At 42.8% G+C, this 121,896-nt stretch overlaps 4 protein-coding genes across 12 annotated transcripts; 2 read left to right on the top strand and 2 right to left on the bottom strand.

The window, feature by feature from the left end:
• Positions 1-220: 220 nt before the first annotated feature.
• On the top strand, positions 221-9,901 carry IAH1 (isoamyl acetate hydrolyzing esterase 1 (putative)). The gene is made up of 6 exons (XM_081068718.1): positions 221-339; positions 1,783-1,835; positions 3,013-3,161; positions 4,643-4,804; positions 6,788-6,909; positions 8,286-9,901. The coding sequence occupies exons 1-6, from the start codon at positions 259-261 to the stop codon at positions 8,466-8,468; spliced, it is 750 nt and encodes a 249-aa protein (XP_080924844.1). The 5' UTR covers positions 221-258; the 3' UTR covers positions 8,469-9,901.
• Positions 8,606-52,524, bottom strand: ADAM17 (ADAM metallopeptidase domain 17). 3 transcript variants are annotated; one of them, XR_013994634.1, is made up of 20 exons: positions 52,210-52,524; positions 42,712-42,844; positions 40,320-40,450; positions 38,972-39,060; positions 34,729-34,897; positions 33,014-33,147; positions 30,370-30,459; positions 28,268-28,381; positions 25,920-26,064; positions 25,721-25,809; positions 24,362-24,514; positions 22,150-22,349; positions 21,135-21,238; positions 16,666-16,800; positions 15,217-15,347; positions 14,754-14,832; positions 13,956-14,044; positions 11,132-11,182; positions 10,148-10,670; positions 8,606-8,729 (listed from the first exon to the last, which is right to left on the bottom strand). XR_013994634.1 is itself a non-coding variant. In XM_081068716.1 (19 exons), exons 1-19 carry the CDS (start codon positions 52,304-52,306, stop codon positions 10,338-10,340), a joined length of 2,466 nt encoding a protein of 821 aa, XP_080924842.1. In that variant the 5' UTR covers positions 52,307-52,524; the 3' UTR covers positions 8,766-10,337. The 3 variants fall into 3 exon arrangements, 2 of the variants coding, with proteins under 2 accessions (XP_080924842.1, XP_080924843.1); XM_081068716.1 differs by lacking the exon at positions 8,606-8,729 and having other exon boundaries at positions 8,766-10,670; XM_081068717.1 differs by lacking the exons at positions 8,606-8,729; positions 33,014-33,147; positions 34,729-34,897; ... (2 more) ...; positions 42,712-42,844; positions 52,210-52,524 and adding an exon at positions 29,457-29,506 and having other exon boundaries at positions 8,766-10,670; positions 30,370-30,450.
• Positions 12,380-13,005, top strand: LOC308505905 (histone H3.3A). The gene has a single exon (XM_081068719.1). The coding sequence runs from the start codon at positions 12,488-12,490 to the stop codon at positions 12,896-12,898; it is 411 nt and encodes a 136-aa protein (XP_080924845.1). The 5' UTR covers positions 12,380-12,487; the 3' UTR covers positions 12,899-13,005.
• Positions 52,525-56,544: 4,020 nt separating the features above from the next.
• On the bottom strand, positions 56,545-99,235 carry YWHAQ (tyrosine 3-monooxygenase/tryptophan 5-monooxygenase activation protein theta). Of its 7 annotated transcripts, none has more exons than XR_013994675.1 (8): positions 98,917-99,052; positions 98,114-98,469; positions 74,652-74,775; positions 72,756-72,919; positions 71,568-71,663; positions 58,729-58,793; positions 58,388-58,486; positions 56,545-58,271 (listed from the first exon to the last, which is right to left on the bottom strand). XR_013994675.1 is itself a non-coding variant. In XM_081069550.1 (7 exons), exons 2-7 carry the CDS (start codon positions 98,405-98,407, stop codon positions 58,468-58,470), a joined length of 762 nt encoding a protein of 253 aa, XP_080925676.1. In that variant the 5' UTR covers positions 98,408-98,469; positions 98,917-99,052; the 3' UTR covers positions 58,345-58,467. The 7 variants fall into 7 exon arrangements, 5 of the variants coding, with proteins under 5 accessions (XP_080925676.1, XP_080925677.1, XP_080925678.1 ...); XR_013994676.1 differs by having other exon boundaries at positions 72,756-72,910; XM_081069550.1 differs by lacking the exon at positions 56,545-58,271 and having other exon boundaries at positions 58,345-58,486.
• Positions 99,236-121,896: the final 22,661 nt, after the last annotated feature.

The following is a 121,896-nucleotide window of genomic DNA, read 5'->3' as shown; positions in this document are numbered from 1 at the left end:
CCGCCGTTCGCCCCGCCCCCGGCCGTTCGCCCCGCCCCCCGCCGTTCGCCCCGCCCCGGCCGCTCGCCCCGCCCCCGGCCGCTCGCCCCGCCCCCGGCCGCTCGCCCCGCGCCCGGCGGCTGGCCCCGCCCCGGCCGTTCGCCCCGCCCCCGCCGTTCGCCCCGCCCCCGGCCGATCGCCCCGCCCCGGCCGTTCGCCCCGCCCCCCGCCGTTCGCCCCGCCCGAGGTCTGGCCGGCTCCGCCTCGGCCCTCGGGGTGATGGCGCTGTGCGAGACCGTGGGCTGCGGGAGCTCTCTGGTGTGGCCGCGCGTGTTGCTGTTCGGGGACTCCATCACCCAGGTACCGCCGCTCAGCCCCGTACTGTCCGCAGAGCCCGGCTCGGCCCTCACAAGGCCCGGTCTCGGGCGTCCTCGGCGACGCCCCCCCCCAGGGCCGCGGGCCTGGCCTCACCGCTGACTCCGCCTTCTCGCCCCACGCGGGACCCCGGCTTCCCCCTCCCGTCACGACGTTGTCGAGGCCGTTTCCCCCCGGCCCCCGAGGCGGGGTCGTTTCGGTGACGCCGGCAGCGACCTGGAAAGAGCGTCGTGCGTGGAGCGGACGCCCCCCGCGCCCCTTCACCCACCCGGCGGGCTCCCGTGTCCGTGGTTCGCGGCTTGGAGGCGACGGGGCGTGGCCTGCGGCGCGCGCACGGGCTGTGGTCTGGGCGGTTTACGGGCCGCGCCCGGGGACAGAGCCGGAGTCCGCCGCTCGTCGCTTTCCCTGGGGTTTGGAGGCCCCGTCGGGGTGGAGGCCACGTGTTTTACTTTCAGCGGCGTCCTTGTCCCGGGCACTTGTCCCGCCCCGCGTGCCGTGGTCGCTCGCGGCCCCAGTGCGCTTTGTGTCCCCGCAGGGCCACGGGCATCACGCCCCGCGGCCCCTCGTGCGGAGAACGCCGCACCCCGCTCCCGAGAACAAGGCCCAGCCGCACGTGGCGCCCATGCGTCTTTTGGAGCAGAAAGTAATACGAGACCCGGTGTTCTGCGCTCGCGTTACGTGTTTTGTGTCGCGTCGTGGTGTTACACGCGCTCGCAGACGCGGTCGCTCGCGGGGTCTCACTCCCAGGCACCCACGTGCGGTGGGACAGCGGGGTCTGCGGTAAGATGCCTCTGATGATGACACAGATCGTCTCTTCACCAAAGATCGTGTCAACCCACATCAAGGAAACATGTTTGCAAATTCGTTTTCTTGTGGGAAGGAGCACGTGTTAAAAATTACTTTCCCATGGTCTTTTCTTATTTTTATAGCACGCGGACGTACTGTCCTAAACCAGTTTTCTGTGTTCGTGCCAATAGTTGGTAACACTGTTTTCAGGCATTTGGGTGGTGAGGACTTTCCAAATTCCACGGGACGCACGTCAAACACTATCCCCGAGTTCTGTAATGTTGTCACTCTGTCAACTGCGGAAAGGGATACAGCGTGCACTTCATTTCCTAACTGAATACACAGTTGATCTGATCCCTCAGACATAGATTTCTTTTTTAAAGTAGCTTCTCTGGATAACAGTGACTTTAATACTAGGTTTCAATAAAATGGAGACAACTGACTCAAATCCGATTGATAGAGAAAATGACTTCTGCTTTCCAGAGTTGCTGAGGTGTGGTGACAGTAATCCCTAAAGTGACCACCTCTGAGCAAAGCAAGGGCAGCAGGCCAGGAAGTCAGGAAGAGAACAAAAGGGGAATTGCTGACCAAAATGTCCTTATTAAAATGTCCTAATTACACTATGGGCTTTTCTTTCTTCAGTTTTCGTTCCAGCAGGGTGGATGGGGAGCATCACTGGCTGACAAGCTGGTCAGGTGAGAACAGTTTCTAGATTGATACATGACTGTTGATTGATGGAAAATGTAATTGCATGTCAGGAGAAAAGAATGAATGGTCCAGTTTCAAACAGTAAGATACAGGGAGGGGGGAGGAGGAAAGGTAAGACTCAGGGTTCAGTAAAAAGAATTTTGCCACCATGTGAAATCAACCCCTAAAAGTTATGAAAAACATATTAGGGGGTTGAATCCAAAAAAAATTAAAAAGACAGCTTTTCACAATCCAAAGAAAAGTTCTTATTCAGTTATTACGGTGGGTATGGCTTAAATCATTAGTGAGGAGTTGAAAGAATATATTCTTAACCCAAAGTTGGATTCATTTTTGGATAGAGGTTTCCTCCCCCAATTCTATTTTTATAAAGTATATCAGAAATAGTGATGATTTGACGCTGGCCGGGTGACTGGCGTCACAGGCATCATCTGCTTTCACTGCCAAGGGACCAAACGATTTTAAGTCCACCCTCCTTTTGAAAAAAAATCGTATGTGTTTAAGAAGGAAAAAATGCCTGCTGATGAACTGGTTTAGACAAACACAATATAGTTACTAAAATTATTTAATCAAAGCAGTTGGTTGTTAATGATAATGAACGGTCAAAATAGGTTTGTCACTTGTAACTAATGTCCCACTCTGGTGGGGGACGTGAATAGTGGGGAGGCTCTGCATGCGTGGGGCAGGGTAGTCTCTGCCTTCTGATGGGAAGTCTCCACCTTCCTCTCAGTTTTGCCATAAACTTACGACTCTAAAAAAATTAGTAAGTCTATAAAAAAGTCTGAAAAATACTGTATGCACTTATCCCTCACTAAACTAACCATTGTTACATTTGAGTTCCAGCTTACAGGTGACTTTCTACCCAAGATACCTGTATTTGCTCAGATTAATATCTGTCTGCTGTAAACCCCATTTTAAAAGCACCCCACTATACCATGCATGAAATCACCATCTGCAGACTAAATCATAGCCCTTTTGTTCGTAATTATAACTTCTCATCGAGGATGGGTTTATTACCTCTATCTTGAAACAACTTAAGCAGCTTTACCCCTGGGCAGGATCAGAGAGGGCAGTATAAGCCCAGAGAGCACAGGCTCACCAAAGGATGGCTAGAGGACCGAAAAGTTTTTTCCAAAATTCACCTTCCTTTAAAATTTTTCATTTCAGAAAATGTGATGTTCTGAATCGTGGATTTTCAGGCTATAATACCCGATGGGCCAAAATTATCCTTCCAAGATTAATCACAAAAGGGAACATTTTGGACAACCCAGTAGCAGTTACAATTTTCTTTGGTGCCAATGACAGTGCATTGAAAGGTAAAGGCATTTTTGTATTTTCCTAGTTCACTTTAAATAATTTTTATGTTACAGCAAACTTAAATGTATATACTGTTTACTTATCTCCTAGTAGATAAAATTTTGCTGAATTTATGAGTTCACTGAGTACTTTTATATATTTCTTCTAGTTCAACTTATTTTCCGCATACCTGGGTTGTTAGAACTAAACTTGCAAACACTCCCGTATTTTCTTGAGCCCGGCTGTGCTGTGCTCAATGTCTGATTCTTTGCTCTTAAGTTGAGGTAGTTGGCGGCAGAGGGCTTAGACTGTACACTTTGCAGCATGAATCACACTGATGAAAAAGGAGCTCAGGCCCACAGCTCCTGGACCCAGACGAAGACTGGAATCCTGGGTGATGGTAAATGGGTTTGGAACAGGAAGCACGCCCCTCATGTGTTTTCGGAAGAACTGCTGCTGTGTTCTGAAGGGGACACATGTCAAACAAACTATAAAAATGACAGGAAAATATTTACAAAAACATGGCAGACGGTTAATGTCTTTAATGTAGAAATCAATAAGAAAAATATTCACTCCAATAGAAAAATGGGCAAAGACAGGAATAGATAATCAAAAAAGGAGAAATTTAACAACCAGTACGTAACAAGGAATTTTGGTTTTTTTGAGTCCAATACCGTAGGACAGCAGTTTTAAGCAGTAATTCATATAGCTGACAGGTGTGTAATAAGATGGACTCTTACATTTTTGGTGGGCAAGCTTATAGTTTGTCGGAAAGCTTTTTGGTGTTGTGCATCAAGAAACTTCCCTCATCTAGAAATCCTTAAGGAAATAACCAGGTGTATGTTCTTTATAATAGCAATAAAAAAAAAAAAAAAGAATGCTACATAGTAAGGAATTAGAAGCTTCAACTGTGGTCACTCTGACTAAATCTGTCGTTTTTTGAGGCCTATTTATGGAAACAGAAATGCTTGTCATATGTGAAAAAAGCACAATATGGTCATTTATCTTCAGTGTGATCCCAACTTTGTTCAAGTATACATATCTCCATGGAAAAGACTGGAAAGAAGTCCACCTAAGTGGCAGCAATGGTTTTCTGGGTGGTAGGATGAGGGACTTGGTTCTTCTGTGACTGCACGTAGTGTGGTCTGCACGTGGCCTGCAGGGGGCGCGGTAGAGCTGGTGGGAGCCCTTCGGGAAACTGCCGCGCAGCCCCACGAGCAGAGTCCCCAGGGCTTCCTTGGGGGCAGGCAGCCTGCTGCAAGGTGGACCCTGTTATCATCCTTGTTTGCCAGGTCAAGGGCGAAGCCAGGACAGAACCTGCAGGGCTCTTTCCTTACAAATTCCACCGAACAGCCCAGGGCCACAACTTTCAAGGGCAGTGTGTTTGACCAAGGCCCCTCTCTGTCCTTGGTGTAAGCAGTTCCCCGGCAGCATCATGAGCCACAGGCTATGTCACTTACACCTGCATTTGGGCTGAAGTACCCGTGTTCCTCCTGAACAGAGGAGAACCCCAAGCAGCACGTGCCCCTGGACGAGTACGTGGTGAATCTGAAGAGCATGGTGCGGTACCTGCAGGCCGTGGGCGTGCCCGCGGACAGGGTCATTCTCATCACGCCGCCCCCACTCTGCGAGGCTGCCTGGGAAAAGCAGTGCCTCATGCAAGGTAACCCCGAGCCCCACATCGGGCCTGGTCAGCCGGGAGGGCGGGGTGGGCGCTGCTGTCCAGCCTGTGGCCTCAAGCGCCCCGTATCCGGACAGGTCTGTTTTCAATCAACAGAAGTTAAACAGAAAACAGTACAGCGTCCATTGTGTCATAACTGAGAACTTGTCACTTGGGGTGGGGTGGGCCCTTTGGCCTGGCATTTGCTGCCTTGTTTTCCAAACTCCAAGGTGCCCACGGAGCCCCTGAATTTCCGGGCTGATGACTGAGCGAGCGTCTCAGAACAGCCATGAACTTGGTTGTCTGCATGGCGCTGAGGCTTGGGGAGCCTGTGCCTCTGGCCCTGGCGTCCACACGGGGTGTCTTCCTGACTGCAGCGGCGGGAGGTGCCTACTCCTGCTTGTTTGCCATCTGCGTGTGGCCCTTCCTCCACAGCGCCTCACCTCTCCTGATGCCCTTCTCCCCCCAGAACAAAGGCTCCTCTGCAGGCTCCCTGGCAGAGGTGCCCAAGTGCAAGGGTACTTGCGCCTCAATTGTGACTGAGCGACGGCATGCCGCGCTCGGGCACCCCAACACCAGGTTCCTGTCTTGTGACCACCGGAGGCGCTTCTGTCCCCACAAACTGATCCTCTTGCCACCTTTACGGGTGCTCAGGATACAGAAATAACTAGAAGCCAGTTCCTGCCTGTTGGGCTAGTGAGGGGGACAGTCGTGTAAATAAGTATTTGAAGCAACGCGGTAAGAGGCATAAGAGGTACTTATTCCTGAAGGTGTGTGGAAAGTAGGGAAGCAGAAAGCAGCTCTGCCCAGAAAGCTCCCCCAGGAGGTAAACAGGGAACGTTCCCCTGCAGGAGTGTATGAGGGGAGGAGGGAGAGTGACAGGCCCTGCTGTCGCCTAAGCGACGCTCCTAGAGGTGTCCTGCTAGTGTCCTGCCAGCGTCAGGGATGGCTCGTCCGGCAGTAAGTGCTGACGCAGGACACGTTCATGCTGGAGTGACCGAGGTGTGCAAGTTAGAGCTGTTCGTGCTGCTCAAATCGCAGGTCACAACCCCTTCGTGGCTCATGAAACCAAGTGAGTGACAACAATCTTTTTAATGGAATATGATAGAAAAATCAGTATCTAGAGCGCAGCGGGCATCGTTTTGTGCGACTTGCTTCATTTCTGTAGAGGTGAGTGAGTGTCCTGAGTGCTGGTAAAACACACCCCTGCTTTCCGCGGGCCATCAGGCCGGGTTGGGTGGTGCTTAACAGGTTAGCAGGTCAGCACCACCTGGACACTTGGCAGAAACGCAAAGTCTTGGACCACCCAGACCTACTGAGTCAGAAGTCGGGGTGGAGCCAGGACGTCTTCCAGCTGATTCCTATGTCCGCTTGTTGGAGAAGCACCACATTACATTGGGGGTTAGCAGACTGACACACGGCTACCACTGAAGTTGTGTGGGACAGCCGGGCCCCGTGCTTTCGGTTCTGTCTGGCTACTTTTGAGCACACTGGCAGGGTGGCATAGGTGCTCAGAGACCACATGCCCACCAAGCCTGACGTCTACTGTGCAGCCCTCTGCAGGGGAAATGTGCTGACCCACGTTAGCCCAAATGACCTGTGGTCCCTTCCAGCTTTTACCTTCTCTGGTGGCAAGTCTACACATGCCCACTCTTATTACATGTGAAAATTCAGGGGTCTCGGCACAGCATTCCTCTAGTGTGCACCCCTTACTCGCCACCAGCCCGGTGCCTTTCCTGCCTCTGGACCCCTCTCTGTTCAGTGTCCTCAGGAGGCAGTGCTGCCCGCTAAGGCCTCTCCTCCCCACTGCCCATGCTGGCCTGTCCTTCTGACTCCCCACACACCCCCACCCCCGGCCCAGGTCAAGTCCAGAAGTCCACGCCTGTCTCCTGGAACCGAGAAGCGGTCCATCCGGGTTACTAGAGCCTGTACCAGGACCAGACTTGGGTTTATCAGTTGCCTCCTGATTTTCTCTCTTCTCAAAAGGTTGCAAGTTAAATCGCCTGAAGTCAGTTGTTGGTGAGTACGCCCGAGCGTGCCTGCAAGTGGCCCAGGAATGTGGGACTGACGTGCTTGACCTGTGGACCTTGATGCAAAGGGACGGTCAGGTAGGGTGGCTTGCTCGGTCCTACTGGGGTGCGCAGATCCCACAGAAGTGCCCCAGCTGTGTGCGGCTCTGAGTAGGCAAGATAATTGTCCTTTCCACCAATTCAAGTTGAGGCAGAAAGAAGGAGAGGCCCTGGGACAGCTTGCACCCTCTTCGGCCTGGCTCCTTAGCTGCACGCAGCAGGGACCCTTGAACAGTTAGGAGTTAGCAGCACAGTGAGATGAGCAACAAATGGCTCATGTTTGAGAACATCTAGGCCAGGTTCTTTTGTAAGACTGGGGGGAGCGGTGGGGGGACATTTGTTGCCAGGCAAAACGATGAATGGAAGTAGAGTAATGTCAGCTAAACGTCGTAGTTTGCGATATAGTTCCAGTTATTTTGGGTTTAAAGCCAAAAGGCCCACTTACAGTAAAATAGGAAAGGTGCAAGGCCAATCCCCGTGCAGAATGGGACAGCCCTGCAGGAGCAGTCTGACCACTTCCGATACAGTGAAACATACGCTTACGCAGGACCCAGCGGTCTCACTCCTGGGTGTTTACACAAGTGACAACTGTGCGTCTTCCTCGGAAACCTTGACTAGCCTTGACCCTTTCGTGGGTTCCCAGGTCAGGAGCAGCCGAGCTCGGCTGAAGGGGACAGCAGCCAGAGTTCTGTTTCTGTCTGCGTTAAGCTTCCACCTGAGATGGGTGGGAAAAGTTGTGCAGCTGGAGAAAAGGAAATTGCAAACCATGGAGCCAGCTGCTCTTCCAGCCCTTTCCGCTTTAACACATTAAGATTCTAGAATGAGAGGGTCTTCCTTAGCGGTCCTCTCATCTAAAAGAGCAGCGATGAGAAAACAAAGGCCCAGGAAAAGTGCCACTAGAATTGGAATCCTAGTCTGTGAAAGGCTAACGAGGCTGGGGCAACTGAGCGGAGAGAAGACTCTTCCCAACAGAGAAAGGGCTCTAGTGGTCAGTGTTCCTGAGCTCGGTGTGCAGGGCCTGGACCCGTGTTCTAGCCTGGAGAAGAACACCAGATGGAAGAGTTCTGTCCACCTAATAACTGGCCCATCAAATTATCTCTGGGCCCTGAGCTCTAACACTCGATTTTGTGGTATAATGTGCCATACTCGCTCGTTAAGCCTCCTTAACCAGGTGACCTGGAAAGACACCTCAGCTCAGGTGCTTAGTGGTGTGAGGCTTTCTGAAGCTCCGTCTGTGATATGCATGTAACCTACGAAGAGCGTGTGAACACCTGCTACACAAAGCACGAGCTGCTGTCACCCTCCCAGGAGACTGCTGGTCGGGCTGGTGATATGCCGGTCGGGGCTACTCCTGGGGCACCAGGATTAGAAAAGTCACTAGCACACCTTTACCTGAGTCCTCTCTCCCCTTACAGGACTTTTCATCCTATTTGTCAGATGGATTACATTTATCACCAAAGGGAAATGAGGTTTTGTCCTCACATCTCTGGCCTTTGATAGAGAAGAAAGTCTCTTCCCTACCGTTGCTGCTCCCTTACTGGAGAGATGTAGCAGAAGCAAAGCCAGAACTCAGTCTTCTGGGAGACGGGGACCATTAGCCACAGATAAAATCCAGGCTGGCTGTTTACTTACAGCACAAGATGTCACCAGTGCCCAGAAATTCCCAGATAAGTGATCAAAGAAGATTATTTTCTCATGACCCTGCAACAAAAAAACACTGACGTCTGCTACCAAGCTTAATAAAAGCATTGTAATTTTTCAGAGAAGCTTTGTATCCAGCTGTGTTGTTTTGATACTTGACTGATGCAGGTGTCATCAGTGCCATAGCTACAGAATGCACCCTGAGCAGCTTGTTCCTTCTGTAAATGGAAAACAGGTAAACAGTTTTGTTTTTTAAAAAGTTATAGTTTTATAAAAAAGGTTTTCTTCCATTCTGCTGGGAACTGCTTCACTCATACACCCACACACCCCACTTATCAGATTCCAAAAGTGTAATTAAAATATAAGAATATGACTACTTAAAAGACAGCCAATACCACAAGGTACAAGTTCAAGTATTAGTGTAACAGGTATCTGCATAACAAACGTCCTTAGAAAGAAAGATACCATTTGTCACAGGTTTGGTTAATTGCCCTCAAAGTTTACCAGTTCTCATTTAAAACGTGTTGACTGGTTAGCACATTTCAGTTCTTACAGGGAAAAAGCTTTAACTATAATTTTAAGGAAATCAATTTTGCCAGAGGACTGACCCTTCACACAGTAACTGCACGCCGCCCAGAATCCTGAAGCACTAAAGCAGGAAGTAACGCAAATCCCCACTTTCAAGTCAATACAGAGGCTTCTTCAGAATCACTTGTATAGAAACAAAGCCCCAGGGAGGCACATTCCCAAATCGCCAGCATGTCCCACCCTCGCCCATTCAAAACTTGGCTAGAAACATCTACCTCAGGCTACTAGTGTTGAAGAAGAGTATGGTAACCTTATTTTGAAGTAGTTTCGGTTTGGTGAATAGTAAAGGTACTTACAAAACAAAACTGCCCAACAAATTAGGGCCCTGAAGAGTTGGCAGGATTCTGTAAATTCGACTGGCTACTACTTGTAACTCATGTAAACTGGATTGTTTTAATTCTAGAGCAGGGGTGTCCAAACTGCGGCCCACAATCCATTTTTTATTGGCCCGCAGCAAATTCCAAAAATATATTTAGTTTACTTAAATAAACCAGGTGAGGCAATGCGTACTTCACCTCGAGTGAGTGGCCCGGCTGTTTGTGTATTTTACCGCATATGGCCCTTGGTGAAAAACGTTGAAAAAAGTCTGGACACCTCTGTTCTAGAGAGTACTAACCTTAGAATTCTAAGAAACATTAACCTATGTTCTTCCTAAATTTAGATGTGTGATTCTCCCTGCTGCTGAAAGCTCTGGGTAACACCTAGGACCAGAACCCCCATTTTGGAGCTAATGTACAGCTTGGTTTTTATCTCCTCTGTCTTTACTTGAAGGCAAAAATAAATTGTGTGTGTTCCAGTTGTCCTCACGAGTAACTGCCAAATGCCTCCTCATATTCAGTGGATCATTACAGTGTATGAAAAAGAAAGAAAATTGATCATTTCCCTAATCAGTGCTATTATCAATATAAAAGGTTAATTTACAAAAATGTAAATATTTATAACCTAATCCAGCTATATTTTCTGCTTTTGCACCACAGGTTGAAGGAAATTTTTAAAGATCGAAAACACTAAAACCTGAAAGCCTCAAAATAAGCTAGACTCCCCTTACCTGTTCCCAAGGAAAGGGCCTGAGCACACAAGTGTGACGCATTGGGAGGGGTCCAAACACGGCCAGCATGTGCTGGAAAGTCACCTTGTTTCTCCCAAATCTTCACAAAATACATGCAGTGATTTTAGGTCAAATCTGTGACAATATTTTGCACACTTAAGTCAAAGAGCTCAGAACGTAAGTCCCTAAACTAGCACTCTGTTTCTTTGCTGTCCACACGATTCTGCCGCTGCAGCTTAAACGAGGAGGCCTTTTCGCTCCTCGTGACTGGGTGGTCGGTGAGGTCCTCAAAGGACTTGGCGGCGGCGCTGCTGCTCGGGAAAGGGTCCTTCTCGAAGCCGTCCTCGTCCATGTGCGAGTCCATGCTGGGGTCTTCCTGGATGGTGTCCATGCGCTGGTGGTCCAGTTTCGGAGCCACAGGCATGATGGGGGCAGGCTGCAGGCGGCCTGGGGTCTGGGGCCCGGGAAAGGGCTTGATGATGCGAACTGACGCTGAGTCCATGCTGCTGAGCATCTCGACGTTCTGGAAAGACGGGAGTGAGAGGTGGATGACACGTCCTACAGCTCCAACGTGACCCACCAAACGGCCTCGCACTGTTGGTGCCGTGATACCTCACACTAAGCACTAGGTGAGGCTCTCAACTCAGAAATGACTCCGGAAGTTAGCTTTCAAATGTCCCGACAACGTGCCATTTGAAGACCCAAAAGAGAACTCGTAAAAAATAACTATCAAGATCCCAAACAGGAAAAGATCTCACAATATTAACTACGTCGGTGAACAGCTCAGTCCCTCACGGTTACACCTCCACCCACTGTCACTGTGGCGACTTCAACATCCAACCTAGATCGTTCCTGCTGCGACATGGCCTCCACCCACCAAAGGAGGCGCAGCTGGGGACCCAACTGAAGGCTGCGCTCAGCAGGGGCCCACAGTGTAACCCAGAATGCCCGCCTCCCCCCCCCCCCCCCCCGGGGCGTACTTACACTGGGGTGAAACAGAGACAGGGACTCATACTGCTTGTCCAATTTCTTATCCTAGAGAGAAAAGAAGCAGGGAAAAGGTCATTCCCACAAACAAAATTCAGTTAAATGCCTTTGCTTATTGGCTCATGTTAATACTGAGTGAAGAACTTAGGACTTGAGTGGGAGAAAGTGCTCGAGGGTTCAAGAGATGAAAATGAATTTTACATAAACAGTTCTGCCACCAGCTCAGAAGTTTCCTTTGTGCTTGAAGGACACACATTTCTCAGTGTTAAGTAAGGCAGGCTTCAGTGCTACTTTCCAATCTCCCAGGGGCAGGAGGGTAAAGGGCATCTCCCAGTGTCCAGTGGTCAGACCTGGATCCCTGTCCAGTCCCTGCCTGTGCCAGGCTCTGCTGGCCTCGGGGCCACTGGTGGAAGGCTACGGGGGTGGTGCTGTCACTTGGCTCTGGCCTCAGACTTGGGCTGAGAATCCACCACATCTGAATCCTCTTGGCTGTTGCCAGAGTTTCTGTGGCCAAAACTTGAAGGAACTGGGCCTCAGAACCGACATCCTACTTCCGCAGAAGGCTGCACACAGATATCCTACTTCTGCAGATGGGTGCACACACGTTCCTGCCCCTGCCCCCAGCCCATGCCTGTGGCTGACACTAACATGACAATGGGCACCAGGCAAGGGGCTCAGGCCGTGAGTCTAGGCCTGGCTTTGAGTCTGGCTGCCCTCCACGTATTCTGTAGTCAGAAAACAAGCCATCACCCTCACTCCTGTGAGCAGCTTTGTTGGGAAACCAGTGGTCAGGCCTCGCGGTTCCTGGTAACATAATAGGTTCCACTTCCAAGTATCCCCACAATGGATGACACTGTCACCCATCTGTCAAAGCTTCCACCACCTCAGCTTTGCTTTAGCAGAACTGCTCGCTCCCTTGAGATTTCCCCCCATGCCCATCATGCTCACCACCCTGGGGAAGAGCTGTCCAGTGAGACAGCGCAGGCAAGAGAGGTGGGGCAATAAACACTCGTCCTGGAATTTTCCAAGCGCTCAGATGAGGGCCATTGCCAGACTGCCAGAGTAAAGTCTGGAAGCCTGGGTCTGATTTCCTTGTCTCTACATCAGACAAGCAAGGCATTTCCACAGAGAAGTAAGGCAAATGGATTTGTAAGAAGAATTCTGAAAAAGCCCCAAGTTCCTCAAAGCCTAATTCAGTTTGTTACTGGTTACTCATTTCGAATGAAAATAAGAAAGACAAATTGTGTTCGCAGCCGCCGCCGCGCCGCCGTCGCTCTCTAACGCCAGCGCCGCCTCTAGCTCGCCGAGCTCCAGCCGAAGGAGAAGGGGGGTAAGTAAGGAGGTCTCTGTACCATGGCTCGTACAAAGCAGACTGCCCGCAAATCTACCGGTGGTAAAGCCCCCAGGAAGCAGCTGGCTACAAAAGCCGCTCGCAAGAGTGCGCCCTCTACTGGAGGGGTGAAGAAACCTCATCGTTACAGGCCTGGTACCGTGGCACTCCGTGAAATTAGACGTTATCAGAAGTCCACTGAACTTCTGATTCGCAAACTTCCCTTCCAGCGTCTGGTGCGAGAAATTGCTCAGGACTTCAAAACAGATCTGCGCTTTCAGAGTGCAGCTATTGGTGCTTTGCAGGAGGCAAGTGAGGCCTATCTGGTTGGCCTTTTTGAAGATACCAACCTGTGTGCTATCCATGCCAAACGTGTAACAATTATGCCAAAAGACATCCAGCTAGCACGCCGCATACGTGGAGAACGTGCTTAAGAATCCACTATGATGGGAAACATTTCATTCTTTAAAAAAAAAAAAAAATTTCTCTTCTTCCTGTTATTGGTAGTTCTGAATGTTAGTTTTTTTTTTTTCCATGGGGTCAAAAGGTACCTAAGTATATAATTGCAAGTGGAAAAATAGGGGACAGAAATCAGGTATTGGCAGTTTTTCCATTTTCATTTGTGTGTGAATTTTTAATATAAATGCGGGGACAAAGCATTAATGCAAGTCAAAAGTTTCAGTGAACAAGTTTCAGCAGTTCAACTTTATAACAATTATAAATAAACCTGTTAAATTTTTCTGGACAATGCCAGCATTTGGATTTTTTTAAAACAAGTAAATTTCTTATTGATGGCAACTAAATGGTGTTTGTAGCATTTTTATCATACAGTAGATTCCATCCATTCGCTATACTTTTCTAACTGAGTTGTCCTACATGCAAGTACATGTTTTTAATGTTGTCTGTCTTCTGTGCTGTTCCTGTAAGTTTGCTATTAAAATACATTAAACTTAAAAAAAAAAAAAAAAAAGAAAATAAGAAAGACAGCTCACTCTTATTAGCTGGAAGGGTCTGATAAGACCACGAATTTGTGTGGCACAGGTGCCATCTGAGGAACACTAACGTTTGCTGTCATTAGGTTGGTGCAAAAGCAATTGCGGTTTAACAGGTTAAAAATTGCAAAAACTGCAATTACTTTTGTACCAACCTAATATAACCAAGTCAGCCTGCAAATGCTCCTGCCAGGAACTTCACTCACCAGAGGTCCCAGACAAATCCAAATCCAGCCCGCCTCTCCTGTGCTTAGCACAAAATTCCCAGAAACTACACCTGAGAAGCCAACATCCACACACAAAAAGTGTCATTCTTTTAAGAGACTATCAGCTAAGCTCCTAATACGACATGCTTTCCTAGGGACGACACCAAAAAAATGTCATTAGAAACACCAGGTCAGATTTTGTTAAGAACAAATTTATCTTTTCCATAAATTATATAGTTGGAGTTGCTCAAAATTTTAAGCATATGTTTCGTTACTTAAAAATGGTGACTTACCACGCAATGGACAAGAATGCTGAAAGGAATCCAAAATATCAAGGAGAAAACCAGGACGGAACCGACGATGTTGTCAGCTAAAAACTTCCCTGTGAACAATTTCAAAGAGTGAATGTCTTGAACAAAACTCTTTACAAATCTCTTAGAATATTATCAATGTGACAAATGCCGCACGCAGACTGGCTAGAAACTCCTACTGACCCGGTACAGAAAGGAGTATCTCTGTGCCACCTCTGTGACCTGACCACCTCCCCACACCACGGGTCTTTCCAGAAATAACCCTAACACGCAGGTTACAGAGTATTCAACACAGTGCCTAGAGAAACTGAATGGAGTAATCGCAGAGTATAATAGTAGCTGGCAATGATGCTTTATGAAGACACTGGTGCCATCTGGGGATTTTTGTGACTAAACTCTACATTATGGCCCTCGAGGACGTAACAGATTTTACAGAAACAAGGACGTGAGGCCCATTTTTACATAGCTAATTCTTCCATCAAACAGGATTCAGATTTACAATCTATGGGACCAAACCACACTTACGCTATTACGTGCCCATTTTTTAGTAAGAAAGAAGCCAATACTTTGACTACCGTAAGTACAGACTTCCCTGGTCTGAAAATCTACATCCACTCTACATGGGCAGATCTATAGGTCCGTCTGTTTTGAAACAAAAGCAGTGGATATTTCCATTTCCTACTGCAGGATTAGAGCATATGCGTCTGAAGCAACACTTTTCAAATGTCATTCCGGAAATCAGCTCGATTCTAAGCAGAAGCCACCTAGGGAATCACCTACCAAAAGTATTGATGCTCAGCTGGTCGATGAAATCCCAAAATCGCTCGATGACATCCTGGACCCGTTTCTCACATTTGCCCTATGAACAGAAAACACACAGCATTACCCCAAAGGAAATACACTCAGAAGCAACATAGCTTTATAAAAATAACACATGGGTCCGGCCCGGTGGCTCAGGCAGTTGAAGTTCCGTGCTCCTAACTCCAAAGGCTGCTGGTTCTATTCCCACATGGGCCAGTGGGCTCTCAACCACAAGGTTGCCAGTTCCTCGACTCCCGCAAGGGATGGTGGGCAGCGCCCCATGCAACTAAGATTGAACACAGCACCTTGAGCTGAGCTGCCACTGAGTTCCAGGATGGCTCAGTTGGTTGGAGCGCATCCTCTCAACCACAAGGTTGCCGGTTCGACTCCCGGTCATGCTCCACGTGATTGTTACAGAAAAAAGCTGTATATAAATACTTACATTCATGTCACAAAATCCTACTGTACAGGGCTTCCCTTTCCTCAAAAACAAGTTCTTCTGTTCGGCGTCGACGTAGGGCACACACCGGCCCGAGGGATCCCTGCAGCACACCTTGCACGAGTTGTCAGTCTCTGAAATGGAGCGTGACCGACAGCTGGAGTTTGCTCAGACATCGCTCTCCCCCTCCCCTTTTATCCCCCTCCCTGCTCCCCAGGGGGAAGGAGTCACACTGATTTTGTTATTTCACAAGCTAATACTGTCCATATTTCACCCCTCGATCCTGAGTGAGCGAGGCCATAGGCAAAAACTATTTACACAGAAGCATTTCCTTCAGCAGGGTCAAAGCCCAGTTATTCTCCTTTAAACCTTTCGTGACGCTGACTGTTTCCCTTTGTCTCCGTGTTACCACCCTGCTGCCGTCACCCATGGCCTGTCAGTGTCAAGGACACCTGGAAAGCTAGGGCTCCAGCTGGAGCCAATACCGCAGGGACAGAGGACAGAACTGTAGCCCACAGGTGTGGGTCTGCGTGACCCGTGTGCCAGGAGCACCATGGCCCGAGCAGGATGACTTGCTCCATGGAGGGGGAGGCCAGCCTCTGACGTGTGGCGAACAGGAACAACTGGGCATCAGCTACGCCACTGGCGCCCACATGACAGTAGTCAGCTGGCCTGTGCCTCAGGGCGGTCTTCACCTCAGCCAGGGCGAGAGTCCATGTTTATTTACACTGAGAGGGCAAATCAGAACCAACCAGAACACCCAAAGAGGAAAACCACTTTACAGGGAAAACCAGCCTCACTGCACATTCATTTACCAAGCATTTCTTGGGCATTTACTATGGCTGTCCAGAGCGCCCTGAGCCCCTGGCACTCACCCAGGAAATTATTTCTGTGGCATCTAATGTGTTACCGTCTTTATTTTCATGTTATTCCACCCGGAAGAGCTACTGATTCCGTGGTAGGGGACGCTGAGTTCCCAAGCCAGTGGTTCTGACTTCTGGGTTTTTCATTCTGAAGCAACAAACTTCTCTGAGGCGAGGCCGTAAACCCAGAGCCCAGTCGGTCCCTGAGGTCCGTCCAGGTCAGACAGCCCCAGAATCAGCTCTCCACAGTGAAGTCTAAAAGAAGCTTCACAGTTCCATGACAGTGGGACCCAGGCAGCCCAGCTGCTTTCCTGGCGAGAATGACACGGGGGAGGCCGGGCCTCCACCCACCTACTCACTCTAACAAACTGCCCTCCGGCCCACCTCACGCACACCCGCCCGCCTGCACATGGTCTGCAAACGTGGTGGAAGGAAGACTGACGGGGCGGCCTGCATGGAGGCCGGGGCGGTCTCCACACACTGTCCCGACCAGCTGTGAGCAGCTGGCCTTGCCGGGCGCCCGAGGCCAGGCCCAGGGCCAGGGCTCAGCAGACGCAGGCTGCAGGACCCGGGCAGGGCAAGCGCTCACCGTTGCACGCACAGGACTCCAGCTGCTGCTCCCTCTCACAGAAGGGCACGCACTTCCCATCTTTACACTTGCCCAGGTCCAAGCACACCGTGTCGTCCTCAGCGTTTCCAGGAGGGGGGCACTCGCTGCTGTTACCTGGAAGCACACAACACGCACACATGCGCCTGAGTCACGGCCCCTGTTCTGCAGGGCAGGGCAGGTCCCAGTGGGCAACTGGCCGGCAGGGAGTCCCAGGTGACGCACAGAGGGGAACAACCAGACAACACGCGCCGAGTGCGGGGCTGCGTGCCAAGCTCCCAAGTGCCTACTCAGTCTCCATGGCCTCACCTCAGTCACTCAAAAGCATCTTCCATGTATTCTGCTTCTACCTTTTACTGTGGCGTAACACACACGTAAAACTATACACGTACCATTATCACTGATGAGACCAACACCGAGTGCCTCCGCTCCTTCGACAGCACGAACTCGCCTGGCGGCTGACCACAGCTGCTGGCCTGGCCTGGCCCTCCGACCTCGCGCGCCCGACGCTCCGGAACCCACATGCTACAATGGCTGCCTTCAATTTCTTCACCCCTCCAAGGTCCTTCTTACCTCCTCACCTCAGCATATGCCATCCTTCTCCAGGAATGCTCGTTTCCATTTTCTGGCGGCTTGGCTAGCTTTTCTCACCTTTAGTCTCACAGACCTCCTGAGACCTCCCTGAGGACCCTACCTCGGGTGGCGACCCCTCACCCATCACACGCCATCACTATACACTACTTCTCTCCTTCCGGCACGGTTGCCAGTCACAGCTGTTTGATTACCTACAGTTCTTTCCTGTCTCCCCTCCGCCAGACCGGTACACTCCCTGGGGTCACAGATGACCTATTAATGACCCAACTTGCGTCCAACCCCATCACAGTGTACATACACCAAAGATGTCTCTTGAATGAATCAGTGAGTCTAAGGACAAAGAAACATCATCAAAGGATGTTAAACTTGGGAGAGAGGATGGAATGAGTGACTCATTCTGGAAAATGAGTGGCACCAGCAGTTAAAAAAGTCAACACAACAAGGGAAGAGAAAAACTGCATGAAAACAATCGACTGTGCCCAGAGCTCTGGAGGCCTGCCGTTCAACTGAGGAATGGAACCAATAGAAACTTCGGTGGCTGGCCTGGTGGCTCAGGTGGTTGGAGCGTGTTCCTAATGCCGAGGTCGCTGGCTCGATTCCCACGTGGGCCAGTGAGCTGCGCCCTCTGCAGCTAAGATTATGAACAACAGCTCTCCCTGGAGCTGGGCTGCCGTGAGCAGCCAGAGGTCGGCGTGGGCTGCCGTGTGCTGCCCTGAGTGGCGGGCAGCCATCGTAAGCGGCCGGCAGCCAGAGAGAGCTGCCATAAGTGGCTGACCGACGATTGGCGGCCGACTGCCTCAGCCAGGGGCGTTGGAAGGGAGGAGAGAAGCGCAAGGCTCATAATACCAGCATGGGCCAGGGAGCTGTGTCCTGCACTACTAGACTGAGAATCAACAGCTTGAACCGGAGGGGGGGCGGAAGAAGGGGAAAAGAAAAAAAGAAAGAATTCCAACTTCAAGGTCAGTGGAGCAGTGACACAAAACTTAAAGAAATCTGCCCTATTTCAAGCAACATCTGCCTTTTGTTAAGTACCTACTATATATTCCTTGACACTTCACAATTGCCTCTGGTCTTCTACAACCCTTTCTGGTGCTGGGCAGTCACTGTGTCAACAAGACAGTCACTTAACAAACCTGCTCCTACTGAAAGCAAGCTCCATGTTCGGGGAAGGCTTGTGTTAGAGCCTCTGTATTGTCCTTGTATTTCCAGTTAGGATGCTGCCCTCAACAGATACAGAAAAAGGCTGGATGGGTATCTGCCAAACCTCTGCTCTGAAAAGACTAAAAGTATGAGACACGTGGGAAAACCATTAAAAACAGTGTCACATTTAACGCGGTTCTCAAAGTTTAGCCGCAGATGGTCCAGGAAATGCTGTGACACAGATCACCGGGCCCTGTCCCCAGAGGTGCTGGTGCGGCGGGCCCAGGGAAGGGACCAAGAATTTCCATTTCGAACAAGATCCCATTCCTAACACGACACTGATCTCCTGGCTCCTTACAATGAGTTCACTCTCTGCTATTTACACTGAAAGGGACAAAAGGCTGCTGACAAAACACTTTTTTTCAAAGTGTTTTACTTGTGCTTATTTTTTTAAAAAAATCTTTCTGAACCTGTTTTATTATTACAGTAAATACTGACACACTGAGCACAGCTAGAATATGCTTTTTAAAGCTTGCCTGAGATATTCTGGTTCATGATGGTTCTCCAACTAATGTGATGCCGACAGATCTCAGAATGTAAAAATCACTAGTAACATTTTATAAAATGCACACTTAAAAGCCAAAGGGAAAACCAAAAGGAGATAGCACTTCCGGCCCACTAATGGCTACAATTAAAAAGACAATAACAAGTGTCGAGAGGATGCTGAGAAATTGCAACCCTCATACACTGCTGGTGTGAATGTTAAAATGGTGCAGCCACTTTGGAGAACAGCCTGGTGGGTCCTCAGAAGATTAAACAGAGTTACCATATGCCCCAGAGATTCTATTCCTGGGTACACACAGAAGGAATGGAAATGTGTCCACACAAAAACCTGCACACAAATATTTACAGCAATATTATTCATGACAGCAAAAAAGTGAAAGAATCTAAAAATCCATCAATTGATGAATAAAACAAAACGTGGCATATATCCACACAATGGAATGTTATCAGCAACAAAAACAAATGAAGCATTGATTCATACAACAACACTGATGAACCTTGAAACATTATTCTGAGTGAAAGCCAGACACAAAAGGCCAAGTACCACTTGATTGATTCCATTTATGCAAAATGTCAGAAGAGGCGAATCCACAGACAGAAAGTAGGTGAGTGGTTGTCTGTGGCTAGGGATGAGGAGACCTTGAGTAGCGCCTAAAGGGTAAGGGGTTTCTTTCTGAGGTGATCAAAATGATCTAAAATTAATTGTGGTGCTGGTTGCACAGATATGAATATATTAAAAACCACTGAACTGTACACTTTAAATGGATGAATGCTATGGTGTATTAATCATATCTCAATAAAGCTATTACAGAAATCCAACCAACCAAAAGATAAAGTTATAAAAATATGAGAATGGGATCAATATAACAGACAAATAGGACCAAAAAACCCTCAGGTAGAAAACTGAATATTAAATAAAACAACTGAAGTCCAAAAAGACCACAAGGATCAAAAAGGAACATTACACAGTGATAAAGGAATAGCAGATGAAGAAGGTGTGAGAATATGTCCAATTATGTACCTAATAGCATAGTTCTGAAATTTTTAAAGGAACTGACAGGTCTGCAGAAGATATGGGTAGTTTAAAGCTTAGATCAAGATGGATTAAAGTCCTAATGTGAAAGGTAAAATTGTGAAGCTAATAGAAGAACCTGTGAAAAATATCTTTGCAACCGTCCACAATTCAAAAAAAATAAACAATACATATAAGAACATGACAGATTTGATTACATTAAAATTTAAGATTTCTGCTCCAAGGACAATAGACAGGAGGAAGGCATACACAATGTTTTTAAACCCAACGGATTATTACACAAAAATTCCTCTAAATCAACAGCAAAAGGACATGAAACCCAATTTTTAAAAATGGACCAAATATATATGAACTGGCTATTCACAAAAGGAGAAATCTGAATGGCTAATATAAAGAGATCCTCAAGATAAAAGTAAGGATGAGAAATCATTTTACAAACATCAGATTGGGAAAGAATAAGACAGCGTTGGCGAGGACGTCGGGACTGATGGTGATGTCCTGACACTGGCCCGTCAGTACTGCTGTGCCCTCGTGACGGGGCGATCCCACTCCTCCGGGCACCCGGGAAACTCTCACAGCCCCGGAGGACGTGTGGGCATGTTGCTGTATCAAGCAGATGAAGGCAAGCCAAGCAGCTAGCGCTTGGAGAACAGAGTCAAACAACCTCACGACTAAACACTCGGCAGGTGCCCCAAACAATGAACTAGACGCCGACAGGCACCACATAGCACAACACAGATTTGGAAAAACATGGTACTGAGTTTAAGAACGATCTAAGGTAGAATACCACTGTGGCGCATTAAACACACAGACACAAAGCAACCCATTATGTTCCAAGGATATACACACATCCAGACAAATGTTAACCAGGTCAGAATGCATCCTGTAAGAGGAAGGAGAATGAAGTGGTGGAAAGTGAATGAAAGGGAAATAAACAATGAAAAGAAATATCGGGTCTTGCACAGACCAGTGATGTGTGCGCCACAAACTAAGGAGCATAATCGACTCACCTCTGTACCCGTGAGATTAAAAAACGGTTGCTTTGGTCCAAATGAAACAATCTTGTCTCCCAAACACGCACACCCACTTGAGGAAAGTATTGCAAGAGAACAGGACGTACCTGTGCAGTAAGACACGCCTTTGCAAGTTGCATTTATAGCCTCTTGGCACTTCTTCTGGGCAGTCTCGAACTGACAGTTTTTACAGCAGGGACTGTTCCTATCACTGCAGAAGAGCAGACAGGGACGTTGAAGTCAAAGGGCAGGCCCACGGCGCACACTCTGAAGATCGCAGGAGATCTGGCTGGGTCACCCTCCCAGCAGACTTCCCAGGAGCTGGCGCCACCCCCACACTCTGTTCGCCCTTCCTGACGTGGGATCAGGGAGCAGCGAAGCAGAGTCAGCACAGCGTGGTCTAAAGTGACTGGTCTTTAAAAATCACCTTGGTGTCCTGGGTTTTCATTAACTTAACATAGTAATTTTTTAAAAAAGACACAGGCCTAAAAAAACAGGGGAAAGGCAATGGTCAAGAAACTAGGCAGCCAAGCCCCAACCCCCATCAGTACTCCCAGTGCTCATGCGCACTGCAGGCGGCCAAATCTGTCGGCACAAGATAAACCTTCTCATCCACTTGGAATGCAGGCACGGGTCTTTCAGTGGACATAAAAATGGAAGTATAGATACCTTCTAACTTGTTCTGCATATTTATGCCATTCAATAGTACTTTTCATCACTAAACTACTGCATAGATACACAATTCCTTTATATCCCAAGACTGCCATTTTGTTTCCAGTATTTTGCAGTTATAAAAGAATGATGCCATGAACATCCTTGTTAATCATCTTTCCTGTACATCTGTTTCCTTAGGAGAGTCTTTGAACTGTGGGATTGAACTCTATCAAAGAGCGTGCAAGACTAAGGATTTCATTACATAATGTCAAATGCTTTCCAGAAAGCATTTCTCTTGTTGTACAGGGCAAAGTGCTAGAGACACACACACACACACACACACACACACACACACACACACACACACAAGCGCTGTGCACATACCCACCCTCGAACAGACTCCAAAGGCCCTGCGTGTGCTTTCCGCCTTTCGCCGCCGGGCCCTCTGCTGCCCGCTGCCCGCCTCACCTGCACTGGACGCCCTCCTTCAGCGTGCAGTTGTTGTGGCAGCAGGTGTCGTTGTTCAGGTACATGATGCCGGGGTCGCACTCCTCTCCTTCGTCCACCCTGGAGTTCCCACACACTTTGTTGCTGCGTTCTTGGAAACATTCCTGGGCCTTACTTTCAATGGTCTTATAGATAGACTGTTTACTGCAGTTTGAAAACATCTTAAGAGAAAAAAGGCCACGAAGGACCCAAACTAACATAAACATTCATTCCCAAGTAATTGTTTACACCACTTCTCTAGAAACAAAGTCTTCATGTAAAAGTCACAACCAAAGCCACCTGAAGGTATGTCAAGTTCCACTGCTGTCACTCTAAATGCGCTTACATGGAACTGAGTTATCCCCCTCAGTAGAATGCTAAAAAGCTGCTGTGAACCTGGTTAAGAGCCTAAAATTCTACACAGGAAGGCAAGCTACACACATGCAGAGGCCAAACATCCCGCCAATTCGTGGAGAGGACAGGCAGCCCAGTAGGAGAAGACAGTCATGAGCTCCACCAGGCTCTAAGTCGCCCCTTCCTCTGGCCGGGCACCGCCGCAGGGACAGTGAGAAAGAGGCACAGACCGTCGTCTTCCTAGACATGATGATTCGGGCACACAAAGCAGGGTCTGTTTCCAGCTCACCGCCTCCTCTTTCCCTGGCTATTTGTATGAGTGAGTCATGATTAAAGTTTTTAAATAGGTTGGGCTTAGTGAGAGGCATAATATTACATTTACTTATAGTCTATTAAAAGATTAAATTCCAAACTGTTACCTAAAAGTTTTCATGGGTCCCCAAGATTTTCAGTTTTTCTGAGTTTTCTAAGGTGACCAGACATCTCAGAGGATGTCTCTACCCCACCTTCCCCACTTGCAGTACAGAACCACAGAAATGGCCCCCTTCTAAATTTGAGAAGTTTAACCAGGAGCTCTGAAACAGAATCCACTTTCCAAACCATCTGAAATTATCAAGGAAGACTTGGGGGAAATGTAGTGTAGTTATTTCTTGAGGTCGGGTCTCCACAGTTCCTTGCAAATTGCTAAAATGGCTTCACTTTCATCCCCAACAAGAGTCACAAAGGCCCTGAAGAGCAGAGCACACAGGACCTTCCAAAGGTGACTGAGACTGCTGAGGAGATACCAAAAGGAATACTTTCAGAAAGATATCCAAGACCTATCATGCTAAAACGAAACACTAACTGGACTTTTTAAAAATGATCTTCCAAATATTTAAGGGGCCTGGCTCAAAAGAGAAGTCAGGACAAATACATCACCGCCTAGAGACAGACTCTCCTAGCCTTCTAACTCAGCAACAAAATGTTTTCCTCACATTGCCTGGTGCCACTTAACTTCCAAGTAAAATGGAAGGACTAGACATCTATGAACACCTTTAGTTCACATTCTAAGACTCGGCCACTCTGAAAGTCAGAAACTATTCACAAAAATCCCAGGTTGACTAGCATACCCTATCAGAACCCTCAATAGTAAATCGTTCACTTATTTACTTGACACATAATTATGAGCCACATACCCTTAACCAGACGCTGGAAACAGAGCTGTGAACAAGAAAAGCAAAAATAAGCCTTCCCACAAGAGGCTTATAGTCTGGCAAATTATGTATTTTGTTGCAAAAGTTTATGAAAACATGCAAACTGTGAAATACAGTAGCATTTAAAAGAATGACAACTTGTAAATGAAATGACAGGAAGTTTTTAACTTAAAGCCTGAGCCCACCAAACCCTGCAATCTAGAACTCCAACACAAGCTATCACTAATTTTCCATCTAGTCCAAATCTACACATGATTAATCGTGATACGAGTCTAAAAGATTGCTTTGATTTAGATCAGGGGTGTCCAAACTGCGGCCCATCATCCATTTTGTATTGGCCCGCAGCAAATTCCAAAAATATATTTAGTTTACTTAAATAAACCAGGTGAGGCAATACGTACTTCACCGCAAGTAAGTGGCCCGGCTGTTTGTGTATTTTACCGAATATGGCCCTTGGTGAAAAAAGGGCCACCTTGAAAAAAGTTTGGACACCCCTGATTTAGATGGATCATGTTTCACTCCAGAACACACAAGTTTCAAGGTACTTTGTCATTTACAGTTCCATCCCTAAAACGGAGCTTTTCTGAGCTCCCATTATAATAGACTCTTTCTTTCTAAACCACAGAAAGAAGCTCCAAGACACATACCTTATTGTTCTCATGGTCTCCACTCACAGCAATGGGATACATAACGAATTTTCCTCCCTGGTCCTCATTTGGGGCACATTCCGCTAAGCCATCCGGATCGTGTTCTGCTCCAAAATTGTGCCCCAATTCATGAGTCGTAACCAGGTCAGCTTCCTAAGGATTGTGCAAAGAAAACATTATTTCCCAATACCCAACCCTCACCTGCTCCACCAGCTGGGCCCTGCTATCTTAAATCGGGTCCTGATTAATCAGATCCTAATTAACCAGATCCTGAAAGAATCCTTAATTCTGCTCAGGCAACAATGCACTCAGCTAAAATAGCCGCCTTCCCACCTTCCCTTGAGGGTATGGGCAGTCATGTGTCCTGGTTCTGTCCACGGAAATATAAACAGAAGCCCCGAAGCCAGTGGGTAGGGCTTCCAGAGAAGCTTTTTAAAAGGGACAGATTGCGCTCTCTGCCCTCTTTTCTGCAACAAAGGGGAACCATCTTGTGACCCTGAGGTGACAAGCATGAGGACGACGGCCTCATGCCTGGAATGGATGACGAGAGTGGGGAGGTCCTGGGCCCCAGAGCATGACAGGGCGGCTGCAGCCCCCGCACGATGCTGTCCACGGACTTCCTGTTGGACTGAGGCAAATATACCCCATTATTTAAGTCACAGCTTACTGGATTTTTGTTACGTGGATTTTCTGGAATATGCCTAACACATTCCTAATGGATAAATCTGGGCAAAAACAAGATCCTAAAATCTTCCAGAGGACAAAAACAGGTCACATAGAAAGGAGAAAAAAAATTGGAGTGACTTCAGAATCTTTAATAGAAAAAACACTAAAGGGCAATGGAACCATGCCTTCCAATGCGGAGAGAAATGAGAACACACCCAGCTAAATCCTCAATCAAGGTTAAGAGGAAGGTAAAGACATTTTCAGATATGCCAAGTCTCGAGAATTTGCCTTTTATGTACCCTTCCTTGGGAAATTCCTGGAGGAAATGCCACACCAACAAGATGGTATGAATCAAGAAGAGGAAGAACCCGGGGTCCAGGAAATGAGTTGGGGATGTCGTCAGACAATAATGGCTACACTGAGGGGCGGGAACAAGTACCCACAGAGCAGCTGCAGGACGCAGAGCTCCCGGGGGATGTCCTCAGGGAAAACAATGATCCTGCAGGGTCTCAAAACAAGTTTGACGGGGAACTTTTATTTTCTTATTTTCCACCAAAGAACGCATGTTTTTTAGGCAGAAACAAACCAACAAAAAAATGCCATATGTATTATTTTTCAAAAAGATACCTACATAAATACACAACAACTATAATAAACTCAAAATCTACCTTTTTAAAAAATAAGAGAACATACCTTTGTAAGGATGGTTTTACCATAATTTTTTGTGCTGGTCAAACCACTATTCAAATAGATATTTTTCTTTCCAATTTGACTATAATATGCTAAAAGAGAAAGGAAATAGAGATACATTGCTTGTTTAGTACAGAATTATGACCCAATCAGCTTGCTAGTCCCACATATGTCACGTTTGTCACACAAATGGAAAGCTTACCCTTTGGACAAACACCTCCATGACTGTTTGCTCTGGGAGAACCAACGTAAGCTAATCCAAGAGTTCCCATGTCAAAATCCTGGTATGTGAAAAGATGTGCCAGGCAGACTTTAGATGCTTCTTCAGCTATATCAAAGCTAAATTGCTTTAAAAAAGAAAGTATTCTTCATTAGATTAACAATTACACCAGCCTGAAAGACGTTTCCTACGTCCGACAAGATTGAAGCAGGTCTGCACCATATCGTGCAGTGTGACGCTCCTTACCCACCGTTCTCGCCCACTACACAGTTGAGACTCCGACTGTCATCTGATTTAGGGGGTGGGGGGCACAAAAGGGAAAAGCTTGGAAGCTTTTTATAGCATTTCTAAGAAACCGAGAGGGTTGAAGTGTAGAGCCCAGCCTCGGGGACATTCCAATTCTGTCAGGCTCAGCGCTCTGGTACCTCTCCAGGGGGTCTCAGCACCTCATACCAAGACAGATCCTTCTCAAGTACTTGAAGGATTCTGTCGGTCTTGTAGGGTATTTTTAGTTTGCTTTGGTTTTACAAGGTATAGGAATTACAAATATACACTCATAGGAAAGCATAACTATCTAGTTTATGTTACTAAAATTAAGATTAAAATCCACTCAAGTCAGCACTGTTGCTTTGGGAAAAATTTTTTTTCTTAAAAGGGCTTCACATATTACTTTAAAAACCTCTTCCATAACAACCATAGTCTCCAATTTTAAAAGATCCTGATGCGTGAAACGTGCCGTAGGGAAGCCCTGCATGAGGCGTAGTGTTCCCAGGAGATGCCGCCCTGGCCACACTGGGATTTTGAGGTTCCATGGTAATAGGGTGAGGCTTCTGGGAATCTCCTAGGAGCCTTGGGAAGAGACCTGGACGAGCATCTGTAGAATGGAGTGCATCCCTTTTGTTCCTCCCCCGACGTGAGCTATCCCAAGGTCCCCAGGAAAGCAGAGGGGCAATGGTTCAGGAGATCTGGCCACGCGCTTCTGGCTCTGTCGTTAACAGTTGTATAACTAACCACAGACAAATCATTTAACCTTGCTCTTACGGGCTGAATCATGTTCCCCCAAAATCCATGTTGAAGTCTTAACACCCAGTACCGCAGAATGTCACTGTTTTTGGAGATGGGGCCTTTAAAGAGGTGATTACGGTACAATGAGGTCACATGGGTGGGCCTAATCCAACAAGACCGATGCCCTGATGAGGGTGGGGTAGAGACAGAGGAAGACCACGTGAGGACACAGGGAGAAGATGGCTATCTACACGCCTAGAAAACAGACCAGACCTCAGAAAAACCCAACCCTGACGACACGTTCATCTCCGACTTTCAGCCTCTAGAACTGTGAGAAAATATATTGCTATTGTTGAAGACCCTAGGCTGTGGTACTGTTACTAGCAGTCCTGAGTCTCTTTAGACGAGTAATGGTGCTATCTCAGGATAGCTAGTGGATCAAGTTAGGTAAGGTATGGCAGAGTTCTTACTACAGAGTTCTCCGGGGAGCCCAACCTGGATAATGAGTTGATAACAGCCCGTAACTCCATTCAAGCTTTGACATCTTGACTGCACCTTGTGAGACTCACCAGAGAATCCAGACGAGCCCCGCTCTGCCTGGACTAACCCAGGGAGACTATTAGACAAATAAAAGTGTTGTTTTTAGCTGCTAAATTTTTGGTAACTTGTTAGAGCACCAAGAGGAAACTAACACATTACCAACCTATTGAAAGATAAGCACTATTACTTCATAGAAGGTCATTTTACAAGGAAGCGAGAGGATACACAAACTTAGACACCGAAATCACGTCGCCAACAGGATAAATCATACCCAATCGGGGCAAGGATCCATGGGCCACAGAGTGTTCAGGTTCACAACCTTTAGATTTATTACCACAATAAGAACACAAAAACTTAAAATTCTTACAGAGAACTGTCAGATCTCCAAGTTATATTTCTACTGCCTAATACGTTTTCATACTGTTGATCATTATTGACCTAAGAGATCCGTGGAAGTTTCAAAGAGACCTGAACTAACAAAACGGTGTGCGAAAGATTTATACACTGGGTGTCCACCTATTTTCTAAAGTCCCATTACTTCATCACAGGTATCTTGGATAAGGAGCACCACTTTCTAGCATTTTTCCTTTTCACAGCTTTTCTGCCCATCTTGCTGCATGCGTCCTGCTGCAGGGGATAAGGTCACTGCTGGGTCAGCTGGGTGGGCTGCTCCTGGTTTTCAATTACCTTTTCTAATATGACCCTGCGCTAATGCAGGCGTGACCCACACATTAGAAATCACCAAGTGGTGTTAACAGCATCACATCCGGGATCCCACAACCCACCTCGAGTAACATCTTCACGTCCCAAGCATCTTTGTCTTCGTTCGGATAACTTTTTGCCATATTGTAGTGCTTCTCACCAGGTTTCACCTCTTGTGGAGACTTGAGAATGCGAATCTATACTTAAAGAGATAATATACTTAGAACACTTCAGAAAAAAGTCACAAACTCTTCAAACTGCATTGTTTTAGACATTCAAAAAAAGACTACGATTCTAGAAAAAATGTTTTAGAACCAAAATTCCACAAAATTCTTCAGCTCTAAATAGTGTTTAAAAACAAAGTGAGAAGCATGTGACATGGAAAACATATGTCAATGATTTATAAATTTATAAATATACTACCAAATTTTCATTTCCTCTATATTCAATTGGAAAAAATGAGAACTTGGGTTCCATGAGCCTAAAATATTTACTCCAACTATAGTCAATGACATAGAGATACAGAACACAAGATGCACCTCACTGTGTACCACAGGAATAAAGGATTATAAAGAACAGGGGCTTTTCCTTTTTCCTTGTTCATATAGTACAAATACTTATTAATCCTGCTTAAAAAAAAAAAAAAAAGGAATAAAGGTTTCTCTCCAAAGGTGAAACATATCGATTGGTGAATTTGAGAAAAGGAGCAAAGCCACGCTCAGCCCAGCTGTTTCTGGCATCTCTTCTGGCTCTGCCTGCCTGCAGAGGGTATATTATGGTCCTCTCTGCTCACTATGCTGGGCTTTGCAGCTTTGGTGATGGGTGGTCAAGGTCAGTTCTGGAATAAAATAGGGGGAAGCCCACTGTGATCTCACAGCTAAACCACATCTTCCAATCCATCTGCTACCATTAAAGCTGATATTTTTATCTCCAGTATCACACCTATTTTTTCAAGTGGTTCTAAGTTCTAAAGCAAAAAGGAGACTTATTTATTGGTCCCCTAAATCTCAAATAAGTTGCAGCTATTTTAAACAAGTGAGGCAGTTTTATATGTATCATAATAGAATAGTCACCAACATATTCATGACATGAAGAAGCAAGGTCCAAAAGACTACAACACACCACCAATGTGTCAAATATACATACACACAGACATACACACATGCTATACATGCATAAATCATCTCTGGAAAGATACACATGAAATTAATGACATGGATGTCGCTGGGGAAAAAAGTGGTTTGACAATGGGCAGCGGTTGAGGAGACTTACTTTTCACTGGCTTTTGTACCATGTGTATCTATTACCTAGTCAAATAATAACTTAAAAAAAGAAAATGCAAAAGAGTAAAAAGTGGAAAAGGGAAAAATAATTCTTAGTTTTATGCAAGTACTATAAAAGTTTAACATTTTTAAGTATGATGCATGATTTCACGTTTTTTTATCTTGAAATTCTATCTACAGAATCTATAAGAATATAGTTAATTTAGTACAGAGAGCCTAGAAAAAAATCAAAACAATAACTTCCACATCAAAATATCTGTCTAAAGCAATACCCAATTTCAGAACAGTCATTTTTATTAGTCTTATCAATTTGGAACAATTTTTACTATGAGATATAATTAAGATGACATTAATATATCATGGCTGGACAGACTCTGTTAGGTTGGTGCAAAAGTAATTGCGGTTTAAAAAGTTAAAAATAATTGCAAAAACCACAATTACTTTTGCATCAACCTAATATTAACGGATTGTAAGAAGAATCAGGAGATTTGGGGGAAGAGATCTAATCGTTCTGTATGTATAAATGCCTTGCAAAGCATACAGTATTTTTGAGTAACTTTTCTAAAAATTCAACAGTACGTGCTAGGATTCTAACTAAAGACATAAAGCAGAATCAAAGAAAAAGAAAAGAATGCAGGCAATAAAAAGGCCATGAATTCAGAGAACGGAGAGATCACAGCAGCATAAAAAGGCTTTCTACCTAAAGTCTAAGGACAGAAAACTTCATAATCTATAAATAATGGCAAAAACACTGTTTAATTTATCAGATAAAAATCACTGGCATTTGAGAATATTTATTTATGATTAAAGTTGAAGATAAGTTTTGAGTTTGAATATAAGTGACAAATATTTGTATCACATTACTTGGCTGAGTAATATAAGCCACATCCATTGGTAAATACCTGTTCTATCTGTATTCCATAACCTTTAAAACCTGCATTGTCCCACGAAGTGTTCCGGTAGATGTCATCAACTCTGTCAATTAGTTCTATCTGTGTGTATAAAAGAGAGAGTGAGAGAAAGACATTATGTGTATCTTCACTACTCGTTGCAATGTAACAAATTCTGCAGAGATAAAAAAAAATCAGTTTAGAAAAAATGCCATGGTACAAGTTTCTACCAATTACAAAAACTAGCTTTAAGATGTTACTCTTTATCACTGATAGAGCTAACAAATTATTCCTAGCCCCAAAGAGTTGTTACTAGCATCAAGCAGTGCTAAGTTTATCACAAACCCAAGTAATCAATTAGATATGGAACCAAAATACACACTAACAGCCTTTTTTAAAAACTGCCATCCTAGTCAACTACAAAAATGAAAGTTAACAGTCAATTTACTTAAAATATTCTCTTCTAAAAAGTATTCTGTCTTCACTCTCTGCTTGGCCAGTCCCCCCAGCACCTTCCCCTGAGAGAGGTAAGGAGCGGTGCCAGACACTGCTAACCCTGTGCCGGGCCCCTCACTGGGCGGAGTGGCCCAGGTAAAAAGAGAGCGAGAGAAATGGTTTCGATTCCTCCTTTCTTCTGTGCTCTGATTTGGGAAGGGGGTCAAGTGGGTAGAGAGGGACAGTACAACAGCAAAGGACGGCTCACAGTACATAACAAAATGCTCGTTACTTATGATCTCAAAGAGAATATTTTATTGTTCAAAACTGGAAAGATGAGGTATGTTGGGGCAACTGGGAAGCACGTTACAGGTCTAGGAAACTCTTCTTTGCTGATAGTAACTGTAGGACTAAGAAATGCAATTTTTAAGACTAAACCTCTCATTATATTCATATTCTTGGTGCAATGAACAAAGAAATAAATTAAGAGGAGATCCTTAATACAAAGCCCGTATTCAGAAACTTTTTCAAGAAAGAATCTCTTACTTAGGAACAAGAATTATAATGACTTCACACACTACTCCTACTAACCTCATAATAAATTCTTTCACTCAACATGAAGGGAAAGGAAAGAAGGGTGAGGGAGGGTACCAATAAAGCACAGAGAATGGGAAAAGCAAGGCAATGAGAAAGACGTCTTTACTGTACTAGGCTCTCGGTTCATGAATAGCTGCATTCTCTTTTATTTCCTAAACAGTATTTTGGTCAGTGCCAAGTTATGACAAATGAGGTCACACCAACAAAAAAATGTCAGTGAAAAATGACTCCCTTGACTTTTAAAATTATAATAGTAAAAGCTTAAAAATCCAGTGTCATGGGCCGGCCCGGTGGCTCAGGAGGTTAGAGCTCTGTGCTCCTAACTCCAAAGGCTGCCGGTTCGATTCCCACATGGGCCAGTGGGCTCTCAACCACAAGGTTGCCAGTTCGACTCCCCCAAGGGATGGTGGGCTCCGCCCCCTGCAACTAAGATTGAACACAGCACCTTGAGCTGAGCTGCCACTGAGCTCCTGGATGGCTCAGTTGGTTAGAGTGCCTCCTCTCAACCACAAGGTTGCCAGTTCGACTCCCGCAAGGGATGGTGGGCTGTGCCCCCTGCAACTAGCAACGGCAACTGGACCTGGAGCTGAGCTGCGCCCTCCACAACTAAGACTGAAAGGACAGCAACTTGAAGCTGAACAGCGCCCTCCACAACTAAGATTGAAAGGACAACAACTTGACTTGGAAAAAAGTACTGGAAGTACACACTGTTCCCCAATAAAGTCCTGTTCCCCTTCCCCAATAAAATCTTAAAAAAAAAAAAAAAAAAAAAATCCAGTGTCAGTACTTCTGTAATCTTTCGTTCACATCTCCGTATGAAAGTTAGTTATGACCATGAAAGTCCCATTTATTTCACGCAGTTATAGTCCAATAATTAGCTATTTTATATAACATAAACCAAGCTGACCATCTTCTCTGAAATATACATATAAGCCAAAATAATACACACAGGTTCATACAAATACTTTTTCCCCCACTCTAGAGCATACATCAACATGTGTCACCAATAAGGTCACTGCCATTATACCGTTTCCCCGAAAATAAGACCTAGCTGGACCATCAGCTCTAATGCATCTTTTGGAGCAAAAATTAATATAAGAGCCGATCTTATATTATATTATACCCAGTATTATATTATATTAATATATTTTATATTATTATATTATATAAGACCCGGTCTTATAGTACAATAAGTCTTATAGTACAATAAGACCGGGTCTTATATTAATTTTTACTCCAAAAGATGCATTAGAGCTGATGGTTCAGCTAGGTCTTATTTTCAGGGAAACACAGTAGCAGTAATGTTTTCAAAGAATTCACTTGTATAAAGAAGAGAGGCCTATGTTATGAACTCTCCCTAAACCTAATAGGCATAAAAATTATAATGTGCAGAAAATAGTAGTTCAAAGGTACAATAGGTTTTCAAAAATTTGAAACTAGAATCTCTATACAGTAATGTAAGAACCTCAGAGGATAACCCCCAAATACTTCACAAAATAATATAGCATCTGAAACAGATCTGGTTTCATTACGTTTCAAATTACAGCAGTCTTCTTTTAAATGGAATTTGTCTATCTACATGATTTTTTTTGTCCAGTTAGCTCATCTAATATCAAATACTTACTAAGTAATTGGTAGTGGTGCTCTCTTCCCCTCTGCCCATGTATTTGTAAAAGCGATGATCTGCTACCACCAATAATTTACACGTGTTCTTCATGGGATTAGGGTCAGCTCTTCTCTTCACCCGATGAATAAGCTCTAATATGAATTTGTATGCACTATTAAATCAAAATTCATCAAAACAAGGATTTTTTTTATAGTAACACTTTAAGTCTAGCAAACTTTTGAAATAAACATTATTTGAGTTCAGTATCTTGGAAAAAAAAAAGCAATTTGGAGGAAGATAGAAAAGTGAAAAGCAGTATGAGGGTTTAAAATTGTACAATTCAAAATCAAGGAAAAGCCCTTCCTTAATTTTTAAAATGAGAAAACTTTACAAAGTACTTAAGAGTAAAATAATCACCCATTCATTGCTGGTCTATCAGGCTGTCATTTTATTCTAGATGAAGTCCATGAATGAACCAACATAAGGGTAAAAATATCAAGATAATCAAACATTAAAAATGATTCGGCTGGGCTCCGCCCCTACAACTAAGATTGAACACGGCACCTTGAGCTGAGCTGCCTCCCGGATGGCTCAGTCGGTTGGAGCGTGGGCTCTCAACCACAAGGTTGCCGGTTCGATTCCTCGAGTCCCGCAAGGGATGGTGGGCAGTGCCCCCTGCAACTAAGATTGAACATGGTATCTTGAGCTGAGCTGCCGCTGAGCTCCCAGATGGCTCAGTTGGTTGGAGCACGTCCTCTCAACCACAAGGTTGCCAGTTCAATTCCTCAACTCCCTCAAGGGATGGTGGGCTGTGCCCCCTGCAACTAGCAATGGCAACTGGACCTGGAGCTGAGCTGCGCCCTCCACAACTAAGACTGAAAGGACAACAACTTGACTTGGAAAAAAGTCCTGGAAGTACACACTGTTCCCCAATAGAGGTCTGTTCTCCTTCCCCAATAAAATCTTTTTAAAAAAAAATGATTTGGTGTTAATAAGTCATTTTTCTCATCAAATAGTTTAAGAATTTCTTTATATACTAAAATGCTAGTAATATTTTCTAAGGTTTTCAAAAATGAACAGAATATTTCTCCAAGATGGCTGTTTTTAAATGATTCTAAATTGATCTGTACCAAGATTGATAACCTTCTTCTTTCTAAACAGTATAGAACTCTCTTTGCTATCAACCATTTCTTATAAACTTATCTAAAGATTGTTTTTCAGGTGGCCGGATGGCTCAGTTGGTTACAGTGCAGTGCTCATAACACCAAGGTCGCCCATTCGATCCTCACATGGGCCAGTGAGCTGCGCCCTCCACAACTAGACTGAAAAACAACGACTGGACTTTGAGCTGATAGGTCCTGGAAAAACACACTGTTCCCCAATAAAAAATTTTTTGAAAATTTTTTTTCAAAAGTATTATTTTTGTCATTTTTAAATACCAGCAAATCAAAAATATTTTCCCTCAGATTACTGAATTTCCCTTTCCCAAATCTTATTTTAAGTCCAATCTTTATTGTTATCATTATTTTCTAGTGTTTTCATTTCTTATATTATAGACAAAAGAATTTCTGAATTCTTAAGAATTTCTTAAGAATTTCTGAACAAAACTCTATTTTTAAGCCAAATACTATAGTTACTTGACAATCACATTATTTTTTAATCGATTAACAACCGCCTCTACTGAAGACAGCTGTAATGCTTGTTTCTCATTAGAAATACATTATAAGTCTTACCATCAGGGTGCTCACTGTCTACCAGACCATGTGGAAGCAAATCTTCATTATTGGCCTTTATATAACCACACACTTTTGGAGATTGCAAACGTGAAACATTCTTAATATCTTCAGATTTATAAACTAACATTCTTTTGTCTTTAGTATCATTAATTAGTCTCCAAAGTGGCTAAAATAGAAAACATACATTATTTAGATGGAAAATATAAGAATTCCTAAACATTATTTTTACATAACATTCATTTCCAGGTTAAGTACACTGACTAGTCACTTCATCAAAAATAAATCATTTCAATTTTTATAGGCAAGTTTCTATGCTGATAAATGCGTGGATTATTACTCTTTGATTTTATCTGTATATGAAGAAAAACATTATTTTGCACAAATTAGGAAATCTTTTAGAAGATCCAGAAGAGAAAATGCATATCCTTTCCCATTCACTGATTCAAAAATATTTATGTTAACACCTATTGTATGCTGGCCCTGTTCTTAGCTGATGAACATACAGCAATGAAAGTTAGACAAGGTTTCTGTTCTTGTGCATTTTCATTCTAGTTTCCTTAACATCTTTTTATGCACAGAAAAGAACAAACACATTTTCTTGAAAGAAGACTAAAAACTTTTAACAATATGCCTAAAACTTTTTAGTTTCATGGAAAATGGTTTTAAAAAAATCTTCAGGGGCTGGCCCGGTGGCTCAGGCGGTTAGAGCTCAGTGTTCCTAACTCTGAAGGCTGCCGGTTCGATTCCCACATGGGCCAGTGGGCTCTCAACCACAAGGTTGCCAGTTCAATTCCTCCAGTCCCGCAAGGGATGGGGGGCTCCACCCCCTGCAACTAAGATCGAACATGGCACCTTGAGCTGAGCTGCCTCCCGGATGGCTCAGTTGGTTGGAGTGTGGGCTCTCAACCACAAGGTTGCCAGTTCAATTCCTCGAGTCCCGCAAGGGATGGTGGGCAGTGCCCCCCGCAACTAACAACGACCACTGGACCTGGAGCTGAGCTGCGCCCTCCACAACTAAGACTGAAAGGACAACTTGAAGCTGAATGGTACCCTCCACAACTAAGATTGAAAGGGCAACCACTTGACTTGGAAAAAAGTCCTGGAAGTACACACTGTTCCCCAATGAAGTCCTGTTCCCCTTCCCCAATAAAATCTTTAAAAAAAAAAAAAAATCTTCACTTACAATATTGCAAGACCACAGTAAATCTGAACTAACATATGCAAAAGTTACCCAAGTAAAAAGGAAGTTTCTCTTATTTCAAAAACAAGTTCTTCTCTCAGAACCAGTCTGTGACAAATGTACAAAAAATGTATGAAATATATTTGTATCTCTATGTCCATCATGGAAATGAAAATCAAAACCACTACTAATGGGTATGAAGAGACACTACTTCTCTTCATACCCATTAGGATGGCTATAATCAAAACTACAGATAACAACACATACTGGCAAGAATGTGGAGAAATTAGAACCTTTATGTACTCCTGGTGAGAATGTAATACGGAACATAAAATGCAGTAAATCTAAAATGGTGAGATGTAAAGTGCAGTCACTATGGGAAATAGTCTGGCAGTTCTTCAAGAGGTTAAAAACAGAGTTACCATATGACCCAGCAATTCCACACTTAGTATATACCCAAGAGAAATGAAAATATACGCTCACTTGTACACCAGAAGCTAAACATTAATGAATGCCAACTACAATTTTATATATATAATGTGATGGCTCGGTGTGAGCTCAGAGGGATAGTGGATGGGGGGAGGGGGGTTCACAGTGTGAGGGATATAAATGATGAACATCTAAGTATTACCTTGTCTTGTACACCTGAAACTAATAAATTAAAATTTTTAAAAAAATAATAAATAAATAAAATATTAAAAAAAAAGAAAATATATGCTCACACAAAAACTTGTTCACAAATGTTCACGTCAGCATTATTCATAATAGCTAAAAAATGGAAACAACCCAAATGTCCAAGTGATGAATAAGCAAAATGTGCTATATCCATACAATGGAACATTATTTGGCAATAAAATGAAGTCCTGACACATGCTACAACACGAACGAAGCTTGAAAACATTCTAAAAGAAGCCGATCACAAAAGACCACATATTGTATGATTCCGTGTATGTGAAATGACCAGCCAAATCTAAAAAGACAAAAAGGCAAATCTTAAAAGAGTAGATTAGTGGTTGCCTAGGGCTAGGGGAGCCGGGCTGCTAAAGAGTAAGAGGTTTCTTTGGGGGCGATGAAAATGTTCTAAAAATTGATCATGGTGACAACTGCACAACTATGAACACACTGAAAATCACTGAATCATATGCCTTTAATGGGTGAATTATACAGTACATGAATTGTATCTTAGTAAAGCTGTTAAGTGTGTGTGTGTGTGTGTGTGTGTGTGTGTGTGTGTGTGTCTTCGTGTCTTCTTTCATAAGCCATGTATGAGGCAGATTTAAGAAACAATGGCTACAGAACCTCAGGGCTAACAGAGACCTCGAAAAGTTAACTCCTCAGCTGCAGAATCTTTCACCTGGCCTGCAAGCAGGAAAGGAGAAAAGTTTTCTTTTGGATCAAACATTTCTAACTTCGTAATAATAGCTTCCTAACATAGCCCAGCTAGCACAGAAAAAAGACAGCAGGCTTTGGGATCAGACACCTGAGCTCAAACCTCAACTGTACCCTCTCACGTACCGTGGACAAGTAACTTGTCTGAGCATCACTTTTCTCGTTGGGGAAAGTATTACAGTAATAATACCTATCTTGAAGATAACGGATCCAGTTGTCTATTTGTAAAATAATGAATCCAGTTATATATTGAGATTTCAAACTAAAGGCGGTTACTATTACTACTTATAAAAGCAATCCAATTATCATTACTAATAAGTTGTCAGGAAAAAAAATCATCTGATGAATAACTAAATAAGATGCAAGAACTTCAGCTGGACCCTAAATAGAAAAACCAAAAAAAAAAAAAAATTTATGAAGGAGATTTTGAGGATGACTGGAGAATTTTTGATGATGCATTGATTATCAGCACTCAAGTATACTTGAAACTTTCACTTTACCCAACCTTAATTCCAGTTTTCCCACAAGTGTTTTATTTTGGTGATATCAACCCCAAAATAATCACTTTGATCCACAAATTTGTGGCAAATGTGTTTTCCAGACTAGTATCTAACACATGGCTGTGTCTTGCACAAATGTAGCCAGTACATTACAGTCTCAGTTTCTACTGCTAGTTCTTTTATGAAAGAATGGCCAGGGCCTGAGTTTCCTCTTTTAACCTCTCCGAGTATAAATTACCACCCTTTACGGATCTTGCATTTCCAGAGAATCTAGGAGAGAAAAGAAGACTTTGCCTTCATCTTGAGAATGTTTACACTTGTAGTAGGATTATTAAAGAAATAAGGAAAAAATGAGTCAGGAGGGAAAGAAAGTTTTCTCTTCCTATTATCCACCCAACATGTGACTTTTTCTCAACTATGGTACTTAGAAACACAGGGTGCACCTTCTGACAGCTTCTTAGCTATTTGTAAAAATGTCTTCTTAAAAAAAAAAAAATCATCTACTTTCCTGGTTAAAAAAAACAACTTTAAATACAAGTATGTGTAATTCCAGACTTCTGTCTTCTTAAAACAATTGAGAAATATCTTTTTAAAAATCAGAGATATATAAGTAAAACAAGTCAGAAAAGAACAAGAACCATATGATTTTACTCATATGTATAATATAAAACAAAACCAACAAATGAACAAGTAAAACAAACTCATACAGACAACAGAATGGTGGTTACTAGTGGGGAAGGGGGATCAGGGGAGAACAAAAAAGGTAATGGGGATCAAACACATGGTGACAGGAAAGTAGACTTCAGGTGGTGAGCACACAATTACTGTGTTTCCCCGAAAATAAGACCTAGCCAGACCATCAGCTCTAAGGCATCTTTTGGAGCAAAAATTAATATAAGACCCGGTCTTACTTTAATCTAAGACAGGATATAATATATTATAATTAATATAATACCGGGTTTTATATTAATTTTTGCTCCAAAAGACAAATTAGAGCTGATGGTCTGGCCAGGTCTTATTGAAACAGAGTAGTATACAGATGTCATTCATACTATAATGTTGTACACCTGAAATTTGTTATTAACCAATGTTACTCCAATAATTTAAAACAGAAATTTGAAAAAATAATCAGATATATGTTCCTAAGGAAAATAATCACATGTAGATTTACCTCTATATTATATTCTGCCCCATCTGTATTGATCCTTATTGTAATGTCATCATCTCCTATGTGGGCTAAAACCCTAGAGTCAGGTTCACCTGAAGAGAAAGAAATTTTTTCATTATTAAAAAATATTTATATCAAAAAATAAACTCTGCACTATTGTCATTAAAAATCAATCAAGCCCTTGAGGGCGGCCGGTTAGCTCAGTTGGTTAGAGTGTGGTGCTCTTAGCAACAAGGTTGCCGGTTTGATCCCCACATGGGCCACTCTGAGCTGCGCCCTCCACAACTAGATTGAAACAACTACTTGACTTGGAGCTGATGGGTCCTGGAAAAACACACTTACACAAATAAAAGTTTTTCTAAAAAATCAATCAAGCCCTTCATCAGAGTGAATGCCTAGAGACCACAGAAATCTACCACCATGAAACACAGACCACAGAAAGCAGCTAGATAGTCTCCCTCCCAGGATTTCCAGGAGCGAATTCCTGCCCGTTCTCAGGAATTTTTTTCACTTTCCCTTTCCCGAATCCCGAGATATAAACTATTTTCTGTTCTCCATGATGAATAGTTTCCACAAAGTGATGGCCGATACTACCAACCACCTGGGTTCAAGGAGCCGATTTTCCCAATTTCCCGACCAACTTTTCTCGGGATTCAGAAACGGGAAAGCAAATAGAATTCCTGAGAACTGGTGGGAATTCCCGCCTGGAAACCCTACTTACTCCTAAGGAATAGCATCAACTCCAGTCATTTGAAACCTATCTCTTTCCCTCAAGCCTCTTATGAGAATGATCTAGAGTGTGTTATAGAATAAAACAAACATGCAGACTTCCTTCTGGAATAACTTTACCTACTTTTGGGTAAGAAAGAACTAAGAGAAGGCAGAAAGCAAGATTTGGAATATACAGGTCCTAAGCTATACTATTTGAGGATTTTAATGCCATTTTTTTCTTACTGTAGAAAAAGTTCTGGAAGTAAACCCCAATTGCTTGATATATTTTCTTAAATATGTAACAGGATCATAAAGTCAATTATTTTATCTCCTAGCTTCCCTGTTTAAAATCTCATAAGGGAAACCTACAATTCTTTTCTGGAGACAAGAGGTTAAATGCTCATCACTTGAGAGGAAATTCATTGTAATCATCAAAATAGCCAGCTAGTATGACATGCTGGATAACACCCATATGCTTCTGTTTGAGAATTTCTGCTTCCAAACTTAGCTCAAGTAAAACAAAGAACAGCAGTTCTTCGACACCCCTTCTTCCTCTCCTCCCAAAAGAACACACCATCATGTTAGATTCCGACACCTAACACCCCAGACACAAAGGCAAACAAGCAAGCTCCATACTCACCAACCACGTGTCCTCTGAAAAAGTCCTGCCACTTGACGCTGTACTCGCTTTCATCTTTACCATCTACCACCACGACTTTGAAATTCTGGGAAAAGCGTTCAGTACTTGATGTCAAGTATAATTTAAAATGCCTAAAGAAAGAAAGCATCCATATTTTACTCTAAACACATAAAATAGAAGCCTAATTTTCATTTAAGTAAACTCTCTTTAAAAAGGTGACAGAAAAGTTGACATTGATAAAATACTATGCAAGTTTCAACTACTGTTTTTCTAGGTACTTAGAGCAATATATATCTTGTAAAGACAGAGACTAATTTCTTTAGCTGTAAGAATATGCCAGACCAAACAAACTAGAACTGGGGGAAAAAAGATTCAAGGAGCTTGAGCATTCATCGTTTCTGGAAACTGAAGAATAAGGAAACACACACACATCTGGATAGCATAAGTCGGTGTCCTGCTTGTCTTAGAAACTTATTAAAAACTAGTATTGGTAGATACCATTTATTGAACACCTATTCAGCACTAGATGTCCTTGTATATGTTATTTCCACTCACGTAGTAAAAATTGGGGCTTCAAGATTAACCAACATACTCAAGGTTACACAGCTAATAAATGGCGAAACTGAAAATTGAACTTGGTTTATTTCAGAAGGCTGCCTCTAACAATCAAGCTCGTCTTACTGCTGTGCAAAGTTCATAAATGTCCTTTCTTTATTTAAAAGTGTTCATGTTTTTCTCCTTCTACTGAGAACTTAACTTGAAAAATAGTAATCCACAATACCAAGAGGAAAATAACTATATGGCAAATACAACACAGACATTAAAATACACACTGTTGGCTTAATATTCTTTTGTTTTCTACAAGTTTCAGTCCTGACATAAAAACTGGGCATGATGAGCAAGAACTTTTCAATTATTATTTACAGAGTCCTTTCAATATGCCTAGTAACACCAAAGATAAAAGAAAGATATGTTTTTCATCTCAGCCACAGGAACAAATTTTGTCAGCTGCGGTGTTGAAAATATAAAATATTACTTCCCCATGGGTTTGCATAGGTCTAAACTGCCAGGAAGAATCTAGACTGAGACTGTCTCCATGGTAACAAATATTTTTAACTTTTTGAGCATAACAAGGTAATTTTAGCTTGCTTGTGGTTTTTTTATGGTCATAAGGAAAGAGACAATAGAACATTATTTCAGAAAACCTTGGAACATTTTCGCCTGCTATCCCAAAACGTATCTTCCCACACATTCAGTTATGACTTTTCCCCCATCAGTTATGCTGAGAACTTTGAAAAGAAAAGCATCCCTATTATAAATGCCTTATTTAGTTTTAGAGCTCTCTAGGAGTCTCAACATTATTTTTACTTAATGTTCTTTCCAAAAAAAAAAAATCACTGAAATTGTATTCTTAATTTTCTACACTACTAATCTGCTCTGTTGTAAAGTAACGACCAAGTAATGGTAAAGTTCCTGTTTTTTGAGTTTACAATCTTCATCTCTGAACTATAAAACCTTCAACATGATACGTCAGTCAGAATATATATTTTATTCTATCCTTCCAAAATTATGTCAAGTCATGTACTTATAGACTTAGCATTTTCATTTACCTTTCTGACTTTTGGTTTAAAGATTTACAGTATTACAAACTGGTACTAATCCACCTAAAGTAACATTATCTTCACTATCTATTTTTTTATATATACCACAAAATGATCATCACAATATGTCTAACACCTGTCATCATACATTTACAATTTTTTTTATTGTGATGAGAACTTTTAGAGTCTATACTCTCTTAGCAACTTTCAAATACGCACTACAATATTACTAACTATAGTCATCATGCTATACATTCCATTCCCAGGACTTACTTTATAACTTGAAGGTTTGTGCCTCATATCTATTTTTAATGGTCCGTTTAGCTGGGTATATATCACTTTCATTTCTTTATCAGTTCTAGCCCTCTTCAAATAATGAGATATTTCACTTATATGAGGAACAAATATCTAACTTTTAAAAAAATTATAACATTATCAAAAATGTACCAAAACAATATTTGTTAACTTTTTCATTACTTTAAAATAATATTTCTTGTTTTAGTAAAAAAAAAAAAGAAGAGCGAGAAAATGTAACCTCTAGGCAAATTTCAGTTTCTTTTTTTTCCATAAAATTACTTTTTACCTCATCATACAATCTCTTGGTATTTCCGTGCTTTTTCAACAACTAATAGTCACATCCAAGTTTAATTTTATGATCTTCGTTTAAATTACTTTGCCATCCACTACTATGTAAAGACAGAAAATCTATTCATTTACCATCAGCATCAAGTAATGAATGGTTTCACCAAGTCCCTCTTAACCCAACATTCTCTATGAATAATTCAAATTACCTTTGCAATGCTGAAAAAGTTAGCAGTGTCTCCAAATGTGTTGAAGCCTGGAGATCTCTTTTTCTTACTGAGTGCTGTTGGATGTTGGATAAAGAGAGGATATCGTAGTCCGAGAGCAAAAAATCAAGTTTTTCTGAAATAAAGGTAAGAAGGTTATTAACACCTAAACCTACTAATCAATTGTAATATTACTAAAATGAGAGTCAGACAACAAACTCCTCCTAATGTAACGCATTCTGAAGTGCCCAGCATACAATCTAAGAAACAGTCTTACCAAAAAACAAAAAACAATACCTTGAACCCGAATCTCATCAAATTCTAACTTCCAGTTTTTAAGACATAAATGTCAAATGTTGCCAAATTAAATACCAACCTCAGCAAGCAATCAGCCACACCCAGAATGTTAGAATTCCTGCACAACAAATAACCCAATTTCTTTAGGAAATAAATGGCATGGGGCAGAAGGGAGGGGTGGAGACATAAAGATACGGATATAGTAAGCAGGCAATGTATAAACCTTTTCAAATCCCAGGTCAAACAAACCAATTGTGGAAAGATACTTGTGACCATTAGGGAAATCTGAACATGAGTCCAGGTTCACATTACTGATAATTTTGATCTCTCAAAGAGTATCACATTATGCATGAGCTAACGTCTAAATTAAAGGCATTTCTGGCTTGCATGTTTAAAACTCCTAAGATCCAGGTGGCCAACGCGACCTGCCCAGTGCCAACCTGTGCAACATCAATTCCTTATCAGCTGATGTGCAGTAAGAAAGAGCAACAAATGCATTAATGGCCTGAGCAAGCCAAAACTGGGAAGGTAAATATTTTATAGAAAAATCACATATTCCAAATTAAAGAGCAAAAAGTGGTAATATTTCTATTACTGCTGCCCTGAACAAGTACAGCAGAGTATCAACCCATTGAACACCAGGAAGTAGAAGCGTAAGACCAAACTAATCCTGGGGGGAAAAAATCAACATTAACTATTTTACCAGACTGACTTAGAACCCAAGAAAAGTCAAGACGCACTGTCCCAAAGATAGAACAAGCACAAAAAGGTTTTATTTGGTATACAGCAAGAGCAAACACTATAAATTACATGCTACCTCTATAAGTCACTTTTCATCAACGGCAACTCTTGCCCCTTCCAAAATCAAGAGAATTTTTGTAATAGAATTTTGGTGACTTAAGTCTCTAGAAACCGTCTAAAAATATTTGAGCTGATGCTTTCCTCTTTTCTCAACAAATATCACTGCAGAAGCAATGGTATTCAAAATCATTCCACTGGACTTAAAATGTCCTCAAACTATAGCGGCAGGAGCTTAAAATACAACCGTACTGCTCTGGAGGTTAAATGTGCTCACAAAACCATGTTTAGTAAGAAAGAATCGACCCAATACTCCTCTCCTTCCCCTAAATTTCTTCAACTGGTTCATTCATCAATTCACTCATTCACTGCGATGTGCCAGGCACTGGACTCAGTACTGAGATAGAGCATTAAATAGAACAAAGTCACTTTAGTGTGGGAGAGATAATCAATGCACAAGAAAATATACATCCTCAGGGCTGTGGACATGAAAGCAGGATAACAGAGAAAGGGAGCAGGAAGGGCCAGTTTATAGAGTGGTCAAAGGAGGAAAACTGCCTCACCATGCAAATCTGAAGACAGCAAGGGGTAAATTTAACCAAAGTCCACTCAAGGATCTAACTCAAGATAAGATTAAAGAAAGTGGCAGCAAATTTCACACTTGCTGGGTACCACCCATTTTCTGTTAAAACTTCCTTTTAAATTTAATCCAGAGGAAAGCTGTTTCAGAAGGCATGAATCACTTTTATGCCTATGCAGAGTTGGGGATTTGGCCTTGCTAACCGTAATGCTTAGCAGCACCAATGAAAGACCTTCAAGAAGCTTACCATTCACTCAACAATTTCTGAGTGTTTGATACCAGACATCGTGCTGGGTGTTTTTATGTTATCTCCACAACACCCCTGAGGTATTACCCCCATTTACAGATGAGGAAACAGACTCAGGGAGAATAATATCGCAAAGCTAAGGTAGCACGGAACGGGGATTTGAACTGGCATCTGTCTGGCAGAGAACCCTAAGCTTTATTGATGTCACACTTTTGAAACTCCTTAAAAACAGCCTAGCTCTTCTTGGACTTTCTACTTCTTGGCCTCCTTCCTTTTGACATGTCAACCAAACATGACCTCGCCTCCCTCTGCTTCTGAAGCCCTTTGCTTACCCCTTTCTCCTGGCACTTCTGAGTTATATTTGTTTTATCTCACAAAGGTACAGACTGTAAAATGGCCAAAAGGGAGTTCTGTTTTGTTCATCACAATACCCAGCACTCCTATGTTCACAAACTGCTTGAATTCTCAATGCTGAGATGCTGATACAACCCTTTACTCTTCCACTTCCTGATACAGGTTGGTACATGAACCCAAGTTTCGTTCAAGATCATAATCACTCCCACTGACCGAGAACCAACTTCAATACTGTAGTTTCATTGTCAATATTATAGGCCAGTCGTTCAGAGTGCTCCCCACACCAGCAGCGTCAGCATCACCCGGGAACTGACCAGAAAGGCCAATTTTCAGACCGCCTCTCTGTTCTACTCAATCAGAAATTCTTGGGGTGGGGCCCAGCAACCTGAGTTTAACATGCCTTCCAGGTGATGCTGATGTACACTCAAGTTTGAGAACCCCTGAACTAGGCTAAAGGAAGGAAAATAGCTCAAAGACAAAAATTTTCAAACATAAAGATGGTGATTGCTCAGCCTTGCATTATTTCTATAAACAAAAATCTAAAACAAACACCTGGGAAATATAAGTTAGTACTTCTAAATGACAAAAATGTTACAATCATTTAAAATTCTGTTACACGGGCCGGCCCGGTGGCTCAGGTGGTTAGAGCTCCATGCTCCTAACTCCGAAGGCTGCCGGCTCGATTCCCACATGGGCCAGTGGGCTCTCAGCCACAAGGTTGCCAGTTCAACAACTCCTTGAGTCCGGCAAGGGATGGTGGGCAGTGCTCCCTGCAACTAAGACTGAAAGGACAGCAACTTAACTTGGAAAAAGTCCTGGAAGTACACACTGTTCCCCAATAAAGTCCTGTTCCCCTTCCCCAATAAAACCTTAAATTTTTTTTTTTTTTAATTCTGTTACATTTTTAAGAACATAGGAAGAGGGGCCGGCCCGGTGGCTCAGGCGGTTAGAGCTCCGTGCTCCTAACTCCGAAGGCTGCTGGTTCGATTCCCACATGGGCCAGTGGGCTCTCAACCACAAGGTTGCTGATTCGACTCCCACAAGGGATGGTGGGCTGCGCCCCCTGCAACTAGAAGCGGCAACTGGACCTGGAGCTGAGCTGCGCCCTCCACAACTAAGATTGAAAGGACAACAACTTGACTTGGAAAAAAGGCCTGGAAATACACACTGTCCCCCAATAAAGTCCTGTTCCCCTTCCCCAACAAAAATCTTTAAAAAAAAAAAAGAAAGAAAGAAAAGAACATAGGAAGATACTTATGCTATAAAATTCAATAAACAAAGGTAGATTTTAAAAAACTATTCAATTGCATGAGCTTAACTATGAATAAAAATAAACTTAGAAAAAAATAATAAAAGCAAGACAGTAACATTACTGGTTGTCTTTAGGTATATTTTCTCGATAACAAGCACTTTTTAAATGTAGCTTTTGCTAAACCACTTTAAAATACTTAATATGTTTCAATATAATTTATCCTCTTTTAATAAGGAGATGTCCGGAACCATTGCAAACACCATGGTAAGAACACTCCTCTTGCACAACAAACTTACCTGCTCTTGCTACTGTCCCTTCAACAGCAAGTGACCTTTCAGATACTCAGTATTTCATGGCACTTCATTTCCAAAATTCCAACCACTGGTTGTCTGTTTTCTATAGCTTTTTAAACAAAACTTGTATTTCCCCCACTTCCCAAGAGTTTTTATTCTTTATCCATATCCAAATCTCTCAATATACTTAACTATCTTTCTTAGCTCAGTGTGTGGTCATACTGTCTTTTCTAAAAACTCCACAACAGCTGCCTAGCACTCCCTGGAATGAAAACACCTTCCTAGATGTCTACAGATTACTCCAGCAACCAACCTACTGAGCTTTTCTCCTTTCAGCTGGTTACAAACACAAATCAGAAAACAACAAACAATTCAAAAGGTCAGCCTAGAGTACTGTAGCGTTTAGGTATCCCCTGCTCTTCTCTGCTACATGCTACGGTTTCCCTCACTTGCCCTCAGAGACCCTACCCTTCCTCACTGTTTTTGTATCTTTTCCTCTTCCATCCCGCCTTTGGTACACACCTTCTGCACTTAGTTTTTCCCCTTCCACCAGACCCCACCTATTCATTTACTCAATGAATATTTATTGAAAACCTCCTGCCTTCCAGGCACTAGAGGTATAATGGGGAGAAAGAGAAATATATTTGATATTGTAACTGGTGCAAAGACCATCACACACAAAATTATTGTAAAGTATGTCAAGTGCCAAGGAAGAGGAAGTTCAGGAAGGACACAGAAGGAGCAGGAGCCCTGCTGTGAGCCAACAATGATTTCCCAGGGCAACAGCACCGAAGTTTAGACCAGAAGGATGAGGAGGAAGCCAAGAGAAGGAGAAAGAAAGCAGGTTTTAAGCAGAGGGCATGACATATGCTGAGGCCCACACACAACACAAAATATAATACTTCAAAGAAGGAAGGCAACTGGCAGGAGTGCAGGACGGCACAGAGGATGTGAAAAGCTGTCAGGCGGAAGAGGCAGGCAGAGGTCGGGTCACTAAGGGCCATGGAACTAAATTAGGATTCGGGTCTTTGGAGAAGAGCAACAGCTGTAAGCTAGAAATTGGAGAGTAGGCTAGAGGGGAACAGACTGGAGTCTGGGAAATGAGCTAGTAAGCTGCTGAGCAATCCAGGCGGAGACCACGGAAAGACCCCCAGGAGCCTGGCTTGGGTACCTGGGTACATAGTGGCACCACAGTCACTGAGATGAAAAACATGAGTCGAAGCAGGTTTGGAGGAGGGGTTGATATAACAGGACAGCTGGATGCCGGATTCCGTATTGTAGCTTGCTCCTCATGTACAGTTTGCAACTACACTGTTCATTTACACCGGACTCCTGCATTTCGTCTTCTGTTTGCAGTTAGGTCAGTGGTAAGTCGTACAGTGATTTTAGGTGGGGAGAGAGCAAATCTGTTTTTGTATGACTTTCAACACTGACATCAGCGGTGAGAAGCAGCTGCTACTTCGTTCCTTCCATATGTTCTCTAGGAATAAAGAGAAAGCTGGGCCTTCAGACCTGCACTAAACCGGCTTTCTGGATGTCAATGTAGAGTGGCCTGCAGAAGACTTGGTAAGCTTTCCACTCCACCCTTCTCTTCTACCTAAATTGTTTCATCTCTGGGATAAGCTTTTATGGCCATTGATTTTGGTGCAACGACATAAAATATACCCATATTTTTTTCATCAAGCCAGAGTCAACATTTTTAAGATAAAACTGACTTTTAAACAATGAAGTGTTGTATGAGAAGCATCTGGGAACGTTTGTGGACTTTTTACTTAATTTCTTTTCTTTTTTCAATAAATTGCACTTCCTGGAATACAACTTGCAAGTGTAATGCAGACCCCTGCTCACTCTCCACTGTTCTGCTTTACGGAGAACAAAGCATTGCCCCAAAATGACACTGTAAATGTCATTCTCCTACTTCTGGTGTCAGAAGCGGAAAGGATAAAGCCAGGACTACTGTCAAGTGCTTATTCTGCTTGTGCATTAGACATGAACCTGACTGCTCTTCAGCACTCCCCAAAACATGCGGGACAAGGGGGTGGCCTGCCAGCTTACTATGCAATACGCCCTCGGCATGGGTGGATCCCTCCTTGGGACTCAGGGGTGACAAAAGGAGAGCAGTGGACTCTGCTAGGCAGTGGACCCCAGGGCCTGGGCACTGAAAATTTAATTTTATGGCTTTATACCTGATAGGGAGGATGGAGGACGAGCTGCCTCAGATAATTCCCTCTCAAGAGCTCTTCACCAGGGCTGGGACTTAACCTGGGCCAAGATGCTCCAGCAAGACCAGCCACATGGAAACTGAGCCCAAATGAAAGTCAACACAGCCCAAGAAAACCACTGAAGAAACCTGGATTGGTCCACAAGGCTCTACAGCCGAAATGGATACGAATTCGGGTTAGGCCATGAGACCACTCCCACAATTCCCAGCAACTCTGCCTATTCCTGGCCTAAACCTTCTGTCATATAATCACTCTTCTAGTCAAACAAATAGATGGTGAGTAAGTTTGAACATGTTATGTTTGAAGTGCCCATGAACACAGATGGAAGCATCACCCGGGCAGCTGGATACACGATGTGGAACATCAGAGAACAAGCCTACATCAGATACATATTTAGCAATTATCAGAATAAAGTCAAATGTAAGTGAAACCAGGGCGGCTGAGACTCGTCAGGGCCTACTACTCATGGCAAAGGGGGGAGGGGAGGAGGAGTGGAAGATGCCCATCTCCTTGGTTGCAGGAAGGAATGTATGAAAAAGGATTTCACTTCCTCACCTGGGTGAAGCCTATTCCTGTCCCTCCTTCCCTATCACTCTTTTTCATACTTCCCCAGGAACAGTTAGGGTTGTTCCGTGTTTGGGTTTCAAAAGAATGCAGCCTATAAGCAAAATCAATAGTGAAAGAGGAAGTCAGATGTCAAAATACTGAGCAAAATGGAGCTGTGAATAATGAGAAATAAGCACTGCAATTTGGAGAATCCCCACACCAATAACCTCAAGGTGAATTTCTAAACATGTGTTTCAGATACTAGCTTCCATCCATCATCTGTGACCTATATTTTTTTCCTTCCACCCACTACATCCTCTTTTACTAAAAGCAACACAAAGGGAAACCACTTTTGAAATCAAAGTGAGACTTATATACCCCAGCTGCAACTTCAACAAGATATCATCATGACAAAGCTCACATGACTCATAACTTTCCTAAATTATGCAATTCATAACAGTTCAACTGAAATCATTTTGGGTGACCTATGGAGTCCTATTATATACTTTTACCCTTCAGAAAAATGCAGTCAAATCCCTAATCAATATTTGGAACTGTGGTTATGGTAACACTTTAGGGTAATAAACAATTGACCATGCTCTTTTAACTATGAAATTATTTATTGGTCTTGACCAATTCAATCTAAATAATGGTAGAGTTACGGTTAAAAGCAACAAATTACATCCTGAGCCGTCAAACCACACAAACTCAATTCTCTTCAAAAGAAAAAAATACTCAAAAGACATATATTTATCACTAACTGTGAATCTCACAACTCACCACACTTCTCAGATTCATTTTTCCTGATGTTTTTTAAAAGAAACTAGACACGATCCCTAAGGTTCATTTCAACTCTAACCAGTCTCTAAGTGTCTCCATCAGGAGTGTCCTTATGTTTTCCTCTTCACCTGCCTCACCTTAAAGTCTGGGCTCAAATCTCACCTCCTTCAGGGAGCCTTGGCTAACTTTTCCAGGCTAGGTTCAGTGCCCCTTCGTGATAATACTACCTGACAAATTGTGCTCTATTACTCTCCTCCAGGTTGTTTTAGAATTGTCTGTTTAGATCTCTCTATTCCACTATGCCAAAAGCGTTTTTAAGATGGGTTTTGTCTGATCTTGGTATTTCCAATGCCACACATAATAGGTGAACACAGTATGTGTTCTTCAAACATCTGGTGAATAAATGGGTAAGTCTATGCATTTTTCTGGCACTGGTGGTCTGCACTTTGTAAATAAAATCACATGGTCATTAAAAAACACAAACAAAAATAAATCCTTATGACCTCTGAATGTTGCTGATAATTGATCTAGAAAGTCAGGTTTTCCTCTACCCTACGGTGTTTCCCTGAAAATAAGACCTACCCCCAAAATAAGCCCCAGTTAAGATCTCAGCCAGATGGACGCATTTAGTACGTTATGACGATGTTCCAGGAGATGATGAATGACTGTATTTGAATAAATGTTGTACATGAAAAAAATAAGGCATCCTCTGAAAATAAGCCTTAATGGAGCAAAAATTAACATGAGCCCGGTCTTATTTTCGGGGAAACACGGCATGTGCATCCCTAGGATTCATGGTACTTATTTTCCCACCTATGAATAGAACAATAAAAGTGAAACAGTTGTTAGAGGTGAAAATTTTAATATCTCAAAATACATGTTTGTCCTTTTTATTAGCATTAATTCCTATGGAGCAGATCGTTATCCTATCCCACCCCCCCATCCCGACCGTTTCAAAATTTTCCTTCAATTTGTACTGACTTATCACATCTCAGCACTTCCTAAGAAGCTCCCTTGCCTTTCATTAAACTAGTCACCTACAATCCACTTGAATTTGAGGTAACCACCAAGCAGTTGTTCAGGTGAGAACACTCAGCCCCTTTAACACTCTCAATTATAATTTCTAACCATTAAAGAAGAAAAAAGAATTGTCACGTAAAGTAATGCAAACGTTTTAATTAGTCATACAACTGGTGTCTCAATCTGCACAACACTATATACTGAATCCTGATGGGATTTGGAGACGGATACATCCACGAAAATTCACTAAGGCTACAACTTTGCCCACTGAGAAAATACACGTTTCATACTTTACTAATCAATCAAACTGCTGTACATGTCAACTTTTGAAAAAAAAGACCCTAACAGTGTCAGCTTCCACTAACTTACACCAAACTGCGAATCTCTGAATGTCCCTCCATCCCTAAGATGCAATCTCTTTACAAAATCTAGGTAAGAACCCTCTGCTTTCTGCTTGGAGCCTCTGCAGGCTGAGAACTGATCAGAACCGTCACCCCCGTAACTCTGCGCAGAGCGGCAGGCGGGCATGCACAGCATCAGGACTGGGCTCGGCAGGTTTAAACGCCCATCGCGCATCCCCGGCACCGCCAATACGTTACAACTTAAGCAGCTACGTGCACGCTCACGAGGTTCGCAAAACGCCATCCCAAGACGAGTTTTGCAGTCACCGCCCCCGACCAGACGACTGCACGAGTACCTCCTACAGTAGGAATTCTAGCTCGCCCCTCGGAGGGCCGGCAAGAGCTGTGCAGCTTGGGCCCCACCTGTCCCCCTCCCCGGGTCCCGGCGGGAGCCTCTCCGAACACGAGCCAGCAGCCCCCCGACCACCTCCTTCCCGAACACAGTCCCCGGGCCCCACCGCGCGGGGCGGACGCCGCCCGGGCCTGTTACCGAGAGAGGCCCCCTGCAGCAGCCCTTCCCTGCGCAGACGAGGCCGTGTCCGCCCCTCCGCCGCACTCCCAGCGCCACACCCCCTCCACACACCGCACACGCCGGACGCGCCGCAGGCGCCCACTGCCCCGCCCCCCACCCCGAGGCGCGCCCCGCGCGGCCCCTAACGCAGCGCTCCAGACGCGCGGCGCCGGCCGGTGCCCCCTCTCGCGGGTCTTTACCGAGGCGCCGCGGGGCGCCGAAGCCCGGCTCGTCCGGAGGTCGCGGCGCCAGCACGAAAGGAACCAAGCTGGTCAGGAAGAGAAGACACCGCCTCATGTTCCCGGCCCGGCCACCGGCTCCACCTCTCGGGACAGCCTTCGCCTGGCGGAGGCTCGGGACACTGCTCACATGGGGAGAGGAGGGGACCCGTCCGGCCCGGCCCCTCAAATCCTTCTCCACCCGCGCCGCCCACCGGAAGACGAAGCCCGGGTCGAGGCCCCGGAAGTGCAGGCAGCATTTCCAGAGGCCGGCCAGCCCACTTCCGGCTGCCACCGCCCCCCGCACCGCCCACAGCCGGAATCCGGGCGCCGCGCGGCATGGCGGGAGGCCCTCGCTCGCCCCGCCCCGCGCGGGCGCCGCGCCCCCTCGTCGCCCCTCCGCCTGCCCCCTTCCGTCCGGGCGCGGCCCGCGCCGTCCTGGCGTGACCCAGCCCGGTCCCGCCTCTGTCCCCGGGTGACCGCGTCGAGGGAGGCGGGGGCTCGCGAGCCGGCCCTCGAAGGCGCGTCCCGCCGTCTCCCTCGTCTTGGTGCGCCGTCTGGTCAGGATCCCTGTTACCCGTTTTACTAAACGAGCTGTAGAAACCGCCGTGGGGTTCAGGGCACACGAAGAGGGGCGCCTGGCCAGGTGTGTTCGGGGTAATGACTCAGAAGCGCAGTGCCGAGGACGAAGGACGGGCTCCCGGGAGGGAGAGGCGCTGCGCCCGACCCCTGAGAAGCGAGCGTCCAGACCCACGTGCGGTGTCCGGCGTGGCTCCGCGCTCAGCCTCTGACCGCCAGCGGCCGGCCTCGGCCCGCAGTAGCGCAAAGGCTTTACGGAGGGAAGTAAACGGGGACTGCGGTTCGTAATGCACGTTTTCTCGTTGGCCCCGCCGTAGGTGGAGGGTCCGCAGGCGTTTCCGGAAACGAATCCTAGACCTCACCCCTCCTCCGTGTGAATGCAGGAGCTCCAGTCTCCCAGTGACTTGAAAATTCAGCTCTCCGCATGGGCCCCTTAGCTTAGATTGCAAATTTCCCAAGGCAGTTTACGTTTTGGTTTGCAACCTTTTCCATACTTTGAACTCTGTGTAGTTGAGTGTTTATGGCATTGAATAACACGTACTAATCTCGTCGGATGTGTGTTACTATTTTGGTTCAACTAAAATTTATGCAAGTAGGACATAACACTTAAGAGTGAGTGGGACAGTAAATTGTTAGCCATAAAATATTAGTCCTGCCTGGTCAAGTGTCAAGGCTAGTTCCTAATAAAATAACCAAACGGTGGTTCAGTTTAGGTTTATTGTGGTATGCTTTTCCAGCAGCTGTGGTCCATAATTACTGGCTGTGTGCCTTTTTGGCTTAACTGAACCTGGTCTGTTCATCTGAGGCATAAAACGTCTTCATTAAACATACACATGGATAGCATACCTAATCAAAACATAAGCCAAATTACATTTAAAAATATTTTCCTCTTACATGTAAGTAGTTGCAAAGGATAAAATTTGCAGCATAATGTAAATACATTTAAAATTAAAACTGTTAGGTCATTCTTTAAAATTTACGCAGTGGCATGTAAATACCTGAGGAATTTGATAGCCACGGTGGTAGCCAGCCTCCCAGATGGTCCCCAATGACCCCTATTTCCTGATATTCACACCCTTGTAATCAGTCACCTTCCACACTGGACCACAGTTGGTCTGTGTGACCAATAGCATACAGCGGAAGTGATGGTATCTCACTCCCAAGATTAGGTTGTAAGAGACTGTCTTCCATCTCAGGTGCTCGCTTGCTTGTTTGCTCTCTCTCGAATCATTCACTGGAGGAAGCTAGCTTTCGTGTCATGAGAACATTCAGGAAGCCAATGGAGAGGCCCATAGGAACAGACGTCACCAGCCAACGGCCAGCAAGCAACTGAGATGTGGCCAAAGACGATATATGAGGGAGCTTGGAAATCAACTCTATAGACCTACCCTGTTTCCCAGAAAAAAACACCTAGCCGGACAATCAGCTCTAATGTGTCTTTTGGAGCAAAAATTAATGTAAGACTTAGTCTTATATTACATTACGTTATATTATATAAGACCGGGTCTTATTTTACTATAAGACCCGGTCTTACATTAATTTTTGCTCCAAAAAACACATTAGAGCTTATTGTCCGGCTAGGTGTTATTTTTGGGGAAACATGGTAGGTGAGCTTTGAGATGACTGCAGGCCCCCAACTCAACAGCTTGACTACAACCTCATTAGACCCTGAGCAAGAACCACCCAACTAAATCATTCCCAGATTCCTGACCCTCAGAAACTGTGGGAGAGGATAAATGTCTATTGTTTTAAGCTTTTAAGTTAGGGGTAATTTATTATGCAGCCACTATCACCCCTTTAAAAACTACATGCACAAGTTACTAGATCCCAGGTTCCTTAACACTTGAAATGGTTCTTTTAACTGAAAATTTAATAACGATAAGTAAAAGATTACTTGAGATTTGCTGATCCCGTGCTGTAGAATGAATTACTCACAATTTAGACACTGCAAGTGAACTTAAGAGTAAAATAAATTATAAAATGTTTATAATTATTAAACACATATATAGCCATGTTTCTGGAGTTAACCACCAGACCCACAAAAGTGTTGGTAAGACCTTTGTTCTAAATGATCAGAGAAAAGAGCCATTTGGTTCTGGCTGGGTTTTTGGTTTTTGTTTGCTCATCATCCTAGCTCGATTTATTAGGCACTTTTTTTTTTTATCTTATACCAACCCCACCAGTCCTTACAGATGGATAGAGCCTTCAGCAGTCTTTTTAAAATGCTAGTTATTTCTGTATCTATATACTTGTTGGCCAGGGAAAATCTGTGAAGCTGACACTTCAAGAAGCATGAGTCAATCCACAAATGTCCATCAGACAACAGATCCCACTTAGTGAAATATGACTAAATACAAAGTCATGTACCAGGAGCTCTAGTTTCCAAGGTTTTACTTCAGAAATGTTAACCTATTTCAGATCGTTTTAGAAAGAAAAATGAAAAATATATTCTGCATGGAGAAAGCAGAATACTTGAGGATTCTCACTGATAAAGGGATTTTTTTTAATAGGCAAGAAAATAACCAGGCCTACATGAAACTGGAACATTTCCAAGTTCAAAGAGAAGGAAACCAGCCATTTCATTGAAGATATTAAAAAGACTAACTTCTAAAATATTAGTAACCATCTCTCTCTCTCTCTCTCTCACACACACACACATTTTCATGACTCTTTCTTATGAGGCATCCTTGCCTTTATCACAGAATTATTGGCTAACCTGGATGTTGTGAGCAGAGGTATCACACCTCCTATATATTGTACGCCATACAAAATATGTAGCGATGTTGGTTCTTTTCCTTCTTAAATCCCTTCTCTCTCCCATGAGATCTCAGAGTAATTGAACCACATGAATAACTGAACATAGAGAGTAGACTGGATAGAGAAAAATGGAAACTTGTGCTGGTTTGAAATTACTTCAGGTCTGAAGTGGCCAAAAGTCATTCCTCTTGGGTTGACAGGCCCCAGAGGGGAGGCTATCACCAATTACCCTGCAGTTCTACATTGGCCAGAGACCTTAATTGAATATCTGTTCTACTTAGTGCTCTTCAGAAAAACAGAAAAACAGAACTCAGTTGTTGAATGTTTGAAATCTAATAATTCTAGCATTTTAAGAGTAATACCTCCAAAGGGAATGAAATCAGTATCTTGAAGAGATATTTGCACTCCTGTGTTCATTGCAGTATTATTCATAATAGCCAAGATATAGAAACAACCTACACATTTGTGGAGGATAAATGGAAAAAGAAAATGTGAATGTGGTATATACATACAATCGAGTATTTTTTTAGCCTTAAAAAAGGAAATCCTACCATTTGAAACAACATGGACGAAACTGGAGAACATTATGCTAAGTGAAATAAGTCAGACACAGGAAGACAAATACTGTATGACCTTACTTATACGTGGAATCTTTAAAAAGTTAAACTCAAAGAAGCAGAGAGTATAACAGTGGTTGCCAGGGGTTTGGGGTGAGAGGGGCAAGGATGGGGCAATGTTGGTCAAAAGTACACTTTGTTATAAAATAAGTCATCTGTGGGACTCTAATGTACAATATGATGACTATAGTTAATACTGTATCACATACTTGAAATTTGCTAAGAGTTCATCTTATATTTTCTCACCACACACACACACACACACACACACACACACACAATGCTAACTATGTGAGGTGACAGGTGTGTTAATTACCTGACTGTGATCATCTCACATTGTAGGCATATCAAATCATCATGTTATACACTTTAAATATTCACAATTTTTATTTGTCAATCATACCTCAATAAAGCTGGAAAAAATAATACCAAAGAAACACACATACCTTTGCCCTCAAGGGACTTACATTCTAAAAGATGAAAGACAGGTACATAGACACACAATATTGGCCTAAAAACTGGTGTCATACATTTTTTCATATTAAGTTTTTAAAATAAAAATATGCTTTTGGAATAATTTTAGATTTACAGAAAAGTTGCAGAGTTCCCATATACTCTTCACCCAGCTTCCCCTAATGTTAACATCTTACATATAATCATGGTATGTTTGTCAAAACAAAAGCATTAACATCAGATTTGAAAATTTTTTAAATGTCTTTTTATGACCTTTTAAAAATTGGGATAAAATACACATAAAATTTACCATTAGTGACATTTCTAAGGGTTAGTACTTTCAAAGGGTTGCACAACTATCACCACTATCTAGTTCCAGAACCTTCTAATAACCCAAAAAGGAAATCCCGTACCCATTAAGCAGTTACTCTCCATTGCTCCCTTCTCTCAGCCTCTGGCAACCACTAATTGGATCACACAGTTTTGCCACTAATATTCTTTTTCTGTTCCAGGTTCCCACTCAGGATACCACACTACGTTTAGTCAAATGAAACTCTGTATCTAAAACATATCATTGTAGGGAAGGACTAGTTAATAGGATGAATTGGTGTTCGAGGGAATGGTCCAGCTCATCTCTCCTACTCTCTCTCCAGTGTACTTAATAGCCTAATAGCTCCTGAAGTGACTTTCTTGCCTCTGGTTTCCTCCCCACCAACACTTCTCCTTGTTGTAGATAACACTGGCTAAATGTCTCCTCCTCATGCACATTCTTGCTTCTTTCATAGTCTATCCTTTTATCCTGCATTGTCATCCACTGATGGTATCTGGCTCTTCTCCCCAGAGCATAAGTTCCTAAGGCAAGAATTCTGCTACCTCCCACACCAAGTACCAGTGTTGTGCCTAAGGCAGTCAACAATATTTATTAAATAAACATCAGCAAGTTGTCTGACAGCCAGATAGCTCACAATTTTTCCATTTTAATCAAACGAATTAGACAATTTCAGGTAGTGGGTAAATTATGTCTACTCCCTGCCACTAAAGATATGTTCAAGTCCTAACCCCCAGGATTTGTGAATGTGACCTTGTTTGGAAATGAAGTCTTTGCAGATGTTATCAAATTAAGCTGAGGTCATGCTGGTTTGGGTAGACCCTAAGTCCAATGGCTAGTGTCCTTATGAGAAGAGACGCACACAAACGTGATGATGTAGAGTCAAAAACTGGAGTGACGCAGCCACAAGCCAAGGATCACTACTAAAGTTTGCCCACATCGACCAGAAGCTAAAGGCAGGCAAGGAAGGATTCTTTCCTAGAGCCTTCAGAGGGAGAATGGCTCTGCTGAACCTTGATTTTGGACTTTTAGCTTACAGAACTATGAGAGAATAAATATCTCCTATTTTAAGCCACCCAGTATGTAAGAATTTGTTACAGCAGCCCTAGGAAACTAATACATGCTCATGGAATACACCCTGAGGTTCCCTCCCCTTCTGCATTTCTTCTGCAATGCCTCTTGCCTAGATGATATTTCTAGCTATCAAAAACCTAACCATCCTTCAGTGGCCATCTTAAGATATTATTCTAGATTCCAGGTCTCCTTCACCATGTTGTAGTGATTGTTGTCTTTTGAAGATCCCATGGTAACTGAAAAAGAGTAGGCAGAGATCTGTTAACCAGCACAATTTTAGGAAACTTTTTTTATTGGACACAAAACATCTACTAAGCAATAAGAATCAGACAATCCCCTAATCCAAGCCTACCTCAGAGCAGCTTTCACGCAGATTTGTTAAGTTTCAACATTATATTCAGTATTTTCTCCAAGTTCTTCCAAATACTGTCATTACCACCGTGTAGCCCTCCTAATAAAGAGGCAGAAGGATTAATTGTACCTGGTCCAGAACCTATGTGTCACCCTTTGTTGTTCCATAAGTTATACTATCATCTCTAAATTCTGCTGTTCTTGGGGGATTTCATTATGACTTAGAAGCTAGAGCATGGACTTTGGAGCCAAACTGCCTGGATTTGAATACTCCGCCAATCACTTTAAGTCACTTAACCTCTGCCGGCCTAATGTTTAAAACAGGGAATTAAAAGTACCTACCTGGTAGGGTTAAATGAAAGAAGCTGGTCTTTGTCCAGTAGAGATGTAAGGAAACGACTGTAGCACTTCAAATCAACAGAATGATCAAAGAAAAACACAGAAAAGCCACATATTATGCAAATATTTGGTCTTCCAGAGCCAGTCTGACCGAGGGTGACTGAGGGTAACGTCTGGTAGCCAGCAGGGGAGAGAATAAATTTACATTTTCTTCTATTCCTGTCTACTTCTAGATTTTAATATTAAAGCTCTCGTGATTTAATCATTATCTTCAACTGATCCCATTTTCTCCATGAAGCCCTAAGGCCAGCTCGTGTTAGACATGAACCCAAGCTCCTCTTTTCCCAAGTTCTTTGCTTCCGCTCTTAGTTGGAGGAAAGCTCTCCTTCTCCTGGGCTGGTTACACTGTTCAGAGAAAACTTGTTATTGGGCATAGAGGCTGATTCCATTTAAGGAACTTTATTTCATGAATCTGTCCCCGGAAAAGAAAACAACTAGTTAGCAGTCTTGAATGATTTGCTCCTTGCTTTTTGGCAAATTCCAGTTTATTCTTGTTTGAGGTGAACAATGAAAGCCACAGGTAATTCCCACGTTTTCAACCTAGCACAGCAATTTAATCTCCTCACTCATTTGCCAAAGCTGCTATCAAGTAGCTGTGTGCCCGGCCTCCTGTCCCTTCTCTTTTCTCCCTGCCTTCCCTGCTAGCAGATGGCCTCTTTTGAGTCACAAAATGACCAAGAGATCAGGCTGCAGGAGACTGAAAGAAAAGCATCAAAGCCCTAGGCAAGCCCTGAATGAAAAGTGCCCTGAAGGCTCTTAGGAGTGCTTTTTATACCTTTGAAATAGCTCAGTCATTTTCCAGAGAGGTGGGCTTGGGGCTAGAGGTGTGGTGCCTCACGTGCAATTGGTGCTCAGTAAGTTTCAGGTGTGGGGTATCTGCACTGCAGACTCATTGCTCTAAATGGGAGGCACTCAGATTGTAGCTGATGTGAATGGTACCCCCGGAGTTGGGCAGTGGGCAGTCTGCACAGCTGACCTGTGGCATCTTTCTAGGATCCCTATCTATGAGATCTCGTTATAAAGACCTTAGAATCCAGACAACAGCTGTTGCTGTTGCACTGTTGCTTTTGTGTTGTTCAGACAATGCATGAAAACCAGGGAGAAGCGATCAGACAAGTTAATGCAGAATTACACAAGTGGCTCATTATTGGTATCATGGACAGCCCTCAAAATTTTATCACTGTGACTCTGTAGCCATTAAAAACTCCAGTTAGTGACATAGATGTAAATATCAAACATACAAGGGAACATGAGTGTTGAGAGGGAGCAATTTGCCATCCCAAAATGCCTTTTGGGATACTGATTATATTTTAAACTGGTTATTTCTAAGGAACAAGAGATTCTGAAGGAAACTTTGACCCTTCCCCTTACCTGCCTAAAGGAATTCAGATAGAGAAAAACAGCTTAAAGGAAGGGAGCTTTCACCTTAGCATTATATAACATAAGCAAAGTGTGGCAGCAGTCTGTTACTCTGTCCCATTGTTTCTGAGTGGCCCAGCAAGAATTGGTTTACCACCTTTGCTCCTTCTCATCTCCCTGAAAATTGCCTGCTTTCCTTTTGAAATCCCAGACTGCTGCCTCCCTCTCCTTAGTCCAAAACAGCATGTAAACCTTAACTGCGTGATTTGTTCTGGGTCCCATATTCTTAGGAAACCACCATACATATATATGTAACAACTCTGGTCATTTTCTTCTGTTTATCTGTCACACTAATTTGATTATGAATCCAGCCAGAACTTAGAAGGGTAGAAGAAAAACTATTTTTCTTTCCCTACATCGTCTTCCAGTCCAGTAATGTTGTCAAGACTTTTTGGGGGTTGTTGTTTTTAGGTGTAGCACTTTTATCTCCAAAATAAATCTTTTACAGAAATTTAATGCATAGATCAAAGCAGACCTACTAGTTTGAAGTACTCCTGAACCATCTTCATACAATCCCTAACCTTCCCGGAGCTTACAGAAAGCGCTGCAGTGATTTTCTCAAAGTAGATCCTTTTTCCACACTTTTCCAGGCTGCACTCTTCTCCCTTTCCTCAAGTCAGACGTTGCTGTTAACGTATTGCACATATTTTATTCACTGATTGAATGTATTCACTTATTAAGCTGCTACATGCAACACACTGCGTTTTGGTATGTTTGGTGTTTCATGTGTTCATTATACTGTCTCTCCAGACTGCAGACTTTTTGAGAGGTGAGTCCAGCTCTTTTGTGGGTGCCAAACATAGGACTGGAAATATATCAGGTGAGCAACAAAGACCTGAATATTACTTCTCTACCTTTCTCATTAGAAATTTAAGCAAGACTTGCAGAGACAACTTCAGAATATCTCTCACCAGACTACACTTGTGGTTTGGCCTGCAATAGCATTCTAATACTTTTTCTACAGCCCTGCACCTTAAAAGCAAATGAAGTATGTCAACACAATGCAAATACTAAAAGCCTATATAATATTTCTTCTATTGTATCTTTAAAAGAAAAGCTAGTCTCCTTTGTATTTTTTTTTTGCCTTAAATCAATAATTTAGGAACTGAAGGGATTGGTGAATAAGAATAGAGGAAGGAACTCAAGTGCTTTGCTGTGTAAGAGGAATATAATTGGGCCCCTGGCTTGACTCACATGACCCACAGAGTCAGTAGCACACATGACATTCTACAAGTTTCTGGGCTTCCTGCCCATCGTTGAGATACATCCCTCCCTGGCTTATTTTTTCAAGCTTTAGGCCAATCTCCCATCAACACTGACCATCCATTCATACTGAACAGACGACTGACCTCACATCCACCAGCCAGATTCCCAGCCTCCTCACTTAAGCTAAGACCTTACAGATGTTTTATCCCTTTGGCATCTTGTCAAACCATGAAATCTGCTTGGTCAAGATGAGAATGAAACTTTATTCTTTAATACAAAACCATTAACATTGCAGTGACTGAGGGCCAGGCAGTTAACCAGAGCCTGTAGTGCTCTTTGGCATGTACAGCCCAGCGGACTTCCGTTGCTCAGCAGGGCCTCTCTTTCACTAGCTTTGGGTGGGCACAAATCTCAACAGGCTGCTACCTGACCCCAGAATCCTTTCACTGACTTATTCTCACTCGCCCGCTGAGACATCACCTGATCTTTACTTTGGCCTTATTTCTTCTTAATTTTTAAAACAGTGGTTCTCAAAACATCAAGTCCCCCGCATCCCCATCACCTGGGAACTTGTTACAAATGCACATTGTCTACCTCAAAAACTGCTTAGCAAACCCTCCAGGGGATTCTGAAGCTTGCTGCCATTTGATAAGTATGGCCTGGAGGCACCAACAATCACCAAACAGTTAACTCTTGAGAAATAGCATTTCTTCTTGGCACTTGTTCTCTGGGTCTTGATTTTTCTTCACTTCTTTCAAAAGAATGACCTTTCCCCATTCTATTCCACCAGAGAATGCTAATTAGAAGCAAAACCATTGCTTAATAGTGTTTTTTTTTTAACTTTGCATTCCCAAGTCACACTGTCATTTTCTTTTTGTGTCTGTCCTTGAAAATCTAGGGCAATAGGTCTGCCGAAAGTGTGGTTGATTTTCTCATCCACAAGACTGGTCTCCTTTGTATTTTATTTTTGCCTTAGATCAAAGTTTTACTTTATTAGAACTGTCCAATTCTGAAATTAGGCTGGACTGCTCCTCACTTCTTTCCCAAGTATTCCACATACATATATTCCACAACCCTTTACACTTGGAAGTACTTTCACACATTGGCTCAGAGGCAGGATAGGTGTCTATCTTTTAAGAAAACTAAAGCTGAGATTAGACCCATAATTTTAAGCGGTAAGTTTGCAAATGCTAGCACCCAGTACAGTCCTTGGCTCCTAACTGGCACTTAATATATTTAAAAGTGAGTGAATGAATGGAATGAATGAATGAACATGTAAGCTAAATCTTTGACTCCCAGGGTGCTACTCTTTTTATTAGGTCACACCATCTCTTATGTTCGCAGTTGTGGGAAACAGACAACTGTAGCTCAGAAGAGTTAATTATCTTGCCCTATTTATTTTCCTAGCTCCCAAGTAGTGGTGTGGCCACCAGTCTCAGAACACAATAGTCTTCCAAAGTCTTTCCAGTGGATCCTCCAAGGTTCTCACCAAGTTCCAGAATAGCTGAAAGAACACATTTCAAAGAGAATGGCTAAAACACAGGGCCTTGTGTAAAGACCCACAGGTCTAGAAGGGAGAGAGAGTGCTCAGTACCAATTCCAGATGAGTAAGACTGGGTAATGTCAGCAGAAAACGAGGAACAAGTATCTGGTCCCCTCTAGGGGCCCAAGTCATTCAGGTCAGATGGTGTGGAGTGGAGCTCACAAGATGAGTGACTGGGATTTTTGCAATCAATGCCAACTTCCAGTATATGCATCCACACATCCTCAGAAAAGAGGTTAACCTGAGCCTCATTAAGTGGGTTTAATTCCCCTATACCTCCATAACAGAAAGAAAACCAGGATGCACGCTAAATTAAATTTCAATTCCCGCTTAAACAAACCACTTTCAGTTTTCAATCATTTCATCTAGGAAACAGCCATAGGCTGTGACATAAAAATGATTTCTACCATTAATAATAACAGGGCACTTCTAAACAGCCCAGGTGGAGGTGGAAGCTATCTCCAGTAGCACTTGGGTGAGAACAAAGCAAATGCCCAAGTGGAATAGAGAACTCAGCCCGCTTACTTGCCACAGCCTAGCATTTCAAACAAATGAGTCTGTATCATTTCATTTGTCTGAATTAGCAAGGAAATTCCTAAATCTTTAGTTTAAATTATACTCAACAACCCTTTTGGTAGGCATTTGAGAACCCAATATTCCTGAAAGAGCTGTATTTCATCCCATTCTTATTCGGGGCTCAATCCAGTTTCAAACCCACTTAGTTAAGTCCTACCCCATAACAGCCCATAAGCCTCTGCTAGGTGACAAAACCCTGCCTCTGCCATGCTTGCAGGATTTAAGTACTTCCTTGGTAGCCTTATGCCAAGGCTGTGATTATGTTGCGGAAATAGTGTCTGAGGCCAAAAATAAATAAAAGAATTAATCTATACATAATCCTTCAAGCAATGTAGAATAAGAGTATCATTCTGAAAAAGGGGAGTCGCTCCTTTTTTCTAAAGGTCAAATAAGGGACTTATTTCTCAACACTTTAAGATAGAAAGTGTTGCCATTCTCACAATGCTGTAAGTGGAAGGGACCCAACAATATCACCATTAAAAACTGGTATTATTCACAACAGTAAAATACGAACTAGTCACAGTCCTGGGACATGGACTGCAAAGAAACCCTTAAGACCACCTAGAAGAAATAGCTTTGAAGTTCATTTGAAATCAATTTTACATCACAACCCACTGTCCACATACATTAAAAACTGATTTCACCAAGTATTACCCTTACTAATACGGACGTTGTCATGCGGGGCGGCCTGCGGGGTCTCTTGTCCCGCTCCCCACATAAGAACGCAGGACATGGAGAGGCCAAAAAGGAACACCCATGGAGCCACAGATAGGGGAGTCAAACCAATATATTCTCGCTGGCGGCTGGGCTGGAGGAACAGGAAGCAGGAGCCACACTGTTCGCAACCTGCTGTCCACTTCTCTGCAATCTGCAACCCGCACTCCTCCATGCTAACTGCAATCTGTGCTTGCCAGCCCACCCACCATCTTCTTGCTAGCCCCCATTCTCTTCTGTTAGCGTAGCCACGGCAGTTATATTAGTGGCCAATGGCTCACTGGTTACAGCTGACGGCCAACTAGCCACAGCTGATGGCCATCTGATCACAGTTGACGGCCATTTACTACCTGAGCCAGCACCTTTCTATGTGAGGCCGAGAGCCTGGAAACTGCTTTTTGGGGCTTTGTCCCCACAGACGTATTTTCCATTCTATTTCACCAAAAAAAGCTGGCTGTGACCCATTAAGTTTCCACTGTCCACTAACTGGTCATGACCTCAAGTTTAAAAAAGCACTACTGCTCTGTCACTGCTTTAGTCTCCCAAAAAGGGCGACACAGCAGTTGCATACCAACGTTAAACCCAGGTTTAAATCCTGGTACCACTCAGCCAGCCAGGAGTCTTACCTATGAGACCCAAGTCCTAGGACCTGTCACGAGCTTTCATGCCTCAGTTTCCTCATCCAGGAGACAAACCTACTTCAAAATTTTATGAAACTGAGTTGTATTTGTGAAGATGCTTCCGAACAGGACCTGTGAAGATGGGATAGACAGGCCTCCAATACGCTGGCCCACGTCAGTGGGAAGCTGGAACTAGAACCCTGGCTGAAGGCCTTGCCCCTATAATGAAGCACTGAGAATAGGATTAACATTGGTTATACAGGGACTTCAGTGTGAAGCACACAAAATTAAGCACACATTTGAACCATAAATGTGACTAATGCTGCTTGATAACGATCATCCTTACTTTCTGGAGATTATTAGAGAACTGTTTTTTTTTAAGTTACTTGAGAAATATAAATCAACCCCTTCGTTTTCTAAATGAATGGCAAGAATAATTTTCATTGAAAATTTTTTCCAATTCATCCTGAGAATTTGGACTTATTTGCATCTGCTTCTTTTGTCCAGTTTCAGGCTAAATATTTGTTGCTGAGACCTTGGGAAAAGTCCGAGGATCTCTGGATTTGTTTCCTTAACCATGAGTTAGGTCCAACATGTCCTAATATTCCTTGAGCTGCTTTTGAGGTTTTCCCCGGGACAAAACAGATTAAGGGGGAAGTCAAGATAAAAACAAAAAACAAATGCAAACCTCCAAATATGATAGAAAGAGAAACAATCCTGTTTATTTGCCATAGAAAGCAAGCAGAAACACCCACAGCAGCCAATAGTGGAACAGAAATGAACTTGGGATTACACCTGAGTTCAAAGTGTAGGTCTGTTTTTGACATCTAACTTTGGACAATTTCATTTTTTCCTGATTAAACATCCTATCAGTCCAGGGGAATTTATTTGGCAGTGCAGTCAAGAGGATTAAATATGAATGTGTATAGCACCCGACCAGGGACCCCAATTAATTCGACTGATACTGATTCCCTAGAACTGAAAAGGGCTAGACCAGGGGTGTCCAAACTGCAGCCCGCGGGCCAACAGAGGCCCACAATCCTTGTTAACTGGCCCGCAGCAAATTCCAAAAATATATTTAGTTTACTTAAATAAACCAGGTGAGGCAATATGTACTTCACCTCGAGTGAGTGGCCCGGCTGCTTGTGTATTTTACTGCATATGGCCCTTGGTGAAAACCGTTGAAAAAAGTTTGGACACCCCTGGGCTAGACCATTTATGGATATGCTCAAATCACTTTAAAAAAGTAATTTTAAAGTGAAGATGGGAGACGGGAAGTCTCCAGCTTTCGCGCCTGGGTATTTATTATTCCTTACTCCTTTTTTTTTGAGCACCTGCTCTGAAGGCAGAGCCACTTGTACGTGAAATGTCACTCAAGAATAAAAGGCAAGTCTGCCCCACATTGGATTTCATGACCTTCACAATTTCAGGTATACAGGTTCTCAAAGTGCCTGCTGCATGCATCAAGTTATGTAGCAGGTGCTTTAACTGGTACTTAACTGTAATGTCCTCAAAATTCAATAGTAATATACATGATATACATACATGGCAGTTCTCCTTTCACAAAGCTGACCAAATACAATTTGTACAAGGGAAGATGAGTTATATGGCAGAATAAAACATGCAGCGTAACTGCCTTCATCAGTTTAAAGTGAAAGTGTCCTAAACCAAAAGAAAATAAGCTTAAGTATTAGTTTTTATATGTATCAGTTGACACCTATAGTCAATAAAATAAGGCTCAGATTGTGACAAAAATAGTTCATGCTTACATAGGCCTCAAATATTTTTGAATGGCTCCACTCCTTAAGTATATCAGTCCATTTAAAAATGACTAGAATTCTGACCTTACTTTACCCTAGAATGTTTACATCTTTAAATGGCCCTCCTAGTGTTTTGCATGATTTTTATTTATTTTTTTATTTATTGGGGTATGATTTTTTTAAAGATTTTTTTTTTATTGAGGAAGGGGTACAGGACTTTATTGGGGAACAGTGTGTACCTCCAGGACTTTTTTCCAAGTCAAGTTGTCCTTTCAATCTTAGTTGTGGAGGGTGCTGTTCAGCTTCAAGTTGTTGTCCTTTCAGTCTTAGTTGAGGAGGGCGCAGCTCAGCTCCAGGTCCAGTTGCCATTGCTAGTTGCAGGGGGTGCAGCCCACCATCCCTTGCGGGACTCGAGGAATCGAACTGGCGTCCTTGTGGTTGAGAGCCCACTGGCCCATGTGGGAATCGAAGCGGCAACCTTCGGAGTTAGAAGCATGGAGCTCTAACCGCCTGAGCCACCGGGCTGGCCCATGGAGTATGATTTTTTTAAAAGTCTTTATTGATAAATATTTATGTCCTAGACATGAGTGCATTCTATCAATCCTGTCCAAAAAAAATGTAGTGTTCTTTCCCAATCTAAAATCAAATCATAATGAATGTACAGTATGTTGGTACAGAAATCCCTAATGCTTCTATTTAAATAGTGTTAGAATGTAATCCCCACCCCAATTATTTTATTAAAACATAAATGACATTTTAAGGGAAAAACTGCCAAATAAGTTCTACTACAAAATAGATGTAACATTTAACAATTCTGATCTCCAAAAGTAATTTAAAAAGTTAAAAGCTCAAACATGGCTTTGACCCCTCCTTCCACCCCCCAATTTTACTTACCTCCTTTTCCCCTGAGGAAAGTTGTCCTCTCTCCTACTGAGTTCTCAGCAGTGTTCCACATATATCCTCTACATCTAGTGCAAGGCGGCCGAGAACTCAGAGGGTCATGAGGAGATATGACAGGCTGGGCCCTTTTAAAGATGCTGATTTCTCCTAAGGTAAGGAGGTATTAAATTTGTGACTAAATGATGAGAATAATCTGCTCTTTAAGAAGCTACTTTGGTGTAACTCACAATGATCGGTTCAGTACTCAACCATTTTATTAAGACATGGTAATTTTTTTCTCCTAATTCACCATGTTCTTCCTCTGTTTACAGCAATTTTTATTTAAAAAGTAGTCTTACTGATTTAGATTTTTGAGGACCACAGTCCTAGTAATCTTATTTAAATGACTATTTCCCCAAATCCCATTCAATTCTCTTTTCATTTCCCCTCAGGAAAACAAATCAAGTACAGATGAAAACTTGTTTCAAAGTCACATTTTAGGAGATAAAAGATAATCTCACACAGCTTATTTTATCAGGTTATCTTTTGACTTTAAAATAAATTCTCAGGCTAATACTTAAGACAGGTTAGTGTAACAGGCATTGTGATGATAAAAAACTAAAATTATTTGGAACTCACTAACGGTACAACTGAATGTTAATAAAGGGAATTATTTGAAAACTAAACAAGTAAGGTATTCTTAATTTGTTTGAATATCCACTGAAGCATAATTCTAATGATTCTAACACCAGCCAAAGCATTCACAATCACATAATTAACTTTTCTAGTTTTAAAATGTCCATTTTATTCCATGTAACACTTAACTGGATATCATTTACATCTGAGGAAGAGATGGCCCACAAAACTGATCTATGGATAAAACACTAACTCTAAGAAATGTAGTCCAGTTTATACATTTCCAGGCATCCCTATACAAGGATATCACAATGCAGAAATAGGGTATCACTACTAACTTTACATAAAAGGGAAGTACCAATAAACTGCAGAAAGTAGCAAATTCACCTGTCCCTTAAAATATGAGTATGCAATTGTTACAAAGCCATAGTAAATGGTTTATAAAATGTCATTTTATTTTATGTCACTCTGCTGTCACATAGGGCATAACATTTTCACAAGGCTTTTTCTGGGACTACAGTCAATGATTAGCAACACACAATAGTGGTCCAACTTTCTAAGTAACAATCACTAGACAAACTGGACACCCTCTCACATGTGCACAACCTGCATGGAAAAGTACTAACGTTTGAGACTTGGACTTATATCCCCTTTCTAGTGTATTAAGAAATGACATGCACTGTAATTTGCCAAAAGCAATGCTTGTATTCTGGGAGCAACATGCTACTTCTATTACATAGTAAAGTGAATACCAGAACTACAAAGGCAGGAGGTGTAAGTGAATTTTTATTGGGAAGGGAAGTTGTCAACTGAAACAGCAGCAAATGAAGAGTGAATAAGGAAATTCCCTATTGTCACACACACACAAGACCTCCATCATATATGATACAGGAGGCGTTTCAATTTGTGACCCCCAGCCCAGAAATGTCAAATGCTTTTCCATTCAGTCTAATACTCCTGGATTCCTACCCGCCCCCCCCCAAATACATTAAGAACATGGAAAAATTGTTTACTGAAAGGAAACCCTCAAAGAAAAGTAAGGGAGGGAATGTAGAAATTAAGAAATTATGTAGGACACTCTTAAAATTGTAATTAACTACATTTTCATATCTTCACAGTAATACAAAACACAGTCACTTGCAGAACTGGTTCAGATTACATTTTTAGTCCTCTACATAAGTGTTTGGAAGTTACTTCTGTTTATATGAAATGAAGCTATTAATACTTTTCTACAGCAGTAACTGCACACCAGGAAGGCCAAGACAAACACAAATCAAGGAATGGAGTTTTCCCAAAGCTGCAGTGTGAAAAGACTATAAACGGTTGATTCCATACACATGAATGGGTTTCTTTGCTATAGGAAATCCAAATGGAATAAGGAATGGAGGTGTGTGAAAAGGTTTCTTGAGGGAAGAAGGAAGGCGCCCAGTGTGCAGTTAGTTTTCTGCCCCTTCTGCCGCATCACATTCTTCTCCTGCGCTGTCTGATGTCCATAACTAGGGAAAAATCATATTAAGTTACTATTTCTAGATTAGACAATTATCTCAAGTCCTGCTGTTATGTTAAAATGTAATTCTGAGCAATTATTCCAACAATAGATTACTAAGACTAGAAGTTGTATTTCTCAAACCCAAACACCATCAATCAACTCTTCCCAAGTGGATCCCTGTGGACTATTCACCATACATTTACAAAGTGCCTCACTCATGACACACTATCTGCATTTTCAAAGTGACAGGACACACATTTTTAAAGCTTACTCTTTATAAGTACCATAATTTTGGGAAAAAAACAAGGTAAAATCCTTAGAATCCTTTCTATTCCAAGCTGCCCAAAGCTCTTTGTGAAAGCACTACTAAAATATAATTTGAGATTAATAAGACAAAATAAATTTGGGGGGATGGGGGAAACCACGGTCGTCATAATTGTATTCAAATATGTGAAAAGCTATCATATGTTAACAGAAAAAGAAGTCAGCTAACTTTGTGTTGCTGCAAAGGGTAAAACAGGAGTGTATGATGTAAGTTATAGGGAAGCAACATGTGTGCATGGGGATACATAGTTCGTGAGTTAGGTAGGATGTTAAATAAATAAAACTGACTTTGACATGGAATAATGTGAAGAGGGAACAGTCAGTATTAGTAGACTATAATCAATAGCTCACAAAATGGATTTCTACTAGACCAACACCAAGACACTACTTGCAATTTCAGAAAAGCTGGCATCTTATATAATCTTTAAGATACTAATACACATACACACACATGAACACACTAGGGGTGCCAACAAAAATGTATACACATCACTTGTATTCATCTTTGTTATTGGTATATATTATTACAATTTTAATACAGTTTTTTCCTTTCTTAAAATATGTATATATTTTTTTGGTACTCTCTGCATGTATCTCCCTGAAGAACCATCTCCATACGTGAGAAAACAAAACAAAACCAGTTAAAATATAGATAGCACCATGGTATATCTGGGAAGAGGCATAATCGCTCAGTTTACTTTTCTTCTATAAAAGCTAAATCTATGCTGATTATTCTTCTATTGTTACCTCACAACTGCCGGGATTTCTAACGACCAGGAATGAAGTGTCTTCATAATTTTCCTGTTCAGCTAAGTTGAACAGATATGGTGCTAAAAAAAAAAAAAAAATCCTATCTAGCGAAAGATAAAGCACCCAATTGAGGGGCCAGGAGAACTACATTTATATTAAAAGGTGTGTTCCCTTCTTCCACATTTTATCTAAGATTTTGATGTATCAAATTTACTTGAATCTATAAAAGAAGCTAAGTAAAGCTCAACCTGTATTGTTTTCTCCATTACTTTTTCTTTCATCATCTACCTGTCCAACAAGTAGGGAGAAAAATGAAAGAAAAAAGAAACTCATAAAGAAAAACAAAACCAGGGTTTGGGCTTAGAAGCAGAGGTGGAGTAAACTGAGGTGCAGGTTTACTCCCTCTAATAAATGCCTACAGAACATCATGTACAGGTAAAACAGTAGTATAGTAAAGCACTTTACATGACCTTAGGAAAGTTTAGAGACCTACAGTTAGTTCCCTACCTTGCTACAGCAACTTTACCCAAACGATGAAATTACATAAATACTCCACCTTAACAAATTTATTAACATCGATCTTCATCCCACTGAAACAGTCAATGATGTTAATTGATTTTGAATTCCTGCAATCTTAGTACCTTCTCAGGAAGGTTTGATAAAACGCCTATTCAACTAAAACCCAGCCTACAAAAGAATAATTGTCCTATACAGAATACTAATTAATCCTTTTCCTTATGGATCTATAGTCTCATTTTCTAAGAGAAACAACAGCTGTTACATAACTGCCCCATGAGATAGGGAGCCCAAAATAAAATATAAGTATTTTTATTGCTGAAAAGGAAATAAAGGAACGAACAACTCACTGTTAGGTTGTCTCTAAGCAACTGCATGATGAGGGTGCTGTCTTTGTAAGAGTCTTCATTCAGTGTATCAAGTTCGGCAATGGCCTCATCAAAAGCCTGGTAAAATATTAATATCCACAGTAAACAACATTTGTATCAACACACTGGTTAGTCCACAAGTACAAAGCATTTTTACAAAATAGGTAAACATTCACTTTATGTTCTATTATCAATTAAAAAAACAAAACTTAGGGGCATCATTTCCTCAGATTCTCAGTTTAAAAACTTATTTTTAGTGAATTTTTTTTTTTTTTTTAAGATTTTATTGGGGAAGGGGACAGGACTTTATTGAGGAACAGTGTGTACTTCCAGGACTTTTTTCCACGTCAAGTCAATCTTAGTTGTGGGGGGCGCAGCTCAGCTCCAGGTCCAGTTGCTAGCTGCAGGGGGCACAGCCCACCATCCCTTGTGGGAGTTGAAACCGGCGACCTTATGGTTGAAAGGACGCCCTCCAACCAACTGAGCAGAGGTCCGCGGCAGCTCAGCTCAAGGTGCCTTGTTCAATTTTAGTTACAGGGGGCGTTCCCCTCCATCCCTTGCCGGAGTTGAGGAATCGAACTGGCAACCTTGTGGTTGAGAGCCCACTGGCCCATGTGGGAATCGAACCGGCAGCCTTCGGAGTTAGGAGCACGGAGCTCTAACCACCTGAGCCACCGGGCCGGCCCAAAAACTTATGAGTATGACTTGAAACTTATAAAGCTGTACGTACTCAATCAGTAAGCAAGCATTTCTTAGTTCTTTCACAGGACACACAGCTCAATAGCTATGCATAACATACTTCTTACCAATAAAAAGTAGTATTTATTTGCAAAATCCCCTCCACACTCTCCCTTTTTGAAACACTTTGAGAAATGCATCTATGCTAATGACCAAACCTGGTGGCCTAACTTTCCAATCCTTTGCCTTTCTTTCATACTTCTTTGATTACTCTGACCATTATGCTCTTTAGACAGACATTATTGCTTACAACCACAGTTGGGAGAGAGCAAGGTGCTGAGAGGGGTAGTGGTAGGTGGTCATGACGGTAAGAAAAAGGAAATATCCAAAGAAATAGTAGAAATCATCCCTGTGGATAGCCAAGTGAAATATCTAGAAATTAACACCTCAAATAACGTTTGCTAAAGAGGGTATTCTAGACACACCTCTTACCGTTTTAGCCAGTGTGCAGGCAAGCTCTGGGTTATTAAGGATCTCATAGTAGAATACAGAAAAGTTAAGAGCCAGCCCCAGGCGAATTGGGTGTGTGGGTTGCATCTCTTTCTTGCTTATATCAAAAGCCTCCTGGTAAGCTCCTTGGGAATTATCTATTGTTTCTGTGAAGGCAAAAATGAAAAAAACAGGATATTGAAATATCCATCCAGTATGCAGCATATGAACACCTTTAACATATGATGCTACTAGCTCTTGGTAGAACCAGATTTTTCTCTGTAGCCTTCTTTTAAAACCACAGTAGCAAACCAAAAACATTGATTGGATATTTAAAAACTAGTCTATAATGTTGCTGGCTTATAATCAGTTTAATTAAAAAAAAAAAAAAAACCCTGAGATAGTGTCAGATTTTCCATCTCTGGGGCTAAAACAATTTTCTTCTTTCATGTCTATTACTTGGAAATGCAGCAATTAAAAATAATTTGACTGGTATTTGCCAATATCTGGATAAAGCTGGAGGAAACCTGGCCACAATACCCCTTCTCAAAATAATGAAAGTATTTTATAAAGATCACCACCACTCAATTCTATTTTTGTGACTTATTTGTAGAAACAATACCAATTTTTGGTATCAAGATGTCTTATGTGAAAGATAATATAAAAGTCCCAGCATACAGTACAAAATCTGCTCTGACCAGAGTTTGATTACTGGCCTAATAAAAATGTCACCTTCCTAAAAAAACAGTTCAGCAAGTATTACCAACACAAATCTGATTATATCCACATTTTGAAAAAGGTAGGTGTTCTGAATGAGGCCACTGGCCCATTACAGCTTTGGAAATGCTGACCTAACAGAAATTAAATTATCCCTTTGTGACCCAGATGTGTACATTTTCCTTCCTCTGAAATGACACATTTATTGATCTAACCTGGCTGGTATAGCCCTACATGCTAAGGAGCTCTGGCTGTCTAGACACTATTCTACAAATCTCAGACCATTAGAGTATTCTATGCACGGGACTAGAAAATGCCAATGAGCCAGAAAGATTGAAATCAGATTAAGGGGATATGTCCGAATCTCCCAAAGACATCCCCTTGACTTGCTGATGTCTAAATGTTCAGTTCTGTGCAAGTATTGGTCACATTCAGTTTTGCTTATTTTTATGGCAACAGAAATTATACATCAATAACACAGTAAGTGTGGTATATAGATTTTGTTCAGCAGGGTGTAACAGTTTTCTCTCTGTGTCTACAATTACACTGATGGTAAAAGTGTCTCACTTTCTCTGTGGGGGGAGGAGACTATAGTAACTATTTGTACGGGTATGCAGAACCGAATAATACTTACTGGAAAAAAATAAAGAATTAAGTAATACTTCTACCTAGAGTTTGCTTGATAAATTTGGTAGCAGGCACATACACAAAATCTCTATTTTAAAAGGATCTCTATTATAACCAGCTACCAATTCTCCAGGAGATGGAATTCACTAATAATAAATTTACTTTGATTTTTTTTTAGCAATCAAGCTAGGCAATTCAGCTAGTCTTTGTTCCATATCTATGTTTTTTTATGACAAACTATATACCAGTAATAACATTCTCATTTCACCTGTCTTAGTAGCCTATGTTATGATCCTTCAAATAAGTAGTTAAAATTAACATGTCAAACAAAAATAGTACAATATCCTGTTACAGGCACATAAGGTAAATTCATGACTATTATTTTCATTTTTAAGAACATAAGGTAACATTATTATTTTTCCTGATATAGAGTCCAAAATGTCTTTTAAAGTTACAAAGGGCCTAGAGACCACATAGAAACTACTGTCACAGTGTCCATTTTATCCTCCCTTTTTTTTTTACATTTCACCTTTACCATAAACTAAATATACTTACGTTTTCGATCATCACCACATGCAACTTCAGCAAGGTACCGGAAGTAGTCTCCCTTCATTTTCAGATAGAAGACCTTACTCTCTGGATTAGTTGCGTTGGCTATTAAATATTTATCCAACAATTCCTGAAAGAAATAAGATAAACCATTAGGCACTAATAAGAGGCTATTCCAGTCAAGAACTCGCAATGACATACAGTTGAATCATTAACTATCACAGTAACTCTATACCTCACCACCCTGGACCTGAAGCATGGGTTGAAAGCAGGGGGTTAGGTGGTTGCCACTAGCTGAATGCTTTGGCTCACAGCAAGTCAGTTTCTAATGGTAAAACTGGATTATACCAAACGCTAATTAGAAAGAGCTTGCCTGTTCACTCATCCATTCATTCAGCAAGCATTTCCTGATACTTGCTAGGTGCCAGGCAGTGTATCTGATATGAGATAAGGTCCTTGCTCTCTCAAAGAGCTCACAGTCTAATAAGAAAAGAGGTTAAGTACACCATTAACTATATACCAGGCGTTAAGAGATATGTGAACAAGGGGCTATGGAAGCACTGAGAGGAGTATCTGACTCAGCTGGAGACGGCCACTGGTTAACAGGCTTCCCTGGGAATGGGACATTTGACTTGTCAAGAAAGTATAGTACGAATGCAGCTATTAGAAAGTAAGGATGTGCAACCGTTTTAGGGAGAGGAAACAAAACGTTTACAACAAGTATGAAGAGTACCGTCTCAGAACCAGTCAGTCACCATGCCCAGAGCAGAGCTACGCAGTGTCCTTTACAGACCAGCGCCCACCCAAAACAAGGTTAAGTACAGGCATCCAGAGGAAGTGGTCTAGAAACTCACATAGCAATTTTTTTAAAAGATTTTATTGGGGAACAGTGTGTACTTCCAGGACTTTTTTCCAAGTCAAGTTGTTGTCCTTTCAATCTTAGTCGTGGAGGGTGCCGTTCAGCTTCAAGTTGTTGTCCTTTCAGTCTTAGTTGTGGAGGGCGCAGCTCAGCTCCAGGTCCAGTGGCCGTTGTTAGTTGCAGGGGGCGCAGCCCACCATCCCTTGAGGGACTCAAGGAATTGACCTGGCAACCTTGTGGTTGAGAGGATGCACTCCAACCAACTGAGCCATCGGGAGCTCAGCAGCAGCTCAGCTCAAGGTGCCATGTTCAATCTTAGTTGCAGAGGGCGCTGCCCACCATCCCTTGCGGGAGTCAAGGAATCAAACTGGCAACCTTGTGGTTGAGAGCCCACTGGCCCATGTGGGAATTGAACCAGTAGCCTTTGGAGTTAGGAGCATGGAGCTCTAACCGCCTGAGCCACCGGGCCGGCCCCTTACATTGCAATTTTGACAGTCATGTCTGCTGAATTATTTTTTTTAATTGGGTTAATATTTAAGTATGTCTTTTAGCCCCCACTACCTACAAAGAAATGTGCACTTGATCCAATTAGCTGGTGCTTCTCAAACTGAGGTATTTGCACAAGGTGTGCCTGGAAGTACAGAGTCACAAAAGACAAATATAGACATCTTATGGGACTATCAATTTTACTTGATGCTAAGTAATTTAAAAACCTTTTTGAATTTTAAAAATATTACAAAGTAGAATAAAATTCTCATAGAAAATCTAAGATACTAGTAAAAACAATAAACATATAAAGGCATAGAATAGTGTCACATGTTAAATGCTCAGTGACTGCTAGTGACGATTAACCAGCCAGGTGTTCCCACTCTTCTGCTGAGGTGGCAAAGTGAAACTAGTGAAAAAATTTAAGCAAGGAACAGACATGACCATGTCTGAATTTTGGAAAATGCCACAGATATTACCAGTAATGTTATATAAAAATGCCAACAATGATACAAACTCGGGAAGTTTGGAGAATAATCCAGTAAGACTGTTCTAAATTCAAATAAATCTATTCCTGAAGAAGTAAAAAAATGGTTGTTTACAGATAGTTTAGAAAATGCAGTTCCAACTCAAGAACTTGTTTATGTGAATTAAAATGGCCTAAACAAAATGCAATGATTATACCCATAAGTTATTTTAAAGGAAATAAACAGAAAAACACTTTTTATGTTTTAAATCCTTAAATTTAACCTTTCGAAAAATGTTTAGGTTACAAAAGTGTATTTTAAAAGGGCCCAGAGCTCAGGGAAGTTAAAGTTAGTATTACAGTAACATTACAAAATGAAGCCCCAGAACTTTATACATTATTTAAACTAGCAAGTATCAAAATTGTGGCTAAGCCTGTGAAGTTGCTGGACCACAAATGCAGTAGTAGATACCATTATGGGCTACACCCAAAAGCTAAAGGCAACTGTGAAAGCAAATGCTACTTCTACACCACCATACTTCATCATTGAAGGATCAGACTGTAATAATTGCTTCTGCTTAACACCATCAATACAACTTCTGTAGTGATTTATTAAAATGAACTGGAAAAAGTCTTTCCCAGAATCTTAGAAAATCATACTACTTTTTTCCTTTAATGCCATTTTTACATATATATATATATATATAGTGAGACTGCCACAGAAAGTTCACCTGTGGGGACAGTCCGGTGGCTCAGGTGGTCGGAGCGCCGTGCTCCCAACATTGAGGTCACCAGTTCGATTCCCACATGGGCCAGTGAGCTGCACCCTCTACAGCTAAGATTGTGAACAACGGCGCTCCCTGGAGCTGGGCTGCCGTGAGCTGCCGTGGGCTGCTGTGTGCAGCCGTGGGCTACCATGTACCACCATGAGCGGCCAGCAGCCCATAAGAGCTGCCAAGAGCTGCCGAGAACTGCGGACGACCAGCGACCAACTGCCTCAGCCTGGGGTAGCACAGGCTCATAATACCAGCGTGGCCAGGGAGTTGGGTCCTACACACCTAGACTGAGAAAGAACGGCTTGAACCGGAGACAGGGTTCAGGGGTGTTCACTTGTTTTTAAATCTCCAACTGACTCACATTAATCACTATCTTAAAAAACAAAACAAAACTGTGGATTCTGAGTAGGATCAAATAATGCAAACACACTACTTATACTGTGGGAACCACCACCTCTACCAGTACCCATACGAAGGAACTGTAATGTAAAATAAAGAGCCTCACTTTTCTTGTTCTCCCAAAGTGAACCGGTCAGTTAAGATGAGATCCCACAGAGGATCTCCAAATAGTGCCACCTCTGTTGAAGACATTTTTTATAGTCACAAAAAAAGCTACTTCGTACCTTTGAGGCCTACTACTTTGTGATTAAATATGGTAGAAATGAGGTGGCAGAGGCGGAGAAAGTCTGACAGAATGAGGTCTTGAGGTGAGGAGAAAAATGTCACGAATCCCTTCTAGGCTCACCAGGACTGTCTTCCTCACAGGCACAGTGGCCTCCCAAGGATTCGGGGTGCTGCTCAGAAGCTGCTACATTAGTAATTACACAGCACTCATAAGCGAAATGTAAACTTTCCTACCTAAAATTATGAACTTTGATTACTAGTTTGCATACAGCCACTACGTATACTTTACAGTGGCTGGCTTTTATAAAATGACTTGTGCATTACTTCCATCCTGGAGTTTCAGCCAGGTAGCATGGTTCTTTTGTCAGATGCCACTAGCTGTCTGTGAAGGAAACAACAGGTACAGAATAACTGCGCCTTTCCACAGGCTACCAGTAGTAAAGATTTAAATTTTAGCCCAATTAAAAGACAATGGATTCTGCTTCATGTCTTACTGAAATGGTCATGGCTGTATCAGGTATTATCAATGTCAGTTATTAATTATTAATACTAAAGAGAATGGAGGCGATGAATACTTAAGGTATGTAACCTAGGTGTACAATTTTTTGTAAAAAAAAATAAAATTATAAAAGCACTCAATACACATCAGAGAAAAAAACAAAATGACAAGTGGCTCCCTGAATAAGAAAATCTTTCCATATAAGGTTATTGGTAAAAGTCAGAAGAGAGGAAGGGAATCAGTTTTAACATTTATATAGTTAAAAGTACCCTCACTAATTTCTCCTATATGTTATTCTTGTCAATTAAACAAGAGATCCCTTTTGCAACTTTTTAACCGGCATAGGCAAATTTTACTATCCCGGGAGGTTTGGAGAGCTAAGATTGGGGCTCCATCCAGCACTGACAGTTACCCAACTGAGGGGTGGAATCAAGTAATGTGTTCCTTTTTGAGAACCCGAGAAATTTGTGAAGAAGTCAGTATACTCCCTACCCAAAATTACAAGATGGACTAATAACTGCGGACATCCTAAACCAAAGAAACTCAAACATGAGCAAAGTCAGAAGAAAGAATGTAAGTTATTATACAGGTCACTTTAGGAGAAGACTAAAGGTGATGCCACATATTACTAGGAGCAGTTCTTTCTTTGAATTTCTTTTTCTTTTCCTTTTTTTGTTTTTTAACAAAAAGTCACCTATGTGTCAAATGAATAGATACTAATTTAGACAACTAATTGTAGATATTAACTGCATTAATGCCAAAAAAAATCAAAGTAACTTTAATAACAATATTGACCTTTTAGAGCTTTCACTTTTTTAAACCTTTGCTCCCCTTCTCTGCTATTCAATTATCATTCAAGATAACCCCTTTTATAAGTAATAATTTATAACTGAACTACCCTAAACGGAAATTAGTAGGTAACAACACATTTATACACAATTTACAAATATACATCAATGGCCTAATTAAGATATGAATAAAAGTAATTTGTAATAAAACAGTATGTATTTCACTATGTAAATGCTCAATAGCTAAACATTATAGTCAGATGTTTGCCCCTAAGAATCACCATGAATGTCAAGAACCTTCGAATACAGACTTGTACGGTCTGTCCAACTCTCATGAATAGCCTGACCAGCTGGGTTACAAACAAAACAAAGTACAACATTCCCTTGATTTTTACATGGTGGAGTTGCATTCCTGGTTAATTTTGTATGCATTAAAACCATGAAAAAAAACACTTTGTGTTTAAATATAAAACAACATTAGGTTTGGCCTCAGGTAAACGCATACAAGTTTTCTGCCTAAATAGCAGCTGCACTGTCTACGCATTAAGAGATGTACAGCGCCATCAACCTCTGTCCACTCAATGTCACCTGTTCGGAAACACTGGGTGGGTCAATGGTATCTACAAAAGTCCTTTGGGAGCGCAGCAATGGAGGAAATTACTTTGTTAAGGAATCAGAAGAGTTATTTCTAAAGAAGGTATCAAGTGAGCTGTGTCTTAAAGGGTAAAATAGGATTTTACAAATAAGCAAAAAGCACGGGGAAGAAGGCATCCCAGTATAGAGGGCCTGTGGCATAGGAAAAGGCACAACTCCACAAAGAGGTACCAAGTCACAGAACATGGTCATCTTTCTAAAAGAAAAGGGAAACTCCCCAAATCATCAAAGGTACATTTTTAAAAGCCGCCAAATTTCCTAATATCCATCATTAACTACACTGACAAAATTCTGTCTATGGCATGTCAAGCGCTTAGCACAGGGCCTAGCACACGACCTTAAAATGGTCTAGCACTTTCAATGAATTACTTGTTTTTCTAACTCTCCACTTTTTATCAAAGCAGTAACGTGTAATAATTACCACTCTAAAATTTCTAAAGAAAAATCTCTCCATTCTGTTCTCTGTCTTGCTCCTTCAGCGAAGTTTTTTTTCCTCCTCCCTTTTTGAAAAATCATTAACTCAGACTGGTATCTTCAATTTAAACTCAATACCACAGGATTCTTCCTCCCTTATTTATATTTTCTCTTCACATACAGCAAGACTGTGGTGTGCATTAAAATTATAGGCCACACGTGCACAGCACATAAAATTCAAAAGTGAGAAATAGTTTCCCTCCCTTTCCTGGGTTTTTATTAATACCCAGTTCCCCTCCCTCAAGGCAACCTTCATCACTAGTTTCTCGTGTATTCCTCTGATTATACATTTACAATCCATGTATGTATGTTCCCCCTTCCTCATGTTAGCGTAACACACATTGCTCCATCCCGTGCTTTTCCCATATAATAATCCCTGAGGTCATTCCATACCCATATGTTATAACTGCCTCATCCTATATGTAACACGGCATAGTATTCCACTTATGGGCATACTGTAATTATTTAGTCTCCTTTGATGAATATTTCAGTTGCTTCAAACCTTCTGGCATTTCGAACAATTTATCCTATGGATCAAATGTACACTTGATCCATAGGATAAATTGTTAAACTGTCCTCACTGGAGGCAACTTCCATTTATACTCCCACTAATAATGTATGAATGTTCCTATTTCTCAACATCCTTCTGAATGGAGAGTATTATAAATTTTTTTGTCTTTTGCAATCTAGTAAGTGACAAATATCTTACTATAGTTTTATTTGCAATTTTCTAATTTTATAAATTGCATATTATAAATGAAGTTAAACATTTGTATGTCCTTTTCTATTACTTGTTTTTATCCTTTGCCATTGCCTGAGTTTTTTCCTTACTGATTTGCAGGAACTCTTTACATTTTAATGATATTAGTTCATTTTCCAGATGTCTATCATATGAACTTCATATATTTAAAGATTCTGTATAGCAATAAAACTACATTAATATTTTTCTATTATATTAAATCAGATATAGTATTACCAACATTTCTGACAAATATGAGAAGCATAAGTTAATGTGACTATTCAATTTTAGAACAAATACAATATATGAACAGGAGGCTTGTAGTTAAAATACAAGTCTGAATGTGTACGCATATTTGGTGCACTGTCTACCTTACCACATGAAATGGCAATTATCTTTTAAATGTTACCTAAATAGCAGTATATCAGCTTAAAATACACACACACACCTTACTCACCTTCAGTATGGAGTACTTTTAAGAAATTTGTGACTCATCACCTTAAAAAAGATGGGTAGAACTGTGACTTTCTGGTTCTGGCAACACAGTGAGACAGAGCAGACTTTCCCTTCTTCTAAAAATAATCAAATTGCTAAATAGAAATAGGTAAAATAAAAGGAAAAAATATAACAGCACCAAAGGAAGAAAGGAAGATATTCAGGTGCTAGAAGGGAAGGTGAAACAAAGAGCAAAAAGTGAGTTACACCACAATGACAGTGGCGTGAAGGGGTAGGGACCCTAAAAAGACTGTCCACTGTCACTTGAAGTAGCAAGAAAGCTATTTCCTGAGCTTCTTTAAGGGGGCTGGTTGGGAGGAAGGAGTAATCTCCCATGAAAAACTGAAACCCAAACCCATGTTCTATGTAGGTGCTATTCAAATTTTTATTTCATACATGATGTGTGAAACCACAAGATGAAAGTGTATGTAAAGATTGGCAAAGTTTAGTGTTCCATGAAGAAACAAATCATCAAAACCACTGTGTAAAAACCCTTCCTTCCACAATCCAAAGCACACACAAGTTCCATAGAAAAAAGGCAGATCTGTATTATTAAAAATAACAAAACTACTCAAGGGACAGATCTGTCGTAATGAGGGATTAGCAAATCAACAGATGGTTAGTATCCAAGAACTAAAAAAATGACAGCAGTTTGTAATAAAACATAAAGTATGTGGAAACTGACTAAAGAATCTTTTAAAGTACTTAAGGATTAAACAGATGGTGCCCAGGACTGGCTTCAGCATAATGGCGGGGGTACCTGGGGGGGGTACAAACAGGACAATTCATAATTGCCGAAGCCGGGCAATGGGTACATATGGTACATTCTCTCTATTTTTGTATAAGTTTGAAATTTTGTATAAGTTTGAAATTTGGTTATTTCTTCATTAAAAAAAATAATAAAGGAAGCAGAAGCCAGGGGAAAGGAGGACACAATGAATTAAGAAAAGGCAGCGTGGAGGTATGGGGAGAAGACAAAGGGCTTTTATAATTAAAAAAGAGAGAGAAAATTAGTACAATGGAAGACATATTTAAAGAAACTACTCAGAACACAGAACAATGACCTAGATGAAAAAAATGTGGATAAGTCAAAGGATGCAAATAGAAAGAAATGTCTAAGATATGCATAGGAATTCCAGAGCAAAGAACAGAAAGAATGAGGAAGAGATATCATTCAGAGATAATGGCTGAGACTCTCCCAGTAACAGTATAAAGATGATAACCTTCAGAGTGGAAAAGCACACTAAATCCCAAGCAAGATAAAATAAAAATAAATTCATACCTAGGCCATCATGGTAAAACTGCAGAATGCCAAAGACAAGAAAATTCTTAAAAGCAACCAGAGAAATGACACATTACCTATAAAGGAAGAAACAACATGACAGGTGGGTGATTTTTCATCAGAAAACAATCAACTACCTTCAAAGTACTGAGAAAAACAACCGTCAGCTCTAATTCCGTAACCAATTAAAAGTACCACATGAAAGCAGGCGCAAAATAAAGACATTTCCAGACAAAGACAGAAGTTCCCATTCAGACCTTTACTGAAAGAACCCTTTTGGTGGGAAGAAGTAATGGAATAAAAGAGAAGTCAATTAGAATAACTACAGCAACTAAAATATGGAGTAACTGAAAAATTCCTGGCGATAACCTGTGAAGCGTTTCCACTCTCCCAAAAATAACAATACAGAATCATTACAAGAGGCCGAATGGCAATACATGTGTGCTGCCTCGTGTTTGCAGAGGACAGTATAATATCACAGTATAATATCACTTCAAGTTATTTCGTATTAGTTATGTGCAAAGGATTGAGGTGGCTTTTAAAGGACACATTTTCCAACCCTCTTTTAGAGGATTGGCTAAAATTGTAAGGTTATGCTTTTTCTTTAATCAAACAAGTATCTGCCTTTAAGACTACACCTTCTGAAATGTGACAACTATGATATGATAATCTGCTTCCAGGAGAAAGTGTTTCATTAGAATAATCAAGGATCTCAAATATTTCAATAGCCCACTATACATTTTAAGATTACTGACAAGACGGGTTCATTTGAGATTTTACTGGCTAATGACTCACAAACCTTAAACCTGGTTGAGCAATTTACTTTTACAGCTCTGTACCTCAGTTTGCTCATCTGTAAAACAGTTAAGGACAATCCCTAATTCACGGAGTTGTTGTGAAGACTGGGTTAATACAAATTGCTCAGAACACTGCTTGGTACATAAACCTCAATTACCACAGAAATCTTAAGCATCAGACAGAGGGATCCTGGATGGGCTATTGGGGCTTCAAACTTGACTAATTTAAAAAACATTACATGTCCCTTCCTAACACATCTATTGTTTATTTTCCTCCGCCATGTAATTTTTGTCTCAGAAAAGCACTCAGTTGCCCTAGGTAGAAACCTGGGTGTCACCCTAATGCTTCTTTGGCCTCACTCCTCTGGTCTCCCACATTTAATCACCCAAGCCCCTGGATGTAATTTTCTCCAAGTCAAGACTTTGGAAAACTTTTCAGACAAATAAGCATGGTATACTTTGGGAACATACATCTCCATCCTCTTAACTATAAACCACTGAAGGAAACACTTTTTCTAGATTTCATGTATATATACAGATATAAATATAGATATCTATTGTATAGCAAATTAACAATGCAAGACAACTATAATCTGACAGTATGTAAAATAAATATACTTTAAAAACAAGGATGAGTCAATCAGAAAGAAAAGCGAGAGAGGAGGCATGGGAACAGAAAAGAGACCCTGATGGGAAAGGATCCGATCTATAACCTAGGAGTGTGTGAGTCATGAACAATCCACTGTCAAATCCATGCCCTACTGTGGAGATGATGGCCATTAAACATTTGAGCAGCCCTGCAATTTCTCTTGTAATGATGTCACATTTACTAAGCTACTTCCTGATTATGACCCGATTCCTTTTGTGAGTCTACCTCTACTGTTGGTGAGAATATATTGGTCATGCCAACACAACTATTTCAATCTTTGTACTAATTTATCCCTCACTGTTCTTGGTTTTATACACATGAGCTTAATTACTGTGGATCTATCTCTGAAAGATGGCTCCGTGCTGGGGTGTTTTAGAGTCTGCAAGGCTAAAGGCCATACTATAAATTGCAGCAAACTCACGGAAGTAATGCAACCCCTTGTACCACCCCATTCCATACTCCCGACTTCTCTGGAACATTACAGGAAGGGAATATCCTTATACATTTTGAAATATGACTATCTACTAGACCTCAATATGCCTTGAAGAGAAATACATTTATTCCCAAACCTGTTTCTATACTTACATTCCTCACTTCTACTAATTATTCCACCATCCTCCTACGTCCTAGCAACCCAGGCTCATCAGCACTATCTCTGGCTCTACCCACTCCATTTCCCATTCCAGCACCAGCTGTCAAGCCTATTGATTTGACCTCTATCACAGTATTTTGATTTACCTTTTCAGTCTCATTATTGTTTCTATTACCCAGTTAAGCATATCATTTCACCTCAACTAATCCAATAACCTAACTAATCTATCAGGTCTTAGTGTTCTTCTGTCTCTAATCTATTTTATACTCTGCTGCCAGATTAACTTTAAATTGTATTCTGGGCATGTTAATCCCCTGCTCAGATATCCCAGTGGCCCGTGAAAGAACACACTGAGAGCCTAGCGCTCAATCTTCCAGGATGAGATCTAGAGCTTCCGCCTAATTAAGTGGTAAACAGATACTGATCCCCTTGGCCAGAGCAGGCTGAAGCTGGGGGAGAAATCCATTTTCCCCAGTATGCCATACAAATATGGTTGTTCTCTGTGTGTCATAACACAATAGATGTCTTCACTGACAGACATCCAAGCTTATTTCTATTATTACCATTCCTGCACCAACAGAAGAGATGGAGCAACAATGAGGGGCCTTCCAAATGCTTAAAGTGCCACTCTAAGAAACAAAACAATAGGTATTCATTATGCTAGAAGCTGGGAATACAGTTGGTCTGGGGGAGGGAGGGGAGTTACAAAACAAACACTGATAGTATCTCCAGCGCTATTAAGAGAAGACAGTACTTGGGTCGATGAATCCAGTCTTCCAGGTGACGCACCTACAAACAGGCTGGGTGCAGCAGAGTATCTAGTCATTAAGACCATCCAACAACTGCTGCCTCTTATTTCTATGCTCACCAAGTAATCTTCTAAATGCTAATTTGGTTCCTCCTGTAAATTTGCCTGCAAGCAATAAACATGGCCAGACCACAACTCTCAGCCCAATTAATAATTCTTGAAGTTCCCATCTCAGTGTGCCAACCAATCAGATTTAGAGCCCGTAAGACCAAGGGGACAAACCCTGGACTATAAGCACACACTATGGCTTTACTCATCTGACACCCCTGCCAAACAAACAATTCTTCCTTGTCCTGATTTGAGAGGGGAAAATCCCTGAAAAAGTGTAATGGACCTTCATATTGCCTATTTCTATTTATTAAAATACATACAACTCTGGAGCATTCATGAATGTGAATATGCCTTCCTGGGAGAAATGGTTAATTAACATCGTATTTGTGTAAACTAAAAACTACCCTTTATAGAAAGTCTTCAAACTTTTGAGATATTCTAAAAGTAACAAAAGACCTAAAACCCAACACTGGCTGGAATATATGTCAAACTAATAAATTAAAATTAGTACGAATTAATGTGTCATGATGAATTGTCATCACAGTCAGAGAATATGGATTCCTTAGACACAAAGGAGTATGTGCCTCTGTAGTTATAGCAAAAATAAAAATAAGCCAGAGTAGTCCATAATTAATCAAGCAGTTAATTATTTTTGTGGGCAAAGGCAAAGTAAGGAGGTAAAATCCAGAGGATAATCAGGCAGAGGGGAATGGGCAGAAACAGATGAAAAGAATCCAAGGTTCTCAATAAAAAGAGAAAAAGCTTTAACTCTCTTCCTGCCCAAAATATTTATAAACTTTCTCTTGGTCTCATAGATCTCTGGCCGCCACCATCTCAGGACCCTGGCAAAGTCATCACCTGTAAGTAGTAATTGCTATCAACATCTGCTATAGCACAGTGGCACTTTTTAGGGGTTGGGATGGCCTTATTGTGAGCAAAGTGCACTCCTCTCTTCTTCTAGACAATTAGCACTTAAACCCCAAAGCGATAAAAAAAAAAGTGCTTTTGTATATGAAGCGATAAAAAAAAAGTGCTTTTGTATATGAATGTTCGTCCTTTCTTCCAACTTAGCTATAGAACTCTTATAACTGCAGTGGCGAAGACACCTAACAGCAAGACTTTTAGCCCCTGACAAATAACAGAGCGCGTGTGAGCTGTAATGTGCCAATATTAATCATGGTCTTCGTGCCCTTCACCACAGCAGCTGAGCCAACTCCACGTATTATTAGAAACAAATGTAATGCCCAGTCCTTCGTATGACTGCTGTCTACACCCCCACATCTCAGCAGCTGGATACTGAGTGGCCATAACAGAGATAGAGAAATGTTATACCTTCTGCTCAAAGAGTCCCACCTCTGGCCAAGATATACAGGTTTTGAAGGACAGTTTAATATTCCCACTGGTGACACTAATACTACTTTCTAAATTTGTCAATCTGCATCAAAAACCATTACACATACACAACCATAACTTACCAACATTTACAGATCAGTGCTACCAAAAGAACCAAGGCAAATACAAATGTCTATACTTCCTTCCCCTCAGAGAACCTGCAATTTACTAGTTAGTATCCAGAAACTACTTTAGCCATGGGCAGATGAAGGAAAAGACAAAATAAAACGGAATAGTAAGTCATATCTCAGCTTGGTCATAAGTAATCCAAGTGAACAGATATCCTGACATCTAATAGGAGGATGTTCTAATAATTAAAAATAGGTCAAAAGTGCTTTGCTAGCTTAGTATATAGGTTAAGTTTTGCTATATCCGAGGAACTCTATTAAAAATAGGTAATAGCTTATACTAGCAAAGACACCAGTGTGCTTTCATGAGTGTACTTTCATATTTGTCTTTTGTAAGTCTATGACAAATTGAATTAAGCCATTTCTACATCATAGAAATTATATAATTATTTGCAGATTAACTTTTCCATCTATGACTAACCCATGCCACGTACATTTATATCAGCTGTATTATATACAAACCTCTAGTGCAGCTTCTAGTCTACCAGCTGTTAGTACAGGACACAACAGAAAGAACAGGGTCAAAAGGAATGTAAGAGGTAATGGTAAGAAAATTATTCATTTGCAACTAAACTTATATAGGTTACTGCTTATATTCAACTGAACTACTTACTGGGCCTGGCACAAAAAATAACCTTGAAAAATAAGGTAATGCTTAATAGTATATAAAGGAAAAAATAAAGATGAAGTCCTTATTCTTACATACCCTGAACAGCTTATCAATAATGATCTGACTTGGGTGAAATTTATTTTGGGGACAGCCACAAGAAGAACTCAGGACACTCATAAATACCAGACAATACAGAATTGCTGAGAAATACTAGATTTGCTGAGAAAGAAAATACATTAATAACACATTCTTATAAAGAGGAGAATTAGAGCAAAGATAAGAAAGTACACGATATAGGAAAGAACCATACATAGTTCCACGTGGCTAGAGCACAGAGAGAAGAAAGGACAGTGAGAAAGGCTGGGAGGTCTTGTAAATCCTATTAAAAAACTTGAACTCCATCTAATCTGACCATGGTCGTGAAATTTTAAAAAGCAGTAATTATCGCCCCCACCCCCAAAAAATCTTTTTAACCAAGACCAGCATAGAATAAAAGAGATAAAAAAGGGAGTCGCTGTAGTTGAAGAGCATGAATGTATAAAAGCTCTGATTCTCTCCCATTTCCACACAACAGAATTCAGAGAAAGGAGAAATGATCTCAGAATGGGATCTGTAAAAGGCTTTACAATGAAAGGCAGTGGGAATGGAAAGCACACTATTCTAGAAAAGGTGAATTTGAGTTTTGAGTTCACTGCTAAATGGATGAGTAAGCAAGTCAATCAATGTAACTGGGTTTCCTTACAGGTAAACACATGTCTCAACCTACCCATAACTGCACATAGGCTAGTGCAAGGAAACAGATCTGAGAGTACTAACAAGCTGTAATTTGTAACTGACAACAGAATGAGTGCAGTGACACCTAAATTATATCTTGTAGGATAGATGTGATTTCAACATACAGAAATGGGAGAGGGAAGGCTTTTCAAATGAGAATAGCAGTGAGTAGAGGGACGGAAGCAAAATAACAGAGTGCTTTGGGTGAACAATTTGGCTGGAGCACGAAGAATGGAGTAATCACAAGTTTTCCTTACGTGAACTTAGGCCAAACCACTTTTGGTTATTTTTTCCACAAGTTGAAAATTTCAAATCAAGGATATACTGAACTAGTATTTCAAACGGTACTGGGACAACTGGATAGCCACATGAAAAGAATGAAGGCTGGACCCTTTCCTCATACCACATGCGAAGATGAACTCCAAAATGAACCAAAGGGGCAGCAGGGTGGCTCAGCTGGTTACAGCACGAGCTCTGAACAACAGGGTTGCCAATTCGATCCTCATATGGGCCAGTGAGCTGCACCCTCCACAACTAGATTGAAGACAACAAGCTGCTGCTGAGCTTCCGGAGGGGCGCCCGGATGGCTCAGTTGGTGAGCGCGAGCTTTCAACAAAAAGGTTGCTGGTTCAATTCCTGCGTGGGATGGTGGGCTGCGCCCCCTGCAACTAAGATCAAAAGAAACGCTGACTGGACTTGGAGCTGATGGGTCCTGGAGAAACACACTGTTCCCCAATATTCCCCAATACAAAAAAAAAGAACCGAAAATCATAACAAAAGGACCAAAAACTATAACGTGAGAGCTAAGATAATAAAATTCTCAGTGAAAGCGTTAAGTGTACATCTTCATGACCTTGAATTAGGCAATGATTTCTTAGATTTTACAACAAAAGCACAAGCAACCTAAAGAAAAAACTAAATTGTACTTCATCAAATTTAACAACTTTCAAATCCAACAACTTTAAATATCTTGGCAGATGTGGAAAAGGAGACGAAATAAAAATTTCCACGGACCAGCAGTACAGTAGTCCCCACCATCCGGGATTTCGCTTTCCTCAGTTTCAGTTACGCACAGTCAACTGTGGTCCTATGATATTAAATGGAAAATTTCAGAAACAAACAATTCATAAGTTTTAAATTGCATGCTCTTCTGAGTAGCATGATGAAATCTCGTGCCATCCCACCCGGGACATCTAATCATCCCTTTGTCCAGCGTCTCCACCCTGTATAAGCCACCTGTCCAGCAGTCGCACAGTAGCCATCTTGGTTATCACACTGATCAACTGTCACGTACCGCCATGCCTGTGTTCAAGTCACCTTTATTTTACGTTAGTTATGGCCCCAAAGTACAAGAGTCGTGATGCTGGCAATTCAAATACGCCAAAGAGAAGCCATCAAGTGCTTCCTTTAAGTGATTAGATGTGTTTGTATAGGAAAAACACAGTATATACAGGGCTTGGTACTATCCACGGTTGCAGGCATCCACTGGGGGCCTTGGAACATAGTCCCTGTGGACAAGGGAGGACTACTGTAGTTTGATAGGGACTACCTCAATTTGTTGAATGTTAATGGAATATCTAGTACTTCCAAACTCTTTAAGTTTCTGACATTACAAAGAACCAAATACCTGGTCTCTACAATCAGCCCCTAAATAATCTAGAGTATTTTCTGATTAAAGGATGTATAAACTTTCACTGTAACCTTTCTAACAGTCTCACTAGTCCATCAGAATCCTGAGAGTGCAACACAAGCACTGAAGATCTAAAAAGTATACATATTGCCAAATACTTGGAAACAGCACCAGGCCAACAGATCAGAACACTTAGTATGTATGTTTCACTGCAGGTGTCTTAATGCTACATTTTGAAAGAGTAAAACTTTTCTGAGCTGTGTTGAAGTAATGTCTGGTGGAATGAGCAATACAAGAGGGAAAATGGGAGGGGGGCTTGGGGGCAGGTGGCCGGTTAGCAATAACACCAACGCTGCAGGTTCAACCCCCACATGGGCCACTGTGAGCTGTGCCCTTAAAAAAGATAGATAAATAAAAAAATAGATAGATAAATTATGTTGCTTAAAAAAAAAAAGAGGGAAAATGGAAATACAAATACTAATTCTACGTGAGTAATATCAGTAAGTTTCTTGGATAGTAAAAAAGTCTGATCTGAAAAATGAATATCGTCATGATTCTAAAGCATTTTCATATACCTTCCCACTTATTTCCCACAATCATCCTGACATTTACAAGCAGCAACCTAAGCCTGCCCTTTAAGAAAGTATTTACATTGAATTTACAGAAGTCCTTATTACAGTCATGATCTCACCCCATGTACCATTGTTTCTCAACTTCTCTAAATAAAATCTGCAGCAAACATCCAGGAGAGAGAATGTTCAAAGTCAAAGCTGGCAAATTAAGGATGTTATACTTCTTTAGTACCACACTATGCCAAATCCAACTGGAGCAAAAGATCCAGGTGACAAAGATAATGGACTACTGCTCATCTGGATAGAAAAAATGTAAATGGAGAGTCAAAATCTGTGTGAAAGACAAGTTTCATTGAAATGTTTCAACTGATCAATGCTGGCTAATAGCTAACCTGACTTACTATCTCCAAAAGCTGTACAATTTTCAAACCTAAATGCAACCAGCTCCGAAAGACTATCATCTACTTATTTTATTCATTCCATACTGGGAAGTGAAAAGAAAGACCGTATTAACCTTACATCATCATTCTCAATATGAGGAAGCGGAAGCCCTTCTAACATACCAGTTCTTAAGTTTTTCAGGGTTTAACAGGAACTCTTTATTACCCAATTTATCTAAAATCAACTTTTTTATTATCAAGTTTGTGATTTTTCTGGTCTCAAAACATATACTCCTAGAACAATTTGGGAGGTAAAGGGACAGGACAATGAGAAGGGAGGGGAAGGCTTTCTTACAGATCTCATTATCACCACATAAAGACAAGCACTCAGAAAGGTGCTCAATCATCCAGCCCAGGAATACTTAGCAAGTCTCACAGAATTCCCTTAGAACAGCATTTTCAAAGTGTGGTCTGGAGAATCTCAAGGGACCCCCCACACACCCTTTTGGGTGGGTGATTGGGGCACAAAAATCAATCTTTTTCACAATGCCAAGATGCTATCTGCTTTTTCCTGGTCATTCTCTCATGAGTGGAGTTTCCCAGAAGCTACAAGAGATGTGATAATGCAACAGATGGAATGTAAAACAATGCCATTAATGCTCATTCAATTTTGTTATAAGTTATTTTTTTTAAATGTTTTTATTCCATTTGTATGAGGTATCTAGATTAGTCAAACCCAGAGACAACGTACAATGGTGGCTGCCAGGAGGGGAGCATGGGGAGTCAGTGTTTACAGGGTAGAGTTTCAGCTGGGGAAGATGACAAAGTTTTCAGACGGCTGATGGTGACGGTTGCACAATGTGAATGTACTTACTATTGCCACACAACTGTACACTTAAAATGGTGACTTCCACATTATGGATCTTTCACTACAATTTAAAAAATCACGTCACGTTAACTTCCAATGGGTGAATTATTGTAAATGAATTAGTAATCATTCTAAATAGATTACAAAAATTCTCAGTTTCTAATATGTAAATATCTATAGGTATAATCTACACAAACAAAACAAAGCTTCTGGGTTCCACAATACTTGTAAGTATGCAAAGGGGTCCTGAGACCACGAAATTTGAGAATCATTGCCCTAGCGTATGGTCAATTATGTTAAGCCTTCCACTGCACTTTGTGAATTAGCATTCACCACCAAATAAAAACAAAAGCCGTGGTACCAAGTCTACCAGTCCTATCTCCTAGGTGGGTATCAATACTTTTCTATACATTCTCATATCTTGAGGTCAACGAGACATAAATTTCATGGGTTTTTTTGCTATAGGTAGTGAAGGCATTCAACCAGCAAGGTAGAGTATCATATCCCTAATACAGCAACCGACAACTACAGTGAACACCCACATACCCACCACCCAGATCCGACCATTAACCTTTGACCATACTTGCTCTATCACATATCCATCCATTTCTATTAGTTTTTATATAAACTGATGACATCAGTACAGGCATACCGATCACTAGTGTTTTCATTCTTTTGAAGCAAAACTTACATATAATGAAATACACAAATGTTAGGTGCATATCTGTGGAGTTTGGACAAATGCAATACCTGTGTAACTCAAACGCATACCAATACAAAGAACATTACAATCACTGCAGAAAGCTCACCCTGCCCCTTTCCAGTCAATCGCTACTTCCATTCCCACAGAAGCCAAACTCTTCTGATTTTTCACCCATAGACTACTTTTGCTTCTTCTATATGTACAAATTGAACCACACTATGTGCTTTTTCATGCAAAGCTTCTTCCATTTAACATGGTTTTGGAATTCACCTATGTTGTAGCATGTATCAGCAGTCCATTCCTTTTACCACCGAGCAGTAAAATTCCATTGTATGAATATACCAGTCTGTTGATCCATTTTCTTATTATGGATTGTTTCCAGTTTTCTGCTCTTAGAATAAAGCTGATATGGGCACTCTTGTACAGGTATTTTTCTGGGCCTAGGTTTTCATTCCTCTTGTGTAAGTACCTAGGAGTGGAATTTCTAGGGGGGAAAAAATAACCTTTCAATTATGGAAAATCTCAAACTTACGTAAGAGAACAGTATAATAAATTCCCATGAAAGCCAGCTGCAACTATATTAATTCACAGATGCTCTTGTTTCATCTATACTCCCACCCATTATTCTGAAGTCCTAGATATCATTATCATCATTTAGTCTTTAAATACATCAACATGCAAACAATGTTTTCAAATCTAGTCAAATTATTTATCATGAAATACTCAAGAAACTATCATTGATTTCCCTATGGATTAAGAGCTTAATTATGGGTGGTGAAGACACAATGTGACATACAGACAATATATTACAGAATTGTACACTTGAAACCTATGTAACTTTACTAACCACTGTCACCCCAATAAACTTTAATGTAAAAAAAGCTCAAATAAAGAAGCAATGAATGAAAAATTTTTCTTCTCTTTACATCTTTAAATAATGCCTCCCTACCACACTTCCTTGATATCTAGAAAGCCAATGATACAAAGATACTTTACACTGTTACTCTGAAAGTACTAGGGCTAAATAAAAATGGTATTGATAAATATCATAAAGGAACATCAATACGATCAAGCAGATCTCCCAACTGTCAAGTACCCTGAATTAACTAATCCTACGCTATGGTATCATTTTATGAGTCAAACTGTATGAGATTTCAAAAAAAAAAGTCTGGTACCTAGCTAGCCCTTTGAGAGAACAAAAATAATCCTCATTACATCTAATACTGGATACCAGGAGGTATCTTCAGCAGCCATGCATTTAGGGCCAAATGTGGTTCATTTCATTTGGAGTCACACCACCTGGGTTCAAATTCTTGCTCTACCACTCATTAGCTTTGGGATGTTGACCAAGTTACTTAACTTCCTTATGCCCTAATTCTCTCAACTTTAAAACAGAAACAATACGGTATCAATCTAACTTATGGAGACAAAGTGAGTATATAGGACAAAGTGCTTAAAATAGTGTTCAGTGTACAGTAAATGCCTAATAAATGTCAGTGATTGTTTTAATTACAAGCTTATAAAGGCAAGCACCATCATCACCAATTTACAGATGAAGAAACAGAGCCTGAGAAATGAAGAAACTTGTCCATGGTCACAAAACTGTAAGGTTACGGAGCAATGATTCAGTAAGTCTGTCTTGATTCCAAAGCCCATAATTTTTCCATTATGTCAATAAAATTATATTATGATTCATTAACTATCAAGAACATCACTCTTACTTCAAATTAATAACCAGTACATTTTAAGAGATTAATTCAGAACACTTAACTAAATTCAAGCATATTACTGAATTACGTTTACAGAGCTTTTACACACTGACAACTTTCAGTTTCTATATGCTATTTTAAATCATTTTTATTTGAAAAGCCAGAATGTAGACCTTAGGTCCTGAAATTGTTTATACATTATACCAAAGCAGCCTGTTGAAATTCTACTAAAGGACCAGCAACATAAAATGATAACATGGGGCTGAGTTATCTTGTATACATTAAGTGTCTCCTTCCTACTCCAAGGCCACTGGCTTATAAATGATAGCTTTTGTTCCCAAGTCCCAGAAGAACTTTGGGGACCTCTTTGATTTGATTTGTCCTCACCTCACACCCAAGTTCCTAATGATTCCCAAAAACCTTACACATGTCACATTTCTTCAACTGCTATTCCCAACATTCCACATTAGGATCACCAATGATGTCTGTATACACCACTTCCTGAAATCATTTCACTAGTCATTCGTTTTTCAACATTTCATGTACCATTGATGACATGTTCGTCAACCCGAAACTTTAAAAAAAAACCCACTCATTTTAGAGTTGGGAGTAAGTCAGAGCACAAGTAGGATGGCTAAGACCTATATCACTTTATAGTTTCAAATAATCAGAATTGGAAGAGACCTGGAAATTTTAGCCCAACCCCCTGGTCTCACAAACGACACTGGGAGAAAGATAGTTGGTAAAATCTCTAACTGCACTCAGATTCTAAAAAGACTTTGGTCTTGGCCATTCGGGCCCTCTTAACTCCTTTGCTCTTTAGATTACTCCTTTGGAATTTTAACATTTCTTTCTGCCCTTACAGTTCTGTAACCTTTTTCAATACCGTGATTATCAAAATGGTTGAGTTGTCCACTATGTTCATTTTGAGTAAACAGTCAAATTCCACCCCCAACCTACTCTAGAAAGGGAAAAAAGAGGCTGAGAATCTCTAGTTAGGACCAAAATTTTGCCTACCCTCCATGTTACTTTTACAAGTCTTCTATAACAAGTCAGTTTCACCTACTTCCTCCACACCAAATTCTCCTTCCTGTTCACCAAAGGAAAAAGGAAAACCTCACTGTAGCACTCCCATTCAGAAACTTTTCCTTTTCTTTATTCATTAATCTGATAGACTGCTTATTAAATTATCAAACTCTTGCTCACTAGTCTATCACTTCCTTGTTCATCAGTTGAGATTACAGACTGGTAATTGTTAGCACTCAAATAATGAATTCTAGACGGTGCTACATGCACACCACTCAAAAATCTGCAATGTCTCCCCACTGTCAATCAAATGAGGAGAAAACTGACATTCTTATACAGCTACCTTCCTTTCCAGGCTTTTCTCCTGCAACAGCTCCACACATGTTCTGCTCCAGTCACAGAAACCTTCCCTGAATAAGGCCTATCCTGTATATTCTTTCTGCTTGGGATACTGACCCCACCTCAGATCCTTCCTCAATGTTCACTCCAAGAGCCACTCTTTGTGAAACCTTTCCTGAGGTTTGTTTCCTTAGAAGTACATCCAGCATTTTGTGCATCACTATCTAATGGGGATTATATACATGTTTACATTTGTGTACTTCTCCTATGCACTCCTTATTATAAATTATCGGAGGACAAATTCTATGGTTCTCAGCTTCTTCCTCATACTGCTTATTAGCCCAGTGCCATGCACATACTAAGCTCTCAAACAGTTGCCAAATTGAAGATGGGCTTTTCTAGGATTTTTTTTTACAGGTTGACTATTAAGTCATAATTACGTCTCTTAAGCCATTTACCAATAAAAATATTTTACTTATGCCTCAGTGGCTCAGATTAATCAAGTTAAACTCTTGTATTTCATTTGATAAAAAAAAATTGTCTTAATTTCAGGGGTTCTTTCCTATTGAAATGATCTGCATAACAGGTCTACTCTAAAATACCTGGTTTCTCTTTTGAGTAACTTATCAGCTAAACAAATGTCTCCTCCACTTATGCCATCATAAATAAAAATTAAAATTTATAAGAGCCACAGAATAAAATAAATATTCCTTTGGCTCAGAGTTAACTTCCTACAGAACTGGAAAAATTTTGTAGTAATTCTGAATTACTGCAGGATAACTAATAAACTGCAAAGTGATAACTGAAAAGAAAGAGACTGGAATATGCTCTATGACTACCCCCCTACATACCTTTCTGGAAAAGCTTCTCATTAACATTTGGAATTCTTGTGAATGTTCCCTGATGAGTCAATATTGTCAATAGCCATTACCATATGCTACTGAAGTCTGACATCACTTTCAAGTTGGTAAATTTCTTGAATACAAGTAATTCAGTTCAAAAACCTTTTAAAAGTGCCTCCTCTATGCCAGGCAGGGAGTAGAAACTAAGATCTAGGTAAATATAACTAAAGTCTTGCCTTCAAAAAGCAAATAACCTCAATAAAGTTTTCCCCACTTAGTACACACTCTCCGCATTGCTTTCTTTGCCCCTTTACCAGCTATCTCCATCAGCCATATTTTTGTTCAGATCATGTTATTGTATTGGAAAAACAGGTTAAAGTTAAAAAAAAATTCCTGCCCGTGGTACAAAAAAATTCCTGCCCGTGGTACAAGAGAAAGCGGGAAGGGAAAGCGGCATTTCCCCCTCTATTCCCTCTTGAAAAATCACCAATCTAGCACATGCTTGTCCTTCAAAGCCCACCTAAACTACAACGAGGAACAAACAGGTCAAAAAACAGTAGGCCTCTTTAAAGGTGGCACTTAAAAAAGGGCAACTGATATTTATTTTATTGGTGGCAACGACTCTACAGTTCTAAAACACTCTAAGATATTATGCTGACATTGAAACTTTAAAAACTTATCTTACTGACCACAAGATCTATGCAGTGACAAAGCTAAAAACGTTCCTTCTCACTAACCAGGGTGAATCACAAGTCACTACTGCACCCAATAGCCACCCTTGCGAAGACTGGACAGTTCGAAACCTGGAAAGCTTTCCCTGCCTACTCCACACGAGAAATGAATTCAATCAATACAACAGTGCTTAAGTGCAGCTCCGTAGTATCAGGAAATGTTATTAGGTACTGAGGTTTACCAGGACATCTTGTTCTTTAGATGGAGCTGTGCCCTTTTCATATTTACCCAACTTTCCCCCTTGCCCCGTTTGTAACAGAGAAAAGCTCCACAGATACTCTTACTTGAAAAACGAGGTTGTCTATTCAGATTTTCAGAGTAAATTTCCATTACTAGGTTCGGGAGGACAACCTAACACACACATTGTCTGCAAGCTGGAGCCTAGGAATGGACTACACGCATGTAAAGGGTTCCCAAATGTCCTCAATAAGCTTCAGAACTTCCAGGCCTGCGCAAACCTACTGGGACGATTCCCAGTGCCACCGCGCGGCAGCAACGTGGGAAGAGGTCTGCTGGCCCCGGAGGAGCAGCTTCTCCCGTCTCCACGGAAACAACAGCCGAGGAGGCCGCCGTCTCGAACCCGGGACGTCGGCAGACGACTGCGCAGGCCCGCCCGGCACTTCCCGCCCGTCCCCGAGAACTTCTCCCCGGAACGGCCTCCCGCGAACGGCCCGGGCGCCGGGGGCACAGCCGCTCCCCCCCCGCCCCGCCCCGCCCGACTCACCAGCACCGTGGTGCAGATGGAGCGCAGCTCCGACTCCACTTTCTCCCGATAGTCCTTAATCAGCTGCAGCTTCTTGTCGGACGTGTCGGTCTTCTGCTCGATGCTCGAGATGACCCTCCAGGCGGACCGACGGCCGCCTACCACGTTCTTGTAGGCCACCGAGAGCAGGTTGCGCTCCTCGTTGGACAGCTCGGCGCCCTGCTCCGTCACGGCCTTCATGCAGGTGGCCATGTCGTCGTAGCGCTCGGCCTGCTCGGCCAGCTTCGCCTTCTGGATCAGTTCCGTCTTCTCCATGGGGACGCGCAGCAGAGCGAGGGCGAGCACCGAGCGGGATCCGGGGGAGGCGTGCGGAGGGCCTGCGGCAGGGCGACGCGCCGGGCGCCCGGGGAGGCGGGGGCGGCGCCGTCAGACAATGAGCCCGCGCCCCGCGCCGCCCGCCCCGCGCCGCCCCCTTTGTCTGTCCCCGCACGCGCAGCCCAGTTGAATTTCCCTCCCCCGCCCACGCGCCCCGCGGGGCGCCCGGGAGGCCCAGGGGCGCCCGCGGAGGCGGCCTGAGGAGGGCGGTAGGGCGAGCAGGAGGAGGAAGGAAGGAGGAGGAAGAGGTGGAGGAGGAAGGGCCGCTCCCGCTCCCGCTCCCGCCGGGCCCGGCCCAAAATGGAAACGGCTGTTGGCCCGCACCTTCCCGCCGGAGCCGTCCCCGAGGAGAGTGGTGTCGAGGCCGGCCGCTCCCGGAAGCGGGCCTCCCACCCTTCCCGCGGGCCCCGCCAGACCCGAGGAGGGCCGGGGGCGACCCTGACGCTCACCTTCACGTCTCCGCGGCCGCGGCGCGAGTCCCACCACTTTGATCTGCTTTTGGCTTTAGCCGAGGACCCTCCCGTCTCAGCCTACCCCGGAGCCGAGGGGCGGGCCGCCGCGCGGCTGTCCCCTCTCCCGCCGCCCAATGACGCGCCGAGCTGCTCCCGGGAGTTCCGCCTCCCGCCCCGCCAAGGGCCAATGACGACTGAGCGCGCGGAAGGGGGCAAAGGGGGCGGAGCTGGAGGGGAAGCGGGGGCTAGGAGGGTGGGTCGGCTTGGGCAAGTTCGGTAGGCCGGCAGGCTGCGGCTTCGGCCACGGGGTTTCCTCCAATTAGATCCAGGGTAAAAGGACGTCACTGTTGCCATGGCGATGCTGTTACCAACTCCCCTCATCCTCCCTGCCACCCCCGGCATTTGTGGGTGCGGCACGGGAGCTGGAGACTCGCACGACCTCTCCTACGGTGGCGGCTTCTCCTGCAGCAGCATTTGTGCAGTTGGTGCATTGCATCTTGTGGGCTAATGCAGCTGCGGCTCCACTCGGCCCTCGTGAGGCCGGTCCTGGGTGGGTGACACAATCGGCTGTTTTGTTGCACAAACGCCTTACTTTCCTCCACCTTCCTATTCGTGACAAAGGTTTGGAGCTCAACACACTGTGAACATAGTCTTTACTAGCATTACGATTGGGGCTGCGAATTCGAAATAATCCCATACCCATTAAAGAGGACAAAGGATTACTCCTGAACAAAGTGGTTTAAGTATGGTTTTTACACAATAAATTCAAGTTTTCAGACGGAAACCTAAAGCTGAAATTCCCTGTACAATACCCCCAAAAGTCCAGGCACGTCTCTCTGGCAATGCCAGATATCATGATTTTCTTTAAAATGAGAAATGACATTAAGGATAATTTGGAGAAAAACACCCATTAACACACACACACACACACACACACACACACACAGAGACACAAAGCAACCGTTTGTGTATTTCCTTCTGGCCTTTACAGGTTCTGCATCTAAATACATATTCTTTACATCATTGTCTTATATGTACTTTTTATTTTCTGGTATTTTTGAGAGGACACTTGAAAAGCTAACCTTCTCTCTCTAGATGTTGACTTCTGACTTTCTCCTAATGAACACCCTTCTTAAGTGAGAAAGGTTGCCTCAGATGCCTTTTATTTAGGGTCATCGCTTGCACTTTTCCTTTCTCTTTAAACTAGACACTCCCTTCCAGCCACTCCCTTCTCTCCTGGAACTTCCCCAGTGCCTGAATCCAAATAAGGTGGCTGTCCTGGGTTTCTGGAAAGTGGCCCCTGTGTCGTCTTAAGGTGAAAATTGCCATCTGCGCTCATGCTGCCATCATTCCAGTTGCAGCACATCCAAGGGAGAATGGATCACTGAAAGCAAAAAATGCCTCAGCCGAGAAAGAATTTCATATTCTAAGTGGAAATGGGAGCAGATCTGAAGAATCTCTAGAAAGGAAGATCTGAACGCAGACAGATAGCAGGAGGAGGTGCTGACTTTCCAGAAATCTACACTCCCTTCCAGCTGCCCCTCCCTGTCCTGGCTTGTAAAGGTGGCTTTGTGCTTTGACAAACAGGAGAGGGCCCGGCTGGAAAGCGCCTGTGTCCTAATGCAGAAATGCCTTACTATGTTCTAGCATTCTAAAGGAGGACCTTGCTGTTATTTCTGGAATCCCTGGGGCCAGGCTGCAGACACACGAGTGTTTATGGCCATGTGGGCTGGGGTGGAGCCGGACACCAAGAAATCCCATTGGAAAGAATTTGCATGTGGAAGGTCAGATAAAATGCTTTCTGTATGACCACTGAATTAGAGACAGCCTGAGCAGGGGGAGAAACCAGTGGAGGTAGACCGGAGATGGCGACTCTTGAGGGGAATTGTCAGAGAACCAAACCTCTGTGGTAGGGAGGGAGGGAAGGGGCAAGCCCACCGATTCTTTGTCAGAAAGTCTGGGCTGTACTGCCATCTCCCTGGGTGACCTTGGGCAAGATTTTACGGCTCTGTAAAATTTCTAAATTTTACAGTCTAAATTTCTGCTTTCATTCATTCATCAAATATTTATTGAGCCTCAACTCATGTAGCTATGATCACCTGGAATCATGGGTGAAAACTGCTTCGAAACAATGGCCCACTATGAAATGAAATCTTTTATGAGGGACCAGAGGGATGACTGCATAGCTAAAGGTCTCTGCACCTGAAATGACTTAGGCTGAGAAAATTAAAGCTCTGGGAACTTGGAGTCCCTGGACACATAAAGAGCTAACATTTATTGAGTGATTACACATGTCAGACACTATTTTAAGTCTTTTGCACGTACATATTAATTTCACTTAATGTCCCTAACGCCTCTCTGAAGTCGGTACTATTTTGATTCATGTCCATTTCACAGATGAGGAAATCGAGGCACCGGGAAGTTAAGCATCACATGAGGAGTCACACAGCAAGTGGCAGAGCTTGGATGTGGACCTGTGCACATGGCCTCTGCACTGAAGCCCATCCATGTAACCACTCCACCACATCTTTGCTTGGTGCTGCAGGGCCTCTAGGAAAGATCAGATTAGTCTCTATCCTCAGGAGTTTCATCCTAGTAAAATATGAAATGTGCTAAACGTTCACATTCCACGTGCTGGGAGGAACTCTAGGGAACAGACAGCTAAGAGAGACGAAGTACTGAGAAGTTATTCTTTTATTTGTTTGATGTTCTTGTTATTTTATTTTTTCTAAATTACTTGGTGAGAAGGAGCTGCTGGAGCAGAAGGGAGCGCACAGAACTTGGAGCCAGAAGATTCCAAATCCCAGCCCTGCTGTTTATTTGTGGTTTGATCTTGGACACCGTGATCCTCTCTGAACCTCAGTTTCCTAACCTGTATGATAACCCCTCCCTCTGAGGGGTTGTGGAGCTATCACACAGCAAAATGCTGGCCTATGGCAAGTGCTCAGTAAATACTGGCGTTTTCCCTTCTTTCATTCTGCTTGGGGGGAGGGAGAGAATTACCTGTCGTGCTGGAGGGAGCCTGATAGCCTTATAAAACATTAGTGAGGGCTTATTTCCTGAATCACTGTTGTAATTAGTGGAGTTAATGGTCTGCAGAATGGCCACATTCAGTGTACATTTCAGAATGAATGAGTCTTCCTGGTTGAGTTTACTCTCATAAATTGTTTCAGTGGTTTATTTGCCCAGAGCAGTGGCTCATCAGAGAGGAACTTCTTCCTCTCTTGCCATATGGCAGATATTTTACTCACAAACAAACATTTGAGTGGGACTTTTCACCATAAATTCCCATACAATCATTCTCAATATTTCTGTTTAGCGGGTAGTTGAAGAGTTGCCCCCACCGTCCACTCCACCTGGAGAGCCAGGACAGGTGGGCAACTCTGGGGAGCCTGGTCAGGGAAGTCTTCCTGCACATTCCCCAGCTTGGGACCGGGTCAGTCCTGTAGGATTGTCTCCCCTCAGGCCTGCAGCGGGAGGGTGAGTTTGATTCTTGCCCTCTGTGGCAGCCCGCTGTGCCTGCAGTTGTCCCACTTCTAGCATCTCCCGGACACCTCTCAGCCACACAGCGTTCTCCAGTTCTCACTGTGTGCTCTCAGAAAAAAAAATCTTACTGAATCATTCCATCATCAAAAACCAGTGACGTCTTCAAGCAATATTTCTTCTGCCATGATTTGCATATTAAGAGGAAAAAAAGCTTTTACATTTGAAGACCAAAACTTCACTGGTAGAATTTCAGGCTTTCGGAACTCACTTTTGGTCAGCCAGTCTCATGGGGACTGGCCCCAACATTCTGACATTTCTCCAGCATTTGAAGGCAATCGAGTATTTTTTTTTTAAGTTTGATTACTTTTGCAAAGATGATAGCGATGGTGGCAATGTTGAAAAAAGTATAATGGCACACATTATACAAAAAAATGAAACAATATGTAAATATACAAAGGAAACTAAAAAGAACTTAAGAGCCTGTCTCTGAGTGGTAACCACTGTTAGCATTTTAGTGACTGCTTTCTAAATATATCTCTTTTTGTTTGGACATATGTATATGATTTTACACACATGAGACTTCATTCTTTTTTCTTTTCTTTTCTTTTCTTTTTTTTCAGATTTCATTCTTCACTTTGTTCAGTGTGATGGTTAATTTTATGTGTCAAGTTGGCTGGGCCACACAAGGTGCCCAGGTATTTGACCGAACATTATTCTGGGTGTTTCTGCCAGTGTTTTTCTGAGAGATTCATGTTTAAATGGGTGGACTTTGAGTAAGTTGATGGCCCTCCACAAGGTGGGTGAGCCACATCCAATCAGTTGAAGGCCTGAAAAGAACAAAAGGACCGGTCTTCCCCCAAGCAAGAGAAAATTCTTCAGCAGATGGCCTTTGGATTTCATCTGCAACTTCAGCTCTTCCTGGGTTTGCAACAGCCTTCAGACTCAAATGGAGGTCTCTGACCTGCAAGCCCACCCTGCAAATTTTGACTTGCTAATTCCTTACAATATCTTTCTATCTATCTATCTATCTATCTATCTATCTATCTATCTATCTATCTCCCTATCCACCTATCTCTTATTCTGTTTCTCTGAAGAACTTTGACTAATAATTTTATTCCACAAATGGTATGATATCTTTTAATAGCTTTGAGTATATGTCGAGGACATAACAGTCTCCTCTGTCCCCTGCCACACTGTGAGCTCCCTGGGGGCATGGGTTTTCTTTTTTGATTTGTACGCCTAGTGCCCTGTCAACTATGTATTATGATCCCCACTGTGCGGTCGAATAAACTGACGCTCAGGGAGGTTGAATTACCTGTCGAAATTGGTAAGCAATAAAGATTCAAAAACAGGTCTGTGTGATTTCAATCTGCTTCTACTACAATAAACAAGATTGCATGCTATCTGCAATGAAAAATGGAAGCTTCAATGTCTGAGGGCCAGGAAACAATGTTTAGTTACTTGAGGCTGGTAGGTGGCTAAGCATATATCCGTCAGTGAGTCCGTCACTGATTTCATTTTCATATGGAAGTCTCTGTTTTTACTCTGAACATATCTGCAAGGAAAGGGTACCTCCTCCGACCTGTCTGTTCCTTTTAATTAATTATGTGTTTGTCTCTCCCCTTGTCCCCAAGCTCCTCCGTTAGACTGTGACCTTCTAGTACGCAAAGTTTCATCTGCGCTCGTGTCCCTGGTGACTCTAACTGGCCCATAGAAGGCATTCAGTGAAGGTCTGTTTGAGAATGGACCCAGGCCATCAAGGGGACATTTCGAATGACAGTAATTGCTTGCCTTACATGCTTACTTTGTGTCCAACTATATGCCCACGTAGGAAAGCACACAAAGTTAGCAGGGAAGGTCCCTGAGCAGTCAGAAAAACATCCTTGAGTTCCTGCACTAATGCTCACACACAGTTCACTCAAAGGAGCGCTCCAAACTCAGGCTCAATTCTGTAAGTTTGTTCACAGAATATTTAAGGGTCTACCATGTCCCAGACACCGTCCTAGGGGCTGGGATTCCACAAATGATTCAGACACCCTCTGCCTGCAAGGAGCCTGGTAGAGAGCCTAGAGGTGGGGCGCCTAACCCAGAGCCCAGGGAGGAGCTGGGAAGGTCTTGCTTTTTTTTCAGTTCTCAGATGATCCGCTACATGATTTCTAAGCCCACGGTGGTCTAAACATGGTTGTTTGGGAGGTAGGAACAGAATTACTCCCAGGAGTCCTTGAAATCCACTCCACCTTCTCTATATCCAAATGATTCCGTGTAGAGGAAGAGCTGGGTGGGGCTTTGGGACCGGCCCAGCTGGGTCCCCATGAGCTGATGGGATCCAGTCAACTTATAAGGTCTATGCAAGGTAATTAGTTGACAGGGTAGAGACAACAAACCCACAGAAAACTAATTGAAAAGCCCAAGAGGCTGGTGCCATTTAGTGGTAGGACACACGACCCATCTGCCTGAGGCAGGGTCTAGGTACATAGCAATCAGTGAGCCTAATAATCATCACAAAACATGTCCATTACATTCTCTTTTTTATTGTTGTTGTTGCAGTCTGTTATATGCATACATACATATATGTATATATATGTTTTTAAGTGTCAAGAGTTGGAAATTTCACAAAACATTTTGGTACATAAAACGACAAATCTTCAACCTTCTCCCAAATTATGACTCATTTGCAGGCAATTCAGGATAGTTGAATGGATGAATGAACACAGAACAGTTAGAACAATGCACACAGGAGTTGATTGTTTCCCTCTCACAATAAGTGCTACGGGAATCGGGAATCGAGAGAAGGGAGCTGTGAATGTGGTCTGGAGAGACAGCAGATGTCGAGCATCAGAAGGCGACAGAGAGAAAGGGATCATGGTAGGAAAAGGGAGAGCCACCGAGATGTTGATGGTCTGCTTTCCATCCTTTCCGCTGCTGGGTGGAGGCCTATGGAAGGGCAGGAAGGCCAGAGGTGCTCCTCCTTGGGTGGGAGTCAGCTTTGGACAGGGCTGAACCCCGAGAAGGTGGCGCTGGACAACAGGCTGGCATACAGACCACCCACGGAAAGCCAGGCAACGTAGTCTGAGGTAGGGTCCCTCCTGCCTCTTCACCTCCTTCTGCCATGCCCAGCTTAGCCACGTGGTCAGCTTAACGAGTGCAGGCCACGTGGAAGACACTGGTCACGTGCACCTCCTAGCCCCTTTAGCAGAGGTGATCTTGGAAAGACATGCAAGAGCTGACCTTTGTATTACTTTCCTGCTTAAAACTCCGCAACTTCCTCTAGCTGCAGCTCAACATGTTGGTTGAACTCAGAAGCCGGATGGCCTGAGTTCGAATCCTGCCTTCATCTTGGGCAGGCTACATAGTTCCTCTGTGCCTCAGTTTCCCCACTTGTAAAATGGGATGATGATAATATTATAACTACTTCATAGGGTTGTTATGAGGATTCAGTGAGCTAGTGTTAAGTGTTTGAACAGAGCTACATGTGTATTTCTTTAAGAATCAACTCAAAATCCTTAAGGTGACCCATAAGCCCCCAGTGGTCTTACTCCCATTCTTCTCCTCTCTTATTTCTTGGCTCTCCCCTCCTCTTGTGCTTTGGCCCCTTTTGAGCTTTGCTCCTGCTGTCTTCTCTTCCCTCACATCTTCACGTGCTTAACTTCTCATCTCCTGAGTCTTGGCAGAAGTGACACTGTCTCTTGGGGCTGTCCTTGGGCTCATCTTCCCTCCCAGCTAGGCGAGCATTTCCTGCCTTGTGTCCTGCCACCCAGCAAGATAGCCAGTAGGTGTAGGGTCTGCTCCCCCACTGGTTGAAGCCACCAGGAAGGTGGGGTTATGTCTCGTGATTTGCCTGGGTAGCCCCAATGCCTAGCAGAATGCTTGGCGGAAACTCCGGGTGCCAAGAAATGCGCGACTGAATGGACAGCTTAACAAAGAATGGATGGAGGAGTGACAGGCAAGCATACAATGCCCACAGGACAGGGTGAACTGAAGCTGCTGCTCAGGATGGCTTCAGGCTCTGGCCGTGGTCCAGCCCCCAGCTGGAGGAGCCCATGACTCTAGCCAGGTGGGGCTGGAAGCTCCAGCCAGCCCCTGATGGCCCTCCTGCCCCGCGGTCCTGTCTAGCTCTGTAAACAAACTCGCAACTGCAGAAGAAGCCCGGTAACTAAGGGAACCCAGTGAAACAACCTTTTGCAGAGGAAAGAACCCTTCTGAGTATGAACAATCCTCTGATTTATTTGTCAATTTCTCTTGTGGGTTTCCTTAAAGCCAGGATAAGCCCAGGTAAGCAATTTGGGGGCCTCATACATCTAAACAACATAAATAGAAACCTGTTCCATCTAAACCCCCCCCCTGAAAGAAAGTTGGTGATGCCACCCTGCTCAGCTATCAATATGCCACAAGGTGCCTGGAGACAGTGATGGTTTTAATCAATGTAATGAGCGAATGATCCCCAGGCACTCTCTCTGTTTCTGGTTCTGAAACTCAGAGACACGGCCAGCAAGACTGATGAACCCAGCACCACCTTGAAGGATCACACATGGGCCAATTGCTGAAAAGTGTTCAAATGTAACGCAGTAGCAGCAGCTGCTACAGCTGTCACACAAGCTTCCTGACATACAGGGGCAAAGGCTGCAACTTCTTGTTTCTTGAGCCAATAGGTTTACAACACAAGACCAAATAAGAGAGACGGAAAAACAAAACATATAGGAAGGAAGAGAAAAGAGAACTTAGTTCACCAGGCCAAAGCAGGCAGTCTTGGGTCTTTGACGGAGTTGTAGCCATCACCCAGGCAGCCCCTGAAGGGCTGGGGATTGAGGGGCTGAATCTGAAGCTCAGCTGGACAGGAGGAAGGTACCCTGCACTCTCACAGGTCTGGCCAGCTCGCACGAGATCATCACAGGGCCAGAGCATCCTCAGAGCTCTGTGAATCAAAGCACATTTAGCATGATAGCCAGTAGGTGCTCAGAAAATGCATGTTTCCCTTCCCCTCTCTGAAGACCAGGGACGCAGCTTGGTCAAGGTTTATTTCTACATCAGAGTCCTTAGTTGCACGTAACAGAAACTAACACTAACTTAAACAAAACCATTACTTCTTAGATATTGTGAAGAAGGCTGGCAAACCAGGCCACTAAAATGGATGGGCACTGGGCAGGGTGTGCAGCCTGAACCATGGCCCAAATCACACTGCAGCCCTCACCAGAAAGATGCCTGTTGCTTCTACCACTGTACCTGACATGGGTCCCCACTGTATGGACTCCATAGGCCACAGACCCTGGACACCGGACGCTACATGTGTCCATAATCACTGAAATCTGAGACAGCTTTGCCTCTGCCCCCAGAAAGAATTCTTCACAATCTCTGCCTCTTTGAGTCACTCACTCTAGGTTCAAAATTTCTGGTGGGGTGTCTGGCCAAGCCTGAGTCAAGTGCCACACCTTGCTATCAGACAAGCTGGGGAAGTAGGCATCTGGAATACAACACTTCCCACCAAGACTCAGAGTGGGGAATTCCTTAAACAAAGGAAGGGGCTTCAGACGCTGGGCACCCTGAAAACAGCCTGTGTCCCTGCAATCATACTTGGGCTTCTGGTCTGCATGGTAAAGAAAAGCAAAAGCCATGGAGGGTACATGAAGCTTAAAGCCTAGAAAAAGTCTTACCCTGGACCTCATCTTTCTCTCTCTGGAAAACAAATGTGAGGGGCAGGGGGGCGGCTTTGTTGTTATTCACATTCCTACCTGGAAGGCTTATCCCCACTCAAACTTGACCTAATCCACAAAGGTCTGTCTTGCAGAAGATGCTGTGCCATCTGTAGATTGCATCATACTTTTTTAGAAATATATTACTTCATTTATGTATATCTTGTAAAGCTCCCTTGTTATGGAGACAAAAATCTTATTCATTATACAGCCTTGGGGAGGCTGAGGAGACAAAGACAGGGCCAGTGCCTTAGAGAAGACAGTCCTATCTGGTGCCAGGAGTGTGTGGAGGTATGAGGGCTTCCCGGAGGAGGTGACCCAGTTTAAAAAGATTTAGATGTTCTTGGCCACTGAAGGGGGGAAGTAGTGTACTCCAGAGAGAGGGAACGTTATAGGCGGAAGCAAAGGAGTCATGAGAAGGTGTGGTATGTTTGGGTAACAGAATGGGCAGGACATGGGGTGGGGGTGACTTACGCGAGAGTGGGACCACATTCTGAGGAAACTTGAATGTCTTTCTGAGGAATGGGTGTTGTATCTTGAAACCATTAGGAATCATCAGATAGTCTTTATTTGTATCTTTTTATTGTAGTAAAATATACATAAAATTAACTATTTTAACCATTTTGAAGTGTGTGGTTTAGTGGCATTAAGTACATTCCCATCATTACGCACCAGTCACCACCATGCATCTCTAGAGCTTTTTAATTGTCCCAAACTGGAACTCTGTGCCTGTTAAACAACAACTCCCCACCCCCCTTCCACCACAGCTCTGACAACTACCATTTGCTTTCTGTCTCTATCATGAGATATTTTTAAGCAAGAGAATGACCCGAAGGGATTTTCTAGAAGGATCCCTCCGCTTACGATGTAAAGGGTGGGTTAGAAGACTTGGGCTAGGAAGCGGTTTGCGGAAAACTCCAGAAGAGCTGAGGAAGCCATGGTGATGGTGGCAGATGGGAGGGGAAGGGGCGAGAGACATTTCAGAGAGATGATGAGATGTACAAGTTGAGAGCCACTCAGGATTACTCCACAGCATCTTTTTCTATTTGATTTTCTCTCTATCGAACCGCATGTCCCTTCTTGTATGAGGAAGAGAGAAGATTTGCTATCCTGTAAAATTGATTTTTAAATAATCCTCTGACCCTATTGGCTCACAAATATTTCAAAATTATAGTTTACATAGATGGCAAAATATATCCCCACATTATTACTGTAGGATGTGCATGCTGATTTGGGGATGGATGTGAACATCGCATGCTTTGATCCACTGTATAAGAGAGAAATAATTTACAAGAGTAGTTTATAGTGATAAATGTACAGTGGCACTTCAGAACAGTTTCTCTGCTGGGAAAAATGATCTGACGCTTGTATTCAAAAGACAGCTGAGTACACATAGGGTGAACCTCAGAAAACCTGGATTCTAGCCCGTACAGCCATTCACCAGTAAGACCTGGGCAAGTTACCTAACCCCTCTGCATCTCTGTGTCCTCTTTACTAAAGGGGTTGTTGATTAAATGATCTGATTTATGTAAAGCGCAAGATGAGAGATGGGGCTAAAGCTGGAGGTAGCAGTAAGAACATGCACCGTGGCAGACATATTTCATATTTGCAGAGAGATCTGTAACTGATATGTCCCGCTCATTCAATTCACAATCATTTATTCAGTTTTTTTCTGTATGCAAGATATTTGTCTTCTGATTTTTTCATCAATCCTCCTTTACCTCTGTCGCTAACAGATGGGGACAACTGAGACACCACACAGTCTAGACTCATTTTAGAGATGAGGAAACTGAACTCAGACTGGTTAATGTGACATCTGAGAGCTCCCACCTAGTAGGTAGTGATAGAACCAAGACTAAAACCCCGATCCCCAAACTTCCCAGTCCTGGGTCCCAGGCCCTCACACTGTATGTGCAAAGCAAACCCTTCAGAGTTGAAAATACTTTTTTTAATTTAGGAGCTGAAATGATGATGAAATGATACTTCAGGCAAAGAAATCCAGAATCACGCCTGAAGTTCAGACAATCCATGAAACTCATGATTTGTTGAACAGACTTCCTTTGCGTAAGCCTAATACTTAGTTTGGGGAAAAAAATGCACTTGTAGGCACTGCGGCCTCCTTCTGGACTCCCTTAGAAGCCCACTTCTGAGGCCACCTGCCCATTGCCTGATAGTGATGCCAGTTTGCACGACTTTCCTGCAGGAAGTTGATCCCTGTCCAGATTCTCCCACTGACTTCACTGTCATTGAGTGAGCTCTTTCAGTTCTTTTTCAAAGTCACCGTCAGATGCCATCAATCCCATCAGCATTCTTTGCCGGCTGCAGTCTTATTGGTGTGCAGAGACAGCAAATATTGGGAGATTGGAAGCTGTATGCTCCTGGCTTCTCTGGAATGTGCCGGGCACTGCACCCAGGGGGCGTTTGCAGAGACAGAAGTAAGGGGCAGATCGTGGCTGATGTGTGGGCAGAGCACATGAGAAGGCCTTACCCGGGGGGGGGGGGGGGTGGTCACAGGGTGGCAGCTTCAGTCCTTTGAGCCTCCTTGGCTGCTTTAATACTGATCCGCCCTGCAGCCGAAGATGGTGACTGCATCTTCCTGCCCCTAGACCATTCCTCTCCACCCCTACCCCACATCAGGCACCATCTTCTTAACTGGAAGTCAGTGGGCAACTCTCTGTCAGCTTATGAGGGAGACTTGGAACCGGTCTCAGATGTGCACCCTAGTTGTGTGGGGTAGTGGGTAATGCCCAGGTTTGGTGTCAGTCAGACAAAATGCATGTCTCAGCTCTACCAGTTACTAGCTCTGTGTGACTTTGAGAAGGTCACCTGCCTTTTTTGAGCCTTTACTTTTATTATTATTTTTTAAGTTAAAGTTTATTGGGGTGACAGTTGTTAGTAAAGTTACATAGATTTCAGGTGTACAATTCTGTATCACATCATCCCATTGTGTGTTCACCACCCAGTGTAAGTTCTCCTTCCATCACCATATATTTGATCCCCTTTACCTTCAATGAGCCTTTCTTTTTGAAACGGGTGTCGGCCAGCACTGTCTGACCTGGTGGCGCCTTCTGCACTGAGACGCGCTGTAAGTGTGAAATGAGCACCGGGTTTCCCGACCCTATGGTGACCCGAGACACTGTTGGGAGGGCTATTTCCCTTGCCCGGGGAGGCCGGGCTGGAAGACTGCACGCACCTGTGGGGGCTTTGTGGAAGGCCTTCCTTCTGACCATCACGCTCATGGGGACACCAGATGTCCAGGAGGCCAGGAAGGTGCTGCAGATGGCAGCTTCTTGGTGCTGGGCTTCACCCTGTACATGGCATGCTTGTGGCATGGCATGGAGACAGCATTTCATCTTCCTACTCAGCCAGGGCCCCAGGGTGCCACTCTGGGGGTAGTGGGGTGTAGATTGTGCCAAAAAGAGTTTCTAGCTCTGGCTTTGCTACCTGCTGCCTGGGTAACCGTAAACTCCACCCAAACTGGTCTCCCAGAGCTGCTGCTGAGTAATTCTCAGGCTTTGGGGGGTGAAGGGGGAGGGGGAGGTTTGTTGTTTTGTTCTGCCTCCTTGGTTTATAGATGCAGCATTCAAATCTGCCTCTATTGTCACATGGCCAACTTCTCTCTATGTCTTTGTCTGCACATGGCGTTCTACTCTCTTATATAAGGATACCTGTCATATTGGATTAAGGTCCCATCCATCCTACTCCACATCTGCAATGACCCTATTTCCAAATAAGGTCATATGCTGAGGTACAGGGGTTTCAGATTACAACATATTTCTGGGGGCAACATAATTCAACCCATAACACATCAGGAAGAGCTGAGGTCAAGTTCTCCTGCCTGTTTCCTAGTTTGGCTGCTTCCCTCTACGGGAAGTCACAGTTTCCTCGCTTGTCAGATGCTTTCTCTGAGTTCTGGTAATCATTGTTTCCCTTTGCTCTGAAACTATCCATTTTTTGTTGATTTATCTAAATGCTTGCCCACTACTCTATAAATTGTTCTTGATTAAACTCTTCCAGTTACCCAATTTGTGCACTTATTTCCTGACACAGTGCCTTACTATCCATCATCTACTCTATCACCCATCCATTCACCCACCCATCAATCCATCATTCATCTGTCTATTATCTATCTATCCATCCATCTAACCATTCACTTATCCATCCATCCATCCACCCATTCACTTACCCACATCCATCCATCCATCTGCCTATTCACTTATTCATCCATCCATATACCCATTCACCTACTTACCCACCCACCAATCCACCCATCTATCCACTCATTCACCTATCATTCATTCATCAGCCATCCATTCATTCATCCACCCATCCACTCATCCATCCATCCATCCATCCATCCGTCCATCTACCCATTCACCCATCTACCCACCCATCAATCCACCCATCCACCCACCCATTCATCCATTATTAATTCATCTACTATCCATTCATTCATCCACCCATCCCCTCACCCACCCATCCACACATCCTCTATCCACCCATTTATCCATCTATCCATCCACTCTTCTCTTCTTCATAGTGCAGAGTTCACTGTGGATGTTCAATATATTCAGCAAACACTGAGCATCTACAGCCTGCTAAATGCCAGGTTTTATACCAGGAATGTAGTCAGTAACAGTCTCTGTTCTCCAGAAGCTGGTGATACAGTCCAGAGATAAGAATAAAATATACACATTTCATGTCCTAATAGTTCTCTGCATCTATAGCAAAAAAAAAAAAAAAGCTTGCAGAGTTATTAGCTATATTTGAAGAGGACTTAGGAGGTGCATATTTGGGCCCTGTTATTTTTAAAATTTGAAGTAGTCTGGGTCTGAAATTTTCTATTTGTCTTCTAAGAGACAGAGAGAGAGACCAGAGTAAATAATCAACATCTCTGGAATAAGCTTCCTGGTGGCCAGCTGCCACCTGATGATGCCCTGGGGGCCCTGTCCCTGCCCCCCCCCCCAGCCGTCCAGAGGCTGCCCTCTCTTCACTCTCTGGTCCACGAAGGAGAGGGGCAAGTTCTGAGATCAAACATGGGAACAGGGGCAGGGAGGCAGCCAGAGGAGGTTTGGATTCATGATGTAGCTCCTGCAATGGTTTCTTTGAACAGTCCCCTGTGTAACCTGTCAGGGGCTGAACAGGCAGGACAGTGTCCCAGAAACCCACCGAGGAGCTGAGCCTACTCCAAGGACAAATCACGTTGAGTCATTTCAACAGGCCTTGGCCAAGCTCCCCGAATAGCAGTTCACCACACCAGGCTTGGTGATACAGGGATAACCTCATAACCCAGCTATGCTAATAATGATGATGGGGATCCAGGAGGCTTGTAACCAGCCAGCGGGCACTAACAGCAAGGTAGCAGTGAGATGTGTTTGATAAATAGATATTGAGTGCCCACCACGTGCCGGGCATTGTCTGGGTGCTAGTGCCATGGATGAGATGCAGAGAGAGGGGCCTCTAACTCTAGGGGCCTTCCCCTAGGGAGTGAGGTGCATAGGTTGTGGGAGGAGACCACCAGGCTTCACCCTCCACAGAGCCCCAAAACTGCCAAGAGTTGAGCTGGTTGTGAGCTCTCACTGGGCAGAGACCCAGTCCTACCATTCTTTGTACCTCTGGGGCCCAGCGCATAGTAGATGCTCAGTGAACTCTGCAAAACTGAATTGATTCTGACCTGAAGACAAAGCCCTATAAAATGCAGATGTGGGGAACAGTCTGCATTCAAAATGCTACAGTAACAAGCAATCAGCAAACCTGTCCAGTGGAGAGGCGGCTCCCTCTCCTCTCTCTTCCTGTCTATCTCTATGGTGACCATTACCAGGACTGGTCAAGGTCAAACATGGTCAACCAAGCTGCACTTCTCCCAGGGACTCCAGCAGCTGCAACTTGGGTTTATACCACTGCGTGAACATCTTTTGTATTTCACATTATAAGTCTCTACGCAGGACATCAAAGTCTTTTGTTGTTGTACAAACATGATAAAATCATTAAATACATTTCTAAGAAAGAAAAACAAACCATCCCCTTGCCATAGAATTGATTTAATTTTTGCATTTCCCTTCCAGCCTCTGTCTATATGCATGAGCATTTTAAGCTCATTGGTAATCACAGTGAACATGCAATTTTGCATTCTGCTTACAAAGCCTTGGTTTGGTTTTTTTTTGTTTGTTTTTTTTTTTCTTTAAAGCATTTGTTCTTTCATATGGATTCTGTCCTTGGGGCCAAAGTTTGTTGGCACATCAGTTTTCCTCTTAGGAGCGCATCACTGAAAAGATAATGGGAGATGTTTCAATTGCTTGTATTGGGAGTCTGTGAAATGCTTTGTTTTTCAGGCTTGCACAGACTAAGGAGTTAGCACAGGAACAGAACAGAACAGACCATTCATACAGATTATTTGTATTGTTATCTAAATGGAGTGTTCTATCTGTACCGAAGGAAAGCTCCCACATAAGTTGAATGGACACAGCTTTGGGCTTGTCACTCACTAGCTGTGTGGCCTTGGGCCACTTGCCTAATTCTCTGGTAAAGTAAGGACAGGAGCATCTCTCTCATCGGCCTGGGGAGGGGATCACGTGAGATATAGACTGGGCTTTGACTCAATGCAAGGTCTATGTATGTGACTCCGTATCACTGGAGTGTGATGTCCCTGGGGGATGCTGGGATTGACCTTGAGCAAACCCCTCTGAGCCTAGGTTTGTTCATAACTGAAATGAGGAAACAAAAGTCCCAATGAGTCTGAACAAAATAATGAATACAACAAAAGTGCTTTGTTAATTAAAATGTGTCTGTCCATCCATCTGGTCCTCATTCCAGCTCTCTTCCTGTGTCTGCTTTCCCTAAGTCCTACATGAGGGGTGGAAATTCGGGGGTGAGTTCTGAAGTGTGTCCCCCAACTGGAACCAGAGCAGCCACCAACGCTGGGCCAGCAGCTTCCAGGGCTCCCTCCAAGTCCTGTGGTGCCGTGCAGAGGCGCACAGTTTCTCCTAACCATCTCTGTGCCCTGCTCTCTCCTTAGGGCCCACTTCCCCGGGAGCATGGTTGGAGGACCTGAGAACTCCACCAAGAGCCAACCTTCTGACTAGCAGCAAGTAGCTGCACAGTGGGGTGTTGGGGACCAGCCGGGAAGCCAGGACAGCTCAGTCTGGCCCAGCTGGGGGAGAGGCATCAGCAACAACTCTGCAAGTGTGGTCGAAAGTCACCCACCCTCCCTTCTTCCTTTTCTTACCCTTTCACTTTATTTCCTCCTCTCCCTCCCATCTCCTTTGCCCCACTTTTCTCCCTTATTTCACAATGCTTATTGCCACCGGACCCCACTGAGACAAACCTGCAGCCTCTTCTACAGTCTGCAACTCTCGGAGGGGCATAGTCCCCTCCACAGTTCTAAAAGGTTTTTAGAAACTTTAAAAACTTTTATTTTTTTTTAAAGAATTACAGTCCATTAAAAAGAGTTATACTTTCCATGTCACAGATACTAAAACATATGCAAAACTTTTTCACTGTTCTTAACATACAATAACACCACACAATGCTAAGAAATATAAAATGTGTTATGAAGCTGTTGATACTTGTCTGAAGGTGATGGACAGCAGTGGCTGCTACATTAGTCATGTTGCTAATTTACCTCCAAAGGTTTGTTTAGCACATCAGAAACATCTTTCCTCTTGACATAAAGAATTAAAAACTTTTAATGCAAAACAAAACCAATCGTCAAGTTTTGAGCCACCTCTCTTGCAGAAAAAAATTTTTTAATGAAGTGCTTCTGCTGGGAAAGGAAGCCAGGAGAAAACCATTTTCAGATTATCTCAGACTTTGAAGTGAGAACCACAGGTCTGATCCCAGTCACCTACCTGGCTGACTGTAAACAGTAAACACAGCCTATGGGAGAGTGAATGTGAAGCCAGGCTGCACCCAGACACAGTGGGTCCCTACCCCACTGAGCTCAGCCCTGCCCCCTCTCCAGAGAGAACCCAGAGGGAAATAACCCACAGTGCCTGGTCAATAGTGGGTGGTGAGTACCCTCTCCTTTTAAAAACGTTTTATAAGGGGGCCACTGAGCACACTTCTGACTGCCCCTCCTTTGGGAAGCCCCCTGTGCTCCTTGTTCCCACGCTGTGTGTGTTGTTCCACTGTTCACCCTGGTGTAATTTTACATCTTCTGGTCTGGCTCCACTGCTGGGTCAAGCTCCTCGAAGGCAGACATTGTGTAATGAGATGTAAAATGGACATTGCTGTTCTCCTGTTCTACCTCCATTCCTTTTCCGGGGATGGCTCTTGGTTTTGTGGGTCAAGGGGCCCCAGCCCTTCCCAAGCCAAATCAATTAGAAGCCTTTTCCCTAGTGTTCGGATGTGAGTAGGGTGACAAAAAGATAAAAAGGCCAGGAGCACAGGGTTGTGAACAGCCTGTGCTCTGGCTCCTTGGGTTTCTGTCCTCTCTGAAGCTTGGTTCTTCAGCTTTTCCATCAACTCTGTGAGTTATCCCACAGCCAGAAGTCACTTCTGTTGCTGAAGTCAAAGAACCCAGACCTAGTACGTGGCCTGACGCACAGTAGGACTCAAGAATGTTGACCTGAGTCAAATGGTGTTGACTCCCCCTTGCAGTCTGGGGGATTACAGAATCAGTCACCCGGAGGTCTTTGATGGAAGAAACTCGGGGTTATTGTTTCTGGTCACCTTGACTTAAAAGTGCTCACCAAGGGCCTTCCCAGTGCCCTGGGTCGTGGGCCTTGGGTTCCCTGTGACGCCACACACAGCTGGGCAGAAACTAACAGGATCCTGTCCCATCTCACAAGTTTCATTCCTCCTTCCTATTAAACGTGGGCCCAATGTCAAGGCCCGTGGAATTCCTCAAACACCCGATGCTTTATCTCCCATCTCTCTGTTCAACCCCTAGCCATACAATTCTGCAGTTTCTAGAAGTTGTCAAAACACTAAAGAACACTGTTTCAGTATATTATTAGCTAGCAGAGTGTACAGATATCTTAAAAAATCAGAAAGTTGATAGGATTTTTTTCGAATGGGGCTTTAGAAGGAAGGTTTTAAATGCAAATAGTTAAGTTACAGACTCCCAACTGGGGGAAGGTGTGAGGTCTCACGTTTTTTCTATCTTTTCTAGCTCAGGGTTAATCCCATCTTGCTCAAGCACTAACTATCAATATTACTAAAACAAAACAAAAAAACCCAAAAACGTTTCTTCTACTCACGCTCACACCAATACTTCTGACACCAAATGTGTCACCAACAAATTCTCCAGCCTTTTGGAAACAGAGTGGGAGTCGTACAGTTCGATTCTGACACTGACTCGCTGCCCTAGTGCAGACCTCACAGGTTCAGGGCTCAGTACCACACAGTTGTCCCCAATTCAGAAGTGATTGGCAAGTTACTCATATCTCTGTCTGACTTGGCTACAAATTGGGGCTTTCCACAGTCCTCTTTTCAGGTTTGTTAATTTGCTCTCATGGTTCACAGGAGTCAGGGAAACACTTCCATGGTTCACTATGTAATAAAGGACACAGACAAACAGCCAGAGGAAGAGGTACATAGAGCGAGGTCAGGCAGGGTCCTATGGTAAATGCAGAAGCATGGACTGCGCCCCGCTCCCAGCATGAGGATGTGTTCGCCAACCTGGAAGCTGTCTGAATCCTGTCGTTGAGGGACTTTTATGGGCGCTTCACCACATACGAATGATCAGTTATCAACTCAATCCGAGCCCCTATCTTCTCCCTGGAGAATAGAGGTGGGGATTGTAAGTTTCTAATTTTGCTTGTCTTTCTGGTGACCAACCCCCTTCCCTAAAGCCACCCACGAACCCACCAAGACTCTCTTTATTAGAACAAAAGGTGCTCCTATCATCCAGGAAATGCCAAGAAATTTAGGAGGTCTGTGTCGGGAACCCGGGACAGAAACCAATATATATATTAACATACACACTTCATGTCTTTTCTCCCAGGTTTTATTTTCTTCATTCCCTCACTTCTTCCAGAGACCATCTCCCAAATTGACTACATGAACTCAAATCCTTGTCTCAGGCCCTTCTTCTGGTGGAACCCAAACTAAACACCCCCCTATTTTGGGTCAGTGGTCGTTATATCTAAAGGTTCTTTTTCTTTTTCTGTTTGGCATGCTGGCTTCTTAGGCAGTGCTATGTGCTTCCTGTTGTACCCCGTGTGTCACTGGGTGTAGAGAGGTGGGACCTGCTAGAATTTTGTGCCTCATAAGATTAGGGATCTACCTTGAAATCTCAGGAGCATGACTGTTTCCTTGGAACTCACTTTGGAGCTGCCCTTCCTGCAGTTCTCAGCTCTGCCAAAGCCGAGTGTTCGTCTCTGCCTGCAGGTCGCATGGAGGAGACGGGTCTGGCTTCCCCTTGCAAGCAGCTCAGCTCGCGAAGCAGCAGAGTTTGGTCGCCTTCATCTTGCCAGAGTGTCCATGTGCGAGTCATTCCTGCCAGAAGTGTGTACATTTTCGAGTCCTCACAGATGGAACACTTGGTATCACAAAAATAGAAGCTCATCAAAGGTGTGCTTTGCTCAGCTGGGTGGCTGTTAACCAATTCATAGGAGGCTTAGCACCTTGTAATGGAAAAGCAGAGTGGGGGAAGACATCAGCTGGGTGAGGGCATGGGTGCGCGTGCACCCGCGTGCATGCGTGTGCGTGTGCGAGTGTGCATGTGTGTGCTTATGAGCGTACGCCCAGACCCTCTTTCCCCTTTGGAGGCATAAATCACCACCAACTGAGAAGACTTCCCCTTCTGTATTTCCAACCCCTACTCCCTGTTATTACCCTCCGATCTGAAATAACCTGAAATGGAACATTTTACTTTGGGAGGTGACTTGATCAGTGAAGACAGCATGGAATTTCTAGTTAGCTGCCCCCATGATTCACTGTGTGACCCCAGACCAGTCACCAAACCACTCTGCGGCCCTTATTTTTCTTATCTTTAAGTTAGATATAATAAAAATATATGTTAGAATGCTTTAACTTAAATCAAATGAGAGAGTGCATAATGAAAAAATGTTGTAAGTAGTAAAGTTTTGTAGAAATGAGAGAAGGCATTTCTAGGCCTCAATGGAAATAGATTTTCAATTCTTTCTTGGACAGGTTTTGATAGGAATAAATGATGAAGATTGAACCAGACAGTGTGTTTAGTTGCAAACAACAGAAATAGATCACGCCAAAAGAAGAAAAGAGACTTATTGACAGTATGTTGAGTAGCTTTTAGACATGCCAGGAGGCTGCAGAGCCAGGTATGGACCACAGTCATGACCAAGACCACCCTGCGGGCTGCACCTGACCAGCTCATTCCATAGCATGGGTACAGTTTTTTGCAGCCAAACTCTCAGATCCCAATGCAAAGTCTGAAGTACAAAAACCTCTGTAGGAATTTTTCAGGCAAAGACATGTCTTGGCTGCTTCTTCCCTTTCTGGAGGGGAGCCTGGCAAGGGTGAAGCCTGTTGGGATGGGCCATGCCTTGCCCTTGCCCTTGACCTTGCTCATACATTTGCTTTCCTTGGGCTGGTGCCAGCCCGAGTCAGAGCACTCGGTTTGATGATGGGTGGGCAGGGCCTTCTTTGGGGCCTTTGGCAGAACCTGAGCTTAGGTGGAGGTGCTGGGTCGGCACCTGGCGAGGCTGCCTCCAGGTCATGGTGACTTGAGTCCAAGAGGTGCGTGATTTAGAATGTGTAGATTTGACCCTGCAATCAGCAAATATGTACTCTTATGGCCCATTGCTTTAACTGTCTAAGGTTTTATTTACTTGAGAATACAAAAGTAAATGTTTACTCTACTTAAAAGTAAACAGTTTTATGCAGCTGAGTAAACACTGAGAGAACATTTCACAGGATCTTTGCATGGTCCTGGAGATTCTCAAGTTGAAAGCTCTTATTTTACAGAAGGAACCATGAGGCTCACGAATGAATGAAATATATTTTGAGCCCTTGGTTTTGCTTCTAAGCCTCCTCTGCCTAGGCTGCCTGGAATTCTCAGGTTCTGCTTCACCCTGTTCACCCTGCTTTGTGTAACATCCCCCCCACACACAGGGAGCCCCCCAGCCTCACCCTAGCTCCCAGCTCAGCTTTTACGCCCAGACTTCAGATTTCTGACGCTTTCTGAGAATGTCTCTCAAAGCCTCCTTTTCAGCACAGAGAGATACAGGTTTTCATTTTCTCATCATGACAGATTTAAAGTGCTGTGAGTCTTGAATTTTAGAATTACTCCCTTGGATATTCTTCAGTCCTTTGTAATACCGTTTTGATTAGCCATAGCCATGGGGACAAAGCCATTAGTTTATTCTCTGGCCATGACACAAAGTAGCTGATGGATTTCTTATAGTCCCTGTCTTTTTTATTTTTTTTTAAGAACTAAAGTCCACTGCAGCAGTCCAGCGAATAGTAAATGTCACTACTAGACCATGTAGTAAGAGTATGTTTAGTTTTGTAAGAAACCGCCAACCTGTCATCCAAATTGACTGCACCATTTTCCATTCCCACTAACAATGAGTGAGAGTTCCTGTTGCTCCCCATCCTCTCACCAGCATTTGGTATTTTGGATTTTAGCCATTCGAATCCTTCCAATCGGTGTGTAGTAGTATCTCATTGTTGTCCTAATTTGCATTTCCCTAATGATGTATGATGTTGAGCATTTTTCATATGCTTATTTGCCATATGGACACCTTCTTAGGTCAGATGTCTGCTCACAATTTTTGCTAATTTTTTAATTGGCTTGTTCATTTCTTCACTGTTGGGTTGTAAGGATTCTTTGTATGTTTTGGATAATAGCCCTTTATCACATACGTCTTTTGCAAATATTTTCACCTAGTCTGGTTTGTCTTCTCATTCTCTGGATGTGTCTTTCACAGAACCACATTAAGTATTTAAGTTTTGTTGAGAATATTTAATTCTTATCATTTAAACTCAATAAAATTATGCTACTCTGTAACTTGGGTTGTGGCTGACCCATTGATGTAACGTTACGCTTTAATTAGATATTTAACAGTTTTTATTTTGTCTTATTAATGACTCAATATAATTTTTCTGGTCCAACATATTTTTATAAAACCCTAGAGCTCTTGTAGACCCTTTGCCTATGAGCCCTGACAGAGAAAATGGTTCTGTCTTTGACAGAAATGAAAATCTTGCCTTCATGCTCAGAAGGTATAAGGCAGTCAGAAGAGACTTTTAGGGGTTGGCTTTGGTGGTGACAGACTATTTGAACTGGACGTGCTCTTAAAGCTCATCAGATCCAATCCCCCAGTTTTATAGTAAAGAAAACTGAGGCCCAGAGAGAGGCGGTGACTTGCTACGTCACTGTTGCTGTTACCACTATCACCAGCCTCATCTACCATTTATCTAACACCTACCAAGTATATGTATTAAATATCTGAGGCTACAAACAAGGAGACAAAGTGTGGCACTCTTGTGAGATGGTGAGTCATGCAGGAAGTTACTGGCCAAACTGCGACTAGAGCCCAGGTCACTCTCCAGACTCCCAGGCTGGTGCTTATCCCATTTTACTGGGGCCTCTTCTATCATCACGGTCATCGGTGCCTTAGGTGATATGGCAATTTGGACTATAGATTCTAATAGATGAAGTGACCGTGTCCTTGACAGCAATTGTGATCTTGGCTCAATGCTCAGTACAGGTGTTGGGGTGTGAGTTTGGCTGGGTGCCAGACAAGACGAGCTTTTAAAAACCGCCTAGGGAAGGATTTCGTAGGCCTGGCTCAGGTGTCCACTTTGGGGCCAATCATTGGTGGCCAGGAGGCGGAGTCAGTAAGAGCAAGGAAGCTCCTGTTGGACTTACGTGGTT

This window comes from Rhinolophus hipposideros (assembly GCF_964194185.1).
Source record: "Rhinolophus hipposideros genome assembly, chromosome: 12".
NCBI classification, from domain to species: Eukaryota; Metazoa; Chordata; class Mammalia; order Chiroptera; family Rhinolophidae; genus Rhinolophus; species Rhinolophus hipposideros.
This window is presented reverse-complemented; position numbering and strand designations above follow the sequence as displayed.

Coding starts and splice junctions, on each gene's coding strand:
- IAH1 (XM_081068718.1), top strand. CDS start 259: ATGGCGCTGTGCGAGACCGTGGGCTGCGGGAGCTCTCTGGTGTGGCCG. Junction 3,162..4,642: donor CAATGACAGTGCATTGAAAG/GTAAAGGCATTT, acceptor CCTCCTGAACAG/AGGAGAACCCCAAGCAGCAC. Junction 6,910..8,285: donor TGATGCAAAGGGACGGTCAG/GTAGGGTGGCTT, acceptor CTCCCCTTACAG/GACTTTTCATCCTATTTGTC.
- LOC308505905 (XM_081068719.1), top strand. CDS start 12,488: ATGGCTCGTACAAAGCAGACTGCCCGCAAATCTACCGGTGGTAAAGCC.
- ADAM17 (XM_081068716.1), bottom strand. CDS start 52,306: ATGAGGCGGTGTCTTCTCTTCCTGACCAGCTTGGTTCCTTTCGTGCTG. Junction 33,148..34,728: donor AGACAGTGAGCACCCTGATG/GTAAGACTTATA, acceptor AATTCATATTAG/AGCTTATTCATCGGGTGAAG. Junction 10,671..11,131: donor TGTCTCTGTTTCACCCCAGT/GTAAGTACGCCC, acceptor CCGTCTTTCCAG/AACGTCGAGATGCTCAGCAG.
- YWHAQ (XM_081069550.1), bottom strand. CDS start 98,407: ATGGAGAAGACGGAACTGATCCAGAAGGCGAAGCTGGCCGAGCAGGCC. Junction 74,776..98,113: donor CCATCTGCACCACGGTGCTG/GTGAGTCGGGCG, acceptor TATTTCTTTCAG/GAATTGTTGGATAAATATTT. Junction 58,794..71,567: donor TGCTTAGAGACAACCTAACA/GTGAGTTGTTCG, acceptor GTTGATTTGAAG/TGCTACAGTCGTTTCCTTAC.